Below are 122,851 nucleotides of genomic sequence, written 5' to 3' on the forward strand. Positions count from 1 at the left end.
AGCTCTGATCCTGTCCAAGCTGATTCCTATCTTTTCCCCTGGCCTGGCTCAGCTGAGCATCAGCTGGCCAGCTGGCCCGGGACTAGGTCAAAGCTGAGCGTCAGCTGGGACAGGACTAGGAAAAGGCTGAGCAAAGACTGGTACAAAGCCGAGCATCAGCTGCGCCAGGACTAGTACAAAGCTGAGCATCAGCTGCGCCAGGACTAATACAAAGCTCAGCATCACCTGGGCAATGACTGGTCAAAAGGCTTTATTCCAATTCTGAGAGTGAGCTGCGTGAAAAAACTGAGTATGAGCTGAGAAAAAAAGCTGAGTATGAGCTGGGTACCAAAGCTGAGTATCAGCTGGAAAGAACTGAGGATCAGTTGGGCTCATCAAAAACTGAACAGGACCTCCTTGGTAAATTTTGGAAGTTGAGGAGATGGTTGGGAGATTGGGGTAGATAGTGGATAGATATTTGATAGAGGGTGGGTAGCTGGCTGGAGCTGGTGTGATGTCACTTGTCATCAACTGACTATTTTATTTTCCTGGTGTTGTGCATGTGTAAATGATACCTGAAAGATTGCTCATCTCCTGTTGAACTCATGGTGATGTCTTATCTAACCATCATGGGGTAGATTTGATTTCAATTGAACCAACCAAACAACCAGAAGATGGGGGAGGATAGGTAAAAGAAAGTCATTTTACGTGAACAATAGAAATTTTTTGTTGCATTATCCAAGCCGCTTGCAATCTGAGCCAACAGTCCCTTCGCTAGGATCATCCCCTTGGAATACACAGTTACAGCACAAACAATCAACTTCTTCATTTACTGTAAATTTTATCCGTTATTTGTGGCATAAGCAGAGCATCTAAGCAGTGTCTGTTACAGTCAAAAGATTACATTCAAAGACAAAGGCAACCCTCCAACCTGTTTTACTCAATTCCTGAAAGATTGGGAAATCACCAAAGGAGAACTTTCCCCCAATGTTTCACAGTGTTCATATGCAGTGGCCATGGTCGGCTTATCTCTTTATGATTGGGCAAAATTACCATTTACCTCTGCCAGAATACTGCTTTGGTGATGACAGGTCATGACATGCAAGGGGGTCGCGCCCTTGCACAGCCATTCTCTCTTAAAGTTTGGCATCAGGGGATAAAGGAGCTCTGCTTCTCAGAGGCATCCTCAGATGTTGTGTGTGTGTATTGAAGGGGAGCTGCATTGAGCCTGTGACATAATCTTGGCTGGAGAAAATGTCCAGCATGTGTGGCAGATGATGATCCCCTGTTGAACGGAAAATAAGAGGTTCAGGTGGCTTGGGGGAACCTGTCCCAAAACCCACCGTGTGACTGCGTGATGGATTTCCACCCTGACGTTTGCGCAAACGTCAGGGTGGACATCATACAGCACCAGGAAAATAAAATAGTCAGTTGATGACGAGTGACATCACACCAGCTCCAGCCAGCTACCCAACATCTATCCAATATCTATCCACTATCTACCCCAATCTCCCAACTGTCTCCTCAACTTCCAAAATTTACCAAGGAGGTCCAGTTCAGTTTTTGATGAGCCCAACTGATCCTCAGTTCTGTCCAGCTGATACTCAACTTTGGTACCCAGCTCATACTCAGCTTTTTTGCTCAGCTCATACTCAGCTTTTTCACGCAGCTCACTCTCAGAATTGGAAGAAAACATTTTTACCAGTCCTTGCCCAGCTGATGCTCATCTTTTTACTAGTCCTGGCACAGCTGATGCTCAGCTTTGTACCAGTCGTTGCTCAGCCTTTTCCTAGTTCTGTCCCAGATGATGCTCAGCTTTGACCCAGTCCTGAGCCAGGTCAAGGAAAAAGGCGGTAATCAGCTTAGACAGGACCAGAGCTTAAAATCAGCTAGGCTAGGGCCAAAGCTGAGCATCAGGTGAGCCACAGCCAAGTCTCAGCATCAGCTGTGCCAGGGCCAAAGATGATCATCAGGTGGCCGGTGCTAAAGCTGAGCATCAGCTGGGCCAGGGCAAAAACTGAGCATCAGCTGAGCCAGGGTAAAAGCTGAGCATCAGCTGGGCCAGGGAAAAAGCTGAGCATCAGCTGGGCCAGGGAAAAAGCTGAGAATCAGCTGGGCCAGGGAAAAAGCTGAGCATCAGCTGGGCCAGGGAAAAAGCTGAGCATCATCTGGTTTTGTCACATTGAGTGCTTTGATCCTGAAACCTGTCATGTGAGCCCTAGATGTGCTGTTGGAGAGGAGCAGCATTGGAGCAGTGTTGAAGCTGAAAAGAAAGCTGCATCATGCCACTTGCCATCAAGTGACTACTTTTTTTTTCCTGGTGCAGTGTTCATCAACCATTCAACTTGCTCCTCCCTGCAAGCTGGATCCACTAATTGCAACAAATCCCATGGAATATTGCTGGCTCTCCCCAAGCCTGGCAGCCCACCATGGTTTGGTCCAGCAGGCCCCAGTTTTTTTTTTGGCCCCACACATCAATTCATTTGCACTGACATATCTGTCAGCACATGCATTGCACAGCAGACAAGCTGCATCAGCTTCCACGCATATCAGCTTCCCTTTGTGCACAGAACATAACACATTGTCTTTCAGACCAAGGGAAGGCACAATTACAGAAACAAATAATAACCCTAATCTACATTCATGGACCCGCCAACCCCCATGCTACCTCCGGCCATCATACTGCTGCTTGCAACAGGCATTTTGGGCCAGCAGCACATTTGAAAGCGGAGGATGTGACACTGAACTGGAATTACGCTTGCAGAGCTCTTCAAGATTACACAAGATGACATCAAGGCCACATTCTGGTGCCTTTGAAATGTTTTTCTACTTGTAACAACTCAAGATTTTCCAACAAGTCAGACTGTAGCAATCAAGCAGCAAGCCACTAGGCATATTACTTTGGCAGAGCAGTTTTTGTACTGTATCTGTTGGTTCAATCACAAATCAAGAAGGATTGCATCTTACCCAAATTGTCCCAGAATTGATAACATAGAAATGGCAATTTTCATGACTTAAAGGTTGGGTCCCCCCTTTCAACTGATCACTGATTCAATATTTGATTGACAGAGCAGTTGATAATAGGTTAGGCTACAGTTATCCTTGCAATACTGTGGAAAGTTACACAAGATTTAAGGTCAACTCTAGCTTCACATCAGCACAAGGTTCTGATGAAATTACGGTGTGGCACTCTGTAGGAAGTGCGACAATTTTCCCCCTGGCAAATGTGTATGAAATAAGAGAATTTTTTTTGCAAAAGTTTAGGGCAAAAAGCTCTGAGCATCAGGGGCCCGTCAGCTATGTCTAGGAGTGGTGCATCAATTTTCAAGCTTGATAAGCACACAATCACCGGTTGATCCTTTGCCAACCTAGATTTGAAATTCTTCACGCACTGTGAATTTCCCCTTGTTTTTGAAGGCATACTTCAGTGTTCTGTTGATTTCTTGATCCTAGATCTTGAAGTTGACCTTCCCTTTTGCAATTTTGGTCTTCTTTGGGTTGTGCATGTAGTGCAGGTTGGGTAGTTTCTTGTTGAATCTGTTTGTGACACTGTTACTTCCTTTGGGTTGCACTGGTGGTGAAGTTTGGTTCCCAGTGTTGGTGATAATCTCCAAAAGGCAGTCAATTTTCAGCTTTGGCGTGGAAATAGTCTTGAGCAGTTAATGGTGTTGCCACCATTTCTACGTCGGCTGATGAGGATTGAAAAGGAGGTTGGAATTGTTTGTGTGATTTCTTTATTTCTTCTTTGAGTTTTCTTCTTGTCTCTTTTCTTTCTTCTTCTTCTTTTTCTTTTTCTCTTTCTCTTCTTTTTCTTTCTTTTGTTTCTCTTTTTGCTTTTTCTTTCATTTCTTTCAATTTACCTCCTCTTCCTACAATTCAGATGTTGGTCTCCAAAAAAATGGACTTGATTCTGGCTGTATTAGAACAGGATTTTAACCTATAAGACGCCTGAAAAGACAAACGCAAACCTGATGAATAGGAATGTGTCACAGTGAGCTCTAGCACACACAGTATTGGAAACCAAACTTGGTTATTTCATTAATCTCACCTGACAAAAAGGAATGTGTTGCGGTGAGCTCTAGCATGCACGGTATTGGAATACAAACTTGGTGAGTAAACACCAGGAAAAAACAATGATCACTTGTCTGCAAGTGACATCAAAAATTACAAAGGCCCCTTTCTAATTTGCTATGTCACTTGTTGGCAAGTGATCATTCTTTTTTCCTGGTGAAAGGAGCCAGTACCGGGTGTGCAGAGGTAGACTAAGTACAACTCTGCGTAGCCACAGTTATGAATGAAGATACAGGATTGGGTCAGCCCAAATGCACCCCAAACATTTAGGGGCAGGCTTTATTCACTCCAAATATTCACTACATGCACTCCAAAAAAGGAGTGAACTTGTGTCTACTCCAATAAATGTTGGAGTGAACAAAGGTTCACTCCAAAAGTGGGCTAAATTGGAGTGTTCAGAAGTTCACTCCAATATATATTTGGACTGAACCTTTTTTCACTCCAAAAGTGGGCTTAATTGTAGTGTTCAGAAGTTCACTCCAATATTTATTGGAGTGAAAACTTGTGCACTCCAAAAAAAATGGAGTATAAAATTAGGCACTCAAACTGTGGAGTGGAGTTCAACCCACTCCATTTTGTTTTGGAGTGTGGACCACTGGGCACTCCAAAAAAGTGTGGCCAGTGATTCCCATCAAGATTGTAACCGCTGCACTGCACTAAAAAAAGTGGTCATTTAGCGCACAGTAGGACACTCCAATCTTGAAACAGACCAAGTTTCAAGATTGGAGTGCACAAGTTTTCACTCCAATAAATATTGGAGTGAACTTCTGAACACTCCAATTTAGCCCACTTTTGGAGTGAACAAAGGTTCACTCCAAATATATATTGGAGTGAGCTTCTGAACACTCCAATTTAGCCCACTTTTGGAGTGAACCTTTGTTCACTCCAACATTTATTGGAGTAGACCCAAGTTCACTCCCTTTTTGGAGTGCATGAAGTAAATATTTGGAGTGCATAGAGCCGGCCCCAACATTTACTTCATGTAAACCAAAAAGGGGTACTGCTGAAATGTACCCCAAACCACTTGGGGTGTTTAGTTTGATGAGGTCTTATCAATTGCAAACTCTTAAATCCCATTAGTAGTAAAATACTAACAATAAAATGAAGTCAGTATAAAATGTTTAATCAAATAGAAAATAACATATAGAATATTTTACCAAGGTTGAGAGTGGTGATTTGGTTGACAGACTTATTGAGAATGGCAATGAATATGAGAAATAGATAACAGAAAAAATAAAAATCATTGAGTGCGTGAAATATAAATTGAAATCCAGTCAAAGCTCAAGTACCTATCCCCTCCCCCTGAACAATTTTCCACCAACAATTTCTGTTCACAAAGACACCGTCTGAATTGCACTGGTTGTTGGATAGTGTGTTTGATATGAGTGATCATTCAAGCTCAATTGATATTTTTGGTGTTACCTTGACCCAATGCCAATGAGGAGGTTTGAAGATCTTGATGGCTGAGCTAAGTGAATTGTTCTGAGTTCAACCGCTGAGCAAAACACTATGATAGATTCTAGAACTTTTTTTGAGTGGGCAGATTCCACATGTGACAGGTGATACACATTTCACATAATACTTTTTTGCACCCCTGTGAAAATGGGGTACAGCACCTCATACCCCATGTAATTTGGGGTGAGCCACAGGGTACCCCAAAACCGGTGAAATCTATGGTGTAAACAGCCACAACACCCCAACATACTGGGGTGCAAACCCTCAGCACTCCAATATTTTCCCCTGTGAAAGGGGTGAGCCACTCAACACCCCAGATGTATCTGGGGTGCCACACCCACCTGCCTGACTACACATTGGTCATTGAGGGGATTAGCACCCCTCAATGACCAACCCAGAAGGTCATCAAGTTTTCTGCTCCCCTTAATGACTTAATTAGATTATTCATCAAGGGAGTAGCACCTCCTCTCAATGACGAACACAAACCAGTAATTGAGGGGTGTGCTACTCTCCTTGTTGACCGGCACAGATTGGTCATTGAGAGGAATAGAACCTCCCATTGATGACCAGCACAGATCAGTCAGTGAGGCAAGTAGCATCTCCCCTCTATGGCTGGCACAGATTGGTCATTGAGGGGAGGTGCAACTGTGAAGCCCCAGACACTGTGGTTCACACAACTGTCACAACTTGGATTACATCAGCCACAAGGACGACTACATAGCGCTCACTTCCCTGTGTCCCACCTAGCTCAGCAGAGAGAGCTGATTCCTCTCTCCTGAGCTAGGTAAGCTCTTTTTTCATCCTCTCCTATCATTAACCATTGTACATTGAGAGAGAGCTGATTCCTCTCTCCTGAGCTAGTAATTGAAACATAACTGGTTCCTAGAACCTTTGTTTTAGGCTTTGGCCTACTCACAGTCTGCTCAGTGAAGATTCCTAGCTGACTCTTACAGCGACTACCCTCAATGACGGGCTGTGCTGGTCATCAAGGGTGCTACTCCCCTCAATGGATGGCACAGATTGGACATCAATTACTCCCCTTGATGACCAATCTTTGCCAGCCCTTGGGGGGAGGTGCTACGCCCCTAAATGACCAATCTTTGCCGGCTATTTTGGGGAGGTTCTACTTCCCTCAATGAATGATTATGCTGGTCATAGAGGGGAGTAGCACCCCTCTTGATGACTGGTCTGTTTTGGTCATCAAGGGGAGGTGTTACTTCCCTCTGTGAACTATTGTGCTGGTCATTGAGGGGAGTAGCACCCTCAATGTCCAGTCTGTGTTGGTCATTGAGGGGCTCTATTTCCTCCCCTTGATGAATGATTGTGCCGGTCATCAAGGGGAGTAGCACCCTCAATGACCAGTCTGTGTTGGTCATTGAGGGGTGCTACTCCCCTTGATGAGTGATTGAGCCAGTCATCAAGGGGAGTAGCACCCTCAATGACAGGCCTGTGTTGGTCATTGAGGGGTACTACTCCCCTTGATTCCCAATGTGTTCCGGGCTAACAAGTTGGGTGGGTGGGTGGGGGAGTAAATCCCCTCAATGGGGAGTACTACTTATGTAAACCATTTCATTTGGTGTAAATTAAATTTCACACCAAAAATTGAAGCAGTCTGGGGGTTTTAACACCTGCAATCCAATATTTTTGGGGTAAGTAGGTCTGCACACCAATAAATGGTGGTACTCCAGAAGTGCACCCCAGTAATATTGGGGTGCATATGTTATTGGGGTGCACATGTAGGTACACCAAAATGTTGGTGTACATAAAGTAAATTTTTGGGGTGAATTTAGGCTAACCCTACAGGTTTTGCTACTTGCCTGAGTAAGTTTATGTTAAGATTATTGAATTTTTTCACCTTGTTGCCTGGTACTCCAACAGAAACAACTATGTATTATCTTCACGCAATGGGAAACTAACTCAACAATGAAATACTGCCTAGACTCTACAGGCATGAATATTTTTCCCCAAAGTTGTCACATCTTGTCACATTCCTGTGGCACTAGCCTAACTAAGCCTCTCAAACGGAGGGAGGGGGGGGGACCCCCACGTCCCGAAGGGACTCTCCGTAGGAGAGGCTTATGACTTATGTCATACTTTTCGCCTGAGATTTTGGGGTTTTTGTGGCTTTTTATGCCCTTTTTTCCTTTCGTCCTCCACACAGCAAAAACTGACAAGCCTCTGCTGAAGCCCTGAAGGTTCAATATAGCTGACCATCTTGGCTTCATGTCCGTGTCCTCATAATGAGGATTGGATGCATGAGCTGGATTGGCCAAGGCATATTGACCAGAGCTTGGAGAGCTTGGATCCTGTGGAATTGAATTGAATGAGCATACTGTTTTCGGAGGTCAGTTCAATCCACACATGTTATACAGCCCAGAATACCCCAAAAACCATAAGTTTGGAGGGTCATGGGAGGAGAACGCTTGGACTTCCAGAGACGTGTGTAGCGGCAAAAGATAGGGAAGAGTGAGACAAGTTTCATGATCCATAGGGCATGCCTGGGGCCCTTTGGGAACAGGGTCAAAATTTGAATGGCACAAAACACCCACCAAAAGGCCTCAAACCCTCAGGCCAAAAAGTGGACATTAGTCCCAAGTCCCTCCTTCGGAGGTCGCGCTTTGCGCGAGGGCGCTTCGCGCCAGCCCAGGCTGTACCAGGGCCCTCCGAAGTGGGGGACTTGTGTTAAGTTAGCCTGTGGCAGGCGCCGCCGTTGCAACGTTCTCTCAAGATAGGATCCTGGGTCACTCACCCTATTTCCACGGGTGAGTCAGGTCCGTGAGATTATCGGGGCCCCGTAAGTGCATCCCGGGGGGGGGGGGGCGCATCTTCCATGGCGCCAACAGCCCAACTGTAACAAGGGAGGCTAGGCCAGCTGTGTAGTATTCCCAGTGAATGCAGCAGCAAAGACAGATGGGGTGAGGCCTGAACAGATGCTTCAAGGGCTGGCTGGAGACCAAGGGCGTGGCGGAGGCAAACTTATTGCCATACCAACGATTGGCGGGGAGCTGGTCGTGAGCAACAGTTGAAATTTGTGGAGTGTCCAAACCAGCTTCCAACAACAGTTGAGTGGCTTGGTGTCAGACAATGGCTGGGTGGACTGAATTTGAGGCAGGACAGCTGTTGGTAATGGCGGGTGGTGGCCAGATCTTGGACTGATATATAAAGAGGCCATCTGGCCACTCTTTTTGTCCCCCCAGGTGTTTCTGTTTTTGCTGTAATTCCAGCTGGCGGTACATCCTTGTGCTCCTCCGCTGTTGCACATGCGCAGTCTGAGGGGCTGAAGAGTGGGCCCCCCACGGGTCTGCAGCCTTAGCTGTGGGCCGGGGGCCTTCATGTCCATCACTTTTGACTCGTGCGCTTGATGCGGGCTGGGTGGTGAGCCTGGGGGCACGGCTTTGCCAATGTTGGAAGGCTGGTAGAGATTTACATTTTTCTTATGTAAAATTCCCCTTTTTTTGTATCCTGGTTTTTGTAGTGGGAAAACCCCACCTGTTTTTTTTGAACTTTTGTTGATGGGGAAACCCATGATGTTTTTTTTCTCATTTTTTATAATTGTAAGGGGGAACCCTTGATCTTATTTTTTTTAATTTTGGAAAAACTGTGTCTTTAATAAACTTGGATTGTCTTCACATATTTGCCATATCTATTTCCTGTGTATTTCCTCCTGCACAGAGGATTCCTTAATCACAGGTACCTTTTTTCCATGTGCATGATTCAACAATGTGGTGTTGATTGCGCTTATCACATTTCACTTAAGTGGCACAGGCTGTTATGTAAGACTTTGGTACTGCAGATCTGCTGTATCCAGAAGATGCAATTATTTACTACGGAACAGCAGGAGTGGCGTGCACATGTGAGGAAAAGTGTTAAAAAAATTTTGTTTTCGGGGGTTTGAAGGTGGGCACAAGTGAACTATGGGCGCGCGGGGAAACTTGGATTGGTTTTGTATCCCCCTATGTCCCCAGGGGAGTGTCATTTTCTTATGTCATGTTTACCCTCAGGTTTGGGCAAACCTGAGGGTGGACATTTGAAAGTCGCTGGTATGCGTCTGGGTCTTTTATCACGCATCGAATTTCTTCAAGGAGATCTACCAACCGATTCAACGACTGTTGAGATAAGCAAAACACAATACAAATATGTATGTATGTGTAGAGAAGTCCGAAGGATGCAGGTCTTACAGCCCGTTGATGTTGAGACCCGTATCAAGTCTGATCTTTATTTTTTTTGAGAGCTTCAAATTAGGGGGTATGGAAGCGCATTTCAAAAAGAAATCAGTGAAAAAGATAAATCTCCCTCGATTTCGCGAAGCTCTCGGCCAAGGCACAAGGAGTGCCTGAAAACCACTCACAACTGCTTTCCAAAAACTGAAGAAAGATTAGTAAGTGCCGCTTCTCACCATTGACAATCCCAACAATCGGACTGGAGCAACCGAATTAACAATTCCTTTATCTTTTCTAATATAATTCCTCGTTTATCTTTTTTAATATAATCTTTCCTTATGGATCTCCTTTCTACCGTGTCCTTCATCTCTACCGATATCTATTCGAATCAGGTTAGTGCAGCTACGTATGCATGCTGGTGGATCATCTTTTTTGAGTGCGATAAAACAGTCAAACTATAAAATCCTATCAGGTGCAATCCCGATGCAAATTTCACCAAATGTCAGAGCATCTTCCAATAAAAACTGCTTTTGACCTTGATCTAGGCAGTCTGAAATCCGCCTTAACCTGACTACGTCCGCGAGAATAATAAACTTCATATTTTCGTGATGGCTGCGTGGTTATTGTTCCTGATAGTTAAGCGCTCTTGATTTCATTATGGTACGGGATAATAACCCCCGAATCCTACGACTAATGATTGAATCTTCAGCTTTTTGGCGATAGCTTACAAGCGCACACTTCAATAGAAATCGCAGGCCTTGAACACACCCGAGAGCCCGCTAGTCACTCGAACGTATTTGGAGACTACCCAGATCAAGTGAACGTTAATTTATCTCAACCACCACTTCTGAGAGTGGGTGGTTTTTCGTTCATATGATTGTAGTCTGGACCTTGAGGTCCAAGTTTCCTGAAAGCTGAAATCTTTCTTGTCTGAGGAGGTGAGCAGCGCGAGGCACGTTTGACAATCGATGCAGACGAAAACCCTAGTAAGACAGCTCCAGAAACTTCCATTCCCCCACAGCCTGATCAACCAAGCTCTATTGGTGAAGCCGTACACGCTCAAAGTTCTCCAACAGTGTGTGTGGTTTGCCTTGACACTGAGACTCACACAAATGGCTTGAAAAAACTTCAAGCATGCAACCATATCTTTGGCGCTGAGTGTGTTGATACATGGTTGAAAGAGAATGAAACCTGTCCAATCTGCCGAATGGTTGATTGGCAAGCAAAAATGGCACTCGATCGACGCCGTGATGTCGCCTCGCCTCGCACTTCGGGAATAATGGGATCAGAACACAGTGATTCGTACGACTTGGAGGGATTACAATCACTGGCTCTGGAAATAGCACAGCAAGATCGAGAAAGAGCACTTCAGAATCAAGTTACAGCACTCCGGAATCAAATGTGGCGAAGGTTGGGGTTCCTTCTCGGTGTTTCTGCATGCGTGATGCTCCTCTATTGCCTTTGGGTGTTCTTTGCGTTTTTCACACAGTAAGTTTCCCGGTTGGTTTGCTCAGCCGCATATCTGTACAATTTAGATTTTGATGTCTTGAAACGCTTCTGCGCACCGTTTCAATACCAGTTCTAAACCTTTTCAACACGAATGAACTTTGAAGCAGTGGCTATTACTATTACCTCCTCCTATACAGCAAGAATGCTTAACGTATAATTCTTATCAACTCCAAGCCCCAGGAATGTTAAATCTGATTATTCAGAAAATTCAAGTGGAGTATTTTAACCAATCTTCATCTGAGTATATAATGTATTCAATCCACGCTTTCTTGGAAACTAGACTTTCAAGGCGGCTCCGCCGCTGCTTTTTTTAGTCCCGGTCTCAAATGATTCAATTCAAATCTACTCAGTTGTTTCAAAATTTCCAGAATCATAAACAGAATGGAATCCCTCCTAGTCAAAGTGGTTGTCCTTCTGGTTGAAGATCTTGCATAAAATATTTTAATTGGAGGGATCCCAAAGAATTTTTATAAAACCTCTGACACAAAAAATTGTTTCTGTTGAAGCGGTTAGGCAACCTCCTCAACAGGAAGGATCATCTGGGTGAAAGACAATTTCATGGCAGCAAATCCAATCACTTTGTGGACAGTACTTGATGAATTGGCAGGCAAGTATGTTATATGCCCAATAAAATTTGATAGCCAATTACTGGGAACATAGTGTGATAATGTCCAGGGAGATGCAGACCCAAGGAAGTCCCACCGTGGCGAGGGCCCGAACGTGAGGAGGGCCGGAGAACGTGCAGGAAAGGTGGTAGTGGCAAGGAGCGCAGCATGCACAAACCAAGGCTGCGGCAAGACCCACAGGCCCAGTGGGCAAGACCAGCCGGCAGGGACCAAGAGCTTGGTACCGTCAGCCAAAGAAACCTTATTGGAACAGAATAGTCCTCATCAAGGTTTCAACCTTAGCCGACTGCTGGGAAAGGATAAGATACATCTCCTTTTTTCGCCCCACCCACCCACCCAGTTAGCGGTCCCATTCCGATTTGCCCTCGGGCTCGGACCTTAGGGATATGTCCCTAGACAGCCTAGATGGAGTGAGGACCGAGGTGACCTGAAAGTCACACGACCCCCCTCTCCTCTCAAGGCCCAGCCAGCAGATATCAAATTTGCTTGTGGTAGGCAAAGAGGGTGAGAAGGGGATTCCATCCCCCTACAACCCATACTCGAGCAGATTGGAGAGAACAGGAATCTCAGGCCTCTCTAGATGACTAATAGGAATTTATCTTATGTTATTTGTTGAAAGAGTCAACCAAAGGAACACACCAGTACAATCAACAAGAATAAATTCCTCTGTGGGCTGTAAACATATAGCTGCAGATGAGACTGGAAGAGAATTTATACCTTCCATAAACAGTGCAAATAATTTGCTGCCAAAGGCACAGAACTTATGTCCTGAAAATAGTAGCTCTGGCAGCTTCATTTTGGGCTGAATAACAGTGGTCTGTTTTTGTAGTGCATTTTTTGAGCATCTATGCAGTGGGAAGCTTAGTAGGTTTCACCATGGGAGTTTGTGTGGCGCTTGTGTGCAAGTGTCATTGCACAATATTGTTTAAGAAACCTGTTAGATATATCCTGGAACTTGAGCCTCAATGTATGCTAAATTCATGATGAATTTATGTTTAACTTATGCTCAATTGAGCTGAAGGCACTTTGGAAAGGAGTTGAATTCAATTGAAAACCAGCTCCAACTTGAATCTAGTTATTACTGGACCTATTTTAGAACACATTTTCAACTACATTGCAAATCAATATCTAACAATTGGCAGAAACAAGGTATTTACCACGGGAATCATATATTTCTAGAGCTGGCCCCTATCATCCGTTGGCGGCTCCTTGGCACCCGCGGGCGGATATCTGTGGCAGTGTGCAGGTATCCTCCAGCTGGTGCGGGTGTCCAGTCTGGGTCCAAATTCAGGCAAGTACCCGTGCACAAATTGCCATTCTGTACAGCTATGCTTGCCCCTAGTGCCAATTGGCAGTTACTAGGTACCTGTGGGCAGGTAACTGTGGAAGTACACAAGTAAAAGCCAGCGGGTGTCGGGTATGGGTGCGGGTGTCCATTCTGGGTCAAAATTCAGGAAGGTACCTGCACCCGCTGCGGGTACCCGGGTGCAAAGTGCCAGCTCTATATATTTCATTCTATCATGTGTTTATCATAAATCTCAAAAAGCTTGAGACATGTTAGTGCACAAAAAGACACACGTGTAAGTTTGTGTGACACATTCTTTAGTTGCTGAAGTTTTTCAAAAAATATTTGAAGTTCTGGGAAAAGTCCAGCGGAAAAAAACCTCATATTAATCAGGAGTTGTGTATGACTTCAGAAAATATCCCCAAAATCATTTGTGTACATATGGCCAAACGTTATAAACAATTTTTGAAGGGTCCACCTAAGCCCCTGACTCTGCATGAGCACTAAGGCTGGCATCACTTGGCTCAGTGATGAAAAATGTGACACACCAGCACACATGTGTAAATTTGTGTGATACATTCTTCAGCTGCTAAATTTTTTCCCAAGGGAGTTGGAATTCTGGGACAAGTCCAGGGGAACCTCAGATTACCCAGGGTTTGTGAATGAATTCAGAAAATCTCCTCAACAGGATTTCTGTACTGATGGATGAAAATCAGATACCATTCTTAAAGGGTTCAGCTAGTTCACCCCTGGGATTGTGGGGCACTCATCTTGGCATGATATGGCTGGGTGATGGTCTACGTGTCACACAAACGCGCACGTGTACGTTTGTGTGACACAATGTGTCACAGAAACCCGCACAGGTTACATGGTTGTGTGACAGCTGGCCCCACAGCGCCAAAGTCAAACCGTGGTACCAGAGCAAAATCAGACCTCCCACTAGAGCTGACACTTTGCACCCGGGTACCTGCGGCGGGTGTGGGTACCTGCCTGAATTTTGACCCAGAATGCCCAGAATGGACACCTGCACCCGTACCCATAACCCGCTGGAAGTTACCTGCGTACTTCCATGGGTACCTGTCCAGAGGTACCTAGTACCCACCAATGGGCACTAGGGGCAAGCAGAGCTGTGCAGAATGGCAATTTTTGCGCAGGTACCTGCCTGAATTTGGACCCAGACTTGACACCCGCACCTGCACCCGGCGGATACCTGCGCTCTTCCACAGGTACCCGCCAACGGGTACTAGGGACCAGCTCTACCTCCCACTGTATCACTACACTCCATCCAAAGTTTTCACCATGTGTAATAGAAAAAACTTAGAAATAACTGGCAGCTTTTTGGTGTGTGCCCTGAAAATAAATACAAAAACCATTTCAGAGAAAAATCCTGGGTATGGGTTTCCAAAGAGTTCAAAAATCATGATAATTGAAATATGAGGAACTTTGGTCAAGCTTGAGGATCAAGTAAAACTTTTCATTAAAATGGCCTTGTTTTCAGCATAGGTGTGGCATACATTTTACACATACATTACACAACACATCAAGTATTGTTCCCGATCATTTCAGGATATTTTGTGGCAGACATGAACCTTGCCTTCAAACCAGCATCTACGTGAGATCCAACCAAATCTATGACTGAGTTAAGAGATGGCACTTGCAAGCAAGTGCTGAGGAAACTCCCATGGTGAATTTAGTGGTGAAAAATCATGCTTCCCACTTTTATAACAGTTTTAAAGCATTCCAAAATCTGATTTTTTTGTAAAGGTGGAGAGAGGGGGAGCAAGAGACAAGATGATTTACAGGTGTCTTGCAGAGGTCCAAAAGACAACTTGTCTGACAAGGGTAGAAGGGGGAGTCAAGATCCCTTTAATTTGAAAGGAGAAGAGAGGAAACATACTAATAAGAGAAGAAAGAAAATAAAAACCCTGACTACTTTAATCCCTGAGGTCACAAAATTTCTTGGAATTTTTTACCTGGTACTTGAGGTTTGACTTTGGATGGACTGTTGGGATCCTGTATAATCTGAGTTTTCAATTAGTTTGTAGGTTAGTTCAAGGGAAAGTGTGACACTTGTAGCTGCTTGTGTTTGTTTTTGGTGCCAATTTGGCTCCAAGTGCACGCAAGCAATTCTTGAATGATAATTTTTTGCATTTGGATGGGTGTGCACAGGGTGCAAATTGTAAATTTGGCATTGACTTCCCAACCTGATTTCCAAGCAGGAGACCTCCACGGCTAGTTGGGGTACCTCAAGCTTCATTGGGCCCAGAGCCACGCCACCGCGAGGCTCTCATCAAGAAATCCAAGAGGATATATCAGGCTTGGGTAACTGGTAGGCAGTTTTAATTGATAACTGGTAGAGAATGGGGGCCATTATCATCTACTCATCAATAAGAAATTTCCCAAGCTGTGTTGGTACACAGTGCAATTTGTAGCAACTGGGAGAAATACATACTTGCCAGAGGGCCTCCCTGGCATGTTGGCGAGGTTTTTTAACAATACATTCAGGCCAACCGCTCCTGGCCATCAATTGAGAGGCGCCTAGCTCAACTGGGATGCTTCCTCTTGACCGGGATCACTCACCCCAAACTTCATGAGCGTTGCTTTAGCCACTAAGCTTAGTGCGCTGATACATGCTGGGCTCATTTAGTCTAGAAATTATCCGCCATTATGCTTATATTTAATCCTGGGATGATAAGTCTCATTGACATTGCTTATCAAAGAGTGAGTGTCAGAATGCTTAGAGCAGGAATGGAATATAACATGAACGGGATGGCCCCTCCAATGAAGCTTGAGGTATACTACAGCTCTCCGGGGAGGATTTCCTTGAACTTAACTAAGTCCCTTCCCAAGTTCCCTGCCAGAAGCTTTGCCGGAGGGACTTACGCCCCATCAGGAATTCGTGTGTGAGACTATTCTGAGTTCTTCTGGTAATCAACTTTGAGTGCCCATAACTCAACCTAGATTATTTCCTACCAGTTAGAAAATTTAATGTAGAATAGGCCTACATCTTGTCTTTCTTATGATACAGTTTGGGACCATTACCTCCTCTTCTCAATGATTATTTTATTTTTTTGAAAAATTTGCAAAAGAAAATTTCCCAGGTTCAGAGCGGATCACTAAACAACAAAGCCCATGCACAATTGGCAGATCTGATTTAATGTGATATCACCTATGTGCACCCTTCTTTTTTCACTTTTGTCAATCCTCAAAACAGCTGAGTTTTTGTTGCTATGTAATAGCATTGTCTGTGCTCATAAATCCCGGTGGTGTGCTGGGATATGATTACCACTCAACATCACCTGGCTGATCTGGTTGATCTCAATGCAGTGGTAGATGTGATGAGGGAATGGCTGGTTGTACTGGTGACTAGTTCAGGGCTTAACTGGTGGTATGCAAAGGAAGGTCTGAAGGTTTTTTTTGGCAAGGTGTCCGTGTGAGTGATCCCAAAGACAACAGGTTACTTTATGGCTAAATACATGGTGTTTCAAACCACCTCCAGGAAGTTGTCCAGGTTGCTAAATTAACAAAGTCCCTCCTCTGCGGGGATGAGTGGGGAGTGACGCCGACCTCAGGGAGGGACTTATGCCCAAAGCGGAAGTGCTTTCCCAAGAGCATTGGGAGGAAATCTGGCTGAACTTTGAGAGGTTATAGCTTGCTTGTTATGTGAGCTACATATAATTTTCTGCGCATTGATGGATGTGCTTTAATTGCATCTTCCTTTCTGTTGAATCAGAATTTCAAGTACCTAGTGAAGCAAACAAGCAAAGAAAAAAAAAAAAAAAAAAAAAAAAAAAAACTTGCACCAAACAGACTTGCGGGGCCAGGCACCATCTGCAAAGAGTGTGGTCTTCAGCCTGGGTAAATAAATTTTAAGGCCCCGTTTGGATGCCCGCCTTATATGTGATAAATGGGGAAATTTATCATGCGCAAGCCAAAGTTTTCTTGCCATCTCCACCAAATGTTTTGGTCCCCCAAGGTTCATGCGTGATAAATACAGCCATTTATCAAGTATAACAGTGTGTGCAAACGGGGCCTAAAATCTATCAAAAAAATAGGGATTGCCTCTGGTCACCAGGGGGGAAAGTGTGGCACTCTCTGGAGAGTGCCAGGCCGTAATTCTGTCAGTCAAATGGTCTGATGTGAGTTAGATGTGAGTTGCAACTCTGTGTTCAATTTTCTTCCCAAAAGATGTGTAACTGTAGGTGAAGTGGTTGCGGGATGATCTGTAACTCAATTCCAACACATGAAAATATCTTAGTTGAAATTTTCTGTTTGGTTCATATCAAACAAAATCCAGGATGTGAGCTTCAATTCACAACATGTTTTGCCAAGAATGTAACTATCTTGATGCTCAAAGATATCCTTGACCAAGTGAGAAGGAAGATTTTTCAGGGCTGATTTTTTTCAATCAAAACCCACATAAAATCACATAATGAAAGATAGCTGTAAATTATAGCAACCACAGAGACTCAGCTAACTGGTAGATTAATCCTTGTGGGATATTTCTGCCATGCCTGTTCCCTTCATCAATTGGGAGGAAAGTTATGTAAAATTAAATTTCTCTTTTTTGAGTATTACACAGTGTCAAAGCTGGGAAAACCTCTGTAACCTGTCTTCCCTCCCTGTAATATGAAATGTGAACAATCAAAGAGGCCTTTTCACCAACCATGTTTACCAAGTGATGGTCCACTTATGCAGGCTAAAGTTTGCCATGCGGTCAGCTGTTCATTTGGGTCCATGCACCTTTTGTATGTGAATACACATTGCACAATTTTCCTTCACTTGACCTCCATCTGACTGAGAAAATGCAGCAGCTAGAGGTTAGAATTATTAAGCTTCACAGAGGGAAGGGGGCAGATTGGTGGATATCAATAGATGCATCAATATTTTGATGATCCTGGAACCAGCAGGAGAAAGATTTCAATAGCTGGTCTGAACTCTGAGGTGAAAAGTCAACTCTGAAATGTCCACACACATCTCAGCATGCAGGGTCATACCGTTTGTCTTGTAGATTGATCATCTTCACACCTTTTGCCTGACTGTTTTGGGAGATTTTTTCCTTCAGGTAGCATACCTTCATCATACCTACCATTATGTCCGTGGCCATTGTGCAACAAAATGGTGTTGATTGCTCTTATCACATGGTAATTATTAGCACCAGGTGTAAGATAAGAATGATGCTCTTTTGACCTGCTGTATCCAGAACAATCAAAATCATCCTCATTTTGTAGTGGCAAAAATGGTGTTCATATGTGTTGCAAATCACCAAAAAGGCTTGTGTTCCAGGAGTTTCAATCTGGGCACAAGTCAACTACGGTGGCAGCGGGGCAACAGGGATCAGCTCTGTATCCCCGGGTGTCCCTGGGGAGCGTGTTTTTTTTTGTCGCTATGTCCACCGTCATGTTCGGCTGAACATCAGGGTGGACATTGGCGAGTTGCTTGTTTACACGGGCTCGATTACCTTTGTTTGCTGGTCATTGAGCTGGGAAAGCCCCAACTCAATGAACAGTACACTAAATAATTTTCATTCAGCTTGGCTTTTCCGAGGTTGGTGGACAGTACAGACTGCTCACCAAGCTCAGACAGGCCCAGAACAATGACCAATAGGTGCTGGTCATTGGACCAGGGCTTCTCCGACTGGATGGCCAACACAAACTGGCCATCGAGTTCAGAGAGGCCGCGCTTGACAGGTGTCATGCCCTGGTCATCGATCTGCAGCCTCTCCGAGCTCAAATCCGATGACCAGTAGATACTGGTCATCCAGCGAGAAGCCCTGGCCCAATGACCAGCAAATGCTGGTCATCTAGTCAGCCTTTCCGAGCGCGGTAGGCAGCCTACACTGGCCACTCAGCTTGGAAAAGTGCAGCAGGATGGACAGTACATACTGTCCATCAAGCCGGGACTTTCCCCGCGCTGAGTACAGTACATACAGTCCTTAAATCTGGGAGAGGCCCGGCTCAATGACCAACATGCAGTACTGGTCACTGCTCTGGGATTTTCCCAGCCTAGTGAACTGTGATCAAGTGGAGGGTGTCTCCACTCAATGGCCAGTAGAACCAGTCACCGAGTAAGGAACCCCCCCACTCAACAGCCAGTATACACACCAGTCCTCGAGTGGAGAATCCCTCCACTCAATGACATTAAAAACCAGTCATCGAGTGGAGGATGTCTCCACTTGGTGGCTGGTAATTTAGATATGGTCATTGAGTGGACACAACCTCCAATCAATGGTTGTCCAACAGTCATCAAGTGGAGGGAATCTCCACTCAATGACTTTACAACCCATTCATTGAGTGGAGGGGGTCTCAAATTTATTCCTGAAACACACCACTAAGTGTAGAATACCAGGGTGTACCAGGCATCAAGTGGGGGTACCCTCAACTCAATTACCAACATGTTCACCATGGAGTGGATCAAAGATCAGCCTGAGTTGAACATAAGGTCAACATATTTGAAGCCTAAATCCCATATGCTCACACATTTGACATCAGACAGTCTTCCCAAAGGAACATACGGTCTGGCACTCTCCAGGGAGTGCCACACTCCCCCCCCCGGTGGGTACCTGGCACCCATTTGCAGGTACCCGCGGTTGTGTCCTAGTACCCATCAGCAGGTGCCGCGTGCAGGTGCGGTTATCTGCTTTTGCGGGAAAAAAAAAGTGGGTGCCCACCCCTCTCCACCAGCATGGGATTAATCCTCCCCTCCCTCAATTCCCTTAATGATTGGTGTTCTGGTCATTGAAAGGGAATTTCTTCTTGATGACCCACTGGTAATTGAGGGGAGTGCCACCCCCCTATATGACCAGAATACACTGGTCATTGAGAGTAGAGGTTAGCTCTTGAAGACTGGCACAGAATGGTCATTGGGAGGAATGCCACCTCCCCTTGATGACTGAAGAATGGTTAGTGGAGGGGATACCAACTGCTCTCAATGGCAGGCCACATCTTGATGACCGGTGCAGACAGGTCATTGGGGGGAATACCACCTCCCCTCAATGACCTGTGTGAACCAGAAATTGATCTGCCATTCATTAAGGGTATTAACAACTCCCCTCAACAACAGGTCTGCCGTTTGCTAAGGGGAATTTCAATCCAGTCATTGAGGGGAGGTGGTGTTCCCCTCAATTTTTGGTCTGCCAGTCATCAAGAGGAGATTTTCTCTCAATTACGGCATCTCCTCTCAATGACTGGTTTGTTGTGCCAGCCATTGAGATGAGATTTTCTCTTGATGACCGGTCATTGAGAGGAGATATCATCTCAATGACCTGTCTGTTGTGCCAGTCATTGAGAGATTTCATCTCAATGTCTGGTGTATGTGCCAGTCATGACTCATCAAGAGACCCTCTCTATGACCGGCGTGTTGTGTCAGTCATCAAAAGACCCTCTTGATGACCGGTGTGTGCTGGCCATCAAGGGGAGGTGGTGTTTCCCTTGATGTATGACACAGACCAGGCATCTAGTGGAGCCAGATCTGGGGATCAAAGTTTGTGCAGACAGCCACAAGTACCCTCTACCTGCCATCTGGCAACAATGGGTAGTTACATTATGTTGCGTTATCCATGCAATTTAGGTAATGTAACTACCCTTGTTACCTGCAGCTCCCCGTTACATTATCTGTAACGGAATATTTTCTGGCCTTGCACTTAACGTAACGGCTTCTCTTTTTGAGGTTGTTATGGTGTGTTAATTTATCCACTGGATAACGCGCTAAAGGGCCAAAATAGGCTCTATGCAGCCCACACTTTATCATTTATATGGCGCTCTGCAGGCGCCAATAACATAACAAACATCAATAATTGTCTGTCACATGACGGTGGTAATGAAATGCACTGCCTTTACAAGTAACTGTAACAACAACAGCTAAAAAAGTGTTACGTTACCGTTATGTTTGTTGAGTTGTCTGTTAGTCTGCTATCATGATGTATCACCACAGTATGGAGGGCTGTTGGATTGACCCATGAGCACTACCAACCAACCACCCAGCTGACAGCCACAAGCCTCTGTAGCCTAGTTGGTAAAGGCAACCCTCTAGTATGTGTCTCAGCATAGCTGAGGTCATGAGTTTGACTCTCACCAGACACATATTCATTTGACAGTCTCTACAGGTTATGACCCCAGAGCTACCTGAGCGCTACTTGCTTACAATAGAGACTTGATGAATTTGTGAATGCTTACTTGTAAGACCACGCAAACCCCTATAAGCCTACATCTGGATCATGGGTTCAATCCCTACGCTGATTATCTTTCCTGGGTCTCGTTCCCACTCTCTCTTGGGGTCAATCCCCACTTCCCATCATGTAGCAAGGGGGGATGTTGAGTTGTCTGTTAGTCTGCTACCATGACGTATCACCACAACATGGAGGGCTGTTGGATGGACCCATGAGCACTACAAACCAACCACCCAGCCAGCAGCCACAAGCGTCTATAGCCTAGTTGGTAAAGGCAGTACTCTAGTATGTGTCTCACACAGCGGGCAATCGGATGTTGCACGCAGCCCGCAGCGACACCCGAGCCAAGGGGACCCCCTTTAGGCGGGTGTTGCTGCGGGCTGCGTGTGACACCCAATTTGCCGCTGTATCAGCATAGCTAAGGTTGTGAGTTCGACTCTCACCAGACACATCTTCATTTTACAGTCTCTACAATGTTATGATTATCTGTAACTTAACTACCCATTGTTTCATCTGGTACCCAGGTACCTACTTTGAACTGCTTCAGTGGGTGTGGGTATCCAATTTGAGTGAAGTTTTAGGGTAGTACCCAGGCAGCAACAAGAGCACAAGAAAAACCTAAGAAATTTAGTCTGGTGAGCAAAGCAAACGCTCTTGAAACTGTGATGATTGGACAACTAGTAACATGAGGAGCTGGACTAAGTACAATCAGATCAGATTTCAATATAGAGCTGCAGACTACAATGCATTTAACTATAATGATCTAAAGTATGCTTATATAAAGAGAAGTAAACAGATATGCTAATAGAGCGGAGTACATATGTATACACAACTCCCCCAATGACTGGACAGTAACATGGTGTGCAAGTTACCAGTCATCAAGGGGCTTCTGTACTCCTTTCCATGACCGGTTCCTTCTGTTCATAGAAAGGAGTAAACACTCCCTTCAGTGACTGGTCAGTTTGCTCTGGTAATTGAGAGAAGTGAGCACTCCATTCAATGACCGGCTTCGCTCCGTTCATCAAGATGCATAGGTCCCAATAACCAGAACAAAGCAATCATCAAGGGGAGTGTTCACTCCTCTCAATGACCAAAAGGAAAAAGTCTTCTCAATGAACCAAAGCCTTCTTACAGGGGCCTCTCAATGAGCAGATCAAACCGGTCATTGAGGGCAGTGTTTGCTCCTCTCAATGACCGGAGCAGAGCCGGTTATTGAGGGGAGTGCTTGATCCTCTGGATGACCAGAGTGGTAATTGAGGGATTTATGTGCTCCACTCAGTGACCAGAACAGAGCAGGAATAGAGGGGAGCCCATAATCCCCTTGCACTCCATGTCTGCGCTGGCCGCCGGGCCGCTCGTTGGTAGTTGTGTATAGTCCGCTTGATGACCCGCTTGTGCGGGCCATTGGCACGGTGGCTGCCTTCTGCCCCTCAAACTTTGTTTTCAAGGCGCTGTGTACCAACAAACCAAGTTTTGGCAGGTTAAGGATCCTCGGGGTGGTGCTACGGGGGGACTGGGAGCCAATTAAAATTTCATCTTTTTCTGCATCATAAGGATGCATCCAAAAATTCTACAATTTTTTGGGCGGGGGAAGGAAGAACTCCTCTTTTGATATATCAAAAAAAAATGAGGGAAAACCCTCTGCTTCTTTCAGGGGAGATTCCTGTCCGCAAAGTTTTTTTAGGCTTGCGCGCATGACGGGCTTGATGTTGGGGGACGGTTTATTCTGTGCGCAAAGAGTTTTTTGCTGCTGCGCAAAGTAGGTCCAATTTTCTATGTATGTATTTAATATTTTTATGGGTGGCAGGTCCTTTTCATGAGTACCTGTCACCAAATTTTCAGCTTTAGCAATTTTTTTCAGCGGTGGGCAGATACGTTGTCCAAAATTCCGCATTTTTGGTTTGTAAATTTGAATTTTGCACACAAAGGTTCAAGTTATCAGCAAGATTTAAAGATCAGGGCTTTGTCACACTATTATCTTGAATCTCAACAAAAAAAAAGTCCCATTTTTCTTGAGTAATTTTATTTAGATCATTGATTACGCAGCAGATTTTCAGTTACCTGTAATCTATAAAAATGTGATATTTTTGCCACAAATTGAAGATAATGGTGTTACAAAGCCCTGATCTTTAAATCTTGCTGATAACTTGAACCTTTGTGTGCAAAATTCAAATTTACAAACCAAAAATGCGGAATTTTGGATAATGTAACTGCCCACCGCTGAAATCTTTTCAATAGATTTTTACTTGTCACGCTGGCTTGCGCTGCATAGAGGCATTGGGGGTGTTGGTGATGTTGATTTTTGACCAATGATGGGAGATGAACTGGGTCACAGGTGATATGCCTCTCAGGTGAAACTTGGGTGAACTTGGGGTGTTACACATTTTTGCCCCGCGCTAAAAATTGTAGTGTAGCCACTGTACATGCCTTCCAACACATTATCTGTGTTACAGGCCATATTTATGTGTCGCTGTATCAACCCTCTGCCAATGGCAAAAAACCATAGCAGACCCCATTGGCTACCCATATGGGAAACAATTTGCCTGTTAGGGCCTGTACCATAGCAAGTTAAAAAACTGTTTTTCCCGCAGAAATCAATTTTTTGTGCAAAAAACAGTTTTCCCCAAAAAACGTGTACCACAGCGCCTGTTTTTTGGGACATCCAGAAATCAGTTTTCCCCAAATATGGTCGATTTTCAAAAACAGGTCTGACCCTGTTTTTCAAGAATGTTTTTCCTGCCCCATCATCTCATTACTCCGAGACCGCAGCAGTCCGGCAATCAATCATCTTGTTGTCTCAGAGAACTCCTCCCTCCCCTTAGGATAATCTATATAGCATACAACTGGATTGGTCCAAGGAAAACAAACGGAGTTTGCTACAATTGAATCAGACCAAGGAAAAAAGAGAGTCCTTCATCTCTCCTCTTTTCCCTTGGACCATTCTTCTCCCTCTTCCCACTCAGACCGCTCTGTACTATTGTTTGGAGAGGAATTCTCCTTTCTCCCCAAACAGAAGTTGATTGTTCCGAGAGAAAAAAAGGAACTCAATCATTCCTAGAAGAACAAGAAATATCTTTGCCATAGGAAGGAGGAGGAAACCTCGGATCCCTCCTCCTTCCCTCCCCTTGCACATATGTATAGAGCTAAATCAATCCAACAGGAAAGACGAGGGGATTATATTTCAATCCTCCCATTGCCTCCGACACCAGGAGGAGGGATTTCCTCTTGGACTGGATGAGTGATTGCAGGCCTCCTCCCTCTTGGACCGGTCTGAAGATTTGCCAGAGTACCAATGATTGTCCGAGGTGTTCATGAGTAGGGAAAGCACCCCGATGACCCCTTCCCTACTCATGAAGATTTGTGAGCGTACCAAAGATTGTCTTTTGGTGTTATGATGATCAAGATGGATGGTGGAGGAGCAGTGCGGATGTGGAATCTGAAGTGATGGTTGCGGTACACATTATTGAAATCTGTTTTTCTGGATGAGAGTTTTTTGAAAAAACAGAAAAGTGCAAAAAAAAAAATGTTTTCTCTGCGCAAGAAAAACAGAATTTGTATGGTACAGGCCCTTACTGCTATTGTAACGGGTAGCCCCATGTAACAAGGATAGTTATGTTACAATATTTACATTGAGAAAATAAATTAATGTAAGTTACTAAGTACCCTTCATTGGCTGTTGCGATCACATAGTTTGGAGGGTTTCAAGATTCCTGTTTGGACTCTTCACTGAAGGAACTAAGGTGGCACAGAGACCGCGTCTCGAGGGTTTCTAGTGCCCCCAACTGTGTGTATTTCAGAATGGAGGAAGACTAGCACGGAGAGATCAACATCTCTCTAACAAAGGGAAGAAGAGAAAAGAGAAGGGGAAAAGGAAAATACATACCTAGCATGGCCATGGAGAGATCAACATCTCTGCCGAGCTAGGGAGGCAGGAAGGAACAACTATATGGGTCCCGCAGCAGGAGTTGTGATATTTATGTGACACCCCAGGAGGGGGCTCACAAGGGTTCTATCTAGATTCCCCCCGCTGCATAATGTCCTTATGGCGCGCTGGGGGTCATCTGCCCACTGCTTTTTAACCCTGCTAGATGGGGATGGATAGTGGGGCAAAGATTTGGGTATGGCTATATTTTGTTGTTTTGTGGGATTATATTTTTTTGGTTCTGTCATTTCTTTTGTGTCACTGCACCTTGGCATATTTTTTTGTAATTGTGTTGAATAATAGGGGGAACTGTTGATCTTTAATTCAGTGATTCCATGTCTTCCATAAGCTCCGATTTTTTTACCAAGTTTTCCTTTTTACATAGATTTTTATACATTTTAGGCCCCGTTTGGAGCCGATATAATCCAGGCAATATGTGAGTTTTTTTGCATGACATCCTCCGTGACATCTGATCAGGTCCGCCAAAACTTGATCAGATGTCACAAGTTTCCAGATTATATCGCGCAATTATATCGGCTCCAAACGGGGCCTTAATACTTATGAGAGAAATAATGTATATTTGTCTTGCTGGTTGCTATTGGGTATCTGGCTGACAAAGATACTGCTTGGAAGCTCATTTGTGGTTATCAATATCTAGAACTGGTGTTGAAAGAGGTGGTCAGAAGTATGTCAAGTTAATGAAAGTTGATTGAGACTGAGACGCCGAAGTGAAATTGAAGCAGAAAACTTACTATAGTTGAAAAACTATCGCCAGCAACAATGAAAGGCCTATAAAGATACTCATACTACCACAGAAATTTACGCCTGATTGAATTTGTTGCTGCCGGCGCGCTATGGTTTGATCAAATTGTTCTATTACTCGAATGAGTTCATCCTGAGCTCGATTTACAGCCCGTACATCTGCTTTGAATGCTACGACTGCGTCTCGCAGATGGCGGAGCCATAGTGAAAACTGTGCCATGGGATCGGGCACTCGGCAAATTGGACAGGTATCATTTGTGTCGAACCATTTAGCAAGACAGTCCGTGCCAAAGATATGCTTGCATGATTCAAGTTGTGTCAAGCGAGTTGTGTGAGTTTCACGGCAAATCGCACAAAATGATGGAGGAATGTCAATGTGTACGGCTTCACCACTAGAGCTTGGGTGATCAGCGGCTGGGCGACTGGAAGTTTCTGCAGCTGTCCTCCTGGAATTTATGTCTTCATCGATTGTCAAACGTACCTCGTGCTGCTCACCTCGCCAGATAAAAAAAATCAGCTCGCAGAAACCTTGGAATTTAAGGCTCAATTTCATGAACAAAATGCACACACGTTGGGGGCTGCTTCTTGAGGCATATCTACGTTGACTGGATTTGGATTGTCTTCAAACGTGTTGGAGTGACTAGCAAGCTTTTCATAGTGTCCAAGGTCTGCGTGTTCGATGGACGGAGGCATTTGTAAGCTATGCCCAACAAGCTAAAGATTCAGCCGTCAGTGGTACGATTTGAGGATGATTATCCCATGCCGTAATCGAATAAAGAGTGCTTAACTATAAGGCATGATAACCACGCAGCCATCGCGAAATTATGAACAGTTTTCATTCCTACGGACGTGATACGTTAAGCAGTTTTTGTCGGAAGACCTTGCGATATTCTATAGAATGTGCAGAGGGATTGCAGCTATTGGTCAGATCCTCAGTTTGTTGCACTCTACGATAGTTATACACCAGCACACACTACAAACCGACAATAACCAGAGTGGTTAAGTCAATCAGTTGTTGATAGGGATGAAGAGCACTATAGGCAGGAGATCTACGAGAAAATAATGTATAGAAAAAAGATAAACGAGAGATGATGGTGTAAAGGGTATCCGATTTGGTTGTATGTTAGGACAGAAAATGGTAAAAATTGGTACTCGCCTTTAGCATATTATACAAATGCCTCCAAGGCCCTTCTTAAAGTTGCTTTTAAAGATTCCTTTAACCTGAGGTCGAGATCGATTTGAAAACCCCCAAACACGAGATAAGCCCGAACATACTGGAATGCGATTGGCAATGTCTCCAGATCAGAAGGATACAGGTCTTACGGCATGTTGAGCTATTAACCCCGCACCAAGTCTCAACAGTTTTCTTATGTTGCAGCTTGAAAACTCCTTCCGAGGAGGTTTGACGCGTCTTTGAACAAGACGCTGGTTAGTTGAAGTTGAAAAAGCAAATCAATCTCCTCCGAGATTTATCCACAGCAATTTCAAGAAGGTATGTACTGATAAACCATTTATGCTGCCCAAAAAGTGAAGAAATCCCAGCTGTAAGTGCCGATTTTAACCAGACCAGTTCCATCCATCCCAACAATCATCAAACAATCAAACCGACAGCATGATCTTTTTCGCTAAACATATTCTTTTCGGGATAGAACTCTTGTCTATCGTGTCCTTAATCCCGATCAACGTTTGTTCGACTCGACCACTTTGGTTGTTGTAGGTGTGTAGTGAGTGATGCATAACGAAATGAGTCAGATCATAAAATCTCATCAATAGGTGCAATTACAAATTTTACCGAATAATGCGATGTCTTCCGCCCCACAGTGTTTAGCTCACTACGTGCTTGAGAATAACAAGGCTTCATATTTTCGTGATGATAGCATGTCTGTTGTACTTTTTGGTTAAGCGCTCTTTATTTCATTAGGGCACGCGATGATAATCCTCAAACCTTACCAGTGATGACTGAATCTTTAGCTCGTGGGGCATAGCTTACAAATGCGCCCGTCAATTGTAGACCTGGGGCACGCTGAAGAGCTCGCTGGCAACTCCAACACCTGTGAGCACAGCCCAAATCAAGTCAACGTTGAACCCCCCAGTGTGAGTGGATTTGTTTCTTTAAGGTTGAAGATTCTGCGAGCTGAAATCTTTTTCTCTATCTGGCGAGATGAGCAGCCCGAGGTGAATTGGCAGATTGATGAAGAAGAAGCGGCCAGTAGGAGAGCTCCAGAAACGTCTAGCGAGCCAGCCGCCGATCTCCCAAGCGCCAGTGGTGAAGCCCTACACATCGACATTCCTCCAGCAATGTGTGCGGTTTGCCTGTCAACTCACACAACTGGCTTGAAACAACTTGGATGCAACCATACCTTTGGCGCCGAATGTGTTGGTAATTGGTTTAATGGAGAACATTTTACCTGTCCAATTTGCCGAGCAATTGATCCTTCAGCCAAAGAGGAATATGATAGAAACCACGAGCCACTCTCGCCTCGTAGCCCGCCAGTATTCGATAGGAGTCCGGATAACATGAGGTCAGGGTACACTGAAGCAGTCGACTTTGAGGTATCGGCATACCAGTCTCTAGAAATAGCACATCGCAATCAAGAAATAGCACGCCAGGAGGAAGAAAGAACAAGAGCGAATCTATGGAATTTTCATCGATGGTTGCAGTTATATGCTTGCTTTCTTATGAGTCCGATGATCATTTATATGGTGTGGACGTTACTTGGGTCTACCATACAGTAAGTCTTCCAGTTGGATTTCCCTGGCGTAGCTCAGTTTGAATCAGATTTTGATGTCTTGACTTGTGCTCGATGCACCTCTTTCAACATCAGTTCCAAATTTTTTCACCATGGATAAAATTCCAAGCAGTGGATGACTTCCCATCACATCTGAGACCCTTGCAGTTGTGGATATAGACCCAAAAAGTCTAGATTTTTGCAGGGAAATCTAGCTTTTGGGGCTCCAGATCACTTCTGGGAGACCCTCAGATCTTGATGGTAGCTATTGGATGACTTCCCGTCGTCATTTAGAGAGCTCTAGATGCCCCTCTAAATCCTAAATTAAAACACCTATCAAAAAATCAACCAGTGCACATGAAATCAATAAATTGTAGGGTTGGGAAAACACTTCTCTTTTTGTCAAAAATTAAGAATTTGGGTGTGTAAATTGAGATCTGGGAGGCTCTCAGACTCGACGGGAAGTCGTCCATTTCTATTATCCTCCTCCTATGCAAGCCAGAATTAGCCTATCAACTCCACACAGCTTAGTGTTCAGGTGATCCTGCAAGTGTGGCAGGGATTTTTGTTTTTTTACCTTTCTATTATGTAGTGCTTGTGTAATGGTCAAACATTTCAACGCTTTTGCTGGATAAGGACATGTGGAGCACCATGTTGAGGACCATTTCCAGCCAAAGGTGGCAGCTGATTTACTGAACGCAATCAGTAAGTACACGCCCACCCAAGCGGCATCAACCTTCAATTCGAGGAACGGCGCACACTCTCGAGTCGGGCCGGCTTGTCCGAACAGTGTAGTCGTTTGTCCGACGAGTTCCGCCGTCTGAAACCAGAAGAGTGCAGAACTCGTCGGGCAAAATCTGCCTGAGCAGTCTTGTCCGAGCGGTTAAATCCTGGAGTGGATGAATGGAGAATGGTTTCAACCTTGCAGTCCGAGCAGTTTGCTTACGCAGTGAGGGCTGCCTACTATGCTGGTTTTGCGGGAGAGAAAAGGATCTCTCTCCCTCCGCGTCAGTCATGATGATGCCCCGCCTGGAGTGTTGCCCACCCTTGGCGATGCCGTATGGTGTATGCGGCGGCTCCACTGCGGTCGAAGGGGTTGCATATTGAATTGGCCGCGCTTGGAGAGAGCACGTCGTGGAGTGCCAGGCAGCAGTTTCCCAGCCGTTTTTGGAAGCCTGCCACATCAGTCTGCTCGAGATCTGTTTCCTTTTATTGTACACTCTGCAGGAGTTGGGGTTCAGTTTCTCTTGGTGCAGAAGGGAGAGCTTCGATCGTAACGAATACTTCATGTCTGCTGGTGTCGTTTCGGCGGTTTCCGATGGGACGAACTGGCTTGAAGAGGTGTTTATCCGAGAGAAGGAGGCTGATCATCAGGGATTGGGCATGGCTCGAACAAGTTGAGACGACTCATCAGGCTTCAGAAGTGGTAATTGAGTTTTTTCTCGGCGCCGATAGACAGGCACAGCTGTAAATAAATAAATAAATATGGATGGCTGGCGTGATACATAGAGCTGGCCCCTGGGATAGAGAGGGGCTACATGCACTCGGCTCAGCAGCCAAGAGGAAAAGGAAAGACATCTTATTCTTTGGGCAGCTGGCGGGGCGATAAAGAAGTGGAGAAGAACGATGCGCCAGCCGCCTTCCTGACCACCAACCACTCCACGCCAGCCATGTCCGTCAAGCAGGTCGACTATGCCACCACCCACCACCAGAGGAACCAGGTCTGCAGCCCCCCTTCCGTCTCGCCCGCTGTCTCAAGCACCATCCCCACTGACCAGCTCGCCTTCTTCCACGCCCGTCGATACATAGTCTACAATATTATCCGACCCCACGAAGCCTGACAATCTCAATCATCCAAATCAAGCCGACTTCCCCAAGAAACGTATGTGCTTGCTTACATCTCGCCCCCATCACCCTCCATCTTCAGACTCTCATCCTGCCACTTTTCCACATGTCTCCAACCGTCTGCAGATCTCAGCTCTCGGCCTCAGTCAAGCCTCGATCTCATCAAAACTGACGTGAGTCTCACAAGAGAGTACATATCTAGGCCTGCTGGACGGCATAAATTGACATCGGTCTATCCACCCATCACTCCCCGACAACAACAAAACCTCACCACTCAAGATCGACAAGCCACTAGTGCTCACCCAAGAAGTCACATCGGCAATTCTGACAGATGGAACGAACCCAGAGGAAGACCTGCCTCTGCTCGACCAGGCAGGACAGGAAAGCTTGAGCCAACTCCTGGACTCCATCCCAGGCCAACTAGTCGAATCGCCGCTGGCCAACAAGATCCCTGAATGGTACAAGGTCGGCTGGGCCGCCCAGATCGAGTCTGCCGATCCGTCCAAGTCGGATCCCGACGAGGCCAAACATGTAGACCTGCTGGAAACTTTCCTGAGCGAAGTTTATTACGGAACATGGTCCGTCTTGCCCTCTCCGGATCAACCTGCCTCACCACCCCCCTCATCAGAGCCTTCTTTGTGATGCCTCCCTAGGTTTCATAATGCCGCCGTCATCTTCTTTGCCGTCGCTGCTTCCCATTACATCACCCTCTTTGGAGGGGGATGGTCTTCATTGATGTGAGCATTCAAATCGTCTTCAACCCTGCCAAAAAACAAAAACAAACTAGCTTACCGTCACGGGGTCGCTCTCTCCTTCTTTATTTTATAAGTATCATCCTCGCCATCTGTACCACATACTACACAACAAGTATACGCAGACTAAGGAAGAACGTGCGCGGTGACATTTCGAGAGAGCTGGCCAAGCAGAGGTTGTATCAAGACCACGAGACCGTCGATTGGCTAAACAACTTCTTGAACCGATTCTGGTTGATATACGAACCTGTAAGTCCCAGTGGCTCTCGTCCCTCAATCAGCAAACTCGCTCACCTAGCCCATCTTCATCTTGTAGGTGCTATCGGCCACCATCGTTGCTTCAGTCGACCAGATCCTCGTCGCGTCAACGCCCTCATTCCTGGAATCGATTCGCATGTCCACATTCACCCTTGGATCCAAAGCGCCTCGCATCGACTTCATCCGCTCCCATCCCGAGACGGAGAACGACGTGGTGGTCATGGTCAGCGGCCAACACCCCTCGATCCTTTGTAAAAAAAAGGCCTGACTGTTGTTTTCTCTTCCTCCTTATATATCTCAGGACTGGAAGTTTGATTTCACGCCGAACGATATCTCTGACCTGACTGCCAAGGCGGCCGCCGGGAAGATCAATCCCAAAATCGTGCTCACTATCCGCTTCGGGAAAGGCGTTATCGGGGCTGCTAAAGACATAGTCGTCGAGAATATCTCGTTCACTGGGACAATCAGAATTCGAATCAGTAAGCTCTCAAGCACCACCTACACCTTCCCGCTTATTTTTTGTTGCATGGGCCACCAGTTTTGAACTAACTATACGACCTTCGAAATCACAGAGCTCATGAATAACTTTCCACATCTACAATTGATCGATCTATCCTTCCTGGAGAAGCCCGAGTTCGATTTTATTCTGAAGCCGATTGGATTTGACTTGAACATGATACCCGGTCTCTCTGGATTCATCGAATCTCAAGTCCACGCCACCCTAGGCCCGATGATGTCAGACCATACCCGATCAATCTGCCTCCAGTTTCTTCCACTTTCTGACATGATGGCTGATAATCTTACAGGTACGACCCTAACGTTTTCACCCTCAATCTTGAGCAAATGTTGGCTGGTGCACTGGTAGACTCGGCGGTCGGCGTTCTGCAGATCACCGTCGCTAATGCTCAGGGCTTGAAAGCTGTCAAGATTGGCGGGGGCACACCAGACCCTTACGTCACCTTCTCCATCGGGGCCCGTCTGAATCTTGATCGTACCAAAGTTGGTCATCTTTGGACTGCTTCGCTTCTCCTTCGACTATCCTTCTTGATTACTAAACTTTGCTTCTTCTCACCCACAGATTAAACACAGTACACAGAGTCCAAATTGGAAAAGTGTACATTTCCTGCTGATTCATTCACTGAATGACTTGTTAACGATGGAGGTGATGGATTATAACGAAGTCAGGAAGGATACATCTTTGGGGATTGCTAGTATCGACCTTCAAACGCTTGTGACTGAGCCCGAACAAGAAGGTCTGACAGTCCCGATCATACACCAAGGCAAACCACGAGGAGAGATCCGGCTGAGCATGGTATACCACCCCTGTTTGGTACCCAAACAACTCGAAAATGGAGAGACGGAACCGGTCCCAGAAACAACCGCAGGTGTTGCTCGTCTGGTGTTGCATCAGGCTAAAGAACTAGACTACAAGCGTACAGGGACTAGCAACTTGTCACCGTTTGCGAAAATCTACCTTAACGGGAAGCAGATCCTCAAGACCCCGGTGATCAAACGGACCAACAATCCCGTTTACGAAGCGTTTACTGAGGTGCTGATCTCCAGCAAGCCCGATGCGGTTTTCACGATCAACATGTTTGATGACCGTCATGGAGAGGATCCCAAGATCGGCTCGGTGAACGTCAAGTTGACCGAGCTGCTCGATCTCACGTCGGGCGAGCAAAAGCTCGACTGGTTCCCTCTCGTCGGCGCTAAATCTGGCAAGCTCCGGATCTCGGCCGTCTGGAAGGGGATCATGATGGCCGGTGCAATCAATGGCGCTAGCGCTTACACCCCTCCCATCGGCGTCCTCAGGTTCCATTTTGATAGGGCCGAGGATCTCAAGAATGTCGAGGCTTTGACTGGCGGGAAAAGCGACCCTTATGTCCGCATCATGCGGTCCGGAATCGTCTTGGCCAGGTCACAAATCCATGTAAGTCTGGGCTTTGATCTAGCTACAATTGGGCACGAAGACCTGAAGCGGCTGTCTTCTTAGAACAACGACCTGGATCCCGTGTTCGATGAGATCATTTACGTGCCCCTTCATAGGTTTGTGATATTTTTTTAAGTAAAATTCAAATTTGGCTTCTGATGATCGCTGAGAGCAACTTTTCAGTCTCAAGGATTCTTTCCGATTAGAAGTGATGGATTATCAGCATCTCACCAAGGATCGATCTTTAGGACATATAGATTTAGAGACTACCAAGTTGGTCACATCAATCAAAGAGGAAGGAATGAACGTCTATCAATCTACAGGAAAGCACCAATATTCCGAGTATTTGAAGCAAGAGGGGAAGAAAGCATTGGTGAAAGGGAAGATGAATTTCACGGTCGAGTTTCATGCTTGTAAACCGATTAAATTCAACCGCTTCGACACGCCGCCTTCGGATGTCGACAAGATGAAGACGGGTCAACAGTCTGACAAGGTCTCGACGCTGACCGAGTCGGATGTCCAGTCGATCACCCTAGTCAGCCCTGATGGAAGTGCGCTGGTGAATGGGAAGAGTCTGAAGGCGAAGGAATCGCTCGAGATGCTTGAAGACCGGGCTGCGCGCCAGACCGGATACGACGTCCCCTCTGTCGACGGAAGTCCGAAATCAAAGAGATTGGACCCTGTCGGCTCCCATCGCCAGACTAAACTTAGCATCGACTCCCTCGCTTCGCAGCATCGCCCCTTGCGCGACGACAAAAATCCGTCTCCCCCCCTGCTCGAGTTGTCGAAAGACGAACTCCTTACTTACCAGTCTGGGATCTTGGTCTTCAACATCATTGGTGGCGTCATTGCTAGGAAAAATGCCCGATTGGAGTTCTTGTTTGTCCGTCATCTCCCCTCTATGATATGCTTATAGGCGAAAAACGTTGATGGTCCGCGGATTCATTTTTTGTCGATGTCGATGGGCTCATTAGGATGACGGTTATTGGCCTTCATGTAAGCTTGCATCCAGGGTCTTATCCAAGCATTGACTGGTTGAGATCAAACTAATGGGATCGTATAACCCATCACAGATTCGACGGAGCCATCGAAATCCACGAATCCTAGATGGGACGAGACCGGCGAAAGTTTCATCCGAGAACTGGATTGGTCGCGGTGTATCCTGAAGCTCAATGTGGCCGATAAAGACACTCGCGAGGAAGTGTATGCTGAATACACCAGTGATCTCAAGGACTTCCTGAACGATTGCTTGGTTCGTCCCCTTGCTCATTCCGATATCCTTTTTTGATTGAGTTTTTTTTCTTATTTCTGCTCATGGTTTACTTTGTTCAATAGGACGGGCCTCATGAGTTCGTCTTGCAAGATCTGGAAGGCGGTAATCGCAGCACGATTTCCATCCAATGCCGTTACATACCCGTGCCGATCACCCTAGAGCCTCGAGAAAGCATCAACAGTCAGTCATCCTTTCAGAAATATTTAGCAATTTGATAATCTAATAGCAATCTTGAATTGGTAGATATGGGACTCTTAACTGTGATGCTGGACCATGCTAAGGATTTGATGGCTGCGGATCGGAACGGCTATTCGGATCCGTATGCCCAGTTTCTCTTGAATGGCGCTAAGGTCTTCAAGAGTAGCGTGCAAAAGAAAACTCTTAACCCCAAATGGACCGAAAGATTTGAGGTTGAAATTGTGCGGTAGTTTGTCGCCATCTAACAATAATTCCCGACACTGACTCTCTCTCTCTCTATAGCCATCAAGAGCTGGTGCCGAGTTTTACGTTCATGTTTACGATTGGGACAGAGTTGGGGCGAGTGATAAGCTTGGGCAAGCCCGAATTGATTTATCGAATCTGGAGCCGATGGTCCAGTCGACGGTCGTCGCCAATCTAACTCAAGGCGATAAGCAAAAGGGGCAAGTCCAGATCCGGATGACGTTTAGGCCGCACTTCATCAGCCGCAGTCGACAGGCGACCTCGACCTTTACGGGTGGGTTTGGACGAGTAGCTACGGGGCTAGGCGGGACCGTGCTTTCGGCTGGAGCAGGTGTCGGACTGGGGGCCGCCAAAGGCGTCGGGACCGTCGGAGGCGGGGTCATCAAAGGCGTTGGAGGGGTCGGCAAACTTGGCTATGCCGGGATCAGACGAGCCACAGGAATGGGAAACAAACGGACAAGTGTGATCGATGAGGGCGTGCCGAAAGTGCCGATCCTTGACTCAGATTTGGGTCTCCCCCCGACAACCTCGGCCCATGGGTCCCAATCGAGGGTCGCGTCAGGCGAACTAGCAGCAGCAGCCCAAGCCACGAGTCCATCGCCCTCCAAGGTGAACCTTGCGACAGAGGACTACAAGCTCAACATTGTGATCATCGGCTTGGTCGGCTTGGAGAATTCGGGAGGGAAAACATACGTGCATGTGAAAAGGAACGCGAAAGCGGTCTACGATACCAAGGTGACCCGGCCTACGGGGACGACGCCGGGCCTAGAGTGGAAGGAGATCTGCACATTAGATGCCAAGCTTGGGGTGGAAAGCGAGCTGGAGTTTGTGGTTTTTGAGAAGCGGAAGTTGGGTAAGGACCGGGAGATGGGCAGTCTGCGACTGAAGCTGTGGGAGACGGTGGACCCGATCCAAGGCCGGTTCGAGGCGGAGATCGACCAGGCGATCGACGACTCGTCCTCGTCGAGCGGCGGGGAAGCGGGCGTGGGTGCGGCCCATCTGCGCCTGAAGCTCTCGATCATCGACGCCGGCTCTTCGACCAACGTCAGTAAAGAGATCTACGCCCATTCGCGCCGGTCCATCAGTGCCGGAAACCACCCCTTCGGCGGCCTCTTCGGCCACCACCACAAGCCCTCCGACGACCACAACATCCCCCAGCCCCCAACGACTCCCTCGGGCCCCTCCGATGCCTTCCTGAGCCATGATCCCAACCCTTCTCCCGCTAAACCGCCCTCCATCTTCGGCTCCAAGTCCCAGAAATCGGTCGCCGGCGCTGCCGCGGGCAGGTTCTCCCTCCATCGCCACCATTGACAGCCCTCCACCCCCTTTCCAGATCCGCTCTCTGCTCCTGATTCATGTATCCTCGTCTTCTCGCCTTTGTGGCCGTGCCTGTGTGTGTGTGTGTATCTTAACGAAACTACCATGAAAATCTAATCCGAACGAAACGAAACTAGAGAAACTCCATCTTTTCTCGACTATTAACTCATCATCCTTATCGTAATCTCTTTCCCACTACCTCCATCCACGCTTCCCCCCTTCTTTCTAATTACTTATTTTTGGTTCATTGGGGTTTTGTTTATTCTCTCAGACTTATTTAACAGATCTCGATACATATAATGTGCCTTTTCTTCTGCCATAATGCTTGCTTGTTTGATGGCTACAATGATGATTATAAAGAAGCAACAGATATGCATTTCACATCTATCTTGTCTTATTTGATTAGCATCCAATTAAATACACATATTAGGGGGTATCAAATATGACCAAATCCACCATTATGTAATTGACGGGTTTAAAAAAACCCACCATATTGTCAAAACATGCTGGTCTACCTTCTACCCCATTTTGGGATCCACTGGTGACAAATTTCATTTTTGGCTAATTGACTGGTTTCTAATCTTGGATTTCTCATATCTGATACCCCCTAAATCGGGCGGGTTCACAATAGCTTTTATGGGGTCTGGTTGCCTTTTGGGCTTGATGGATGACTTGCTATCCACTTTAAGACCCGTGCAGATGTCACTGGAAGACTTCCCTTGGGGTCTGTAGGCGGCTACGGGGTCAGATCTGTGGCCTCTGGGACTAGATTGCGCTGCAAATATCTGCATGACAGGCTGCAGATTAGGGATGGCACTTTGTACCCGGTGTGAGAATGAAAGCTGGTTAGTTGGTGGAATGTCCGCTGACCGCCTCCTTCAAGAATATTAGTGTCCGGGCTGTGTGATTGTTGGTAACTCGGCTCCGCACTGCTACTATCCGCTAGCCTTCAGCGCTCCTCTCTGAGCCTGATCTATAGCGTAATAATCCGCAAGTGAATAAAGCTCTGCTCTCCGTAAGCACAGAATCCGCAAGTACTCTTGAAAGTAAAGATTAGGTCACAAATAATCTCCTAATAACTCTAGCAGCAATGGGCCACTGCACTACACTAACGTTATTGGACAATAGCTGTTAGTGTAGCCATTTTATTGACACCCAAATTCATGTTATTTGTTATCTCAGATACAAGTATCCATACTAACAATAACAGGAAATAACAGCAATAACAACAATAACAGGCATTTTATTGCTACTAACAGGATACAATAACAGTTATTGCTGTTATCCACAACTATTTACTGGGCAAGTTCCTGTATTGTTAGCAACACAAAAAACAAGATAACAGAAAATGTTGTTATTGTTAGCTAGTTTTGGCTAAAATACACTACACTAACAAATAACGTTAGTGTATTGGCCCACCGTTAACTCTAGTATGTCCGTCCATGTAAGTACAGTAATGAGTCAATCCCTAGATAATGATAGGATAATAGGATAAGGTAGAAGAGAGAAAATCCCCCGCCAAGTCCCCATTTTCCCGTCCTTCCCTCCACGCACATTGCCGTTCCCACCCGATCCCGCACGTCTGACACTTTCCCGCACTAGTCCTCCAGCTCCGCCCGCTATTCCGCTTGTCACTTTCCCAGACTCTGCTCCTCTCCAACGCTTGATCTCCCACCATCCTCTGTCTAGCCCCGGCCAGTTGGTCTCTTGTCACCGCCTCCACCCCGGTTCCACCCGCTGGTGGAACCCGCTTTGGCTGTTGTGGCTCACCCGCTGACGCGCTGCTGCTACCAGTCCACGTGTGTAATCCGCCGCAGTCCAGCCCTGTCTTTTCCGCTCCGATCCAAAATCCGCAATCCGCAATCTGTGCATTCTGGTCCGGGCGTGACTTTACGTAAGCTTTCTTAGTGCGCTTTCCTGACATCATCCTCAGTGCTTATGTCACTGGAATGCACTCTGCCTGAGCCGCTCTGTGCATTCCCGCCCGCGCTATCCCCGAGTGGACATTCTACCATGCTCGCCTATATAAATCACCACACCGGGTACCCAAACGGGTACACCTGCACCCGCAGGGCGGGTATCCGGGTGCAAATGGTGGGTACCTGGGTGCAAGAGGCAAGTACCTGCGGCCTGCAGGGGACCCAATTGATGGGTCTTTGGACCCATTGATAGGGTCCCAAGACCTATTGGTTGGGTCTGAAGACCCATTGATTGGGTCCTGAGACACAATGATTGGGTCCCGAGACCCAATGATTGGGTCCCGAGACCAGTCAGACAGGCGGGTACCCGGTAGAGATGGCCATTTTGCACCCGATGGTGGGTACCCATTACCTTTCACAAGGCAACTGTGTGCCCTTGCAGGTACCCATGGCGGTGTGGGATGTTCAATCCTAGTAAAAACTCAAGGAATTCACTCCACAACAGCCCTGGGTACCTGCCAGGGCACACAGTTGCATCCTGGAAGGTGGCGGGCACCCGCCAGCGGGTGAAAAATGGCCATCTCTAGTACCCAGGTACCTGCCCTTTTTCTAGCAAACTAAACACCCGCACCCGCACCCGGTATCCGTTGGTGGGTACCCGCCAACAGATACCAGGTACCCAAGGCCATCCATACTGCAGATCCGGCTCTGTAGGGGGCTACAGAACCCAAGGGAAGTCTTCCATTCTATGTAGACCCAAAAAGTCTAGATTTTCACAGATAACTTGCGCTTTTGAAGCTCTTGCTATTGAAGGAATTCTCTTCAGCTAAAATGCTTGGGAAGGCTAAACCTCACTGGCAGTGGCTGGTAAAAATTAATTGATATTGATTCTCCACTTGCAAACCAGGTCTAGTGCCTCCCTCTAAATCTGCCCATTTAGGCTACATGAAAGCCTTGTTATTGTCTGGTCTGTGGAGAGAAGAACAGTGGACTGTGGTTCTGGATCCTAAGACCATGGGAGTTTGCTTGGCACTTGCGTTCAAGTGCCATTGCACAATATTGTTTAAGAACCCTGTTAGATATATCCTGGAACATTAACCTCAAAATACGCTGAAGTCATGATGAATTCATGTTGAGATGATGCTCAATTGAGCTGAAGGAATGCTGAAAAAGGGTTGAATTTGATTGAAAACCAGCCCAAACTTGACTCTATGTATTATTGGAACTATTGGAGAACACATTTCAAACTGCCTTGCAAAGCAATATCAAATACTTCTCAGAAAAAAGGGGCTTTTCATGGGAATGATATATTTGGATTTATCATTTGTTTATCATAAATTCCAAAAATCTTTATGTATGTTAATATCACAAAAACACGCACATGTACATTTGTGTGACACATTCTTCAGTTGCTGAAGTTTTTCAAAACATAGCTGAAGCTCAGGGAAAATTACATGGGAAAAAACCTCATATTAACTAGGAGTTGGACATGACTTCATAAAATCTCCCTAAAATTATATTTATACATATTGCTGAAAATTACATACAATTTGTGAAGGGTCCAAATAAGCCTGTGGTGCTGCATGCGCACTCAGCTTGGTGTCAGTTGGCTCAGTGATGAAAAATGTGACACACCACCATGCATGTGTAAATTTGTGTAAAATATTCTTCAGCTGCTGAAGTTTTTCTCCAGGGAGTTCAAATTCTGGGACAAGTCCAGGGGGGGCTCAGATTACACAGGGCTTGTGAATGACTTCAGAAAATATCCTCAAAGAGATTTATGTACAGATGTATGAAATTCAAGTAAAATTTGTCATGTGGTGCAATATTGTTTTGTGATGGAAAATGTGTCACACAAATGTGCGCGCATACGTTTGTGTGACACAAGTTGTCACACAAGCCTGCACGCATTATATGTTTGTGTGACAGTGGGACCCTCAGCCAATGCATGCCAAAGTCAAACCATAGTACCAGGGCAAAATCAGACCTCCCAGATTCTCACTACACTCACCAGGGGAGATATGTTCCCACTCCCCAGGGAGTGCCTTACTGTAATTTTTTTCCATAACTGTGCTGGAGGCCTTTAGTAAAGAAATATTGAATAGGTATGAACAAGACTGGAAGTCAGCTTGAAATCAGTTGGAAATCATCCTGAAATAAACCATAACTTGCCAAGGAATAATCCAGAACTCATCTGGAATTCATCCAGAACTCATCCAAAATATATGCCTTTCTTGGCTCCATGACCAGTGTGTCCTTTTCATGGTGATGTGAAAGGCGCAGTATGTCATATTGTCCCCCTCATGTACTCGCGTACATCAGGGGGACAATTGGTGTCCCAACACAAAGTTTTTACTTTTCATGTGGCTGTGAAAGGCCTATCCTGTGATATTTCCACCTCAATGTACGCGCGTACACTAGGGTGACTATTAGCAAAGTGCAAAAACGTTCACTTGCATGTGCATGTTGTGTGTGAAAGGGAAAAACCCATGACCATACATTGCTCCTCCCCGCCCACCTCTTGACTCCTCAATACTCCAAATGTGGAGTTTGCACACCCCACACTACAACACCCCCCCTCAAACTCCACACCTCTAAATACAATCTCATAAGAAACAAGAAAGAAAAGAAAAAAAATTTAAGGAAAAGAAGATTAGAGACCAGAAGTTTGAGGATAAAAGAATTCAAAAGAGTTTAAGGTAAAAACAATAGGCGGGAGAGGTAGATTGAGAAAGAAATCGGAGAGAAAGACAATAGGGCCATTAAAAAAAGATCTTCTTCATTGAGTTGTAATGGATTGTTGCCTTCACTGGTTTTGTTAAAAAATCGGCTATATTGGATTCAGTCAAAACCCAGACGAGTTCTATGTGGTGCTCCCTGACTGCGTCGTTCACAAAGAAAAAATTTCGTTCCAGACTTTTCATCCTCCCTTTAGACGCGTTGTCGTCCGAGATAAGTACTGCTGCTCTGTTGTCGCATTTGATGTTGAGTTTTGGCTGAAGGTCAAGTGACTTGATGATCGGTAAAAGAAAAAGTAGAAAATCCACTGATTGTCCCAATGCAATGAATTCTGCCGCGCATGTTGATGTAGCTACTGTCTTCTGACGCCGCGATCCCCACGCTACCGGAGCATCACAAAACGTGATCATGAATCCCGATGTCGACCGTTGGAACTCTCCCCCCCAATTAGCATCTACCCATGTCGTTAATTCATCACCCGAGGCGCAAAGTTTCAATCTCTTTGACCTAGTCGTGTTGATATATTGAACCAAGTGAGACAATGCCGCCCAATGAGAGTCGTTTGGATTGGCGCTAAATCTTGCCAGATAGTTCACCGCGAAGCTGAGATCTGGTCGTGTCCCCAGAGCTAGGTAGTTGATTGACCCAATGAGTGACTGATAAAGCGTCGCCGATACCGGTTCTCCCCAAGACGTCGTTAGTGTATTGCCAGCCAAAGGAGTATGTACCGCTATTAGGTTTGCATTGACCTCCTTCTTATACTTGTCCACTAACTGATCGAGTAAGGCATGTTGACTGAGGAAAATTGCATCATCTTCATATTCTAGGCGGATTCCAACGAGTTTATCCGGCCGCGAATCCCATTTGAGTCGGAGATTTTTGTCCATGTTTTGACGGAGCAATTCAATGTCGTGTTGATTGTTGCCAAAAACAATTCCGTCATCCACATGAATCCAGACGATTATAATTGAGTTTCCCTTCTTGTACCGGTACAAGCACTCCTCAACCTCATCGCATTCAAAACCCCAACCGTGCAGTAAACCCTTGAAATGCTTCCACCAGCACCTGCTGGCTTGTCGAGTTCCGTACAGAGCTTTCTTCAGTCGCAATACCTTCCTGTCCAACTCCGGAAATAACTCTACCGGGGGATCAACATAAATTGTTTCTTCAATTGGGCTGTGTACAAATGCCCCGGTAATGTCAAAAGAATTGACAATCCATTTGTTTCTTATTGCTAGAGTAAGCAGGATCTGAAGGGTCGAAAGCGATGCAGTTGGAGCAAAAGTCGACTGAACGTCTTTCCCAAGACGCTGTTTAAATCCTCTCACGACAAATCGGGCTTTCAATTTGTTGATTGTGTTGTCGGCATTCCGTTTTATGTCAAACACAAACCGCGTGCCAATCGAGTGTTTCTGGCCTTTGTCCAGTATTTCGAATGTGTCTATGTCGGTAAGCTGGTCCCATTCTGCAAGACAAGCTTTCCTCCAATCTGCCCCCGCCGATGATCGCAAGGCATTCTTCAGGGTTGTGGGAATTTCGGCATCGGAGATTGCTTGAAGATGATCAATCTGGTTGTCTTGCTCTTCACAGATCTCTTTTGTTCGTTCTTTGCCCAACGTTAGAACTCTACAGGCAATGGGATTGTCAGCTAAAGATGTTGGCCGTGGAAAAATAGGTTTTCCTTGAAAATCAAGAAAGGTAGCACACTCAGAGTTTATTATCTTCTGAGTAATCGGGTTCCAAAAGAACCACCCCCGCTCATCATCTTGATAACCAACGAGGTACCCTGTCCATCCACGCTGATCCAATTTCCGGCGCCGGTCTTTTGGGATATGAACACTGGCCCTGGAGCCAAACGGGTAGAAGGAGTCCGCACAAGGTTGACGGCCGGTCCATTGTTCAAGAGGAGTCGTTTTGCATCTCTGATTGGATATTCTGTTAACTAGATAACACGCGCATCGGTATGCATGTGACCAGAGTTTTGAAGGAAGTTTGGAGTGATCCAAGGTCGTTTGTGCTATGTCCCCCAGTGTTTGGTTGAGCCGTTCAGCTTCTCCATTTTGTTCTGGTGTGTACGGCGAGGTGAAAATGAGTTGACAACCAATCAAGTCGAGGTAGTCAGAGAGCGTCTTGACAGTGTATTCTTTTGCATTGTCGGATCGGATAAATTTTGGGGACACACCAAAATGTGTCACAATCTTCTTAACCAACGCAATGATAATGTGAGGCACTTCTGACCGGGATTTCATAGGATAAAAAAATGAATAGGTAGTCGCGTGATCACGTATCGTGAGTAGGAAACGGTTGCCGGATATGTCAGGATCAAATGGCCCCATAATGTCCGTGACTAGCAGGTCAAGGCGGTTGTCACGGGGTATGACTTCAGGTAAGGATTGCCGACACCTTTTGCTCTTGGTCTGTTTACAAGTTTCGCATATAAATGGTGTCCACTGCTTCAAATCAAAAGCCGGAACAAACCGTCTGAGAAAATCCTTCACTATTGCATCTGACACGTGGCCCAATCAACAGTGCCATTTTTAAGCCGGAGATGTTGACAAGGAAGATGATTGAGTGGAGACTGCACGGGCCGTAGAGGAAAATAATTGAAAGGAATGAGGTGTTATGACCCAGGAACGATGTAAGAACTTGGCGACAATAGAAGCAAAACCGGAGACTAGGAGAATGTCATGATTCGGGAGGAAAAAAGGATCGAAACCGGAAAGAATAAGTTGTCCAAGGCTAAGGAGCGTTCCGGTCATTTCCGGGCTGTATAGGACCTGCGGTATCGTGAGGGTACCATCCCCATTGACCATCTTGAGGGACCCACTGTGTTTCGCCAACATAGAGCCATCGGACGAGGCCAATCTCAGTTTCATTGGAGGAACGATCAGTGACAAAGAGAGAAACGAGTGAAAAGATCCGCTCACGTGATGGGTCGCCCCAGAATCCAAAACAGTGCCATCGCCGGTGGCACCCGTCGCATCCGCACCCACAGCTGAGCGAACTGCCGCATTCTGATCATGTCCTGTGGGAGGGCCGTTTGGGGGTGCAACCTGGCGGGCGAAACCGGAAGCGGGGCAACCATATAAGGGAGTGTTTGGCAGGGGCAGCTTGGCATCACTGCGGAGTGTTGGGCAAGACGATCTCCAATGGCCTTGTACTCCACAGTACGAACACGGTTTCCCATCAAAGAGTGATTGATTGGATGGGGCTTGATTTCCTTTTTTGATGTTGTTGAGTGCGGCCAAAATGTTGTCGACTGTTGGGTGGCCAGGTTTTCCCACATTAGGTTGCCTGTGTGATGTTTGAGAAGGCGTTGTATTTGGCGGATGTTGAAACCGGCCAGATTGATGTTGTGGAGGTTGTTGCAACCTGGGGGGATTCCAATTTGGTTGTTGATGTGAAAATGAACGAAAGACAGACACGTTCTGGGGTTGATTGCTGTTGAACCAATTGGTTTCACCGTATGCCGGTGTAATGATCGTCTGAATGTCCCAAGCGGTGACATCCTTCTTATCCCCCAGTTGAAGCGAGATATTTTGAAATAGTTGCGATTGAGACATTGTAGATGGAGGTGGGGCGATTGCTTGAAGAATGAGGCCTTCAACCAAAGGAGGAAGGGCCGCTTGTGCGTTCTTGAGACTCGCAAATACATCAAAGACTTTGTTGAACAAACCTTGAACATTGGCTGGGTCAGTTGTCGGTCCGGTAATTTTGAATTCAAGCAACCGGTCGATGAGCTCCATTTGTCTGAAGCAGATCGTCCCCTGGAAATTGGACTGCACAGCTTCAAACGCATCTGTTCCCTTCGTGTGTCTATCAACAAGCGACGAAAGCTCGTCGTGGACCGTGATTTGTATGAGATATAAAAGGCACGTTTCTTCCTGAGCCAATAGTTTCCTGAAGTTTTCCCAATTTTCGAAGAAGGCCGCATGACCAAGTGTCAATAATATCACTCGGGAGAGATCCCGTTTCCACTTGTTAAAGTTTGAACCCTCCGCCAAAAGTTGTTTGATTTTGGATTTGTAAACACTGGGTTGTTGCAGAAACTTGTTCCTCGGAGAAATCTTGATTGCGGCAGGTTTTGCCATGAAAGTATTTGTTTGTTCTGGATTGAAGGTGATAACCGAGGTTGTCGGTGACTTTTTGGACGGATAATGTAATGGAGATGTTTCCGGACTAGACAGTTCCCGATGTGTGTTGATTTTAGGCCGATATGCTGGTGTTGGAATGGCAATTGCAAACGGTAATCCAAAAGGATTCCTAACTATTCGATGGTCGGTCAAGAACGGGGTCGATGATGATGCACTTTCGTCTATGTGCCGTGTTATTACTTTTGAAAAGACGTATGAGATTTCTGAAATAAAGGGAGATGGAGGGCGATCGTCGTCAAAAGGGGTCGGTTTCTCCTTGACTGGTGATGGAGGTAATGGAGGAAGGTTGAGGAGGGCCTTGTATGCCTTTGTTTGCTTCGGGCGCTTCGCTCGTGTTGGTGGAGGTAGTGGTCCCGCTAGTTCCGGTTGTTCTCAACGAGTTTTTACCATAAACCGAGTAGAATTGTGCCAAAAGCCGATGAAAACAGGCTAGCGTCGTAGTAGAGTATTTGTCTCTTAATCTGTTGTGTGTGAAAGGGAAAAACCCATGACCATACATTGCTCCTCCCCGCCCACCTCTTGACTCCTCAATACTCCAAATGTGGAGTTTGCACACCCCACACTACAACAGTGCACATGTGGATTTTGAAAAGCAAAAAAAAAACAAAAAAAAACACAATCATTTTTGTGAAGAGGCCAGGATATGTGACCAAACTGGGGTGGCACTGCAATCCAACCTTGACTTACCTCAGACTTTCACCCCAATTACAATAGTTTATCACCATTTTTTTCACGAAATTCAAATTAATTACAGCATTTCCAAGAAAATGAGTTTCACTAATTTTACTGCAACATAACCACATTCCAAAATTCTAAACCCAATAATACCAAGTTGACTTTTACTTTAATTTTTTATATGAGGGCATGTAATGTGAATTACAAGAAACTCATTTTTTTTACAGGAATTACATTCAAGAATGGCAATTTTGCTTTCCTATCATTTGACATCATTAAACAGGAGCAATTGATGAGTTGGACTTGGGTGAAATATCATTTCATCATATTTTTTCCTCTAGTTGTACCTAGAAAACAAAAGAATTCTACACAACATTGTGTTGACTCCCAAATCAATTCTGACTGACTTTTGACTCCCTTCTGCATCCACTTTAATTAATTTGTGGATGAGTTACTGATGCACATCAGGCTCACATCCAACCAAAACTCACATCAAATTCAGCTCTGGCACTCCCTGGGGAGTGGGAACATATCTCCCCTGGTGACTCCATCATAAGTTTGAACCATGTGTAATAGAAACAATTTAACAAAAACTAGCAGATTTTTGGTGTGCACCCTGAAAATCAATATAAAAATAGTTTGTGAGAAACCAACAGGGTATGTGTTTACAAAGAGGTCAAAAATCATCACCATCAAAACATGAGGAACTTTGGTCAATATTGAGGATCAAGTAAACCTTATCATTAAATTGTCCTTGTTTCCAGCAACGGTGGGCCAGCTACCCTAACTGTAGCTTTAGCGTGGCGTAGCGTAGCGGAATTCCGCCAAATTTTAGCGTAGCGTTAGCAGATTGCGCCTTCCCTGCGCTAACGCTACGCGCAAAGGGTGCGCAGCTAATTTAGCTGTTAGCGTAGCGTTAGCGCAGATGCGCGCAATTGCGCTAACGCTACACACGCAGGGCGCAAAAGAGCGCGCGCTATGGTGCACCACAGTGCTTTTAGCTGAAAAAAAGGCCTTTTTTTCCGCTAAAAGCGCTGTGTAGTGACTGTAGCGGCGCGCTAACACTAACAAACAATTGGCGCCCTGTTAGGGCCGCTGAAACGTAGCGCAGCGTAGCGGCGCTAACAGCGCGCTAACGCTACTCAAAATGGGCGGGCGCTTTTTGCCGCTACGCTAACGCTAAGTGGCCCTGTAGCGTAGTGTAGCGTAGCCGCCCACCGTTGTTTCCAGGATAGGTATGGCATACATTTTACACATACATTATACAATAAGTGTTGTTCAAGTTAATATCAGAATATGTTTTGGTAGACATGAACCTTGCCTTCAAACCAGTATCTAACTGAGATCCAACAAAATCTATAACTGAGTTCAGAGGTGGCACTTGTACGCAAGTGCCGAGAAAAATCCTATGGTGTCAGTTTGTAGATTGAAGGATGAGGAAGCTGTCTGGATCTCCAGCTCTCAAACTATGAGTGGGTGGGCTATGTAGTATGACATGTATGTCATAGGATACATGGGAAAGTCCCCACTCTGCTCATGACATTACTTTACCTCCCCCTTTTCTGTTTTGACTAATTGATAATTAAGATTATAAGAAGAAAATCCTCCTCTTTTTGCTCTGCATTCTGTCCCTGGGAGATGTTAAAAAATGCAGCAGTAAAAAGCTTGCCCTCTGACCTTTTTCTCTGCATCTGCCAATGCTTGGCCGCTGCCTTTGGGAATGGCAAGTAGATCACTGCAATTCTTCAGATTTTCCACTGGCTTGGCCGCTTGCATGAGTTCTCCTTGGGTCCACACCCTTTCTAACTGACTAGGTATCAAGAAGAACACCAGAAAACAAATTGCTGAACCTCCAAAGGCCTGAACATCCCAACTCCCTTGTGAATCCCACTCCACACCCAACCTTTCCGTTGACCTCTCTGATCCACAAACAGGGCATAGCACGGTGTTATTTGACATGTTTTTTGGGCCCCTCAAATACTGATTTGTTGAATATTCAATTATTTGGAGATATTCAATGGAAAAACTCCCAAAATGCATTAAAAACACCTAAAAATTACATTTTTTGTGTTTTTGATTTATTTTGGCCAATTTCTGGGCCGTATAATTTTGAGGGGGTCATCTGTCAAAAATATCATGGTTCCAAAGGCGCTTAGAATATTGCCGGGGGCATATCTCATAATGGCAGACGCACCATTCAGAGTGCCGGATGCACTTTTCATAGTGGCAGACACACTTTTCATAGTGCCAGACGTGCTTTTCTTAGTGCCGGACGCACTTTCCATAGTGCTGGAAGCATTTTTGATAGTGGCGGACTCACTTTTGATAGTGGCGGACTCACTTTTGATAGTGGCGGACTCACTTTTCATAGTGGCGGACGCACTTTTCATAGTGCCAGACGCACTTTTTGCAGTGGCGGATGCACTTTTCAAAGTGCCAGAGGCAGATTTATTTTTGTGTTGCACCAGAAGGGCTGGTAGAGGGCCTGTGCAAACTAATCTGGGGCCTTTGAGAGAAGCTTTCATTGTCCCTCTACGCACCCCTTTAAGCCATTATTCAAAATTTTTTGAATATTCAAGCTTAAATTTGCCCAGGCATTATTCAACTCAAATCAAATTCAAATAAAAATACTAGAATCAATTTGATTCAATGTGCTATGCCCTGTCCACAACCAGGATATCAAACTGAACCCCCCTCCAAACCCCAGAAAACAACAGGACAACAGAACCCAAACCTCTCCAACTCCAAAACCTTGATTATCCCTACTCCAAGACCCTCACACTCCTGATGGACACCAATGAGGCAGCCCAGATCAGCCATTAACTTGCAAAACTAATGTGGACACTGAAGGAGTAGCAGTACCAAAAAGAGGCAGCCAAAGCCACCTTGGTAGAGGTGGAGAAAGCCCCAACCCTAACCCGCCCTCCAAATGTTGCCCAAATGAAAAATATGATGGCAAACACAGAGCAAAGGCTCTATGTTTGCTTGCCAGGTTGTGATCTACATCAACCTCAATGGCCCCTCATTCCCAACCAAAGCTGCCCAGATCCTGTTTGCCATGTTTCATATGTCTGGGCCGCCTGTACATTGATGAGGCCATGTTGGGGGGAAAATTTAGGTACAGTGGACAATTTTTTGGCATCAGAACATGAGTTCTATGGGTTGTGCATTAGTAGGTATTATGACTACTGCACATCCCTTAAATCTCAGGTTCTGAAGCCATAACATTGCTAAAAATTTCAGGGTACGTATAATTTGCATATGTGAAAGTTCATTTAAGTTTTCAGACTTCTGTGAAATGTAACAAAAAAACTATCCAATTAGACAGATTTTTCCTACTAAGACTGCCGCACACCCCTTATATCTCATCTTTTTATGCCACACCATGGCTCAAAATTTCATGGCAGAGAGAAAATACAGAGTTTAAAGATCCCTGAAAGTTTTAGACTGTTTGAAAATGTAACAATAAATTAATTCAGCTAGCAAGAATTTTCCTACTAAGCCCGCCGTGCACTCCCTGAAAATCCTAGGTACGCAAAAAACCGGGTACATTAATTACTCAATTGAAAATTGAGTTTTTTGAAATTCTGATTGCATGATATTCATTTTCATAATTTCAGATGAATTTTGATATCATTTGCGTTGCGTAAAAATGAGTGGAAAAAACCCGGGTATGTACGCGGAAAAGGGGGTACACAAAAACCGGGTACGTTTAGTGAGATTACCGGCCGGTACTTTTATTAACAACCTTTTTTATTTTTACTGTTTTTTTTTTTATCTCATAATCATTCTTGGGGACTTCTTTTCCACCCCTCTAGCCAATCTCATGACTTGAATTCTGTGACCTGAGCTTCTGCATTGAAAAATGTGGTGCCAAAACAATACATAACCCACTGTGTACAGAATTTGCTGTTAAGTAATTTGATTCCAAACAGAACAAGAAAGCGGAGCAGGTGCTTAGGGTTCCGTTCAATCACCGCTATGTATGATTATTTTTGTGGCGGAAAGCGGAAAGTTAAAACAGCGGTGTGATTGGATCGTTCTGCATTGGGTTCGTCGGTTGCGGCCTCTCAGCCAAAGGGTAATATCTGGTCTACATCTTTCCCAATGGTGTCAGGAGCTTGATGTGATCTCCTGGATTAGAAATGTGCTGATTTGGGCGCTAGTGTCGCACTGGGAGTGGGACGGAGCCAGAGACTCGGAAGAGGAGTGATCAAAGGCGTTGGAGGTGCCGGGATCAGACGAGCGACGGGAATGGCGATTGTGATCGATGAGGGAATGCGTATGCTTGTAGACTCTTATAACAGAAGACGTTATTTACTTGATCATGAATTGATCGTGTAGGAGAGGAAGTGTGATGATTGCCCAGCTGTCCTCCAGTGGCTCAGAGGAGACTTGGATGTGGTGAATTTTATAATTTTTATCCATCGGGGAAGTCATGGGCGACTTGGTGAAGTCCGGGTGGTAAATCAAACGGTCAACAAGGCACTCGACCATCGCAACTTCTTCAAGAAACCACCACGAAAATCGGAAGATACTGACAAACCGAGCGACGGACGACTCGAACCGATTAAACACCAACTGCGATCACGAATCAGGCCAAGTCACATTCACCGAACGTCTGATCAGGAGAACGAACTAGTGTCACCAGCACCACCGCCACTTCCGGAGATATCGACGTCATGGCCACCAAGCCAAGACTCTTTACGGCTTCCAAGAAAGGCATGCTCGCTCCACTTCAACATCGGCTTCAACCTCATCCACATAACTCTCGCACTGATTCACATCTCATCCCTTAGGCGAAAACTATGAACTTCGCGCCGGACTCAACTCGCAGTATGCCGATCAAAGGAAAGATTCGATCAAGAGAGTGATTGCTAACATGACAGTCGGAAAAGTACGTCGAAGAATGCATCCCGCTGCCCTTGGCTCCAAACTCTATACTCTCAATTGGACTTTATACAATACTTCAGAACTGACCAGCCGATCCCCCAAATTTCGTAGGACGTTAGCGGGTTATTTCCTGACGTCCTGAAAAATATGCAAAGCGACGACCTCGAGCAGAAAAAACTGGTCTACCTCTATCTCATGAACTATGCTAAATCTCATCCTGATCTGGTCTGTCGCCACCTCTCTGAATTTACGGATTTCCAAACACAACATTCCACTTAAGCTGAAATCCTTTTACGATTCCGTTTAAAACAATCACTCTCACTCGCTCGAATTGATCAGGTTATCCTCGCCGTCGTAAGTCATCTTGCACACTCATTCACCCCTCAAGGTCGAAGCAGCGGTAACAAAACGCACGTACCTCCTAACAATCCACCTTTGTTTGACTTGCTGAAAATGATGTTAAATTTATGTTTTGATCGACTCAGAATACGTTCGTCAAGGTCAATTTTACACCATCTATTCACCGTTCTCTGTATCCCCTTCATGCATTTCCCAAGCTGGATAAACTCAATTCGAATAATTTTTCTTTCGATCGGTTAATTCACCCAGGACACCGAAGATCCCAACCCATTGATCAGGGCGTTGTCGATCAGAACGATGGGCTGCCTGAGAGCAGAGAAGATACTCGACTACGTTTGCGACCCACTCCGCAAATGCCTTCAAGATGACAATCCGTATGTCCGCAAGACAGCTGCGATCGGGGTGGCAAAGCTGTACGACTTGAAGCCAACACTGGCACTGGAGAATGGATTTGTAAGCCAGCTGAAAGAAATGGTTGCCGACAGCAATCCAATGGTGAGTCCTCATTTGATCAATCGATATCCAATTCTTTCTAATCGCCTTTTGCTATCAATCCATACGAATCCCAGGTGGTAGCCAATGCTGTGACGGCCTTGACGGAAATACACGAGTCGGCGATCGCAAACGACCCTTCAGAGGGTGTCTTTATACTCGACTCAGCGGTCATCCAAAAACTGTTGGTCGCATTAGGCGAATGTACCGAGTGGGGTCGGATTGCACTCTTGGGAGCAATTGCCAAATACCGCGCCACTGATGCTAAAGACGCCGAGCAGATCTGCGAAAGAGTGGTCCCTCAATTCCAACACGCCAACGCCAGCGTCGTCCTTGCTGCCATCAAGGTGACATTTTCCTCTCTATCTCTTCTAGCCGATTGATTTGACCTTTTAGTCCAATGACTCATCTCCCATTACGGACTGTTCTCTATTATTAGGTCATCATGATCCACTTTAGGGAAGTCCGAAGGGAAGAATTTGTCAAACAGATCATGAGGAAAATGGCACCTCCCTTAGGTATATCCATCCTGCTTTCCGATTGGGATGCATCACCTTCCTGATTATTTTAAGTATCACCGCACTGGATGGTAATTGTTTTGAGATGATAAGGAACTGACTGGGCTTGTTTTGTTTTCTTCTTGTTCTCCAAATTACTACAGTTACCTTAGTTTCATCCGCACCCGAAGTCCAATGGGTAGCACTAAGAAATATCAACCTCATTTTACAAAGGAAACCAGACATACTTCAAAATGAAATGAGAGTATTCTTCTGTAAATACAACGATCCAGCTTATGTGAAGGTTGAAAAGCTGGATATCATGGTCAAACTGGTAACAGAGAAGACGGTCGATACACTATTGAGTGAACTGAAAGAGTGGGTACCTTTGATTGGTTGAAGTGACATCTGGCCAAGATTAATTCTCCTCGGCCGGTTAGATATGCTTCAGAAGTCGATGTAGAGTTTGTCCGGAAAGCTGTGCGGGCAATCGGACAGTGTGCCATCAAGATCGATGACGCTGCGGAGCGGTGCGTGAATGTTTTACTCGATCTGATCTCGACTCGAGTGACCTACGTAGTCCAAGAAGCCATCATCGTCATCAAAGTATGCCCCATTTCCAGTTCCAGTCTGTCCGCCTGCCCGATATTTATTGACTGACTGATCATCGGGAAATTGGCAGGATATCTTTCGCAAATACCCTTCACGGTATGAAGGCATCATTCCCACACTGTGCGCGAACTTGGATGACCTTGATGAACCTGAAAGCAAAGCCTCTTTGATTTGGATTTTGGGAGACTACGCTGAGAAAATCGACAATGCAGACGAAATCTTGGCTACCTTTCTGGATACATTTGTCGACGATCCATTTCCAGTTGCGTCTCCAAAAAAAAAAGGCTTCTGCTTGGTTGGGGTTCAACGATCTTGAAGCCGTCTGACTTTTTTTCCCTTGCTTGATCAAAAAGGTTCAATTACAAACCCTCACAGCGATCGTCAAGTTGTTCCTGAAGAAACCAGAAGGCGCGCAAAGTCTGGTCCAGAAAGTCTTGTCATTGGCCACCAAATCGAGCGACAGTCCCGACATAAGAGACCGAGCATACATTTACTGGAGACTATTATCGACTGATCCTGAAGCAACAAAAGTCAGTTTGTTTCCATGCACCTCCCGTCCACTCGCGCATCGAGCCTCAATACAATGATTGACTGTTGTTTACTTTTTTGTTGCCTCGGGGAGATAGAGGGTAGTCTTGAAAGCAAGGCCGATGATTTCACTCCAATCTTCATTAGTCTCGCCGGCTCTATTGGAGGAATTGATCGATGAGATCTCGACTTTGGCCTCCGTTTTCCATAAGCCTGCCGAGACTTTTATTGGAAGAGGTAGATTAGGTGCCGATGAAGTACAGAGAAAAGCCAACGAGTTTCGTCCTATTTCTCTACATTCATTCTTTCGAGAAGCCCAGGCCGATTGACGAACAATTGGTTCATGTTTTTTTTAAATGTATTTGTTTGGATGATAGACGGGAAGAAGATTTCTCACGAGAACGAGCGATAGCGACGGTAGTCCAAGGCCAAAACGCGGAAAATTTGCTCGACTTCGACGATGATCCGGTGGATGGCGAGCCGGCGATGCTCTCGAAATCGACGAATGGATTGGGCTCGTTGACTGGAGGAGGCCTAGCATCCACTTCGACCAACGTGACCAGTGCGATGAATCCCTTGGACGATTTGCTGGGCCTGTTTGACTCCTCCATGACTCTTTCCTCCGCCTCTCAGAATCCCCCCAACAGCTTTGCTCAAGTCGGCTCCCATCTTCCACCCTCTTCCGCTCCTTCTTCTCATACTGGCTTCAATAACTCTAACAACGACGATCCTTTTGGACTTTTATAAAACTTCACTCGAACAAATTCACCCCAAGAGAATAAGAAATCTTACACTTTTTTGCATGTTTCTCTCTTAAATTATGATCATGATAGAAATGTATTCGACTTGACCTGGTAGCTCTTTTGTTTTCTTCTCCTTCTGGTTTACTATTAATTTTGTTGCTGCTTCGCTCCAGAAACATAACTGTGTACATACGAAAAGTTTCTGGTCAATACAACCAAACATCCAAAACAAAATCCAGACTCTTTGGTGTCCTCTCGATGAAGAACCGCAGTTCACAGAAACAAGTGCCTGTTGTCAGTGATGTGAAGATGACTCGAGTTGTTACTCTAGTCAAACCGCCAAATAATCACAAGGCCTGTCAGGGCTCTCAAGGTTTGTAGAATCATTGACATGTATAACACGCCTGGGTCAACCTCATGGCAAGGATTGGATACATAGGATGTAGTAGGCTTAATCTTTTCCCTCCAACCATTTGTGATTTCTTTCTCAGCCAACATTTTGACTTTGTGCACCAGTGCCTCCCTGCGGGAGGGGCTTCGCCGCCAGCCAAAGCGAGCCTGTGTTAACTTTAGCCCTCAGCTCACCTTGCCAGATCTCAGGCAGAGCACCATGTGACAGCTTTATAGCGAAAGCCAATTTGGCAGGGAGGTCAAGGACAGAAGCGCAGGCACAGAATACAGAGTAGCTCTCGAGCTCAAGTTGGCTCCACATGTCCAACCTCAGTGCAGACGGGCCCTCACGCAGTGGGTGTAGGGTTTTGTCACTTGGGTCCGGGAGAACGTCACCTTGCAACAGGTTTGGCGCTTGAGGGTTGCACCTGGTATCTTTCAAAAACCCAGTTTGTTCTTGGAGAAAAATCCCGCATTATTCATGTACTCCGCCATAGTAAACACCTCAAGATGTCTGATAAGGCTCTGGGTTTTGTAATGGAAAAAAAATTGTTTTGATTTCTGCCAACATTGGGATAGCAAATTGTGAAGGTCTATGGACATACAAGACACTTCAAGATTGATTCCCATTCCGGACAAGACAAATATTTGAGATGGTGGGGTGACTGTTTTTGTTTTTCTAGATCGGTACATTGAGCATGATAGGCAATAGAGTAGATATATATTTAGAGCAATCAGGGGAGGGGAACGAAGATGGGCTGTTTGACGAGGGTAGAGAGGACGACATAGTTTGGTTCGTTGTTCTGGGAGATGAGGCCATGGCGGACGAAGAAGTCGATGAGGACGGCGGCAGCGTCAGGTTTGAACATGTGCAACCTGAGCGCCTCAGCAAGCTCATCAAAGCCCATCAGTCTGAAGTCTACGCTCTCGCCGTCGTTCGGCTTGGGCACGATTGTGTTCTCGGCCGGCAGCTCTAGCTCGTAGGTGTACTGAATCTCAGGCTTTCAGTGTCCAATCCCAAAGAGAAAAAAACCACGTCAATTCAACAAGGACATTGAGTGTGGCTCAAATCCGCTTACATGGATCCAGCCCTCTGGGCTGCGATGGGTATAGCTGATCAGCCCAGTCGGCCGGATCCTCGATCGGACTATCTCTTCATTGAGACTGGCTTCCTCGAAGGATTCCCGGATGATCGTCTCGAGTTCAGTCTCACCACTGGTGATCCCTCCTGCCACAGTATCATCCAATTTCGATGGCCATCTTCTCTCACAATTTCATCACTACAAATATTTTCTCTATACGTTTCAGCATCAGCATGTAGAGACTCTTTGCTTACGTTGCTTTAGTCGCCGATCTCCTGGGGATCCAAAAGAAGTATTGGCCATTTTTCTTGATGTAGGCTGTTATTAATGTATCAATCAGGGATGATGCTCATGATTTATTTATTTATTGAGGGGGGGGGCACACCCGTTAGATGAGCGCCAAAGCTCATGAACCCGAACAATCCGACGGCGGCACGTTCGATCCTTAATGCAAGATTAGCGCCGGGCTGCTGGAGCGTCTCCTCAGACTCCTCTGGGTCGTCCTTTGGACCGTAGACTGAGTAGACTTCGTTCCTCCAACCTAGATACCGCCAATATATACATACATAAATGACAGATCGAGCTGGTGAGTAAATGTGATTGGGAGGACTGACCGAATAGTTGGTCGGCGAACAGCCCGGTTTCCTTCCAGCCTCTGACCAGCCTATCGAGGTGTTCTTGGCGGGCCTCGATCCGATCCTCAGCCTGATTGATCCAGTCCTCAAAGCTGACCTTCGAGGGCAAGCTGACTCCCGTCTCGTTGTCCTCCTTGACCGGATAGAATAATTTCCAACAGGCTTGGTTGTGGATCCGGGTCATGTGTTGGTTATCTTCGACCAACGCCTTGAGGACAGCCGGTCTGAGGAAGCCGATCGGCAGACGAGAGTCCCTGTCTTGGGTGGCGCGATCCCATGGTGGCTGATGGTTTTTCTTGCTGGATGTATTGTGATCTAGTTGGTCGGATGAGTTGGAGCGGGTCAGGTAGCTCGAGAGTCGCTTGATTGTCTGGTGGCTGTTGATAGTTGCTTGGTTGATGGGAGCCGCTCTGGATGGCTTGAGTCCGTCGAGTGTGTCTGGCAGGTGGAGGTAGAAGGGGACGAGGGTCTCGCTGCCGTCGATCGTTGTTGGGTCTTGGCTGACGGGGGGATGGTTGTGACAGCTCTTGAGGACGGGCAGCAGACTCATGGTGGGGTCTGTGACAGTGCTGCACTACTGGGGTGTCACAGGGTTGGGCTAAGAATAGAAAATATTTACACCCTGGATTCCGTTGGAAAGATGGATGATTGAGAACAACAGTGCAGAGAGTGGCCTTCTCTTAAGCTCGAACAACTCCAGGAAAAATATGAGCACAGTAAAAAGCCAGCACACTTGCTGCAGAGAATAAATGGAAATAATAAATCTGAAGAAGAAAAACTCGACATTGTGAGTCGGGCTCGGTCATGCATCCTCTTTCGTAGGAGCCAAGCCAAACCTACATATTACTTTGGTTGGTACTGTACAAAGGCAATGAGTTGGTCGACACAAAAGCGAAGCAAGGGGACAAGCAGATTTGGATGAGTCCATCAGGTTGAGCATGGCAGCAATTAGGGCGAATCTATTATCTATTAAATAGGTAAACTTCCCGGTTGAGTCGGCTATCCATCAGTTGAGATCAGCTCTGCACAAACTGGATTCCTTACTCTCCAAGTGCAGGATCACACCATATCCCGGACGTATTTATGTAACCAAGTAGAATCAAGTCCTTGCCTGTTTTATCACATCTGCAACAGATGTAACGTATATATCAGTTGATCAGTATTTGGTCGATCGTAAAAAAAGTCGGGCTGGAAGCGGATTTATTAAATGCAAGAGGGAGGTTGAAAGAAGAAAGAACCTTCTTTACTACAGCATCCGATTGCAACTCCATCCGGCATTGAAGACCTTCCTAGAAAACACGGTGCGCCTCTCTCAGTTTGACCTTCCCACAGAAGTATGCTTTAGAATCCCTCAGCTTTAACCAGCCGCAGCGCAAACAAAGGACAGGCTACAGACTTCTAGACCTACAAAGCACTTGGCACTTGGTCAAAATCCTGTCAGAAGGTTGTGAACATAATTGTAGAGGCTTCAATTTGCGGTTGTAAGAGTTTTGGTGCAACGCAATAATGATCGGAGTTTTGTTTGGAAGGTTTTTGAATTGCTTGTTCTGAGAGAGCGATTACCTTAGACCAAACAGCTCAAAACAAGGAGGATACAAGGGGAAGATAAAGAGATCCAGGAAGACCCCAGAATCAAACAAAATAGAACGCTTTGAAGTGGTTAGAGGTGATTAAGAAAAGTTGCAGAACTTGCTTTGGAAGAGATTCAGAACCTTTGAAAGTTTATGAATCTTCATGCGAGGCGTGTCAAGCTTGTGGACCTGCATTTCAGAAACATCGAAAAAGCACCTGAACCAGCCCGTCAGATTTGAGGGAAGCTGCATGTTACCGTAGCAGTGGATTTCTTTGACCGTTAAGGCCGTAGTGTCAAGAGTGAGGCACTGTGCTGCCCTACAAAAAGTGCATGTTTTAGCGCAGCGGAACGCACCTCTGCTAAGCCTATACAGTTGGGCCAATTAGCGGGAGCACTCGCGGCCTGGCACTGCGCTATCGCCACAAGTGGCGCCCCCGCTATTTCTGCCGCCTCGTCAGCGCTAGCGCAGCGGCTTAGCGCTAACGCTGCTCTAACTGTGCTACTTCGAAAAACGCGTCATATCCTAAACATGCTCTATTTTGTAGCGGAAAACCTACCACTGCACTATTTGTAGCGGAAAACTGGCTATCTTTCTACTCAAACCCGGCACTGTGCTTTTTAGCAGCGGGAGACCCGGTACTACGCTATTTTGTAGCGCAAAAGTCACTATGCAGCTGACCCGGACAGCAAGAAGGTTTGTGCCTGTTCTTCTGCTTCTTTTTTTTCTCGTCTCTTTTGATATTATACCCTTTCCCCTGCTACAAAATCCAATAACTAGGGGGGGCCCTTCAATAATATAGCCCCAATTTAACGCTTCAGAGCCGCTAGTGCAGCGTTTACGCGCTGCACTACCGCTACAGGCAGCGATTTTGCGCTGAATTAGGGCGCCACCATCGCGGGAGAAAAAAACACACATTCATTTAGATGAAGCGCAGCGGCTTTAGCGCTACAAATTAGCGCAGCGAAACCAAACCGTTTCACCCTTGGTAGTGTTAGCGGAAAGTTGGCGCGTTGTCACTGCGTTATGTTGCGCTAGACCCTGTTTGGCGGCAAAATTTTGCCAAAATAAGCTGTAAGGTAACGCGGTGGAGGCTTTTTTGCAGCTTGTGTAGGGCTAGCGCCAATCCGCTAATAGCAGACAGGGAACATGCTGTTAGAGGAATTACGCTGCGCGAATTCTGTAGCTGGCCCACCTTTGATGTTTGTAAAACGTTGGTTTTATGAAATTTAGATGATCTTAATACCACTCCCGGATGGGGGAGGAGGGAGTTCCAATGAATATAGATCAGATGATTAGGAAGTGGAATGATGGCGGGTTCATGTGACTTTTGAGGTCACGTCGCATAGAACTTGAAATAAGAAATGAGAGCAACTGCTCCCAGGTAGTAGAACTAGTTGCACATACCATTGATTTTTAGTAGCTAACTTTCATTATAATTCTACTTGAACTTGACCACATATGGATTCACCTCATTTCTACACAAGCAAATGAGCAAAAGAATCTTATTTCCTAAAGGTTTTATGTGACTTTTGGACTTGAATCTACAACTAGAAGTCTATTGGCAGTATTGCCCTTTTTGTAATTTTATCTCGGACATGAATCAAAACAGAGGGTCCGTTTTGGGATACGTATGAATCATATGACAACCGGTGCCATACTATTTTCACGTCAAATCCCAAGTGATCTATAGAGAACGCCCCCAATGGGTAAAAAGGAGTATGAGTCCACGCGTCGTTAAATTCAATTATTTGTGGATACTTACCGGCAAGGTTCCTGCTCGGAGCTCACCCAGCTCTTTGAAGACCGCAGGCGATAAGTCTAAAGAGCCGTAATCACAGCCTGGGCACTGAAAGTATTCCAACCAGGTTCAGGCATGCTATTATAGTTTATACTGAAGAATAAGGAGAAGTAGAGAGGAGACCAAAAGTAGGCTAACCTTGTCCACAACTTTGGCAGTGACAGACCTCCCGGTGGCCTCATTCACGATGTGAACAGACTTATGGCAGAGTTGACCGTGTCCATACTACGTACCAATGAAAATTGTTACAGAAACCAGACATTAGAATGCGCCATTTAGAAATCCTACGCGGGATGAAAAAAAAAGTTACCCCTACTTGTTCATGATTCATGGCGACGATATAATCGGACCTTGAATTGGTATCTCCGCAAGCTCCGACATTGGGATAAAACCACGTAGCAGTCCCGCTGTAGCGACGCTCGAACCGGTTGGATGTAGAGGGTAGCGGAAGCCCAAGAATCGTCGCAGAAGAGACGAGGATGAAGAGAAGATAAGTCACGGCCACTTGCGCCATTTTTTCTCCTGCAATTGCAGATTTTTTTTCACGCTAAGACGTGTTTTTCGAAATGTTTTGTTTTAGAAGCCTTCAAATGGGCCAAGACCCAGAGAATGTCGATGCTTCAACGTGAACGATGGGTGATTCAGGATCTGAAAGACAGCTACAGGTAAGCAGGTGAGCGAGAGGTGTCTGTATCAAACAGACCAGAATGACTGATGCGAAATTCAAATCAGGTGCAGACTGCGAAGATGTTGATGAGTGGGCTGAGTATGGTTGTCGGGGCAAGGAGGGTTTGTCTGCTTTCCTCACAATGTGATCACCTTCGTCTTTTATACATGGCCATCGCCTCAATGAGGGTCGTTTGCTCAAAATAAACGCCCTCGAGCTCCTTGTAGATTCCATCAAAATGTGCACTAGGCTGTAATGTCATCAGGTTGATTGAATCTAGATTGTACTATTTTCAATTTGTCATCTTTTTTTTTGGTTTTTTTTTTTTTTGGGGGGGGGGGGGGGAGGCAGGCCAAAAGAACTCCGATGAAGCCTACATCTGTTTGCACTGGTGGCAATAGTGCTGTTTCATGAAGGCCTCTTAGCCTTGTAGCTTCAAGTATTAGCCCCTTTTTGGGGAAAGGGGACCCGGGGTGCGCACTTTCGTACCCCAAAAATAGTCTATCCCCCAGGAGTTTGCTTGTCATCTCGCAATCCAACGTAGACTATCCAGAGGGACATAAAAAAAATAAAATCCCTGGTGAGGGGTTCGGTGTTTTGACTTTACCGAGGAAATCGGCATTAAACCACTCTTGGCGACTTGCGACCGGGCCAACTCCGAGATATTTTCGTTAGATTTAACGGATTGCGTAAGGCTATTTTTTCCCTCTCTGCTAATGTAAAAATAGGAAATTCATTGCTTGGCTCATGATTATTTCCAAATAGACTGGATCATTTTAGCCTATCGGGACTTCAAGCCTCGGACACCCACCTTGAGTTCGCCGGAAAAACAGTGTTTTATGTAAACGAGTGCGTTGGCTGTCGACAATAACAATTTGGGGAAATAATTGTTTACCAATGGTGCTCCGAGGAGTGAAATATTCGGATTCATACATCAATGTATCGAAACTTTGATAACCCGTGCTCATGATACAGAGCACATGAAGTTATGAACAAACATTGCTCCCACTCACATAAGGCTGCCGGGGTTCGGGACGGGGTGAGCTTATGCCCAAGCACATGCCGAAGGCCCCGTAAAAAGCTGGATTCGGGGCATGCCAGTGAATATGTACACAAAAAAAAAGAAGTGCTGCGGGTAAGGCATGGCAATCGGGCCGGCCGGCCGAGGTGGGGAATTTGTAGTACCGGCCCGGCGCGATAGACCCGCGCCTGACACCGGGACCATGGGGAAGTGGGAGAAGACAGGAGAAGGCACCCAGATGCGCAACTACAGTTTGAATTGTGTGTCTAAGATCACCTTCCTCGTCCGGCGCATATCACCGCCTCCTCCCTCTGAGTCCCGAAATACGACAACGCTTAGCTCCATAGCCCCCGCCGGGTGCGCCCCATGTTCAAGAACCATTCCACTTGACAACCGGGACATGCAGTTCGAGTGACAGCGAACTGATTCTGAAAAACCTAGTCGACCACTCATTCACACAGCAGGAATGTGTCTGAGAGGCACGGTCACGCTGGATCATGAACACAAATGTGCGCTGAGATTTATGAATACAATGTCCTTGTGATTTCCATCAGTTTTAAGTACAACAAGTGAACCTGGTAACCCAACGGAGATAATGATTTAATAAAATAATGTAAACAAGTGAATCCGTAACCCAAAGAAGATAAAAAATTAAAGAAAATTTAACATGTGAAGGTGCGAATCCTAAAGGCGCAGTTATGGATGGTAGCAAGAATGGGAGTTGTGAAGAGGTTCCTGTGGAGTTGAGTGTCAAGTGGAGCTGGTAATGATTTAGAGAATCCCAGAATCTTGGCCACGCACTTTGGCGACCTGCTCAATGAGGCTAGTAGTACTACAAAACAGATGAAGGTAATTATCAGTACATTTCTCACTTAATAATTTATGGGAAAGGTCTACTCACGCCGCCGTACCCAAGTCCTCCTCCGAGTCCTCCTCCAAGTCCTCCTCCAAGTCCTGCTCCAAATCCTCCTCCAAGTCCTCCTCCAAGTCCTCCTCCAAGTCCTGCTCCAAACCCTCCTCCAAGTCCTCCTCCATATAGACCGCCTAAGCCACCATAGCCTCCATCGCCGTAACCGCCGTAGCCGCTTCCGTATCCTCCCCAGCCGCTTCCGTATCCTCCCCAGCCGCTTCCGTAACCTCCCAAGCCACCTCCTAAGCCACCTCCTAAACCACCTCCTAAGCCACCTCCTAAGCCAATCCCGACTCCGAGTCCAACCCCGCCACCAATGCCAATCGAAGGAGCAGGAGCTGCTATGATACCGGTGACGCTCAAAACAGCCGCGGTGAGTGAAATACGGAGTGTGCTAAATTGCATCTTGGTTGGATGGATCAGTCGCTGGTTTGGTTGATGGAAACGATCGTCGTTCAGTGAGTTATGGTCGGGTAAGTGTGAGAGGTCAAATGAAAATTAGGTGCTTGAAAATTGTAGGGAGTTGTGTGTATATAAATATTAAGTATGCAAGAGAAAATCCAAGTGGATGTAAGGGATCCGTGAGGAGGTTGATGAAAGTGAAAGAGGTTTTGATGTTTGGTGCGGGAAGAAGATTGACCGAAAAGAAAGCCCTTTTTATATTCGCAAGTCTGCAGTGCAATTTCCAAGGTGAAGCTGCCTGTCAGTTTGGTATCTATAAGGCATCACCACACCGACATGGATTATAAGGCCTTTTGGGTTTGGACTGAAGGAAAGTTAGCTGGGATACCAGTTTCATTTATGAACTGGACTGGTGGGCTGGAGTTTTGCCCAAGCTAAGAGTACGATTAATGCATTCCCGACTGGTGCATGCTACCAGGATTATTTCGGTGCATGCGGCCAGGATCATTTGATGCATGGCAAGCAGCAGCTGGATTTGACACAGAAAACTAGACCAGTCCGATGCCTCAAAGTCTGAAGGAAGCTTCCACTCCGGCTTGTCCCCCGGGTGCCCCTCGATACCTGATTGAATACCCACTTGGATGACTGACCAGGACAATATTGACTTCACCATTTTTGCGGCCACCGTTGTTGACATGGCGGTGGCTGTTTTCTTGGAAAAAGAGGTGCGGTACCAAGCACCGCCCCAGCTCCACCGGATGGGGTGGGGGTTTGGCCGGGGCTCCTGGCACTTGACTGCCCCACACCGTCAGGGCAGGCCGGGGCTACACCCCCGGCAGTGCTACCGGTCACCGGCCGGTGATTATTGCCACAGGGGACCCCGTGTGAAGAGTGTTTTTGGGGGGCAGCCTGTCGAACTTAGCGAAGTCCCTCCTGGGCGCGAAGCGCCCGCCTCCAAAGGAGGGACGTAGGAATGAGTGAAGTTTTTTGGCCTGACAAGTTTTTTGAATTTGGCAGGGAAAAATTAGAAACTTGGATAACTTTTTAACCATACTAGTCAGAGTGGCATGAAAAAGATGAGAGCAAAGGCCTTCATCTTGCCTTTCTCCTCACCAATTTTGGTGACCTGCATCCTTCTGCGCCTTCTTTCCAAAATGGGCGTGCTCCGAAGCCCATCATTTGGCAAATTTGTCTGGCCGCGCGGGGCCGCAAAATGCATGCCTCTGCGCGGGAAAAGACTGAGACTCCAGTTCCTTGGGGTGTTTGGTGGCAACAAGTTGGCCAAAAAATAAAAGAAAAATTCTACAACGTAGCTGATCAAGCTTCTTGGCTCCTCATTACATGTTGTACGTTTTCTGGATGAGTTTTGGCAAAGATAGGGCCAAACAAAGAAGGTGTACTTCTGCATAGTATACCTCTCACGTCAAAAACTCCCATTGCTTCCTAAGTCCCTCCTTTGGTTAGTTAAGTTTGCTGTGGGGCGCACGGAGGAGGGCTTGGCACAGAGCAACATCTAGTCGACGGAAATCCCCGTGCGCGAGTTTTCCTCCCGGCGCAAAGTAAATCGCTATTTGAAAAACTGAAGGAGCCTATCGAAAGGCACTGCATTATTGCTTACACCATCTGACCTGCGTCTCCAAAAGAGACCTTTTTTGGACTCCTCTCCAGGCAGTAAACCAAGTGCTATCAGGTTGCACCTGCCACCAAATTGAAGAGGAGCATGGGGCTCTTGCCCCAGAGATCAGGGGTTGCATGCAACTCCCTGCCTGATGGGAGTTTGCACTCTGTGTGAGGTGCCTTGCGCTGCGCCCCCCGCCAGGCAAATGACTTGTGCCAAGTTCACATTTGGCAGTGATCTAATGGATCTGGATTCTTGTAAGTTTTGGCAGACCCAATCAGATGTCAAAGGCCAAAAAAGATATAAGTATATCACTGCCAAACAAGGCTTGCGGAAATGGGCCACAAAGAGCTCGTATCCGTATGTGTGGCCATTCTTTGGGAAGTTACATACAGCTAACCCAGGAGAGCTTGCAACTTGGCGCGCAAACTCCGAGACTTTGTGCCGCAGCGGCCAGACTTGTCCGCAGCTCCAGACATCCGTGCGCGCGGACCGTGCCCGGGGGAACCCGGGGGAGGAGCCTGCAGGAGAGCTGCCTGCCGCCGACCCAAACCCTGCCTGCCGCCACCACCAACCCACCACCCACCACCGCCGAATCGACTGCCGAGCGACGCCAGCCTGCCACCGCCACCAATTTCATCCATCCCCGTTGTCCATTCCATCCACCGCCGCTGTCGAATCCAGCCACCACCACCATCATCAAACCCAGCAGTCGCCACTGACATTGCAGCTTGGATTCTCTCACAGGTATGTTCCTATTTGATTTCCCTTGAATGTCACAAAGCTGATCCCTCCTCTAGACACCATGTTTGTCAAGTATTCAGCCTCCTTCAAATTCATCGTTGTTCGGGCAGCCCTTGATGGAAAACCACTCGCCGAAATCAACGCGGCAAATGGATCTGAGGTTAGTTCTGATTCCCTCCAACGGTGGTGTGTTCTATACGAAAAGACTCGTTCGGTTGTCGTCGATCCCAAAACGTACGAAAAAAGGGGGCGCCCTTTGGCTCTCAGTGAAGAAGAACGATTGTTTCTCTTGGAGCTAGTCACCGACAACCCAACGATCTACCTACAAGAAATTCAGCAGGCACTATCCACCGAATGCAACCTCCAAATCTCAGTCCAAACCATCTCGAACGAGCTTCATGGACGCCTCCAAATGAGTCAAAAAACTATGCGTAAGGTAAATCCGAATCAAGAACGGACTCAACGAGCCAAGTACCTCCTTTTGATGGCCAACTTTGAGCCTGAATGCCTCGTCTTCACTGGTCAGTTTTATTTCTTCTCTCTCTGAATTTTTATTTGTATATAGTAGCTAACACCCTCCCTCTCTGAAAGATGAAAGCGGGGTATGTTTGGATGCAGTGATCCGCACTCGGGGTTGGGCTCAAGTGGGTGAGAGGACGTCACGGCTCCCGGTAGCGCGGGCTACCCACCGCTTCAATTTAATCCCAGCGGTGGCCCTGAGCGGGCTGGTTGCAGTGATGATACAGTCTGAAACTGTCAAGCGAATCGATTTCGAGACATACTTAGAGCATGTGTTGGTGAGTAGCTTGATGGATTCTGCGCGCGGCATCCTAACTGACCACTTTTTTTTTTGAAGCTTCCAAATATGAATCCATACCCAGGACCCCAAAGCATCGTTGTGATGGATAATGCACAAATCCATCACAACGGGAACATCGAACGCATAGTTGAGGATCACGGCTGTCTGCTGATCTATCTTCCGGCCTACTCCCCCGACCTGAACCCAATTGAAAAGGGTTTTAGTGTGTTAAAATCATCACTCAGACAATATGGCGAACTTGATGGGGGCGAAACCAATGGGGAGGCAATCGAGGCCTTTGCAAGGCTTGTTTTCACCGACGAACTCATGCGAGGCCTGTTCCGAGGGTCTGGTTACACCGATTAATGGATCCCCGGACTACCGGCTGCCCGTTTTTTTGACTACCGGCTGCCCGTTTTTTTGTATTGATAAACAACTTGCTCAATTCTTTGTAACATTACTTTGTAATCAATGTGCTCGATTCTTTGACTTAACATTCGGTTTTTCTGCATATTTATCTGACTCCGGATGTAATTAACCACAAGATTGAGACTTCATTGGGAAAACGGGTCTGCTGAGATCCACCACAAGATTGAGACTTCATTGGGAAAACGGGTCTGCTGAGATCCTCCCGTTCCAAGAGCCTCCCATTCCAAGAGACCCATGTGATGCGCAAACTCATCTTGGACCAATCAAATGGACTATTGATTGCTCCTTCAAATGGACTATCGATTATAACAACGTTAACCAGTTTTATTTACAAAAAGAGATGGTCGGAAGGAGGTTAGAATTTACATAAAGAGATGGTCGGAAGGAGGCTAGAATGCTGGAGCTACAATGTATTGATGACTTTGAAACAATAAGGAAAAGGAGTACATAAGAATGGATCGGGGGAGTAAGATACTTATTGGTTTCTAGAACCCTGGTTTCTAGAAACCTTCATTAAGTGATGCGCATATTTCTTTGCAGATGAGACAATGGATTGGGCGGGGCCTTCGGGGATACCTCTGCTGGCAAGCTCGTCAGAACTGAAGGACTTGAACATAGTCCAGTGAGTGATCCCAAGGGTTCCAATCCCCTCAATGACTCCGGGGGAATCTGGATTGACGTGTGCAAATTCGAGGAAATCCTCGAGGCTGTGGTCCTCGCCGCTTGGAGGGGTTATTGGTGACAAAGCCCGGGTGGGATGTTCTGGGGTGCTGGGGCCGGTCGGGCCGGTCATTGAGTTCGAGGCGGCCAGTTGCGAGGCGGCCAGTTGCGAGGCGGCCAGTTGCATTGGGTTCAAGAACACTCCCGGAGGCATTGAAAATCCAAACTGTGTTGGATATTGGAATCCGGCCGACGTTGTTGGATACTGAAACGCGGCCGAAACGGGAGCTGGAAGTGTGGGGTGAACTGGAGCTTGAGGCGGCGGTACATCCTCCTTGGTCTGAAATTGAAAGCTGTCCGATTTTGGGGGAACACGGAGGGTGACTTGGCCGGGGTTGGTCTTCTATGAATCTCATGAGCAGTCAGATCAGATCCTCAGCCATACATCCCAAGGGAATAAAGGGAATAGAACACACTCACAATTGCTTTGGCCCACATATAAGCAATTCGCTTGGGAGTCATCTTGAAAAACTCGTTGGGGTTCTCGGGATTGATGAACACGCCGACCTCGTGACTTCTATTCAGGTGTTCAGCGGGTTCGTGGATACAGCCAAGTTGCTGCACCAAGTCCGTGAGGGAAGCCGCTTCCTGTGCACCTGCGGAGGGCCCATCGGATGGAGTTTCTTCAGAGCTGGGACCGGCATGCATGGTCCTGAGGTGTTTGTAGGCAGATTCTTTCTAAAATATCACACAAAATGAGGTCAATGAGACATTCCGACTGGGTTGAGGTGGACAGGAAAAAGCCACTTACCTGAGCTACAACTATCGGATCTTTCTGGACCAAGCGACATATAATCTGGCGGCTTTCCGGAGTGCCCTCGGCAACCAGGAGGAACTGGGTGAATATCTCATCGGAATCGATTCTTTTTTTTTGGGCTGCTGAAAACATGCGTCCATTTGGGATAATCGCATTCCAAACAATGTTACCTTTTAGAGCTTGGGCTCGGGCAAAGAATCCAAGCCCCTCGTCTTTGCTGTGTTCAATCTCATTGATTGCCGCAGCTTTGAAACTCTCGAGATCGTAGTTGTGAGTGTCCCAGTTGATCATCAGCTTGCCAGGTTCCGATTCGACTTTATTGTATTGGGGGCCAATGGAACCAGCTAGGCTTCGTCGCTTGCGGGGGTTTGCAGCAGGAGGTTTGGGAAGGGGCGTAAATAGGATGAACTCAATACTTATGGGAACCTCAGGGCGGCCCGAAGTGGATCCTGCACGATTGGGAAGTGCCTGGCTGTGTTGTTGAGAGTTGGTAGCCAATGATTGAGATAGTATCAAGTCGCTCGATCGGCTGGTGGCTGCGCTCGATCGGCTGGTGGCTGGTGAAGCTGGAGGTAAGCCCGAGAGTGATGGATCAACGTGAGACGGTCTTTGCTGGCTTCGTATGAAGGCGTCCCGGCGGCGGTTGCGATCCGCGACCAAGTGAGCAGTGCCATCAAAAAGCGAGGGCACGTGTCTGTTGGCAGGCGGCGTCAGTGGGTGGTGGAACCATTCGCAGTATTTGGACGGTGAAACTGAACGATAACGGGAGTTATTGTCCATCCCGAACCTTCTACTTTTACGGAAATGATCAATTGCGGCATAGAAATTAGTTCGTGGTGAGAAAAGGCCCACACATGATGATGATAAACCAAAATAACTCACGCGTGTTGGATTGTTCCCCAATGGCACAATGGTTCCAAAGGACCGTTGGGGTTGATTTTACTGGGGGTGGCGGTGGCGGGGTTGATGGATTCGGCGGTGGTGGGTGGTGGGTTGGTGGTGGCGGCAGGCAGGGTTTGGGTCGGCGGCAGGCAGCTCTCCTGCAGGCTCCTCCCCCGGGTTCCCCCGGGCACGGTCCGCGCGCACGGATGTCTGGAGCTGCGGACAAGTCTGGCCGCTGCGGCACAAAGTCTCGGAGTTTGCGCGCCAAGTTGCAAGCTCTCCTGGGTTAGCTGTAATTGTAAGGAAGATTTGCGAGATCGGAAGTATCTTTCGGGGGTGGCTCGTCGGCTCCCCCGGGGTGCTCGCTCGGCTGCCCGTCAGCGCCCCAGCGGTCTTCCCACCGTCCCCTCCGCCGAGCACTGCCCCCACCCCAGCGCCAGCCGACCACTCCGACCGAGCAGAGACCACACCAAACCCAGCCATGCTTCAGTCCTCCAACCTCGACCCGTTCTTCCTCCAACAGGCAGCCACCACCACAACACCAACCCAACAACAACACCATCTGCTTCAGCAGCAGCAGCTGGTAACCCATCCCGAACTGCCCCAGCTCGACGAGCTGATCGACGACCACAGTCGCTCCATCGTCGTCGACCCCATCGAGCCGCCCCCCTTGGCATTCAGCGCTGGCCAGGAGAGCCTCTTCAACGAACATGCCAGCCACTACCAGCTCACCGGCCCCTCCTGGCAGCAGGCCCGCCGGGTCTGCCAGACCACCGGCGACGACAACCGCTTCTACGCCCTCGTCTGCTACTTGACTTGGCTCCACCAAAACCCGACCAACCCGCCTCCTCAATCGTCCGCCCAGTTCCAGAACTCTCAATCTCTCTCTGCCGCCTCGGGCTGGGTCCCGACCTCCAGACTCCGGGTACGTCTCTGTCCCGCGCATCCGTCGAGATCCCCGCTCCCCTTACCCATTCGATCGTCCCCCCCCCTCTCTCTCTCTGAATTTCAGGAACACACCCGATTCACCGCCCAACTGATCATCATCAGACCCGACCTGGAGGCGTACACCGCAACCAAGGACTCCGAAGACCGGGTCCTCCAAAAGTCCTTCCAGAACCTCGTCATCAAGCACTTCACCGACCAGTCCGATGCCTTCAGGATCGCTAACCTGCCCCCCGGATTCCCCTCCACTTCGTCCCCCGAACCGGCCAACAAATTGTTTAACTTCATCCGCGAAATCATCAAACATAACCGCGATAGCTTCAGGAAACAGGTCTGTATCCCCTGTCCCCCGGCCTTCAGAGAGAACTGTGGAATTGATTGCAATCTATCTCCCATTTTCTTAACACTGGTCTCAGCTATTGAAAAACATATTACCAGAAGACGGAGATTATCCTAAAAAACCGATCCCAAGTCTCGACGAGTTGATTGTCCAAGTATGCAGTACTCCTACATACCCCTTCGCTCAACAGACATTCTGACTTGTTTCACTTGGGGATCGAACGTAACAGTTATTGACGGCCGCCTCCTCTCCTGGACACCTGCCGGTGCCGAGCGAGATCTTGAGCAAAGTAGACGAATCGCAAAGGATGAGATTCGCTTACTTAGTAAGTCCCCCAAACACACCCACCCACACACACAGAGAGAGAGAGAGATTGCTCTTGACAAAGACGACGGGACTGATCACGCTCATCTGGCGTGGTTGCAGCGCTTGGAGGCGATCCGATTCTACGCCGGCCCGTCTCCGAAAAACAAGCGCATCTCGCAATGGTCGATCATCGACAACCAGCTCGAGTTCCTGCGCCGCCAGGAGCCCATCTACCAACAAGCGTGCGTCCCCCACCCAAACCTGCCCTCTCCTCTCTCTCTGTGTGTGTCTACTAACCTCGCCCTGCGGTTGGGTCCGGTCTGCAGGTTTTTCGGCCTGATGGTCGAGAAAGATAGCGAGCTGTTCGGCTCCGGCCAGGCTTACTTTAGGGACTTGGAAACCAACGTCGATTGGGAGATGCCCATCGACAAACATATCCGCCAACGCGCTGAACACCTCCACAAATCCTTCTAACCCTGCACCCAATCTAAACATATGCACATCTCATCCGCGCTTCTCTCTGTTGACTGTCGTATATAAAGTTCACTCGATATCATGTTTTAGTAGCCTCCCGATTCCCTCTCTTATACTTACTTGTGCCACCCCTTTTAATCTCAGGACTTTCTCTCTCTCTCTCATCCCAACGAACATCCTATCTCGCAGCCACAGCGCTTTTTGTATGCTTTTTATTTGAATGTACATGGTATTTTCTCAAGGGCCTGCATGACAATGAACCGTCCTCCTGCTTCTGTTTCTCAAAGCCTCTCTGACGAGCAATGTGTGTCTGGTATGGGCATGCCGTGTTTTCATTAGAGATGGGAAAGCTGGAACGCTCCAGCTCTCCCCCGAAGAAGCTGCGCTTCTGGCGGTTCGGATCCGACGATCCTGTCCACCGTTGTTTCTCTTCGTCATGTGTTCCTGCTGAGGACCAAGGAGAGTAGCTGGGGAGCATCACACACAGAAGAACCGTTGCGGCTGACGTGTCTGCGCATTCCTGGAAATACACAGCAGGTTGGAAAAACAACTCCCAATTGGCGTTCTCGCGAGCAGCTCCCCGGCGTCCACCGGGCCCTTTCTCTGGGAGTCGGCCCACTCCGGCGGACATTCGGGAGTCCTCTACCCACTTTACTATTGGATCATTTTCAATATTGGTTTGTATTTGGATTTGTGTTTTTTGTTCCCAGTACTAGAAGCAGAAAAGAGAGCACAGCAAAATGCGCATAAATTGGGTCCCCTGGAATATCCAGCAATATTGGGTCAGCAGATGCGCGGCAGGCTTAGTAGGAAAACGACTGCCAACTGTAAAGCTGTTTTTCTTGCACACCCAAACAGTCTAAAAATCTCAGTATTCTTCTTGGTTTTGCATATCCTAGTCCATGCCATGCAATTCTGAGCAATGAGGCGGCATAACAAATGGGATGCAAGGGGTGGCTGGAGGCTTCGTAGGAAACTGTCTGCCAACATCAACTGTATAGCTTTTTTGTGACATGGCCAAACAGTTGAAAAACTTCAGTCGACTTGAAATTGTGGATATTCTCTGTGCCAGCTTGAGATTTTTGGACATATATCTATGTCAGAATGTGAGATAGACGGGATGTGGGGTAGCCATAATACCTACTAGTATAGTCCATCAAGCGCGTCTGGGCACATGCCCCAGTCCTGCTTGGCCAAGCACCACTGGGGGTTTTTTGTGTGCCCAGGAAGCTTGATTGTGTGTGTGTGGGGGGGGGGGGGGAAGGGGGGGGGGGGGCGACTGAGCTTGGCACATGCACAAGTCCTGCTTGGCCAACCCCAAGCTCTGGGCCAATGGGATCATCACTGATCATTAAATCAGTGAGGGAATGAGGATATGGCGGCGGTGAGACGGGCAGTACCTTGTGATGGTGGAATCTCAACCTCACCTTAGTACAGCCACAACTTTGGTCCCAAGGAGCAGACCCCCATCAAGGAGGGAAACTTCCCTCCTCAGTGGTTGGTCTGCAAACCGGTCATTGAGGGGGAGAGACAACTCCTTCTTGGTGGACAATACCTGTATTGGTAATCAAGAAGGGAGTCTCCCTTCTTGATGACCAGTTTGTTGACCAAGCATTGATCTCCTCAATGGCCGGTATCTCTGGCAGGCGTGACATCCTCACTTGGCCTTGGCCCAGGTGGGCTTTGTCCCAAACCCGGCAAACTTGGCCATGTGCCAAGCCGGGGGTTTGGATGTGCCCATGCACTTTGGGCTTGGCCAAGCGGGCTTTGGGCAAGTGCCCAACGGGCTTGGGCTTTTCACTTTTGAACTTGTGCATGTGCCCACTCCCACAACCCCCTATCCCATGTTGAGTTTGTAGAGTTTGTGGTATGAAATTTGCAATAATAATTCTATTTTCTATCTGTTTGAGCAAAGGCTACCAGACAGGGCTATGGTTGTATATATGATGAGATCAAGATAAAAGTGGATGTGTGTGAGTGAGAGCAAGTGTGAGAGTGTGAGTGAGAATGAGAGTATGAGTATGAATGAATGTGAAAAAGAGGGGCAAAGAGAGCCCAGTATTTATAGTAAACAAATGCTGCTGAGAGATTGATTCTCAGGGTACTTTCTCAATGAAAAGTCATTGTCAAAAGTATGGGAGAGAAAAGTACCTATACTTTTCTCCTCCTTGCAGGAATGCTCCAGTCCTCTGGAGCATTTATTTTCTTATTACTTTCTGCACTGTGATAAGCAGCTGCAGCAGGAAGCTGAGCATAATTGGCAGCAGAGAGCTGAGCATACTTGGCAGCATGGGTCTCAGCAGTTAGATCACTGCTGGCCATGTTCCCTTCTACAGGGATTACACCTTCAACATCCCAAACAAAATGGCAGCCAACCCAAATGATGCGCTTGCCAACCTCCAACGCCAGATGGCCAAAATGACAGCTCAATTAAATCTTTTGAAGGCGGCCCCACACCAAGGACACAATGCTGTATTGGCTGCTGTCCAAGCCCAGGAACACCGCCAAGAGATCATTCTTGGCAGCTTCCTAAAGTCGCCTCTCAAGCTGCACCAAGAGGTGAATCCAGAGCACGTAGTCTTGTCCTTCAATTTGGCAAACTACGCGCAATGGGAAGAATCAATTGAAGCAACACTTCAGTATGTGTTCTCCATGACTGAACTGATGATAGTGAAGAAAAAAAATTACTTACCTGGAGACCAATTACAACCATGCAATCACCAGCCTCATGAAGAACACAATAAATAAGTCTTTGCTTGGGATCATCAAAGCAGCCGGCCATAAAACCGCTAAAACCATCTTTGAGACGTTGAAAATCAAGTGTGAGTGGTCCAATCGGCAACGTAAGATTGAACTTATGAAAAACTTGATGGAACTGGCAAACAACACCAGAATTTCAAATGAAGTAACAATGTCAGCGTGGGCCAAATTTATGAGTAAACTCAAACAGTCAAAGCTTACCCTCAACAAAGCCATTGGAATCCTGCTTCAGATGAACTTCAAACCAGTTACTGGTACGGAATTAACAAAGTTTGAATTCACGGTCAATCAAAATCTGAACAACAAGAAGGACCCATCTTTTGCAAATTTTGCCACAGTAATCCAAGCAGCAACCAGAAAAGTCAGTAAGAAAAGGGTAGATAGCATGGCAATGAATCTTGATTGTATCCAAGCTTTCAACCAAGGCAAGGGAAAATATGTCACCCCTCAACAATGTATTCCTGATGATAAAGTGTTGAAGCTCAACCATCCACAATTTGCCGTTGAAAGAGCTGAGTACTACAAGGGAAAAGGGCAAACAGAATCACAAACTTGATGCTGTAAAGCTCAAAAGTGTTCCTGAGAACCTTTTGCTGAGTGCGGAAAGGGATGTATGAGGAAACCTCTGCCTTTCCTGGTTCACTAGACACTAAAAAAAGCCCACCAATCTCAGATTGGCAGGTTTAATGTAGTGATAGTGGGGTGTTATCAAAAGATAACTGTTGTTATAAAGTGGGTGCGATGAAGTTGCTACAAATGTGTTATGAATGAGGAGTCTGGACTTCAACCAGGTGATATTTGTCCAAATAGGACCCATCAGAGAGTTGTGTTATGTAAATGTAAGTGTTGTGTAGAGTTGTTGTTTTGTGTGTAAATGTTTGTAATGTGTGTAAAACCAAAATATAGGGTGACTGATATATTGTTGAGTGAGCAGTTGTGTACTTTGTTGTAGGGGAAACTGAGTGCAGGTAGTCTGCTGGGGGAAAGTTACAACAGGGGAGGAGAGCCTCCTTTTATAGACAACAGTGAGGGATTTTAGCTCCAGAAGAGCTCCACATGAGAGATTTTAGCTACCATCCAACCTTGCAAACAGGAGCAAGGTGGCATCCAGGGTAGAATCAGCCAAATCACTCAATTCTGAACTCAGAATTAGGAAAAAATGAAAGGAAGTAGATTATTGAGGGCATCTGGCTGCTTCATATGCACCCTGCATATAAGAATGAGGTGGGCATGAATATACATATGCCCAACCTTCACTACGAAAAAACTCAAGAAACTGATGTCAGTTGACATGCAGTTACCATGCTAGTACTTTGATAAATACCTGGGTTCTTCCAGGATGCTTCCAGGGTGCTTCCAGCCAAGCTTAGCATGGCCTGGTGCTAAGCCACAAGGCACAGCTCAGTGCTCAATTTCTAGAAGTACTAGTGTGAGCCAGCGTCTCTTATGTGATGTGCGGACACAAAGGAAATAAGGGGCAATATGTTGTAATTTCAAAGATAAAGGTATTACAACTTGTAGAAGAGGAATAAGATGAAAGTTTAGACTTTTATTAAGCTTTTAGTTTTTCTTTGAGCGCTTTCAACTTAAAGTTGAGTGTGTATAAGCTAGGAAAGAGTCACTAGCCTCTTCTTCAAAGGAAACTGAAGAAGGTCTGATTCAGGTAAACCTGTAATCAGCCCTAGTTTTTTAGACTAAAGGAAACTAGTCAAGGCTTTTTACTGGGAAAACTATGTGGTTTTTAGGTTGTACCACCAAACACGGAGAAAAGAATACTTGTCAAGTTTGATTGGATATTCAATTTCAAGTTATTCAGGCGCAATGCACATAATGGAGAGGAGAGAGGAATAAGGGGAGAGGGAAAAGAATGGTGAAAACATGAAGGCTACTAGGAAAGAGAAAAGAAAGGTATTCATAGTTACCAGGGAGGTTACTTACTTGCAAGTACTGTGCACTTTAGTGGGAGTATTTGGGAGTAAGGCCTTTGAGTTTAGCGGATGGAAGCGCTGGATGTAACTGGTGAATATTTTCTTGTCTGATTTCGAAGTGGGGGAAAGTTCGCCCAGGTCAGGAGAGGCGGGTATAAGTGAAAAATTGAGGAACTTCCTCTATTTTTCCGGAAATTTCTATTAGTTTCAAATAATAGTGCGCTCTACATTGCGCAATAGAATATGGATTGAATACAATTCAATTACATTGAATTTATATGTATATATAATATATATATGTAAAAGCACTTATGTAATCTGTAGCGCAGGTGCGCAGAACAATTTTATAGCGCTCCTGTGCTTCAGAATACAATAAATAATAAAGTAATAAAATAGAATAAAATAAAGTATAAAACATTAAATGTTATTAATAATTCATTACTATTATTATATCAATATTTAAGGGGATAAAAGGAAGACTTTTGGACATGTAAACATGTCTCTAAGGCTGACAACTAGTGTGCCTCCAGGTGTCCTCAGACACTCAGCCTGGACAACAGACTGTGCCACCCCTTGGAAGTGCCCCTCCCAGCCAAGAGGCCATCAATTTTGGCTGGGTAGCGGGGGGGCAGTTCCTCCTGGCCAAAAACAACATACACCTGTCAACCAGGAGGAATACCTCCTGGTTAACAACAAGACAACAACGGCCACTTGAGAGGGTTATACATACACAACCCTCTCAATGACTGGCACACACCACTCTCAAGTGGGTCTCAGCCCACTCAATGACTGGCACAGTCTGGTCATCAAGTGAGTACACAACCCACTTGATGACCAGAACATGCCAGTGTTTGTTCTGGTCATCAAGAGGGTACAAAACTCACTTGATGACCAGAACACACCGGTCATGGAGTGGGTACATAACACAACCCACTCAATGACCACAGTCCGGTTATGGTACAAAATCCACTTGATGACCGGAACAACCAGGTCATTGAGTAGGTACACAACCCAGTTGATGACCAGCACAGTCCGGTCATCAAGTGGGTACAAAATCCACTCAATGACCAGAACACGCCAGTCATCAAGTGGGTACACCAACACTGCAAGAGCTACGCTTTGCTACGAAAAGCGGCGCTTTTGCGTAGCAAAGCGGAAACACGCTACTCTGGATCCAGAATAGCATTAGCGCTAGCGGAAAATCGCTACTTTGAGCGGTAGCGAAGCACCAGAACCTCTACTGCAGTCTTGGCCTGCGTGTAGCGAAGAGCTTTTTTTTGCCGCTTTGCTACAGTATAGCGCAGCGGAAAAATTGACGCTTTTTGGCGCTTTTTGGCGCTAATAGTGCTTTTTAGCGCCAAAAGCGTAGTGAACCGGGTCGCTTTTGTGCCAAAGGCGTAGCGGGCATCTCTGCCTTTTGGTGGAAAATGCCAGAAATAGTACACAAACATAAATCCTCCATCATTTTATGATGTGCAGTATTGATGTTTGAATGGTGCTATGGTAGCGCAGCAAAATTGCTACAGTAGCGTTTTTTCCGCTACTATAGCAAGAAGCGTAGCGAATTGCCGCTACTCTGCGCTAAAAAAAGCGTGCTATTTTCTTTAATTTTTTCCCCTTAAAAAATTTAGCAATGTGGTGATTTATATAGGCGAGCGCGGTAGAATGTCCACGCGGGGATAGCGCGGGCGGGGAATGCACAAAGCCGCTCAGGCAGAGTGCATTCCGGTGAAATAAGCACTGAGGATGAGGCCAGGAAAGCACGCTAGGAAAGCTTACGGAAAGTCACGCGCGGATTGGAATGCACGGATCGCGGATTGCGGATCGCGGATTTTGGATCGGGTATTCGGATCGGAGCGGAAAAGACAGGGCTGGACTGCTGCGGGACTACACACGTGGACTGGTAGCAGCAGCGCGTCAGCGGGTGAGCCATGACAGCCGGAGCGGGTTCCACCCTGTTCCACCAGCGGGTGGAACCGGGGTGAAGGCGGTGGCAAGAGAACGACTGACGGGGGCTAGACAGAGGACGGTGGGAGGACAAGCGTCGGAGAGGAGCAGAGTCTGGGAGAGTGAAGAGCGGGATAGCGGGCGGAGCTGGAGGACTAGTGCGGGAAAGTGTCAGGCGTGCGGGATCGGGTGGGAACGGTGACACGCGTGGAGGGAAGGATGGGGGGCGGCTCATGGTTTTCTGGGGTGGGGATCCTATTATTATCCCATTATCCTTATCCTATCATCTGGGGAAATACTCATCATTGTACTTACAACTAAGGACGTACGAGAGTTATTGGGAGATTATTGGTGTTCTTATTCTTATTGGAGAGTTACTTGCGGATTTTTGCGCTTACGAAGTGCAGAGCTTTATTCACTTGCGGATTATTACGCTATAGATCAGGCTCAGTAGAGGAGCGCTGAAGGCTAGCGGAAAGTAGCAGTGCGGAGCCGAGTTACCAACAATCACACAGCCCGGACATCAATATTCTTGAAGAAGGCGGTCAGCGGACATTCTTCACCAGCTAACCAGCTTACTTTCTCACAGCAAATAGCGAAGCGCCAAGTCCGCTACCAAAAGCTTAGCAAAGCAAGGCTAAAACCGCTACGCTTTTGCTATGCTGCCGTTTTTTGTAGCGTAGCTCTTGCACTGTTGGGTACACCTTGATGAACGGTTTGTTCCGGTCATTGAGAGGGTACAAAATCCACTCAATGACCAGTTTGTTCCGGTCATCAAGTGGGTTGTGTACCCACTCAATGACCGGTGTGTTACAGTCATCAAGTGGATTTTTTACTCTCTTGACGACCAGAACAAACCGGTAACCAAGTGGGCTGCAACCCACTCGCGGATGACCAGCGTGTGCCGGTCATTGAGTGGGTTGTGTACCTACTTGATGACCGGTTTGTTCCGGTCATCAAGTGGATTTTGTACGTGTTCCAGTCATTGAGTGGGTTGTGTACCCACTTGATGACCGGCGTGTTCCAGTCATCACGTGGGTTGTGTACCTACTCAATGACCGGTTTGTTCTGGTCATTGAGTGGATTTTGTACCCACTTGATGACCGGAACAAACTGGTCATCAAGTGGATTTTGTACCCACTTGATGACTGGACTGTGCTGGTCATCAAGTGGGTTGTGTACCCACTTGATGACCGGTGTGTTCTGGTCATTGAGTGGGCTGTGTACCCACTCAATAGCCGGTCATCAAGCGGGTTGTGTATGTACCCTCTCAATGACTTGATGTTGTTGTTGCATGGGAGGGATTCCTCCTGGTTGACATGGTTTCCTGTTTTTGACCAGGAGCTTCTTCCTAGTCTTCAGTGAGGAGGCATTCAGCCCAGTTGACAAGGCAGGGCTGATGCTGGCTGACAAGCCCAGGTTGGCAACCCATGGATCCCAGCTGAGCAATTGCCTCAGAGCTCAGTCTCTTCTAGTGCACTGTGCACTGTGCACTAGAATGATGCTGAGCAACTAATTCCAAATATTCCAGGCTGTTCCAGCCTGGCATTCATTTAATGTATGAACCTGGTTCTAATTGAGTATTGACTTGAGTATGCTGCATGTCAACTGGCAGTGGTTTCTTGAGTTTTTTTTCATAGTGCTTGCCAGTGATTATTGGCAAATCCAATACAAATTTTGGGTGTAAATTCCTTCCAACAAAGCCAAGCTTTTTTGGAATGGCTGTATTTTCAAATCTGCCCCGACCAAACCCGACCCGCACTAAATTCCGGGTCGGGTTCGGGCACTGTTTTCCGACCTGGTTTCATGGTCTTCTTCCCCCCGGGGATCTTACAGACCCCCGCTTCTGCGTATGCACCTTTCGGGGAAGGGCGGGTGGTATGACAAGTTGGTTACCGGGCCGAGTCGTCGGCAACACAGACCACCCCACGGAACGGCAAGAGCACCACCACCGGTCAACCACAGATACATAATAAACAGGCAGACGTCAAGGAACATCATCAGGAGTCTGAACGACGATGTCGAGTCGGTGGCGAGAACGGAAAGGTTAGCGTTCTGCCACTGTCTTTTATGCCTCTCTCGCAGCGAAGCGAAACTTGTCTTTGGCTGTTTGTGTACAATTACATATGTTTTTTGTTGCATCGAGCCAAGGTCAGATGAGATCAAGAGGGCCAAGAAGCTGAACGAATACATCATATTCTAGTCAAACTCCCCGCAAAGAGAGGCTTTGGATGCACCACTGCTTGCCTTGCAGGGCCTCATTTTCAACCTCCAGTCAGAAGGGACGAATATATCCAATTTTGTGATACCTCGTCGAACCGTTGACACACATCCACATTCGTACTGCATCTTCTTTCCTGCCGACGAGCTATGTACTTACAACATATTCTGATCTGGTATCCTCTTCGCCCGGATCCTCGCAATCGAACCTCACACAGCGACCGTGGTTTCCTCTGCCGAGCTACAGTCAGTGTACTTTATGATATTCTTTTTCACATGAGATAGAGAAACTGATAAAGTGATGTTGCTGCAGGGCACGGCGGAAGGCATTACTAGCGCCGGTGCAAAGGTACCGCCGAGGGTGGGTCCAACTGAGGCCGGATTCGGCCTACAAGGTTCTGAAATGGGTTCCGCGGGACATGGTGCCTGGGACGACGAGTTCGGTGGGTCATTTGGTGGGGTTTTTGGAGGAGCCAGACGAGATCGATGCATCGACGGACGATGAGGAAGAGGAGGAGGAAGAGGGCGACGAGCGGGAGGGGGAAGGTTCGGAGATTCACGTGGTCGGAGGCTCTGGCCGGGGGCGGGCGACGGGCGAGGCTGAGGAGCCAAGTGATCCCGTGAATGCACGGAGCCAAAAGGGCCTCAAGATGGAGCGCAAGACATCCAAGGCAGTCGAGGATACCGAGCGGATTGGCGGCCAGTTGGCCGGCCTCGAGACCGGCCAGATCGCCGAGCAGGTCGAGATCGATGACGACGAAGAGGAGGAAGAGGAGGAGGACGGACAAGCACCCGCGGAACAAGCGCCCCAGAGCCAGACTGCCCCAGCCGTTCCGATGGATGAAGACGAGCAAGAAGAGGAGCCGGCGATGGGCGGGCCGTACTCTCAACCTACGCTCTTGTCCACCACCCCGTCAATCCTTCTTCCCGCCGGTCAACAACCATCGGCTATGACTGATCTCGCTATGTCCGACACCATCCCCGGCCTCCACCTCGCAGCAGCCAATCTCAGTCAGACGTCGTATGCCCCCTCGCCGGACCATCACGGCCCGATCACCCACTCGAGTGCCCAATCACTTCCGTCGATCGTCTATCCTGGTCAACCTGCCGAGTCTGCCCTCGACACAAACCAAGGCTTCCCGCCTGCCCCGTTGCCCACCACGCTTGGAGACCAGCCCGCCTGTGAGTCAGGCACTTTTCCTCCACTAATCCAATAATAACCCCCTCTTTTCTTACCGCTCTCTATGTTGTCCTAGTCAATCACCCGAGTCAGCCATCGGTCCAGGATCCGGATCCTTTGGATGGCCACACCGGCCCAGTAACCGATGCCCCAGCCCTGAACGTCCCTTCTGGCCCAGAAGATCCGTCCCCGGCCGCCTCGACAACTTGAGATCTCTCACTCCTGAAACCACCCTTTCTCTCTCATACACTTAGATATCCCGCATGGAATGCTTCCTTTTCCCTCCTTGTTGCCTTTCCTGTATGTCGTTTGTTGACGCTTCACGCTTCCCCTTCTCCTCTCATGGCTTGTTTGTTGTACGCAAGAAAGAACAATCAGACTTCCACTACAAGTAAAACTCGCTTGACAGCCATTTGTCCGTGTCAACCCTGCAATATATTATGTTTTGCTTACATATTTCGAACTAAAACATGAATTGACCTACAAGTTTTTATATCTCTTTTATCACATCAAGGAAAATCTCATTTGTTCAATTACCTACTCATATGAGTGCATTAGGGGGTTTCAAAGTTGGCCAGATCCAACTTGCATGCACTTTTGCAAGTTGGTGTTCAAGTTCATTCTTGAACACTGAGTTGCAAAAGTGCATGCAAGTCACATTGTACTACACCCCCCAAACCTGCTTGTATGTTTTTTTTTGAATGTTGGTGTTGAGGAAAAGCCTTGACAACCAACTTGCAAAAGTACATGCAATTCATGCATGGCCAACTTTGAATCCCCCTAATATTTATAGGTATGTGTGTATGTACAGCTAGATGAGGAAATCAAGACCAAAGCAGAGCGTCATATTCCCTTTCTAACGACAGCTTTCATCTTGGTTGTGTCTATGTAGATCAAAACCTAGACTTGTTTTTCTTTGGTTAAAGATTGACAACAAGAGGGGTGGCTTTGCCGCCAGCGGGTGACTTTTTTTTTTTTTTTTTTTTCTGAGTGCGGTTTGATTTCACATTGCGCACTATAAAGTACCAGCAGAACGGGCGCGTCTACCGCCAACACAATGAGATGCCCTAACGGGCTACAAATTTTCCGACACAAGATCCAAAGAAGACAAGCAGCATAGAATAGAGAAAGGAAAGAAAACAGAGACAATTGGAAAGATGGAGAATGCAAACTAGGGGGAGAGCGGAAAACGGGTGACTTTGAAAAGGGTTGAGTGCGGTATACATAATAGGAATACACATATTTAAGTATGTAGTGGAATCAGGAGTCTGGAGAGAAAGCCTAAATACAGAAAGATATCACAAGAATGATCGATGTTTGCCATCGATTCATTCGGCCCATCAACTTCAAGCACGAGGAATGTGCATCTCGGCTAAGTGCATCCCAACCAGAGCTTTTCCAAGCTCAGCCCATTGTAAAACACCGGTTACCCTTCGGAGGATCCTGGAGCTTGCAATCGATCGCAACGCCGGAGCACGACAGGTGATAGACGTCTTGCGGGATCTCGGAAGCGATCAATGGCATAACTGCCATTGAAAGGAAGAAGTCCTCGTGGATCGGACATCTTGCTCGTGCAGAACAACCCGCTTGGGATTGGTCGCCGAGGCGGAAGAGCCTCGTACTGGACAAATGCAGGTCAACCCACTTAGGATTGATCGCCGAGGCGGAAGAGCCTCGTAGTCGTACCGGACAAATGCAGGTCAACCCACTTAGGTGGAACACCCTCGGATCGGAGAAATACAGATCAACCCAATTGGGATCGATGGCGAGCCTCGTATCGGAAAGATGCAGATCAACCCACTTGGGATTGATCGCCGAGGCGGAATAGCCTCGTGTCGGAAACATTGCTTCTGCAGAGCAATCCACTTGAGATTGACCGCCAAGCCGGAATAAGTCAGATCTTAGTGGGTAAGCGGTATCCCGCAGACATCCGATAGGATTTCAGGTTGCGCGAATCGGGCCGTGTTTGTGAAGCGAGGCCAGAACGAAAATCGAAGAAATATTGTGTCTTGTAGAATATTTGAGGTGATGGAATGATATCTGGATCCGGTCTTGAAGTGTTTGCTTGCAGTCTTTGGGATGGAGCCTGGAGGGTGCTATGGACTTAGAAAACCGCAGGAATATCTTCCCGATCAACTGCCCAATAAATCATAAGTGAGTGCAAGAAAGATCTGAAAGGCCTACATGATGCAGAGTGAGTGTCCAAGTGCGAACATATCTGCTATCTTGCTCGATCATGAGCAGCAATTGATATCCTATCGGCATGATACGTGTCCCCAGGATGGCAAGTTGATGGCTCTGAAAACACCGAAGCCAAAAAAGGGAAGGCTAAAAAAGACATGAGAGCGAATAGAACCATTAATCAGAAGAAGGCCTCATGATCCGCTACAAGCCTGTCTGGGATGGGAGAGTGAGAGCGACATGAGGAAAGAAAGGTTACAGCTCACATGTGTCATCCGACGCGTCGAACGGGTAATGGCGGAGTCTTCGCTGCCCGCGACGAGTGGATTTGTTGTGTATTGCCAATAGAAGTGATCAGGTGACACTGGGGGTGTATCGCAGATAGGACCTGCTGGCCCGACCTGAGATCGAAAGCCGATTGACTTGCAAGATGACCAAGGAGAAAGAATGTAGAGCAGGAACATCCAGCTCGAGCGGGATATTGCCCCTATGAAACCATGAATGCGAATTGAGAATTGAACCCTGAACAAATACGCCTGCTGTAACTTGATGAAATGAATATAGATCAATCCTATCGAACGCAATGATCGAATTGGAAAGTGTTCGAGTTGCCAGGATGCACCCTGCTTGCATCGGATAAGAGATCGAAGAAAAAGTCGTTTGGACCGGCGACATGGAACCGATAGCATGTTGCCACATTCTTCTGGCGCTTCACCAAACCACCAGGTTTCGAAAAGCCATCTTTAGAGAAGTAATGGAAGAGTAATCACGTCTACTTGAAGTCATGATGATGATGATGATGAGAGGGGATTATATACGGTCCAAAAAATCTCTTTGGATCGCTTTAAGCAGTAACCCATAGGCGAATACTTGTCGGCTAAGAACGCCGACGCCCAAGTATCAAAAGAGTGCCCTTGGAAAAAATCAAAAGTAGTTCTCAATCCACCGGAGACATGAGAGTGGATGGAGGTACGGTCTAATCATCCTGAACCAGGATGAATGAGGTGGGAAGAGGGCGATGAATCTCGAGGAGGAGAATCTCGAGAAAAATCTCGAGCAAGAGAAGCTCCAGGATGAAAGCAAGAAATGCTCGAGGATCAGAGCAGAAGCTCGAAGATGAGAGCAAGCAGAAGAAGGCTATATGAGTCCGGCCAGATCAGAAAAATGATTCGCAGACTAGAGGTAGGTGGGAGGAAGTTGAGGAGTTGGGAAGACGGTAGGGGAAGTTGGGGGTGAGTTGGGAAGACGGTGGGAGGAAGTTGGGAAGTTGGGAAGACGGTGGGAGGAAGTTGGGGGTGAGTTGGGAAGACGGTGGGAGGAAGTTGATGAGGAACAGTTCAGAATCGACTGGCAGAGCCCTCTTTATATGTGCCACATCAACCGCAAAAACAATCTGAGGTCAGCAAGGAGATGACTGAGGCAACCAAGGCAAGCGCTGTATTCGTCAAAACAAAGGAGACATCGCGTGTTTGTCGGATTCTACTGATGCTTAGACTTCGACTGAGCCAAATAATCCTTATTTTCTCTCAGTAAATACTAACTGCCACTACAAAAGTGTCGTGTTACAAACTACGGGAACTCGATTCCGACTGCCTTCCTCTAGTGCCAATGTATGTTCACATCGCCGGCAACATCCAGCTCTTTAGACAATTTGTTTATTTTCGGACACCATACATGCAGCACCCAAACCATTCTAGTCCACGATGCAGGAGGCGGTTCCCCGTCATCAGTCTCACAATTCCCAACGGATTTATACATACTTCCAGGGGGACGGGCTGTTTCTTTCGACATTAGCCGATGTCAGCTCACGTTGACATCATCTTCTAGTCGACCTCAGTCGCCCGGCGGCCTTGAGCCCGGGGACAAAGCTCACAGTACATATCTACGCAAGAATAGCCCCAGCCGACTCCAGTGCTTGGTTCGATCTGTTTCTCCTAATAGAAACAGCTCAAGCATAACTTCCATTCACCACACAAAGCAAAATAGCTTCTATGTTCATGGAGAATACGTGGGGTTTGGTGTAGATCTTGAGCAGCGCACCAAAGCGCCGAAATCAGATATAGGTTAGCAAAGCTCTTTATTGGACAATCAACACTCAGAGGCATGTCTTTCACGGCCGTATTTCGCCCGGCTTTTCAAACACCTAATCTGGAATGGAAAGCGGTGATCACAGGCGGGAAATGATAGGCGGATCTGATCTTTAGAGCATGCACATTCGTCGGGTCAACTTGCCGATAACTTAACCCAAGCGGCAATCAGATTGGACAGGGCTAACCCCGGGTAAGCAAACCCCAGGCTTGATTTATTTCTAGCTTAAAAAAGCCTCGCGAGCACTTGCTGGCAAGAGCCATGCGCGAAGTGCATGTGAGGCTTATACCCGAGACGACGGAGCTCGCGCGTGAGGATCTGAGTTTGAGGTGTATTATTTTCTTTTTCTTCATTTTAAATTTCATCCCTCACAATGCCGCTGGAAATTTTTCAGAGGACTAGCACTGCTTGATTGTGCATTAATCCCTCTGTTCAGATTTTTTTTCCTCCTTTTTTTGGACATGCTCTCATTCCCTTGTTGACTTTCTTGACTTTTTTGTTCTTTTTTTCCCGCAAATGTCTCTTTTTAATTAATTTTTTCTTACATCAAAGAAGGGTTGGGTTGTCAAAGCCAGCTATTTCAATTTAGGGCATTTCAACATATGGGGTCCCTATATGGCTGAGATTGAAGGTTGTGTAAATGAAAATCTGAACTTTGGAGCAGGGAAAAAAGTATGATAGGAGTGGAATTCAATAAATCTGAGTTGGTGGATCCAAATTCAAGAAGCTCAGTATTAGTGACTCCAAAAGATTTTTTGATTGGGTTGTGGTAAGTATATTTCCTGGGGCATGGAAGTTGGTTTGCACCAAAACCTCAAGATCTTCACACGCGAGACACAGCCGCTTGGGTGTAAGTCCCTCCTCCCTGCGGTCAAGGGTTGTGTGTCACACCTCAACATTAAGGTTCCCTTGCTCGCCACAAAGGGATGAGGGACTTTGATAAGCTAGGGTTGATTTCAGGCTCAGGTGAGTTAAATTTAGTTAGCCTTAGCCTGAAATCAAACCTCAGCTTAACTTGAACTGAAGATTTAGACAACAAATGCAAATGATCTTGCTGACAAGTTTTTGTTTGAACTTTGAGAACTGATTCAGCATGTACAGTACCTTGACAGAAAAAATCTGAACCCCCAAAAACTAATTCTTGGGGGTCAATACAAGTCATTTTATGCAATTTTTTGGGGGGAGGTGGGACAACAGAGGGCTGTGAGAATGACCATGGACAGTATAGAACTTCATTTCAGATCAAAATTTAAAAAAGAAACAAAATATAAAAAAAATCTTTCTTTATTAAGCCAGGAGAAATAAAAGAGAAAGTGGAAGGGATGCTTGGGATGGTAGGCAGAATGATCAAAAAGTAAAAATTGAAAATTATCAATTACTTTTTTTTTTTAAAAAAAACTAGAGTTTTTTTTGGTGAATCAATGTTGAATTTTGATTCTACCAGAGGTCCAAACCACCTTCCGCATCAACTACAGCCTGAATTTGGTGTGGCATTGAATTGATGAGATGGTCAAAGGTTTGGGCTGGGTAGTCGTCCCACTGCCAGGCCTGGCTGATTGCTTCCTTAAGTTTGGGGATTGATTGGGGCTTTTAGAGCTTCTGGAAAACCTTGAGGTCCTTCCAGACATTCTCAATGGGATTCAGATTGGGGGAATGGGCTGGCCATTTATCAAGCTTTTTGATACTGTGGCTGGCCCAATGGTTACGGCTGAGGTGTGAGGTGTGGACAGGCACATGTCCTCCATCAGGGTGGGACAATGTGCCTCATCAATATTTTCCAAGAATGTCTGAAGGCTACCTTTGTAGATGGTTTCAATGAGCTGTGCAATATTTGTCCTTCCAGGGGGCAAGAAAGTAATGGGGGCCTTTTTTGTATTGAAAAAACTGCCCCAGATGATTGTGTTGAACTTATAGTAGTTCTTTGTTATTCTCAAACTTAAGCTAGTTAATTCTTACTAGGGTTTATGGGCGGCTCCGCCGCCCCGTGAATGATCTTATAATTTGTTTGACCGCTAATACAACAACTGTATATGGAGTTTTTTATGTATAATGATTGATGGCGAGGAGCTGAATACAATTGCAATTATATTCTGCTAAAAGATGTACGGGCTAACTTAACACAACAACTTCTTCAGAGGGCCTGGTGCAGCCTGGCTGACGCGGAGCACCCCTTGCAAAGCGAGCCTCTTCGGAGGGTCCCTGCGTGTTTCACCGCTAAGTTGTTATCTTTTTTTTTTTTTTGAAATAATGGAAATCAAATAAAATGGTGGCAAGATTAGTTGGTTTTGTCAGATGAGGAAAAGAGAGCATGTTTCTTTGTTCGTAAGTGAATGTCAGAAAAAGAGATCAAGAAGTACATCTGACCTTCGAGTATTCCGGCTGAACGGGGAGAATCAATTTGATGGACGATTTCTGTTCATGCAATTTGTCAACAAGCAGTTCTTTTTGATTGTGATTTTTAGATGTTGCAAAGGATTGATCAAAGTTTGGTTGTTCTGAAGTAGAATGTCAACAATAATAACCAACTCAGTCGGCAGTGCTTGTCTCTAAACCTCGTCTCAGAGGATTTTGATAAGGAAGTTTGATGCCTATCATCGGAGAAGAATGCAAGCAGTGTGTCAGTTGTGCAGTGCAAGATATTTTTGGGGGGAGAGCGCCGTCATGGAGGCACTAATGTGCTTGGCAGGCCTCAAAAGGAGAATGTTGATGTGGGGCGCAGGGAAAAGGATAAGGCGAGGAAGTACTATTGTAGGCGTGATGAAGTGAGATAGGATTGATGAGTAGCACTCGGAGAAAGATCCTATTCCGGAAACACCATAAAAGATTTGGGGGCGGGTGTCGGTCCGCTTAATGTTAAACCGCTAATAGGAGGAAACTCATCTTCCCGGGTTTTGCAACCGTCCTCAAAATGGCGATACACGGATGAACTTGGTATCCCGGGACACGCTCTCAGTATCCCGGAATTGACGATATAGGAGGAAATTAGTCATTTGCAGTAGGCAACGATACGGCCAAGAGCGGCATATGAGTACACAAGGTGCCGAAGTCGGCATAAAAATGAATGAAGCAAGGACCAATAGCGGCGGATATAGGTATAGATAAGGCCGAGAGTCTTACCTTAAGCGGAATGCAAGGAGCGACTTCCTGATCCGGAAGGCTTCACAACCGGAAATAGGAGAGAAAGATAAAAAAAGCGTTGATGAGATGAGGATTTGGGCCACAGTATAAAAGGACACGGCTTGTACACAATTCAAGGTCATCGCTTGGCTCCTGCTCGGCGCCAATTGCTTAAGGAGCCAAGCGATCCAGGACAATTGGGACCTGTAGTTAATTGCAAAGTCGGGGGGGGGGCGGGATGCTGCCAATTTTTTTTTGGTGGGCGCGTCGGTCCGCTTAATGTTAAACCGTTAATACATAGTAATTAGTGACACCCTGTTGTTGACCCCAAAACCTAGTTGATCCAAGTCCGAACACTATTGTACTCGCTCTTTTCTTAATCAACTTACTGTTTCATCAAACTCAACACACTCAAACACTAACACTTGTCTTATTGATCAGGTTCATTATTCATTATACACAACTCATGTATCCTGTTCTCAATCTCCTCTCCTCATTTAGGTTAGTGTTTGATATTGGTGTCTTGTGTTGTATCGTGTAGATACTAATAACGCTACACCTCTAAAGGTGTGTATAAGAAATTAATGAACTTACTGTTTCATCAAACTCAACACACTCAAACACTAACACTTGTCTTATTGATCAGGTTAGTGTTCAATATCGGTGTCTTGTGTTGTATTGTGTAGATACTAATAACGCTACACCTCTAAAGGTTAGTGTTTAATATTGGTGTCTTGTGTTGTATTGTGTAGATACTAATAACGCTACACCTCTAAAGTTTCTCGTAGTTCATTAGATTGTTGAAAAGCGCCTGCTTTTGAATGTTGGTGCAAGGCATTTGGGTTTGTATCTTTTGTTGGTTTTTTGCTAAACAAAGAATGCCTTCAAGTTCTTGCCAAGCTCAAACAAAAACTCATCTTTCTAAAGGACAGATCGCCAGTTGTCAACTGTCCAAGAAAGGTGGCTGGTGGCAAATTCCAGTTGCCTTGCTTTTTGCTTCTTTTTAATGAAGGGTTTCTTGGCAGCTGTTTAATTGTGGCATCCCAGCTTGTGGGCTTGTCAATAACCAGGCCTTATGGAGATGTGATTCTTGAGTTCCTCAAAAATCACCCTCATTCAAATTGGCTTGCAGCAATTTCCCTTGTGGGCAGGCGGGTGTTTGTCACACAGTTCAGTCAAGAGACTAGAGGTCAGCCGGAAGTTTTCTTTGACTTTATTCCCGGTCTCTTTCCAACAATTGATGAAGCCGGATAATGTTGACTTGGCAGTCTTGAACTCCTTCAAAAGGTAGTTCAGAATCTTGCCCGCCCGTGCCATCCCAAAAATCATTGCCTTTGTCTCAGTGTTGAGAGATGTCATGGTTTGTGGTTGGGTTTTGTTCTGACCATCCTAAAGAGTCAAAAAAAAAAGACATCAGTTACCAGATCATAAACAATAACAAATGAACTCACTTAGAATGAATTATTGAGAGAGAAAACAAGCAGCAAGGGTGATTTGATAGCAATTCTATTGACCATTGACAGTCAACAGCTACTGAAATGGCACTCCTGCAGTTGAGTGTTGCAGGGGGGTGTCACCAATTCCAACCCCAATGTACACAGGGTTTGAATTTTTCTGTCAAGGTACATAATGTACATATTGATCTGTGGGAATACTGAACACAAAGCCAATGGCTTGCTGGCAGCAATCACACATGAGACAACTGTACTATTGATTTCAATCAGGGTTTTCTGGATAGATATGTACTATAAACTGCAACAGATATACCAATAAGGATTGTGCAAATCAATTTTAGTGATTTCCAAAAAATCATTTCTGATTAAAATTCATCTTGCCATGGATGCACTGCAAGAAAAAGTCAAGCAACTGCCAGCAGTTAACATGTGAGAACTCCAAGCAAGCTTGTGGTATTACACAAGCCTTTTTCAAGGCTTGCTGCTTGACAAGCTTCAATTAATGCACATTCAATGTTCATCATGCACAGTGAATGTGTAGAAAAAGCTTATGTGTGTTTGGGCTGAGCTAGAACAGCAGTTCCGCATAATTAACCCACATTTCAACTGCTAGCAGTTGCTTGAATGTTTCTTGCAGTGATGGGTTTTTCTAACAATAAGGCCCCATTTGGCAGGGAGTAGCGTCATATGCAGTAATAAGCTGCTGAAAAATAAGCTCAAATAAGTTTCATGAACCTTCTTGGGATTATTAATGGGCTCCAATTATTTTACATGGCTGTTTGGGAAGGCATCCATCATATTGCCAGGATAGCGCTGTCTGTTTAGTCCAGCCCCTTGAAATCAAATCCATCCCACCTCTCTCAAGGACATGCAACAATGCCCCCACCAAGCTTAGCACCACTCAAAGGTGTGGCAATCCTTGACAAAATCCAAATCTCCCCTTTCTTCTGAGACAAACTCCAACAAAAAGTCATCAATATTATCATGATTGATGAGCTTGTTGGGGTCAGGAAGTGGAGGAGGGATTGAAGGTTTGGCCAATTGTGAGGGAGGATTTTATAAGGTTGGTGATTTGTTGTGTCTAGATCCCATGGTCTTGGGTGGAAGAGGGACTGGTTTGAGGTGGAAGGGAGGGGGAAATTTTTGAAACTGCAACTGCCCAGGTTTCCATTTCTCTCCATGTCACACATCTTTCACTCATTTCTCCTCCCTCCATATGAATATGCATGTTCACCATCTGCCCACAACTTGTCCCCCAGTTGTAATAGTTTATAAACTCTGCTTTACAGAAGAAATAAACTCATCTGCTTCTGCGCACATTTGTAGCGTGTTTGCTTTTCTGCCATGCAAGCTAGCAGCTTTTTGCCCTCCTAGAGGGCTCCCTTGGCCCCTTTTTGTTGTCTCACTCAGAGCTTATCTGAGCTTTTTTTTACTCAGCCACTGTTCCCTTCCTCTCAGCCTTGACCTCTTGTCATAGCTTCAACATAAATTATAGGTAAAGCATGGCCGGTTTTGGTAGTACCCACCAGACAGTGCCGGGTACCCAGCAGAGGTTCCAAATGGTTATTCTCTAGAAGGATGCATGGCCAAAGTGCAAATATTGTTTTCTTGCATGATTTGATTGACCCAGTGGGCTAGGGGTAATTATTGATGAGAATGGGTGTTGTTGAGCACTGAGTGAGAAAACACTAGATGCAGCTGTGAGCTAAGGATTCCTCAATGGGATGCAGATGGGAAAAACAAATCAACACCTATTGAGTTTTGGGAAAATGATCAACAAGATGAGTGAGGAAAGAGAGATAAAGAGAAGAAGAGATACAACAGAGAGCTAAATTTCAGGCTTGTTTGGAGCCCTTCCCTGACATTTCTTGCCTTTGTTCATCTGGATGCAAGGATCAGGACGCGTCAAGTAAAATAAGGAAGCCAAAGAAAGAGAGCCCCTTGAGGCCATGGGGATGGCTGATGTGAGCCTGAGTCTCTATAGTGACAGCAGGACACAAGGATATGGGGGGCAACATTTGATTTTACGGGATAAAGAAACTACAAATATAAGAGAGAGAGAGAGAAAGAGAGAAAGAGACTGGGCAGATTCAAGATAAGCAGATATTCAAGGTTATTCTGGTGGGAATGCACGTCCACTGGCAATGCTACCTCTTTAGAAGAGTGCTGCCAAGCTGTGCTAGAGAGTGCAACAGCCTCCTCTCACCACAGAAACGTGGAGGGCTTCTGGATTAGATAAGTTTAATCCAGCCACAATTTTTTAGCTTCCTTCTGGATAGTCAAGGTTCTTTAAAGGGAAACCTATGTGGTTTGTTTCTTGCAAAAACCACAGAAAAAGAAGGATATGATGCAGCAGAATCCTTTGGTTGATGATGTCAAGATAGGTGCAGACCTGTGATCAAAGATTGGGCAAAAGCAAGCAGAAGGAGAGAGCAATCAAGAGACACAGAGTTCTACCTCTGAGATAGTCAAGGTTCAGTGAAAGAGTGATACTTACTGTCAATATCCTAGGCGCCTGTGATGGTAGGTATACTGGGAGCGTGGTATCCTCTTTGGTGGTGATCCTGGGCTATCTGGTGGTGTGGTTCTGGGTGTCTGAAGTCTGTTGATCCTCCTCAGGCAAGGGAGATCCTGACTTTGAAAATTTTCACAGTTTGCTTACATAATTACACATGTACAAGTGGTTGGCGCGCCTGGTAGCACTGCCACATCACAGCTGCACATGTGCGCCATAGCTCTCATTGAGTCGCGGGACTCAATCGTAATTCATTAAGTCGCGGGACTCAATTGCCTGGTAGCGCTGCCACATCACAACTGTGCATGCGTGCCATAACTCTCATTGAGTCGCGGGACTCAATTGTAATTTGTTGAGTCGCGGGAATCTATTGTAATTCATTGAGTCGCGGGACTCAATCGTAATTCATTGAGTCGCGGGACCCAATTGGAGGAACAGACTCCAAGGCTGACACAAGAACTTAGGGAAAGAGTAGGGTTACAAAGAAATGATAAGTTGCAAGTAGGGTTAGAATTGCATGAGAAAACAGAATCTGAAGTCAAAAAAAACCTTATGTCTTAAGGTTAAAAAGATATGAGCACATTTAGGTATAAAATGGAGATAAAAGGCAGTTTTGGGTCAACTGTGTTGACTCTAAGGCTGACAGCTGAGAAACCCAATGGGAGAAAAAGGAAATGTGTGCTCTTAAAAGATACACCACGGGCGCATAAATTTCAAAGTTTGTTGTCGAACCGCCCAAGGCAATAATTCGACATCGACGCGCCGCAGGTACGGCAAAAGCCGGTCCCAGTGAGGCAAGACCGCCAATCACCATCTCCAGACGGGGTAAGCCTAGCCTCCCACACAGCAGCCCTCCTAGCCCCGTCGGGCAGGATTTGCCATCAATGAGCCAGCAATCCCACCACCTTACGACGGTGCTGCAAGACTGTGCTGGCCCACTGTCCAAAAAAAATTGCCCTGTATTCGCCCCGGCAAGAATACCGCCCAGCCACAGGCATGGCATCACAGCACAGCCCCATCACGGTGGCTACCCGCCACGTATATATGTACATAGACATGTAAAAAAAACAGTTGTACAAAAAAACAGCCATAACTCTGCATTCTGAATTCAATCATCTTCCGCGGCCTCTTCGTCGTTGGAAACACTCCCACCTGCCCCAAGCCAGGCAGCCAGCCCTCCCTCTAACATCGGAATGAGGTGTTGGATGTGCTCTTCTCCCCTTGGGACATCCGCCCATTCGACGAGCTCCTTATTCCTGGGCAATTCGCCAGAGTTGACCACAAAACAATCAGCATCCTTATGCGCCACAGTGGCATTGTTTTCCTCGGATTCCTCCCGCTCAACACAAACCCGCCCTGTTGCTGACACCTCACAACCTCCGGCAACACAGTTGTGCTGCACGTTGAGGGTCAAAACCAAATCCTTGAAGATTTCCTTCAGTCAGTATATGTTTTTACTTTCAAACACTATGAAAAGGGGAATCACCCACCCTGATACGAGCAAATCGGTTTGATCCGCTCCTCCTAATGCACCGCAATTGATAGTATGGATCAATGTTGCCTCGTTCATACTCGGTGTAGCACACCCAAAAGGACACTCGAGACCTTTTTTTCGCCTGCCACACGTGAGCTATACACCCCACCTTGTGTCCCTTGCTTCTGTCCGCTGGTCTCACCTGCATAGCGTGTACATATATTTGATTTAACCTAGACCTGTACACCACAAGTCATAAATGAAGCTTACTTACCAAAACAAATACACCCTGCTTGAGTACCCGATGAGAGGTCCATCGTATAGCACTCAGCTGTATCAGCTGCCAGCCGGGAAGGTACCTCGCCAATTCCCCCGGGACCAATGCCTTGTTGGCTTGCAAAAGTTTTGATTTGACCGGCTGGGGGAAATGCTCATCGTCGTCAATGTGTCCGATGTCGTTGTAATCCATTGTTTTTTGGATCAAGCGGTTTCTTTTGAAGAGCTGACTGACGGCGGGTGCAGCCGTTATGTACCGTTTAAATGATCTCGGATCATTGAATCAGCCCCCACAGATCAGATGCCGAAGAGCCTTGGAGTTTGCGAAGGTCGTTGCAATGTCCTTTCCAGGACTCTGGCGGTTGGAGTGAACCGAGGCGTTCCTCAACACTCCGTTGAAGCTCTCGAATTTCTTGGTTGCGAATAAGGGCGCGGGGCCAAACCGCCTAATCGACTCAGGCAGGTGTAGAAGCATATGAAACTTGGGCTTGTTTGCCCACTGCCCAGTTATCTTGAATAGATAATACAGGAATTTCTGTATATGGAATCGCAGCAGGGTGAGGTACTCGTCCATGTCATCTATGTGAGTTTGGAAAACCAGAGGTGCCAGTTGACACAGTGCTATCCACACGAGTCGATCAGCCTCCCCCATGAAGCCGAAAAGCACAAAAGGTGCACTCTGAAGGACCATCTTGAACTCCTTCCCAATGAAGTTGAAAGAGTGTTTGGCCATGTAGTACGGCGAGAGCGAGGGGATGTTTAATCCTGTGGTATTAAAAGCGCGGTATCGGCCCTCAATCAGCCGCAGCTGAGCTGCCTTCATCCTTCCCATAAGGTCTCGGACCAAGTACTTGACGACACCAAGGAGGAAAACATGTAAGACTTTGACTGGGGTGTCAGTACACCCATCAAAATCTGACAAGAAGCGAGTTGGCTTTAGTAATCAGAGTAGCACATCGCACATCACAAAAGCCGCAAACCAAAACAAAAACTCACCTGGAACTCGGAAAAATGAGTTGAACAGTCGCGGCTTATTCGTCTGGTCCAAACGGTCAATCCGTTCCGTAAACAAGTGATTGGCGGTGGTGGCCTCAGCTCCCCGGGCGCGGATGTCATATGCATACATGAAGATTTGTCTATTGATGGAATCCCTGATTCCCAGCTCGCCTCCAAGATCTCCGACCAGAGTTTTGGTCCTTAGTTCTTTAGAGGTCTCCCACAAGCGATAGCAGTTGGCTATTATCGCTACCCACGATTGTATCCCATTTCTAATCTGAAGCCGGCCACATCATCAGTAAAAAGGGGTCTCCTCGACACAAAATGAAAATTTCATCAAAACTAGGCAAGGAGTACATACCCATACTCCATCGGCACTGATTTGCAAAAAAAACTGTAGATAGGCCATAGTTTTCTTCTGGGCCGCCCTTATTACACCTAAATCACACACACGGCATGGGATGCGCGCATTGTTGGGCATAACGGTACTGGTTATCTCCGCATGCATTGGAGTGTCCGCAAGGAAACACAATAGACTCGTTGTGACTAGGACCTCTTCGCCTAAGCCACAATCATACGCTACACATCCTTTCTCAACAAGTTCCCTGTAAAAGCGGTGAGGTTAGCTACATTCAAAAGTATCTGCGCTGACCATACCATTGAGAACCATCAATGATGGTGAACTTACATTATGTCATCAACTATTCCCTCGGCAAGCTCCAATGCACCTGCACTGTTGGATGTGCACAGGAAATGGCAATGGAAATGTTGATTTGTAAGCTTTGGGGGTAGGCCGGCGAGGTTGAAGTAGTACGAGATGTGTTTGTTCCATTTCTTGGATGAATTCCCCGACGTGTCGTCAGAATAAAGGGAGATTGGGACGTGTCTGATTACCCGTTTGCCGGCCTTTGCGCGCCATGGGTTGGTCATTGTCCTAACCTCAATGTTGTCACACTCATCGAGCTCTACATACAAAAAGGAAAACATGCATCAGCACTTTTTCTAATAGCACAAAAACAAGAACTTATCCGCCAACCATAGATCTTGTTGCCACAAAGCGTGGACATCAATGTGCCGTCCGGTGAATCCATCACAGGGTATTCAACACAGAAATCAGCAACGCTGTGGCTGTTCAATTGAGAAGAAGAAAATGGAAGGTTTTTGGGGATAATGAACTTCAGCCCCCCGCCTACTTCATCTACATCAATTGTTGGTGTGACACACCGGGCATACATCCGCCCTTTGTATTCATAAAAGAACTTAGGGATAACTAGGAGGTTGGACTGCATCTGTACCAGCTCATGCAGATAGTAATCACGGCCATCTTGACGGACCATTTGGGCACGTGTGTCCGGACCGAGCTCCTTCAGCCACTTCTCTGATTGGGACAGCTTGTAGATTTGGCGGCCATTGGCCTGCTCTGGATAGTATTGTATGTGTGGCTCCACAATTGGGTTGGCCAGCTTGAGTGCAATCAGTTTTTTAAGACTCAATGTGTGTACGGGTGTGCCAACTACTGATCGGTGACCTAATACCTCGAGGCCGACCATTTTGCGAAGGTTTGATTTGACACGGCGTACAGTTGTCCAATCGGGGAGCTCGACGGCCGATATATCAAACATCATCCGTACGTGATTATACATCACACGCGAGATTATTGTCCGTGTGTGACCAATGACCATAGTGCCGACCAGGTACTGACACCAGAGATCCACGAACATTTCAATACTAGCAAGGCATCTACAATGAAAAGATGCAACATACCTGCTTGTTCTTGAACGGCCACCAGTCCCAGTTTCGACGCAGCCGTGGAGTGCCCGCGTTGCCTTGACCTTGGTCGTTAGCATCAGCCCCCGGCAACGGCTTGCCTGGCACTTCTGGGTGGTCGGCGTCGAAGAGGCCGTCCCAACCTAACTCCTCACTTGAATTTGAGCCAGATGAATCCATTGAATAGTGGGAGTCCGTATCTGACAGAGAATCTCCAAATGCGCTATTCTCGTCTACAAAAGCCAGATCTCTTTGCAAGTTGTTGTCGTGACTTGTGCCGGATTCTTCATAATCTGGAGAAGGAGATTGGTCGCGGGCTGCTGTCCAGACCATCTCTTCGTCTGGCTGAGTCGGTGGGATTGCCATCTCTTGTTGTAGGGTATTTTCCCTGCAATTTTCTATTGCCGCCAGATGGGCCGGAGTCTTCTCATGTTTACGCAGGTTAGCTGCCTTCGAGCCTCGTCCTCCTCCTCCGCAAAGGTGACAGTACCATTTATCTCCCTTCTCACCGGGGCGCTGGTAAAATATATCTGATTCAAATCATGTTAAATAAAGGATTTTTTTGTTCATGATTTTGTGCAATGAGAAAGCGTGCATAATTACTCACTCCGATCAATTTTTTGCTCCGCCTTTGGTCTCGAATGCCGCACCATTTTTATGCTGCTGAACTATGTAAGTCTAAGGCGCTGGAAGGGTCAATTGTCATCGGAAAGAAATGAAAATCTGTGGCTTCAACGGGACACGGGACATCAACCACTGATTGTGCTATGTATGTCTAATTTGCCACAAATGGAAGCTCATGTGAATTCATTTCCGTTCCTGGCGCATCTATAGCTGCCCCTTGTGCATCTATATTAGAACAGGAAAATATGACAAAATATAACTAAAAAAATGGTGAAATCTTAGCAAATATTGCCCATGCACTCTGAACCCCGGCTGGAGCTTCCGCGCGGCTACTGATTAGCAAGGAATAAACCGCACATGCCTGGCAAACCAATATGTAAATACAAATCATCCAACTTGAGGATGAAAAAGTCGTAGTGCTTTACAGCTTAGGGTGAGTTGAAGGAGTGCCCAAGCACATGGGCTCGATCAAGGGGTCTGCGCAATGCCGAGGATTACACAGCTGTCCCACCCACCCCACCCACATCCTTGGTGTTGCTGAACGGTGATGATGATCACGCAGCCAGCATATAAACTGGTGGGGTCAGTGGGAGGGACGGCAGACTCGTAGCATATTCCACTTTCTCACCTTCACGGCACGCCAAACATTTTTTACCTTTTCCAATAAGTTTGGCCCAACTTCAACTTCTCACCTCCCCACGATTTGTGCATAATCCTTCTCTTGAGCTTCCCCTTTGAACATCACCCTCTGGATGTCATCATCCAGCCAGTCAGACCATGAAGACCAATCCTCTCGTCGTCAGCTTCAGCAATCTCGGCGCCCGGATGTAACTCCAAGTTCTCGAGTCCACTCTAACCAGCGACGCCACAACTCCCGGCGTGCCCCCTACGCCCCTCCTTTGCGTGGGTCACAAGCCAGTTCAGCTTTGGCGAGTCGAAGTGTGACTAACGGGCCTGCAAGACCTGGTGAGTACACAAACCTTGGAGTTTGACTAGCGGTTTCAACACTGACTCAGTCTTGCAGAACAACTTCCGAGTTCTTCACGGCGAGAAGATAGCCCTTACGTTGAGCGCGGTGGTACTACCAGAACCTACGGGGGACCACGCGGGGGTGTTGGCCGAGCTTGGCCTCCTACCATAGTCCCATTTGAAATTGCCGAAGCTCATCTCAGCGATGATTTTGTTGATGATATGGGTCGCACGTATGATCTCCGTGCGCCGTACACAGAATTTGGAGAAGAGCTCATTCAGGTTGGTCAACCCACATCTGATAGCAATCAATCATTTTTTTGAGATCAACTGATTATCCTTCGGGAATTCTGGTAGATCCCTGAACCCCGACAATATGCAGTCTTGTTGTACTCGATTTTGTCTGTCAGACAATCTGTAGAGTTGCTCATTCGCGCACGAGATTTGGCGGGTCCAATGTCCACAGCAGCCTCTTTGTCTGTCCAGGCGCGGTTGTTCTCATATAATCGTCATTTTAGAGTGAGTCTAGGCGCCTATTTGAGCTGCTGTGGGATGAGGAGATCATGATTTTTTTCCGCAGACTTTTGTGCAGAACAGAGCGAAGGAAATACTCATGGATCCTCACTTGGAAGTCTATTCGTGCGACCCAGTCAAAGGGGGGCCACCGGCCGGACGCAGTCTGCTTGAGCAAACCATGGTATGAAACAAAGCTGTTGTGTAGCTCTTGGAATGCCAGGCTGATTATGTATCTAAATTTTAGGATCATGTCCGGATTCAAACCGACGAGTTTAAGATTGATTATTTGCCGGCGGGATTTTTGGAAAGAGACCCGGCAGCTGAGGCGAGTGTCAACTCCGAGTTGTGAGACAAGTTGAAACACGAGCGAGGCGCTATGCGGAATTTGGTGAGTATCTTCTGTAGAATGGAGCTATTGGCCGGGGCTGACTTACAGCCATTTCCAGTTGCTTAGCATGGTTCACAGCCCCCAGGGTCAGCCAATAACACACCCGGTGCCCTCCTTAACCAACTTGATCATAGATGTGAGTCTTCCTGCAAGTCGCGACCATTGACCTGGCTCCAAGGGGGGACAAGTGCCAACAGTTGGCTTAAATTTACAGTTGCAGGCTCGCATGTTGCCCAACGCAAATGGGGCAGATGTCCACGCTGATAGTAGAATCAGGACTCGTATCGCCTACCTCCGGATTCAAACCATTTCACACTATGCCCGTCGCGTGCCGGGTGATGCCAATCGCCAGTGGGCGTTAATTGATGAGCAACTGCAAGACCTTCGGGGAAGGTCTGGTTCGTACAGGCGCGCGTAAGTGGGCTGGTATTATTTCTGCAGACATTGAAACTGAGGCAATACAAATGACTACAGTTTTTTCAAGCTCATACTGGAGCTCAATGCTGCCTCCTTTGACAGAGACACATTTTTCTCTCAGCTCGATGTGGACATCATTCGGCCACCCACCGAGCTCGAAGTCGCGGTGAAGATGGCCATTATTGCTGAAGAAAATGCTGCTCTGCCTCCTGGGGCCGCAACCCGCTAAGCCTCTGCTCTGGCCATGCATTTGTACACATGTATCTAGTTTTCAAATTCCTGCCCTCCCTGTACATAGCTATTTCATTTCTCTTTCTTTCCACGCTTGCAGCTTCATTTTTGTGTATTTTTTTTGTTGTATTGTGTTTTCCGGGAAGATTATTTCCTGCCTCGGATGTGTGCGCAATCAACCATGACTCTCTCTTTACATTTCTCACAGTTATGGCATTGTGCGTTGCACATCGCGCCCCGCTAGTGCAAGCCGGCGGGCAATAACTGCCTGTTTCATCTTGCCGCGGACGGTTGCACGCGGTAGTTGTGGTGGGGTGCCGTACATGGGCCGTGTGGTTTATGAGCCACTGTGTATTGGCCGTCTGTTTTGGACACCCCGTGTGGTGGACATGCTGCAAGCAGCCGACTAACGTCGGCTGCTTCCGTCTGGTGATGTGGGGTTTGGACGGCGGATTGGGAGAGGGGATGGGAGACGGCTTCATGAAGCCGTCGTGGGGCCTGGCACGGGGCCCGTGACTGGACCGTATGTTGTTGCGGGGGAGGTCCTGTCGTGAGACGTAAGGATCAGCCCGTCCCCAGACGTTCTAGTGCACCCGGGGTGTAGCCCCAATCACAAGATATTTGGTGTGGTCAATATCAGGAATAAAAGCAGGCTTAGGCTTTCTGTAATCTGGGGAAAAATTCTATCACTTTGAGAGAGTTGCAGTATGAGGAAACTGAAATTTTTGCGTTGTGAGCCTCTTCTTATCCTGTTTCCTCAGTACACTGCAAAAAAAAGTCAAGTAACTGCAAGCAGTTGACATGAAAGAACTCCAAGCAATTTTGTGGTATTACACAAGCCTTTTTCAAGGCTTACTGCTGACCAAGCTTCAATGCACAGTCACTGTGCAGAAAAATCTATTGTGTATTTGGGTGGAGCTAGAACAGCAGTTCCACAGCAGAAAACCACATGTAAACTGCTAGCAGTTGCTTGACTTTTTCTTGCAGTGGTAGTCTGTGTTGAGCAAACTGTGCCAAGCAATGCACAGCATGCCTTGCAGCTTCATTGGTGGTTGTGATGCCGGGCATCATGCCGGCGCACCCGCGGATACGGCTCCGTGCCTGGGCTCTCTGTGCTTTCTGGACTACGTAGTAGGGGGCTGACAAGAATGCAAAAAAAAAGGAGGCAGATTACATCCAGAGAGATATTCACATCGCATTATATTGGTGGGGATGACAATTATGGGCCTTGGGGGATGTTGCAGGAAATCATGCAAAGGTTGTAAAGTATCATTGTGGTCCAAATGTTTGCCGTGTGATAAAAGCCTGGGTCCAATTGTTGGTCCAGCGCCTCCTGGCCGATCAAGATAGGCCATCCAAAAAAGAAACTTCTTGTGTGAAGAAATGGAAGGCAAACAGGTTAATATGGTGGATCATGTCAACAACAAAGCGAGATGAAAGAAAGACGTACCTATATTGCAGTTGAATTTCAGACAATATTAGGGGGTTTTAAAGTAGACCCGCATGTGCATGCAGGCGAACTTAACCCAAGTCCCTCGCTGCTGCGGGCGTCTGGTCTTGCGAAGCAAGCCTCTGATAGCCCTTGGTAGGAGGGACTTGCGCCTTATTGACCCGTTTTGCAGGGGCTAGATTTTAAATTTAGGTGGCAGGAATTTTCAAATCTTTATAATTCCTTGCTTCCGTAACATTTCGTGGAATAAATTACCTTGGGTGATAGCCCTGCTTCTTGCCATCCTCTCCACCAAAACTGTGCTCAATAATGATGATCCTTCCTCTCCAAATAAATTTCCCCATTAAATACAAACTTGAAATCCATCGGACTTTGTTTACAGAGGGGGTCCGTGAATATCTAAGCAGGTCCAAGCGCACGAGCATATATACATAACGGTCATCTAGTGATCTAAACGTGAAACCAAGATCACATAATTCTGAGGGTGTGTGCGCTGCGGAAATGAAAGAAATTACAGAATTGGCTAAGATTCTTGGTGACTCTATACATTGCATTTTTCTTATTTTAATTCTAGTAAAATACTGGTATGGAAAAAGATAGAAAAAAAAAACCAAAATGTTGCTCAGCATGTTGGGCCTTGAAGGAAGTAAAATAGTAGCAACATTTAAGCGATACGTGATCTGTGGAATTAAAAAAAGGAAAAGTGGCGTGAAAATTTCATTCTAGCCACGCGAGCTTGGGTTGATATGGTGTAAGTCCCTCCTGACGGAGGCTCGCTTCGCGAGTTCAGCCTACCCCCCGGGGGCCCGAAGTCTCGAGGGACTTTGTCAAGTTCGGCATGCAGGTCACTTTGCACAACCCAATTTTGCGGGGAGACTGCAAGTCAACGTTCAACATTTGAGTTGAACACCGGCTTGCCTTGCCTTGCAAGTTGCATGCACGGGTCTACTTTGAACCCCCTTATTGCACCCGCACCCAGGTTTGAGTCTTTTAGGATGGCGGAGCCCATTCAAATTCGGATTCTTTTTGATACCCGAGGGGTCCCAAGATGGTCCCCGGTCGGCGGACATTGGCCAAGGTGGCGGCAAGTCGGCTGGCAGCTGCGGTTGTTCAGCGAAGATGAGGTTGGGGAGGAGGAAGGCTAGGGCGTAGTAGATGCTGATGAAAGGGACCATGATCCTGCAAAAACTCATCTTGTGCAGAGTTGGTAGGCAAGGATATCACACAATGCTAAACGGCTGCGTTGCTTCTATGTAAAGTAGATTCATAGATGATAATGGGGGGCAAGTGAGTGGGCATGAGCTTATATAGCCGGGAGGACTCAGGAGGGATGGGAGGTATGAGGGGATGGATGGCCCACCGGCAAATGCGGCCCGACGAAGGAATCCTTCTGGTGTTCCATCCGGTGTAAAAGCGGGAGGTGGCCAATGGAGTTTGTTCCAAGGCGAGTTCCATAATAAATATTTAGCTCCCTGGGTCTCTTGGCAAAAAGAATGCAACGGAGATAATGTAAGGTTCCGATCCGGGGCCTCGGAGCCGGATACCACTGCCTCTTGCTGTAGCCCGGGCACGGTGGGACAAGGCCAAACGCGAACCACATCACACCCAAGATGGCCGAGCACGCATCCTCGCCAGCAGCATCGAGCAGCGGAGAAGCGGACGAGCAGGGGCGAGAACCCGAGCGGCTGCCGGCCAGCTCGCAGCTTCGAGCCCGCCGGACGAGCGCACGACTCAAGCACAACAGAGGCGGGGAGGCGCAGGACGATGCAGGCAACCAACCGACAGACCGGCAGGAAGAACCAAAACAGGCCCCGACACCGAAGAAAAAAACGTACAAACAAGCAGCAGCAGCAGAAGAAGAAGAAGAAGAAGAGAGCAGTCTGAGCCGGTTCCGGGGCTCCTTCTTCGCCCTCCTCGCCACGATCACACGGCTCGTCCTATGGCCCTTCAGATACATCCTCACCACCCTCCTCCCCCACACCCTAGCCGGCCTAGCGGCGGCCGTGGTGCTTGTGACGGCGGGATATCTTCTGACGAGCACGCTGCAGGGCTGGGTGACGAGCCGGCTGTTGAGCCCGCTGGGCGTGCTGGGCTCGACGCTCTCGACCCCGCTGGTTAGCTTCTACTGCGCGAGCCTGCACGGGCCGTTCTGTGGCTCTGCAGGAGACGACGGCCGGAGCGGGAAGGATCTGGCGCAGATCGCGCGCACGGTGTCCGGCTCGGCGCAGAAGGCCGCCGACATCTTCGACTCGGTCGTCCAGCTCAGCGATCCCAACCATCTCGGCCTCCACCAGGCCGAGATCCTCGAGCTCTCCTTCGCCATCCGCTGGTCGACACAGCTGGCTGACAAGGAACTCCTCGGCGATGGGCTCGCTGAGCTTGCTGAGCTGAGCCGGGACCTCAAGGACAACCTCGTCGACCTCAACGGCCAGGGCCTCAACACGTTCTCCTTCATCGCCTACGAGGTCCGCACATCCACAGCCACTTTTCTACTGCTTCCCAAAAAAAAAAAAAAAACTGACCCCCTCCCCCGGCCAGCTTAGTTCTCCAGACTGGGGGACCTGATGCAGTGGGTGCAGTCCGGGGAGAAGAAGTACACCTCAGAGACGATCGCGAGGAACCTGGAGATCCTGTTCAGCCATCTGTCGGCCGAGCTGAGCCGGCTGCTGGCGGCGATCGAGGTGCTGATCCCGCGCGCCTCCCGGGCCGTCCATCTCGGCATCCAGCTCTCCGAACGTCTCCACCACGAACACTACCAGCTGGCCAACAAGAAGAGTAGCCAGACGCTGTGGAAGAAGCTGCTCGACCTCGCCTCGTTCTCCGGCCAACAGCTCAACAGAGACCTCGCGCTGACTGCCGAGTCGATCGCCAACCTCAAGCGCACCTGGGCCAAGCTCGAGCAGATCCGGACGGACCTCCTGACCTACCGGAACAACGTCGCCAACTTCAAAGTACACCCGCCCCCCGGCTTGGCGCGACTGTCTGCGCGCAAAGACGCTGACGTCCTGTGCGCTCTCCCCTCTGATCCAGGCGAGCTTCACGGGCTGGCACCTGGCCGACCACCAGCTGTCGCCCGAAGACGAGCTGTTCTCGATGCGCGAAGTCATCGCCCGGTTCCGCCTGACCATCCAGGAAGTCAAGGCCTCCGCCCGGCTCCCGTACGCCCCCGCCCCGGCGCCCCGGCTGCTCGCCGATCTCCCGCCCGAGCCCGGCCCCGGACCATGAGAGCTTCTCTCCCCCTGGGAATGGAAGACTTCCCGTAGGATCTACGCCCCCCGTACAGACTAAAATTTCACAGATATAAACCTTACTTGCTGGTGAAAAGTGATTGAGATCAAGTTCTCACCAGCCAGTAAGGTTTAACCTGGCCTGACAGATCTGAATGTTTAGCCCACGGGAAGTCATCCAATATGGTATGTTCTTGACTCTTCGTCTGCTCTGCGATCCCGTTGGCTTTGCAGGATCGTGACGGCAATCGGAAGACGGGAAGTGTATATTATGTGTTGTGTGTAATATGATCTTTTCTCACACGTCCACACACTCTAAACCACCCACACCCGGACCCTTGCCCTATCTCCCCACACCAACCAGCGCTCCCACCCCACGAAGTGTGGTGCTCATGATGTATCCTATTGCATGTATACTAGTTGCACATTCATGCTCCTCGGTCACAGGGTCCTGAAATGCATTTTATTGCTTGTGTGCTTGTGTGTGGGAGGTTTTTTGTGGTGATCAGGGGCACTTGGCGTGCTTGCGATTCCGCCCTGAGCGATCTTAGCCAGCGAGTGATCGGGTGGATCGGGGGTCCTCGGGGGGCCGATGCACCCCGCTGACGTCATTCCTGTGCATATATGTATGCGGCGCCTGGCTGATTTCCCAGCGCCCACCGCCAGAAGAAAAAGTCAAGCGATGGCCGACAGCAAGCACGCCCTCCGCTGGGACGACCGCCGGGACCACGCAGCGCCGCCGATCCGCCCCGCCCAGCGGCCCACCCTCTGCGCCTGTCTGCTCGCCCTCCTCGTCCCCGCCGCCCTCCTCAGCGCCCTCCTCGCCCCGCTCGGCCTCGCCCTCACCCTCGTCCCGCTCACCCTCGTCTTCGGCCTGCCCCTCTGGCTCGCCTCCTCCCTCGTAAGCGCCCCCCCCCACAGAACCCCCGGCCCGGGCCTGATGCTGACCGCCCCAAAGCTGCTTGTCTACAGCCTCGCGGCGGTCCCCTACCTCCTCTTCGCCCAGGAAGACCTGTCCGGCCCGCCCGCTCTCCTGCTGCCCCTCTCGCCCCTCAAGGCCCTCCGGATCGTCCACAGCCGTAAGAGCGCTCCTGATCCCCCGCGCGGCCCCTGGTCCCTGGCTGATCCGTGTGTCTGGCCCGGGCAGTGTTCAAGCAGCTGCTCATCCTGCTCCGCTCCTCCTGCATCGAACTCGTCCTGGACTACTCCTACCGCAAGATCATCGTGCTGGGCCGCAACAGAGCCAAGCCCACCATCGTCCGCCGCGGGATCGTGTACGCCTACGCCGACCACGCCCGCGCCCGCGCCAAGCGCCTCGACGTCTACCTTCCCCCCCTCGCCGACCCCCAGCCCGCAACCGCCCCGGTGCTCTTCTTCGTCCATCCCGGTGGATGGAGGTGGCTCGATAAGGACCTCTTCCTCCAGCTCGGACTCAGACTGCGCAGGCTCGGCTTCTGCGTCGTCATCCCCGACTTCGTACGTCCCCCCCCCCCTCCGCCGTCCCTCTATCTCCGCAGATTGACCAGTCTCCATGCCGTAGACCCAGTTCCCCGAGGGACGATGCCACCACTCGGTGCGCGATATCCGCTGCGCATTGCGCTGGGTCGCGCGCTCGATCAGGTGAGTCCCCACCCCCTGCCCTGAGTGCGTTGTGCTGATGGGCATGCCATGGCAGCGAATACGGGGGGGACCCGGACCGGATCTTCGTCGCGGGCCACGGCTCAGGGGCCCATCTAGCCCTGCTGACGGTCCTCGAGTCGGCGATCGCGCAGAGCCTGGCGGAGCAGGAGGGGTGTCCGAGTCCGCTGGCCGACGGCCCTGAAGAGGAGGAGGCGCTCGAGCTACCGCACGTCGAGGGCATGGTCCTGCTGGCGGGCGTGTACGACCCGGTGGCCCAGATGCGGGCCGAGGCGCGCAAAGGCTGGCTCGACGTCTCCGCGCTCCGGCGCGCCCTGGGGCCCTCCCACGCCCTTGCGCTCGCCAACTCGCCCGCCCATCTCCTCCACGCCGCCCAAGAAACGCTGCGGCCCCGGCACCTGCCCGACAAGGTCCTCATCATCCATGGCGGTAGGCCCCTCCCCGCTTTCTCCGGATGTCGGTGGGGCTGATGGGTGTTTGTGTTGGATAGGCCAGGACCGGAACGTGCCGATCCTGCAGAGCCACTTCCTGAGCACCCTGCTCGAGACCGTCAACCGCCACGCCGCCGAGGCCTTCGACGCCGCGCACGAGGCCGACGCCCGGCTGAAGGAGGAGGACGGGCCGGCCCAGACCAGCGTCCGCTTCGTCCCGCTCAAGGACCTCGACCACCTCTCCGCCCTCTTCGCCCTCATGCTCCCCGACTCCACCCTCGCCCACCAGCACCAGGGCTACTCGAAAATCATCGTCGAGCAGATCCTCAGCCTCGTCCAGTAGTCCCCCCCCCCTCCTTTCAGTACTCCCCCTCTTATATACACACATACATTTCCCCCGCTCCATTCCCTCGTTTATTTATTTATTTATTTGTATTTTTTGGGGGGGGTGAGGTGAGGTGAGGTGGGGGAGGAAGGTGCAGAGTAAGAGAGCCGATGGTTGCCGGTGGCGATGCGGGGCGCGTCCGACTTATCACAAGTCCCTCGCTTCAGAGGGCCCTGGTAGCCTGCGAAGCGCGACCTCCGGAGGAGGGACTTGCAGGTAATTGCCAAATGTTGGCGTGAGGGCTTTGGGTGGGAGTGTTTTCCTGCCCCCTTCCCGGTGTCTTCCCCTGACCAGTACTCCATGCCTGTGGTACCAGATAAAGACCTAAAATTTCTCTTCCTTTTGGTGCCAATCAGGACATTATATGTACCTCCTCACACTGTCCTCCTGTTCCCCTTTTGTAGCTTCTCATGTGTGGGTGTTTGGCCAGGACTGTGCATGCAAATTCCACAAAGTTCCATGTGGATTCAATTGAGACACAGGATTCTGTCCTCTACCCACCTCCACTGCTGGGGCAAGACTTGACCTCTCATGGTGTGCCTCCTATCATTTGCGGAGCACATTGATGCTGAGATGCCCAGCCTCTACACTCCAGCTGGCTGTCTCACAACAAGTGTGTGTGGAGTAATTTCACTTTGATTCGTAAAGTTGGCCAAAAGCCACAAATTCACGCGGAAAATCCAGGTAACTCATGCGCCTCCCATTGGGAATTGGAGGTGCTTCACAATGGGGTGCTCCGCAGCCCAGTCCCGGGAGGCGTAGTTAAGGCAGGGGCGCATGGGGAGCATGCCCGCTGTCAGAGAGGCGGTGCTTGACAGTTGCTCCTGGTTGCGTGCTTGCTTGGGTTGTCTAGCTACAGTGCGTATCCTTGCTTCTGTGCCAAACTTTACTTATAAGCCAAACAGCTTAGAGAGGTTTGAGATGCTTGTGAGCAAGCAGGCAACGGGCGGCGGCGACAAGAGCACAAGACCAACCTCACAGAAAGGAGAGTATGAGAAACAAGGATTGAGACACAATATAGCAAGAGTAGAAAACAGACCTAAGGGGCGTGGTCTGGTGAGTGAAGCAAACCGCCTTGAAACTGAAAAGTTTGGGCTAAATAGAATAATTTCAGTACTAAGACAATAAAAATACGGACTTACTTTGCGCACTGCAAAAAAATCTTCGCGCACTGTGGGGGTTGTCGTCTTGACGTCCCGCCCCCAGTGCGCGCTTCCGCCACGGCTCTTCGCGCACTGTGCATTCCCCCGAAAAAACGGCTTACTTTTCTGGAGATGTTTTTTGATGAGTCGATAGAACGACCTTTTATAACCCCCCCAAAAAATAATCAAGTCATTTGGTGGTCTCCTTGAGCCTAGAGAAAATTGAGATGAAATAATCATATTTTAATGCGGCAGGGACCTGTAATATTGCTTCCTGTGCCCCAGTAGCCCCAGAAATTTAACAGTATCATGGTACATGTGCAAATTCATGATCTGATGAATTTCAGAATTTTTCCCAGAGATATAAGGGGTGCGCGGCAGGCTTAGTAGGAAAATTACTGCTAACTGTATAGCTTTTGTTTTACAGACCCAAACAGTCCAAAAGTTTCAGAAATGTTTTCATTGTGGATATTCTCCGCGCCATAAATTTCTTGGCAATAGTGTGTCATTAAAACATGAGATAAGTTAGCAGTAATTTTCCTACTAAGCCTGCCGCGCACCCCTTATATCTCATGTTATCATGACACACTATTGCCAAGGAATTTATGGCGCGGAGAGTATCCACAATGAAAATATTTCTGAAATTTTGGGACTGTTTGGGTGTGTAACAAAAAAGCTATACAGTTAGCAGTAATTTTCCTACTAAGCCTGCCGCGCACCCCTTATATCTCTGGGAAAAATTCTGAAATTTATCAGATCATGAATTTGCACATGTACCATGATACTGTGAAATTTTTGGGGCTACTGGGGCACAGGAAGCAATATTACAGGTCCCTGCCGCATTGAAATATGATTATTTCATCTCAATTTGCTCTAGGCTCAAGGAGACCACCAAATGACTTGATTATTTTTGGGGGGGGGGGGTCACAAAGTGTATTTCTCAGGGAGATTTTAAAGCAGTACAAAGAAATGATAAGAAAAATATTTAATGAGTGGTGAAGTCTAACTTATTCTAAATCCAAAACAACTGGAACAACAGTGGGATCTTGAGGAAATCTTCTATCCCATTCATCACAATTTAACTGGATAACATTTTCCAACTCTTTGGCATCCTCGCTTCGCCATTTAAACCAATGTGGACTGATTTTTGGAGCAGGATAAATGCTTCCCTCAAACTGGAAAGCATTAAAGTGATACTTACCTTCAATATACACAATGAATATTGGTGGATTGGTGGTTGGGCCGTGTGACAAAGGGAGGAAAGTCGCAATAATCAGGTTGTAAATATGAATAACTGGTCGCTGGAATGCATCGGCCAGAAGATCACCATGCCAAGGGAAGTTCATCCAATATTGCGTTGTTCGGGCAGGGGAACGGAAGTAGTTGAGATTGGATCGTAATCGGTCAAAAGGAATCAAATCGGATATTGTCGAGATGTATCTTTTGTCCTTGTAGACAGCATGAAGATCCATCTGTTTTAACATGTCCCTCCGAATGTCTGGCCAAGATCCTTCTTCTAGACCCATGCTTACAGCTGCCTATCTGAAACCACAGTGACCGTCGCCGTCAACATTGAATAACCTTGAGATACTACGCCTCACTGTTGCATTAACAAAACAATAAAAAGGATGCTCCTGCCACAGCATAGAATGTAAATCAAACAGATCTTTAGTCTGAATCTGCGAAGGTAGTTACATGAGAGATTGCTTATGAGCTCTTACCTGATTGAATTTGACCCAGTTTTCCACCTCCTCCGCATCATCAACCTGCTTGCTGTTGGGGTTTTCAGCATCATGCTGCTCTTGGGCTCTTTTTGCTGCATCGTCCTGGTTGTGGGTTTTGGACGCATCATTGTGGCTTTCTTCTTGATCCGTGCTTCGTACATCTGATTTCCACTCTTTGTCATTGTCATTGGGGCTTCCATCTTCTTTCAAAGCTACAGCCAACTTTGTTCGTTGACTAGTTTTTCGCACGACCCTCCCCGACCTCTGTTGCATATAGATTTGAATCAGTAAACATCTCAATCAAGACTGATTACAAGGCTTACAGTTACTATGTCTAATGGATCGGCTGGAAGCTCATTGTTATCGGACTCACTTGATGAGCTTTCCGAGATCAATCTTTTGAGGTGTTTCGATTTTTTCTGGTTGAATTCAAGTAAGCCAGGAATGTTAGCTGCAAACAAAAGCACATAAGAAGTTGATGAGGCAGTGGAGATGTAGCTGACCTTTGCCACCACAGTACTTTGCCGTTTAGTTCCAACAGTTTCATCGGGCATCTTTCGAGGTCTTCCTTGCTTGCGCTTTTCTACAGTTTCACCGATTCCGGGCTCCCCAGTTGGGGATTTCTTGTTTGGTGGTCGACCTGGCTTCTTCTTTGGTACTTGGTACTCCCATGCCAAAGGATCACGTTTGGTTGATTTTTGTGATTCTTGTTTGGGCTTGTTGACCGCCCCTTGTGGACGGCCTTTGTGTGGTTGTTTGATAGGATTTTTGAGGGGTTTCAGGACATGCAATTGGTCGAGTAACTGAGTGAATTCCTTGATGCAGTTGGGCTTGTCGTGCGTGGGCAGCTTCTGAAAGCGCTCGTAGATCTCTCGGAGGAATATTTTTTTGTAGTCTTCGTCGCTAGGCAAAGGAGCAGTCTGAGTTTGCTGAGAGATATCGATCTCCTGTAAACAAAACAGGGGAACAGTTGAATCAGGTAGCCAAGAGATCAAGACAACCAAAAGAGAAAGAAACATACCAATTTTTCTGGAAGATGCCACTGCTTGTGAATAGAATCGATATCCACATAAAGACCATCTGCTTCTAGCTTTCGCATCTGGTGGGTGCAGGGAATCCCCATGTAAGACTCGTGAGAACAATTCTTGCACTCGCGGGATTTGTCAGAAGATAGCAAACATTGGGCTGTTCGAAGTGCGTGGTGAGAAATCTGGCCACCGAGGCGACTGAGTACTTTGGGTAGTTTGCTGATTTGAACATGTTTTTGAGTGGTGCATTCAATCATGAGCTTGTGTAGCTGATGTTTGACTGCATCATGCATGTCAGAGATCGTGGTGTGCATTGACAAGTTTCTTCCTTTGAGGAACCGCTTGATGGAGGCGTGAAGGCTCTCAATTCTTGATGTGGTGACGTTCCCAAAATGAAGCACATCATTGATCAGGTACCGGATGAATTTGCCATTCAGAGGGAACCAGTTTTTTGTGAGATAAGCCATGATTTCAGGTGTACACGTCGACTCCAACTTGACATAGTTCTTCGCGTAAATGGCGGCCGATCTCAAGAACAAAAGACAGTTCCATGCCTGGCGGAATTTCCTGTAACCCTCATCGCCAAGGATAGGACAACAGTGAGCAAACAGGTTTTGGGCGATGTGCCACTGACACAGGAGGTTGCAGGTAGTTGGGAAAACAATTTCAATTACAGTCATGAGGGCTGACTCCTTGTCGGTAAGGATGACACAAGGGATGTGAGGTTGAAGTGCCACTTTGAGCTGTTGCAACGCCCAAGTGAAATCCATCTTCTCTTCCTTGGCAAGAAAGCAAAACCCAAGGGTGAATGATCGGTTACACGAGTTGATACCTCCGATGTGTAACAGAGGCATGTCGTAAAGGTTCGTCTTCTAAGTTGCATCAATCTGAAGGCAGTACGGATGCTTCAACGCTAGCTCTAGAGATTCGGGAAGCGTGAAAAACAAAGCTGACAAGTGATCAGAGCCGGTTCTGACATCGAAGGTGGATTTTGTTTGGTAATTGAAAGATTCAGATCTGAGGCAATCGATCACGGCCAACATCGGCGATCTTCCTTCAAGTTCCTTTTTCTTTTCTCGGTAATTGAAGTTGTGGATTGCTCTCAACGGCGCCATAAGTGGAGTCGAACTAGATTTCATCAAAGAGTTTTTTGTTTTGATCGGCATAACTCCTGCAGCTCGGAACTTTCTGGCCTCTTCAATTTGATCGGCTGTGAGCCTTTGGTGGATGATGTGGGATGTAGGATGGTCTGACCGCACGTGATTGTGGGCTGAGTTTTTGATTTCCAAGTCCCACTTGTCGGTATCTAGGTTATGTGTTAGATTCAAGCGGAATGGGCACATGGCCTTGCGAGTTAGCCCAACATTTGTTTTGGGTTTCAAAGCAGTCAAGTCTTTCTTTTCTTGTTTGTTGTCCCGAGGAGCATCTAGAGGATTGTTTTTCTTTTCGCCGAGAGGATCTTTTTCATGTTCTTTTGCTTCCTGAGTATTATCCGGCTGAGCATCGAGGTTCTCGTCATCTAGAGTGTCGTTTACATATTTTCGATGAGGCCGATAATAGCTAGACTTGTCGCACTGATAAACAACTCGAGTTGAACCTTTGAAAGGGTATGATCTAGCAGTAGCAATGGCATAACCATTTTCTAGGGCCCACTTCTGGATACTGCCGTAGCACTCCTTCCTCGACACGTAGCTCTGCTCGGGGGGCGCTGGAATCGTAAGATTGAGTTCAGAGTCAGCTTCAGTTGCGGTTTCGTCGGTTGCTCTTGTGCGCGTAGTGGTACTCTGTCAAGACAACGCGCACATCAGATTGCTGGTCTAAATCAGAAAGATAAACCAACTTACCGACGAGCTGGAGAGATGAGAAGTAGAGCGGCATTTTGATCAGCCAGAATAGATCACGAATCTTCAAGTAATCATTTTCTTACCTCTTCGAGCGCTTTGAGGAAGATGCGGTGCCACTTTCATCAGGTCCCGATCGTTTCTTGTTGGAGGACATATCGTAGACACATTCAGCCATCGGCCCGCCAGGGGCAGCCTTCAGTCCCGCCGATCCGGATGCTATCTCGGCACGTTTGCGGGCTATTTCTTCTGGAGGATCATCGTCAGTTGTTGAAGATTTGTCGCCTTTTTTCGTGTCCGGTGAGGCAGGAGTAGCGGCAAGAGGATCCATTATCGTTTGTCGGCAGGGTGAAAAGTTTAAAGTATGATGTACAGTATCTTAGCATCTGAGTGTGAGACCCCCGGGGTTCATTCCCCTTGCCGGTCATCCCCCGAGGGGACCGAAGGATTATTTTTTTCATTAATTATTTCATAATTTTCCTCTGTTGAAAGGACAGCCCCCAGTACCTCAGGAAAATTCTAGGGAGGTAATAATAACCCCCTTCAATGATTTATAGAAAAAAACAGCTGGAAAATGTTGGTCTTCTTGTGCAGTGCGCGAAGAGCCGTGGCGGAAGCGCGCACTGGGGGCGGGACGTCGGGACGACGACGCCCACAGTGCGCGAAGAGTTTTTTGCAGTGCGCGAGGTAGGTCCGTAAAAATAAAGAAAATACAATTTAATAAAGTGAAATGTTTTTTTACCTAAATGGAACAGGAACAAGGTTGTGGATGAGAGCTATGAGAGAAACCAGAAATAACAAACACTAGGACTTTGAGGCTAATACAGGTAAAGATGATCAGATAAGATAATACCACAACAGTCAACAAGAGTCAAAAATAAAAATATAAGAACCTAAAAGTAGCCAGCCTAAACCAAATGACCTCAACAAGTGAACCGCGGCATACAACAATATGATTGATGGTTTGATGAGCCGCGAGTGAAGTGGGAGTTGAGATGAGGAAAGAGAGATTGAAGTGACGGTCAACAGGCCTTGGAAGGGGACGGTCAACTGCTCCAGAAATACAGTATTGGCACTCAAAGTTCTTGAAATCATGGATGAAAATTGTACTGTGCCGCACCGCACAAACCGTAAACCGTAGAACAACACGTTAAGACCTTCAGATTCCAACAGAAACTGTGATGATTGGACAACTAGTAACATGAGGAACTGGACTAATTAAAATTGATTCTGAATCCAAGCTGATGGCCAGAAACCAATTCAGATGCGGCTCCAAGATCAACCGTCCTACCTTTGATTCCTCTTGTAGCAACCTCAACAAACATGCAGCAATTTGTCTATGAAAACAAAAAGAAAGCAAAGAAAATCAGAAGTTGGCTGATCTTGGATTTACAGTAAGTGGTCACATCAATCCAAAGGAGGTAAGCTTATCAAAATTCATAAATAGAATTATTTGGATCTGATACAAGAGCTGTTAAATATTCTAGGCCCCCCAGCTATGTGCCGAATGGTGCACCAAAACAGCTAGGCTTTTCTTGGCGCTGACCAATGCAAGCCATAAATCACTCCTTCATCCACCCATTGTCAAGAACCTACCAAACCCACACGGTGTTTTGAGGGACATCCACATGTTCTACTCGGCTATCCAAGAAAACTACCGCACTGTTTTAAAAGTGATTGCACTATATAGGTTTCATTTCTCTTAGCAAGCTGACTGGAACGCCTCGGGTTTTTATAGGAAAACAATGGCACATTGTATTTAGGTGTTGATGCATGGCAATCTCCAAACAGATTCCATATTTTGGGTACTGTTGTCTATTGATTAGCGGAAGATGGGGCTAAGCTAGAGGCAATGCCTTTAGACTTTGTCCGCTTGTCTCAAAGCCACACTGGCAAGTACCTGGCAAATACAGTCCAATTAGTTGTTGAGAAGTTTGGAATTCAAGATAAGGTCAGGCAGTTTTGACTGGAGCTTCTGGTTCTACTTGAAAGGCAACTAATCTTTTTCAATTAGATATGTGGTGTAGTGAGCAACAATGCCAAACATAACAAGGTAATGGTTAGGGAGCTCAAGAAGCTCAAGTGGCCTGGCTTTAAGGGTGATGCACAATGGATCTGGTGTTTTGCTCATGTTTTAAACTTAATTGTCCAAGCAATACTCCGCCCGTTTGGAACTCAGAAGAAAAAGAATGCTACTGCCGAGTCTGATGGAATTGAATCTGATGATGATGAGAGCACCAAGGCTCAAATTTGCTTGTAAGTAAGACTTCAATTCCTTGATGGGACCATGTTTTGATATCTGGTTTGTCCCTTATATGCTAGGCTCTTGCGTGGGCAGAATGTCACCTTGCCAGATTACCATTTAAGCAATGTTGACTCACTTTCCAATTCAGATGACAATGAGACTGACTCCCTCAGTGAGGCTGATATCAAACAGGCTAGCAATGAAGATGAAGATGATTGCTACACAACTGAATTGTGCAAACAGACCTTGGCAAAGGTTAGTTTTAACCTGCTTAATACAGCACTCCATCCTCTTTGTCAACCTGACTTTTTATTCTGGTACAGTTTTGTGTGATTGCAAAGAAGTTGAGGTTTTTGTCCAATTCCAAATCTGAGTTTGTCGAGATCTGTCAGGAGAAAGGTTGTGCTACTCCTCACAACATTGAAAGGGATGTACGAACTTGACGGAATTCAACCAGTGAAAAACTCAACAGTATAATAAGGTGTGAAGATGCCATGTAAGTCTTCCCTCCACTTGGAAGTAATTTAGAATTACTAACATCACTTCAACTCTAGTCTTGAGTGGCAGCGTCATAAACACCATGGTGTCAACCGCACAAATCAATTGGACAATGGCGACTTTGACTTGGCACGGGATTTGGTATCAGTCCTTGATGTTTTCTATGAGATAACCCTTCAACTGTTGGTCGCAGGATTGGCTCGCTTATCAAACATAGTTCTATACATCAATCAAATCACCAAACATCTTTTGACAGTCATTAGCAATAAGAAATATGCACCGCCATTGAGGAACGCCTGCCGACATGGATTGAAAACAACAAACAAATATTATAGCTTGACTGATACATCCCCTCTCTACCGGAGCACGATTTGTATGTATATGTTTATTCTTAATGCTCAGTTTCTTACTAACACAATTTTTCAGTGCTGCACCCATCATTTAGAGACAGGTACTTCAAGTTGGCCCACTGGGAGCCTGTTTGGATCGCCAAAGCTATACGCCTAGCCCGCAACATGTGGGTATCATTTTACAAGCCCAAGCCAATGGCTCCTTCCTCTTCTGCAGCAGCACAAAAGGAAACAGCAAGCTCAAAGGTAAGAATTGATGGTCTGATCATTACTGAATACCCGTTCCTGAAGTTTCTTTGTTTATCACAGCCCAAAACCGGTCTGCTTGCCAGACTGGGAGACGCCGCTGCTGCCCAAGGGGGAGAATCCTCATCCGACCCGCTTGAGATTTGATTATCCGGCGGGCTTATACTGAATAGTACGGACCCGGTGAATCCTCTGAAGTGGTGGGTACAGCAGAAAGCTTCCGGGAATACACATGGCGGCCTAGTGCATATGGCGCTCAATGTTTTGAGCTGCCCAGGTGAGTTGACCATCTTCCTTATCATAAAATTCAACCCATCTTCACTCACTTATACTGTATGCTTTAGCAACGTCCATTGACTTCAAAAGAGCGTTTAGCTTTGGAAGTGATTATGTCACATCAAAGAGGCACAGACTTATGCCTCAATCAATAACTTGTGGGATGACAGTTGCATTCTACTCAAAGAACAATCTGATCAAGGAAGGTATGTTACGAAATTGGAAACAAGGAATGAAGGACAACAATCAGACAAAGCAGAATTCAAAAAGAAAGTTTATAGATTTGGAGGCCAATGATGGAGCTTAGAAAATGTCTTAAATCTAAATCAAGTAGTTATAAATTAGTTTTAGTCCTGATAGCTGCTGATTTGATCATTTAAGTAGTTATAGTTGATATATATGATTTTTTTTACTCGAATACAAAGTCCTATTGGACTTGGGAGATTGATTTTACAAAAGAAAAACGGCTGGTACCCGTGGTACCTGCCTAAAAGACCACTGGTACCCGCCTGGCGGTGCCGGATGCATTGCCGGGTTCCCGTTTTCTGAAAAAGACACGCGGGTGCCGGTGTTACATTTGGTCCCTGGGTCCGTTTCAACACTCTCTACCCCATTTTCCACTAAATCCCTTATTACACATCACCATCTGGCTGGATAGGCCCAGGAGTGGTATGGCCTTGAATCCTAGCTTATTGGGCAAGCAGCCATCCACACATCATACATGTAATCTATCATTGGGCTCCTGGAATTCCCTTTGAAAATGCTGGCAAGCTCTTTCCACCGGACAAGGGGCACTTTTTTCAACTGATGTACAGTGGGTTATACTATGTTTTTGGCTCCACATTTTTCATTGCAGAAGCTCAGGCCACATAATTCAAGTCATGAGATTGGCTACAGGGGTGGAAAAGAAGGTCCCAAGAATTATTATTGACTAAAGAAAAGTAAAAAGTAAAAATAAGAATGCAAAAATCATCACATTTCTTGCAAATTTCTCATAATTTTAATTACTGTTCAAACCAAGGAGGGAAAATTGTAGAGCATAGTATGGCATGCAACAGGAATGATAAAAAATGAAAAAAAACTTGAAACCATTGCCAATGATTTTTTGGGTGGATGGGTTATCCACCAATTTCAAATTGAACTCAGGGACTGTTGGTGATCTTTAAAGATGATGGCATGGTGTTTAAATTACGTTAAAGAATTAATAGAGAATCTATCAGGGCGCGTCTCTAAAGTGGCAATGCCCTGAATAGAAAAGAACAAGTTGTGAGTTCCTGCAGAGGAAAACACCCTCAACTCAACCATGGCGCGGGAGGAGAAAGCCGCGCCTCCTATGGAGGGGCTGGTAGAGCTTAGTCATACCTGAACCCTTAAGGTGGTTTGTAAAACTCTAGCTTACCTTAAAAGGTAGTGAGTGAAGGAAAACAGGATAGGAAAGAGGAGGCAAGGGCGGAGTTGGGACTGTATTTGGAAAAGGAGTCAATTTCAGAGGTTGGTGCGGAAGCAGAGGTGGAGAAAGAGTAGTAGACAAGAAAGATATATATAAATTTGAGATGCAAATAGAAGTAAAGCCCCAGTTTTTTTGTATCAAACAAGATGGACAGGCATTTTATTCTAATAATGATCTGGGGGACCTCCACTTGCAAGGAGGTTCTGGAACTTTTATAGCCTAGGAGGCTGGGAACTCAGGTGTTATGTGTCCTCATGGTATTCCTGTTTGAGAACAATCCACGCATGAGTATTTGCGTGGATTGTGCTCATTTGAGTACAACAACTGGGGAAAAACCCCAGCCAAGTCTGACAAGCAATAACAGGAATTCTCACGTAATTGAATCCTGTTTATTTGTGCGCGTCTGCATCTTCTGTGATGCTTGCTGTGTCAGTGTTGGCGCTGGCTGGACTAGCCAATGGCTGACAGAATCTCCATGTGGTTCTCTAAATCCTCAGGATATAGACTCTCAGACAGGGTTTAGCAACTCATAGTTGGGTGGTGTGAGCCTGTGCCTCTAAAGTGACAACAGGACACAAGAGAAATGGGGAACACTGGTTGTATTTCTTGGGATAAAGAACTACAAACAGAGAGTAAGAGAAAGAGAGGAAGAAAGAGAAGGAGAAAGAGATATGTATGATCTGGAGGGGGTCTATCTACTCTTTATAAGAGGATCCTCAAAGTCAACTTGAACCACCTGGAAAAGTGGTAAGGACAGCTGTGCAAGACCAACAGGGGCTACAGCCTCCGCGCGCACCAAGGAGACAGTGGGGGGACACAGAATAGTAAAACTAATCTGCTCTGATTTTTAGACTAAGTCTAGGATTAACAGAGTAATTTTGATCTTGAGAGGGGTTGATGTGAAAAGTAATAAAAAGAAGCAATCAAGAGACACAGAGAATCACTCTGGATAATCAAGGTTCAGAGAAAAGGTATACTTACTGTCAATAACCTAGGCGCCTGTGACGGTAGGTGTACTGGGAGTGTGGTATCCTCTTGGGTAGTGATCCTGGGTTATCTACGGCGTGGTTCTGGGTCGTCTGAAGTCTGTAGATCCTCCTCAGGCAAGGGGGATCCTGACTTTGAAAACTTTCACAGTTTGCTTATGTAATTACATGTGTACATGTGGTTTGGCGCGCCTGGTAGCGCTGACACGTCACAACTGCGCATGCGCGCCACAACTCAAGAACTCAGGGAAGGAGTAGAGTTACAAAGAATTGGTAAGTTTTAACTAGGGTTAAAGTTGCATGAGGAAACAGAATATGAAGTCAGAACAAGGATATCTCTTAAGATGAAAAAGATATGAAGTAATTCATATGTAAAAAGTAGAAAAAGGCAGACTTTAGGTCAGCTGAGTTGACTCTAAGGCTGACAGGTGGCATCCACCACTTGGGTTTCTATATGTAGTGATCACAGGTGGTGGTGTGTGGTGCTTTGTAGATATGGCATATGGCACCCGGGCACCTGTGGCACATGCATGATGTAGGGAGCCCCCTGAATTTTCACTCATTCCTGAAACCCGCACCTGCATCTGGCACCCACCAGCAGGTACCTGCAACAACAAACATGTACCCACCTACAGGCACCGGTACTGTTACCCAGGTACCTCGCCCGCCTCAAATTTCACTCAGACTGGACACCCAGCACCCACTAGTTGGGTACCAGGCACCTGGCAACAAGTACCTGTTTGCCATCTCTAATGCTGTGGTGTGGTCACTGGTGTTTGGGTTTCAATGAGGGAACCCAAGGGTTCCTTGTGAAATTTGTTGATACAGAGTCTATTGAGTCTCTGGATATAGAGATTGGATAGAGACAGATAAAAATTTTTGAAAAAAGGAGATGCAGATGGAGACTGCGGTGGGGAATGTTTTTTGGGTTTGGGTCTTTGTATGTGGGATACAGACCCAATTTACAGACCACGGTGGAGATGCTCTTATGATTTTAAAGTCAATATTGAACACCTGTTGCAAATCAAATATTGTGATTCCAGGAATGCTTGGACAGATTTTTGAGCTGTGAGCTCAAAATCCTGACATTTGAGTTCAGGTTTTCAGCCTTCCTGCTGGGCAACAATGACATTTGAGTTCAGGTTTTCAGCCTTCCTGCTGGGCAACAATAGGGGGCTGACATGCCAAGTTTGCAGCTGTGTTGGTCAGAAAACCAAAATTTTACCGGTGTTGTGGCTCAAAGGCCATAACTTTAGCCCACTGAAAATCTTGAATTGTTCAAGCTTAAGCGGAATCACAATAACATTTTGTCTGTAATTGTATGCATCACACTGACATAGCCAATCAGGATTATTTACCAAAACACCCGGCCGTCAGGTTGCGTCGGGATACTCCCGAACCCCGGTCACACCTTCACCGCTGCCTCCATCAGTGTGGGTGTGACTTGAGGTGTCTCACCGCAGTAACATCAAGCCATCCATCATGCCCCACAACGACCTTGACATTATCAACAATCGATTCGAAGAGCTTCCGGAAGATCCGAAACCGGCCCAATCTTCCGCTCAGGGAGATTCGAAAGAATCAGTCGATGAAGAACTGGATCCACTGGACAAAGTCCTCCTCGAAGCTAATTCACTCAAAGAATTGGGGAACACCGAGTTCCAGAAGCAACGATGGCATACGGCTTTAGGGATATACTCAGAAGCACTGGCCGCCCTTCCCCTTCGCCCGCTTCCCAAACCATCACCGAAGCCAGGCTCCAACCCACACAGGGATGAATTTTCCGATAATGAAGATGATGCCAACGACAAAAAAGATCCACATCCCGAGACTCTGGACCATGATTCTGAACCAGGCTCATCAATTCCAGCATCTCTTCAATCCTCCAACGACCCCCGAATCTCTCGCCTCCGATCGATCTTGAATGCTAACACGGCCGCATGTTATTTAAAATCGGTGGGTAAAATGTCAGCCAATTCAAGTTCTCTCTCCCCTCCCATCCTGCTCTCCTTTTTTCATAGCGTTGTTGATTGCGATTTACTCTCTTTTCAACGCCACGACCACTAATCAACCGACGTCGTGTATGCTAGGAAGACTGGCAATCTGCTGTCCAGGCCGCTGATGCTTGTTAGTTATGATCCTTACTTTCATCATCTTCTGTATGGACAACGCCCTCTGACGAAATGTGACCTCTCTAGCCCTGAAGGATGATCCGAATTATGCTAAGGCACTACATCGACGGGCACAAGCAAATGAGAAACTAGGCACCTGGGCTTCACTACAAAGCTCCTTAGACGGTTCGAGTTCCCCTCTATTCCTGTTATCGTTAACGATATTCCGATGCTGATAGGTCGATCACCACTACCATTTTGTCCTTCTCCAGATTACAACGCGATTTCGAAACTGCCAGAAGTCCCTCCTGGATTACTGAAAGAAGTTAAAGCGAGTCAAACCCGACTCCCGCCTCTGATCGCCCAACGAAGCGAAGCTGATAAAGCAGAGATGATGGCCAAGTTGAAAGACCTGGGTAACACTGTCTTGGGAAAGTTTGGGATGTCTACCGATAATTTTAAATTCACTCCCGTCCGTCTTTTTATTTCCTTCGTTTATTATCTTCTTGTTTGCTTGACTGACTGGAATATGTTTCACTATTTGTTGGAATCAATCAGAACGAATCGGGTGGTTATTCTATGTCGTTTCAGCAGTGAACTTTCACCCTCATGTATTCCAAAGAAGAGGTAATTGCCTCCTCTTCGTCAAATTTCTGCATAAATACATACCTGAATGTAAAATTTACAGAAGGACTGTATGCCTAAAAAACAAGTGGAGCAAAGAACTACATGACTGCACCATCCTCGCAGAGTATGAATAGCTTCTCAAAGTTCAGGGATGAAAATTCTACCGCAAACTGAACTTAAATCGGTTTTGATTCAATACTCATATCCACAAGAAGTTACGATGTTACTCATCGCTTGGTCTATCATAAACTTAGGCCCTGTTTGGCAGCGTCATATTACACAGCGTAATAATAGGAAACATGCTACATTACATATGGTAAAACATGTCTTCTTAGGATAATATTTTGAAAGTAAACCCTCATGAGGCTTGGCAGTTTACTTCCAAAAGATCAGGCGGAAAAGTAATGTCTTACACAATGTAGGGGGACATGGCAAGATTATTTATTGTGTAATAATCACGCTGCCAAACAGGGCCTTAGCTACAGCCTACGCTCCATTTAACTTAACCCCAATTCTGCCTGCAGCAGCTCACTGCCAGCATAATTAGCTGGGTTAAGATTATCCCAGTTAAACTGTGATGACTTCATCCCAGCCAAATATCCTGGCAGTGCAGGACGGGCAAGGCCTGGGCGCGTTTGGCGGTGCCGGGCACCCGTGCGCGCTCGGCGATCTCAACTGATGCCGTGGGAGTATTCATTACTAGTTACTCACATTTATTGCCGTTTCTCTTGATCTGTTTGTATATCGTGACACAAGAGGCACCCAGAACCATGGTGTAAGTGATGCTATTGCTCTAGTGCCCCTGTGGTGCAAAAACTCTCCTCTTTGCAACAAGTGCACCGGTAATCACGATTTGAAAACTTGCAACACACCTCAAACTGAATTAACCAAGTGCTGCATGTGCATCACGCGGGATAAACTAACTTCAAAGAATACAGTCAACACTCTGGACGAAAAATACGCTCACCCCCAATGGTCTCAATCCTGCCCATCAATGAAACAAGATATCCAATGCCGCAAGCAACGACGTTGGAATGCCTAGTCTGAATTCTTCTTTTTTTCCTTTTTCTCTCTTCCAGCTTGATTTATAACTCCTATCCAACCAAAACCCGGCATTTTGTACTACTTCAATCTTATTTTTATTGGCAATTAAATGCCCTTTTTTGTACAGAAAGCGGATCTACACTATAGTACGCAATGTCAAATCAAATCTGCACTTAAAAAAAAAAGGCCGCTCCTCTCTGAGTGGTATCAAACATACAGCCATGTTAGAAAAGCTTGCGGGCTTGTGTGGCTGAAAATGATTTCTGCATTTCAGCCACAGGCCTGTACAGCTTCACTGTACAGGCAGTTGAAACCCCTTCGGGCGGCTGGGTCAGCTCAAGGAGGGTGCCGGGCTGGCCGTGGGGTAGGGCTGTCAGCGCCACCTTTTCAAAAGGGGTGCGCCTTGGGGCGCCTGCTGAGCGCCTGAAGGATGGCGCCTTTGGCTGGCGGTGCCCCGGCAAGCTCGGTGCCACCTATTTTTAACTATTTTTAAGTTGAATTACATATTAAACAAAAAT

The 122,851-nt window shown here is 47.0% G+C and overlaps 15 protein-coding genes across 15 annotated transcripts; 8 read left to right on the forward strand and 7 right to left on the reverse strand.

The window, feature by feature from the left end:
• Window positions 1-30,335: 30,335 nt before the first annotated feature.
• Window positions 30,336-36,475, forward strand: PtA15_11A411 (uncharacterized protein; the record flags this gene model as incomplete). Its single annotated transcript, XM_053161317.1, has 18 exons — window positions 30,336-30,386; window positions 30,475-30,547; window positions 30,637-30,683; window positions 30,790-31,088; window positions 31,164-31,247; window positions 31,340-31,511; window positions 31,579-31,743; window positions 31,822-31,999; window positions 32,093-32,255; window positions 32,327-32,519; window positions 32,599-33,450; window positions 33,514-33,566; window positions 33,634-34,333; window positions 34,425-34,446; window positions 34,524-34,702; window positions 34,786-34,903; window positions 34,967-35,142; window positions 35,204-36,475. 18 exons carry the CDS (start codon window positions 30,336-30,338, stop codon window positions 36,473-36,475), a joined length of 4,797 nt encoding a protein of 1,598 aa, XP_053025275.1.
• A 14,175-nt stretch (window positions 36,476-50,650) lies between these two features.
• PtA15_11A412 (uncharacterized protein) lies at window positions 50,651-54,097 on the forward strand (the record flags this gene model as incomplete). The annotated part of the gene is made up of 14 exons (XM_053161318.1): window positions 50,651-50,690; window positions 50,768-50,865; window positions 50,973-51,086; window positions 51,201-51,215; window positions 51,347-51,361; window positions 51,471-51,716; window positions 51,791-52,060; window positions 52,153-52,231; window positions 52,375-52,588; window positions 52,651-52,816; window positions 52,893-53,084; window positions 53,176-53,352; window positions 53,449-53,627; window positions 53,728-54,097. 14 exons carry the CDS (start codon window positions 50,651-50,653, stop codon window positions 54,095-54,097), a joined length of 2,175 nt encoding a protein of 724 aa, XP_053025276.1.
• A 1,120-nt stretch (window positions 54,098-55,217) lies between these two features.
• Window positions 55,218-56,750, reverse strand: PtA15_11A413 (uncharacterized protein; the record flags this gene model as incomplete). The annotated part of the gene is made up of 5 exons (XM_053161319.1): window positions 55,218-55,484; window positions 55,563-55,743; window positions 55,820-55,883; window positions 55,951-56,106; window positions 56,180-56,750. The coding sequence occupies 5 exons, from the start codon at window positions 56,748-56,750 to the stop codon at window positions 55,218-55,220; spliced, it is 1,239 nt and encodes a 412-aa protein (XP_053025277.1).
• A 2,687-nt stretch (window positions 56,751-59,437) lies between these two features.
• PtA15_11A414 (uncharacterized protein) lies at window positions 59,438-59,903 on the reverse strand (the record flags this gene model as incomplete). The annotated part of the gene is made up of 4 exons (XM_053161320.1): window positions 59,438-59,458; window positions 59,537-59,620; window positions 59,711-59,797; window positions 59,889-59,903. The coding sequence occupies 4 exons, from the start codon at window positions 59,901-59,903 to the stop codon at window positions 59,438-59,440; spliced, it is 207 nt and encodes a 68-aa protein (XP_053025278.1).
• Window positions 59,904-62,083: 2,180 nt separating this feature from the next.
• On the reverse strand, window positions 62,084-62,575 carry PtA15_11A415 (uncharacterized protein; the record flags this gene model as incomplete). Its single annotated transcript, XM_053161321.1, has 2 exons — window positions 62,084-62,092; window positions 62,162-62,575. The coding sequence occupies 2 exons, from the start codon at window positions 62,573-62,575 to the stop codon at window positions 62,084-62,086; spliced, it is 423 nt and encodes a 140-aa protein (XP_053025279.1).
• A 6,427-nt stretch (window positions 62,576-69,002) lies between these two features.
• Window positions 69,003-70,586, forward strand: PtA15_11A416 (uncharacterized protein; the record flags this gene model as incomplete). The annotated part of the gene is made up of 7 exons (XM_053161322.1): window positions 69,003-69,028; window positions 69,155-69,446; window positions 69,534-69,797; window positions 69,883-69,960; window positions 70,036-70,131; window positions 70,233-70,354; window positions 70,439-70,586. 7 exons carry the CDS (start codon window positions 69,003-69,005, stop codon window positions 70,584-70,586), a joined length of 1,026 nt encoding a protein of 341 aa, XP_053025280.1.
• Window positions 70,587-79,860: 9,274 nt separating this feature from the next.
• PtA15_11A417 (uncharacterized protein) lies at window positions 79,861-80,831 on the forward strand (the record flags this gene model as incomplete). Its single annotated transcript, XM_053161323.1, has 2 exons — window positions 79,861-80,623; window positions 80,698-80,831. 2 exons carry the CDS (start codon window positions 79,861-79,863, stop codon window positions 80,829-80,831), a joined length of 897 nt encoding a protein of 298 aa, XP_053025281.1.
• A 1,194-nt stretch (window positions 80,832-82,025) lies between these two features.
• PtA15_11A418 (uncharacterized protein) lies at window positions 82,026-82,466 on the reverse strand (the record flags this gene model as incomplete). Its single annotated transcript, XM_053161324.1, has 1 exon — window positions 82,026-82,466. The coding sequence occupies one exon, from the start codon at window positions 82,464-82,466 to the stop codon at window positions 82,026-82,028; it is 441 nt and encodes a 146-aa protein (XP_053025282.1).
• A 690-nt stretch (window positions 82,467-83,156) lies between these two features.
• On the reverse strand, window positions 83,157-83,477 carry PtA15_11A419 (uncharacterized protein; the record flags this gene model as incomplete). The annotated part of the gene is made up of 2 exons (XM_053161325.1): window positions 83,157-83,289; window positions 83,383-83,477. The coding sequence occupies 2 exons, from the start codon at window positions 83,475-83,477 to the stop codon at window positions 83,157-83,159; spliced, it is 228 nt and encodes a 75-aa protein (XP_053025283.1).
• Window positions 83,478-93,084: 9,607 nt separating this feature from the next.
• On the reverse strand, window positions 93,085-93,919 carry PtA15_11A420 (uncharacterized protein; the record flags this gene model as incomplete). The annotated part of the gene is made up of 3 exons (XM_053161327.1): window positions 93,085-93,411; window positions 93,467-93,652; window positions 93,725-93,919. The coding sequence occupies 3 exons, from the start codon at window positions 93,917-93,919 to the stop codon at window positions 93,085-93,087; spliced, it is 708 nt and encodes a 235-aa protein (XP_053025284.1).
• Window positions 93,920-94,669: 750 nt separating this feature from the next.
• Window positions 94,670-96,855, reverse strand: PtA15_11A421 (uncharacterized protein; the record flags this gene model as incomplete). The annotated part of the gene is made up of 5 exons (XM_053161328.1): window positions 94,670-94,999; window positions 95,084-95,160; window positions 95,759-95,850; window positions 95,947-96,419; window positions 96,487-96,855. The coding sequence occupies 5 exons, from the start codon at window positions 96,853-96,855 to the stop codon at window positions 94,670-94,672; spliced, it is 1,341 nt and encodes a 446-aa protein (XP_053025285.1).
• Window positions 96,856-97,865: 1,010 nt separating this feature from the next.
• On the forward strand, window positions 97,866-98,947 carry PtA15_11A422 (uncharacterized protein; the record flags this gene model as incomplete). Its single annotated transcript, XM_053161329.1, has 5 exons — window positions 97,866-98,079; window positions 98,138-98,364; window positions 98,440-98,601; window positions 98,663-98,779; window positions 98,843-98,947. 5 exons carry the CDS (start codon window positions 97,866-97,868, stop codon window positions 98,945-98,947), a joined length of 825 nt encoding a protein of 274 aa, XP_053025286.1.
• Window positions 98,948-102,694: 3,747 nt separating this feature from the next.
• On the forward strand, window positions 102,695-104,309 carry PtA15_11A423 (uncharacterized protein; the record flags this gene model as incomplete). The annotated part of the gene is made up of 4 exons (XM_053161330.1): window positions 102,695-102,873; window positions 102,964-103,549; window positions 103,628-104,035; window positions 104,115-104,309. The coding sequence occupies 4 exons, from the start codon at window positions 102,695-102,697 to the stop codon at window positions 104,307-104,309; spliced, it is 1,368 nt and encodes a 455-aa protein (XP_053025287.1).
• Window positions 104,310-104,993: 684 nt separating this feature from the next.
• On the forward strand, window positions 104,994-106,723 carry PtA15_11A424 (uncharacterized protein; the record flags this gene model as incomplete). The annotated part of the gene is made up of 6 exons (XM_053161331.1): window positions 104,994-105,212; window positions 105,270-105,390; window positions 105,459-105,787; window positions 105,852-105,931; window positions 105,987-106,378; window positions 106,440-106,723. 6 exons carry the CDS (start codon window positions 104,994-104,996, stop codon window positions 106,721-106,723), a joined length of 1,425 nt encoding a protein of 474 aa, XP_053025288.1.
• Window positions 106,724-120,033: 13,310 nt separating this feature from the next.
• PtA15_11A425 (uncharacterized protein) lies at window positions 120,034-121,259 on the forward strand (the record flags this gene model as incomplete). Its single annotated transcript, XM_053161332.1, has 5 exons — window positions 120,034-120,507; window positions 120,642-120,678; window positions 120,750-120,848; window positions 120,935-121,134; window positions 121,221-121,259. 5 exons carry the CDS (start codon window positions 120,034-120,036, stop codon window positions 121,257-121,259), a joined length of 849 nt encoding a protein of 282 aa, XP_053025289.1.
• Window positions 121,260-122,851: the final 1,592 nt, after the last annotated feature.

This window comes from Puccinia triticina, chromosome 11A (assembly GCF_026914185.1).
Source record: "Puccinia triticina chromosome 11A, complete sequence".
NCBI lineage: Eukaryota > Fungi > Basidiomycota > Pucciniomycetes > Pucciniales > Pucciniaceae > Puccinia > Puccinia triticina.